Here is a 116,461-nt window from a genome sequence, read left to right on the forward strand (position 1 = left end):
TTTGGGGGGCAGAAAAAAAAACTCTTTCAAAACTTGTTTCTTACTGACAAGCTGGAGAGAGTGAAACAAGAGGAGTGACAGAGACAAAAAGGTGTTTACTCCATGGAAGGAGTCACATTGCTAAACTCTAACCACAATGTCTTTAGACAGAAACCACACATGTGCAGATCTGGAGAATGTCACAATCCAGTGTTGCTAAGAAGCCTGAGCTCTGCTTTTGCAAAACTTGAAACCTTAGTTGTTTCAGTGCAGATTCATAATTAGAGTTTCTTTAGAGAAGCAACTCTGAATTGGCTTTAATAGATACACCCATACAAAGCAGCAGCTATAAATGCAGATGAGAACTTGAAGCGTTTTCAGGTGTTGCAGCAAAAGGAAGTGGCTCTTTGGAGGCAGGTCTGTAGAAGAAAGTCACTTTTGTCTGTGGACTTTGTGCCTTTGAGCAACCTGAAATTTGTCTGCAATTTAAGCACCACGTATTAGCACATAACTTCCTTTACCCTTTATACCAATTCTTTATTGTTCTCCTCCCAAACCAAATGCCACATCCAACCTGTGAGAGTATGAAAGAAAGGTGGAAAGCCATCTTAAGAGATGTGGAAGGAGTGAAAGCAAGTGATGTTTCCCCTGAGGGCTGGGAGGGGCGTGTGTGTCAGAGAACAAGTCAGTGAAATGTGTCCTGGCTAACCTGTCTCAGAAGCAGCCAGGAGCAGATGTTAGGAGGAGAGCAGTCCTTCTCTTACAGAATGGTGTTACTCTTAGCAGAGCTACCCAGCTTATGGCATGGCTGTAGAAAAGGTAAGGCTTAACTGGCTCACTTTCACATGTCAAGGAGCAATTCCATCATGCCCTCTTCATCAGCAAAACTGGTTTAAGGTGTTGTCTACTCTCCCACTAGATATTTAGTTTTAGTGCTATGACATAGCTTACCACTGCTCCAGCAGTGATGGTGAAGATTTTTAAAAAGTCATATTGTACACTTGATCACTGAAGAACAGCTAAAAAAAGAAGGTCAAGAAAAAAAGATCAGTTCACTGATCTAGTTTATAGGCCCTCAGAGAGATGCATCAGCACAACTGAGGCTCCGTGATGGGAGTTTTTTTAAATTAACTTTGCTGATGGAGAAAATTTAAGAAGGAAATATATGTGCACCCCAAGATAGGGGAGGAAGGGAGGAGCTGTACCTGGCATACTCTAGCATTTAAAACACTTATTCTATTTTTCACCTCTCCCCAACCCACCACCCACACAGTTCCATGTGAACAACCTGCTGAACTCCTGCTCTCTCATTGTAGTTCTTGCTTCAACTTTAGTAAAAAAGGAACATGTTTTTACTTTCTCAATACATTAATGACAATATCTGCAGCTGAAAAACAAACCATTTACATACATGTGGTCATTTGGGATACCATTCAGAGGCACACTTCTCTAACACTACTGCAATAAGTGTATTTATCACATGCCAAAGTCCCTTCTTTCAATAAAATGCAAATGACACCATCCTGTTGGGGATGCAGATAATCAAACAGCTGTGCTATGAAGTCATGAAATATCCTCAGAAACACACCTAGATGAAAACTTCTGTCTGAGGCAAAGGAAAAGTCTTCTTGGAGCTTGTGAGTTCCTCCAGTCCCTGAGATGAGATTACAGTTCCATTTGGCATGGTTACAGACACCACATTCCTGATCTGGCATAGTAAGAATAATGGCCCAGAGCTCTTTACATCCAAGAGGTACCTCTGCCATTTAAATGGAACCACAATGCTAAGCAACAGACATTTTTTTAGTTCATTATATCCTCTTCCAAACTGTGTTTCCTCTAGCCCTGTTCTCTTGCTGCTCACTACGTTCTAGTCAGCTTTAAATTCAGAAAAGCTGCCATCCAACACTAGTATAAAAAAGGACCAACATGAATACAAGCTATCCAGCAAAAGAATCTTTGTCCCAAAACTCAGTTTTGGAACTCAGGAATCTGAGTTTCCTGCCTTGGGCCTACCCAGACTTGTCCTAAATGCCAGCAGAAAACATCCTGTTACCTGCCTCAAAAAAAGCACAGCAACTGCTGGATTTTTTTTTTTTTTTGTTGGTTGGTTTTGTTTGGTGGGGTATTTTTCTGAAGAAAACAATAATTTTCACAGTATCTGTTACACCTTAGGTCCTTCAGTGATAATTCAGCAAGTACAAAATTTTAGGCTTGTCTGCCCTCGCCTCACAGTTCCCCAGTTCAACAATTGCAAAGGAGCCTTTATTAGCATCTCAAATACCTCCTTTTCCTTCTCTCTTTCTCAGAGGCGTAAGAAATGCTTCAGATTCCTGAGTTCAGAAGGGCTTGGGGGCATTCCTCTTAGCAGAGGATAAGTTGAAAGGAGAACAGCATCCTGCCCTTCTGTCACACTGCACCTGTCATGCTTATGACAAGCCAGGCTTGGGTGAGGTATTGATAAGGAAAATACACTTTAAAGAGTCTGACAAATCCATCTAAACACTGTTTAATTCACTCTGATAAGGTAGGGCTGTGGAGAGCTTTCTGTCACCTTTGCTTCTATTTTCCTTCTGTAGGTCTTAGGCTGGGCCATGTTTTCACAGAACCAAGAATTCAGTAGCAGAGTGATTGTGTTATAAAACAGGACTTGGTTCAGAGAACACATAAGAGTGACAGCATTTAACTACTTCACAAAATTTATTCATTGTTTTAATTGCTTTTCAGCATCAGCCACCTTTAATGGACCTCTAAACAAAAGGCATCTAGCTGAATGTTCACTTCCCTCTTCCAGGGTGAATTTAGTCACCCTTTTTTTTAACACCCTCCTTACAAAAAACCAAGAAAGCACCACTACTTTCAGCTTGCTGCCTTTCCTGAGGTTACTGTATGAGATTCTTCTCCACTAATGGTGCCTCTCAGTTTATCCCATGTCCACTGTTTGTTTTTGGGCTCAGCCTGCTACAGTAATCAAGGCCAAATATTTGCTCAAATGAAGTGGCCCTGTGGTTCTCATTCCAGGAAGCTGGCTGAGGACAAAGTGAAACTAGCTTGAAATTCTCTAGTATGCCCAAGAGATGTTAAGAGCAAGGGATTTTTCCAGTGCTGTAGAAAGTCATCCAAATTCCCACTGTAGCTCTGTTGTGGGAACTGCAGGGGAACTAACTCGTTTATAGCCTGCCCCAATTAAAGACACCACTTTTATCTGCCAGAAACCAAAGTTGGTCCAGTCAAAACCAAACTTTGGGATCATTCTGTCAGGCTACAACCAGAAAGAAGACCCAATGTGAAGTTACCCGAACATTCATTCCCCCTCTTCTGCAAGGCTGAAGTCCACATTTTTCTGATAAGAGGAGGCTACATCCTTTGTGCTTGCAAGTCAGTGGCAGGTCTTATAAACACACCCACAGATTCTCAGCATAACATATTGCAAGCTCTGTGCATCTGGAGCCAGTGCATGCTTTGCTCAACAACCCCCCTTTCATTTCTGCCAAGATTCCCTCCCACATTTAGGACTTTTTTCCTGCTCCCTTGAGAGCCTCTTCAATTCTCCCAGCTCCTCCAGCTTCCTTCTGTAAGCACAGATTCTTCTGTATGGCTTTGCTGGTCTGCTCTGCCTTTGGGAGCATATGGACCAGTGCAGGGAGCTGGGCACAAAGATCTGTGCACTATCCTTATTCTGAGCTCCGGGTTTGGGTCAGGGGGATGCACCAGAGGAGTTCACTGTCAGTGAACTGACAGTGCTGACAGAAAATTCACCAGGACTTCCTGGGGCATTAGCTTTGTAGGATGTGCGAAATTGCCAACACAGATACATGAGGTGCCATCACTGTGGGAAGCCTCCTTTCAGATGAGGTGAAGATGATCTCCATTTAACAGTCACCCTTCTCTCCCATTTATCAGATCATCATTTCCCGGGATTGCTCTGGAACAAAGAAAGCAACTCACTGGGCATCCTGTGTGCTTTTATAACACACGGATTCTGGTAAAAAATCAATAACTCACTGAGGAATAGCAGGCTTCTGAGCTGCCCAGGCTAGCACCTGCTCTGCAATTTCTCAGCTACCAAGAGACAGGAAAGGGTTAGAGGAATCAAACCCACAGGACAAGGGTGCCCAGGGACTTCTTCCTTCAGGTGAGGTAGCAACTTGTGTTAGGCCAAGATGTAAGGAGTCTTGCAAACACTGCTGCCTTCTTGCACTGCACTGGTCCAAGGGAAGAAAAAACAAAACAACAACCAAAACAACAATCAAAGAAAAGGAGGTTAAAACGTTTTCTGTGGAAGAGAATATTATGAATATTATTTGGACTTTGAGTTATAAACCCACGCATGACACAGACCTAAAACACAAAATAAGGTAGCACTGCTCTCTTCTACCTAATGGGGCAAGTCATTGAACCTGTGGTAAATCCTGTCCTCTTCCTCCTTGACTTTTCTGTTTGTACATAAAGTTAAAGCATCCTTAAAACTCTTACCACTAAGATCTACCACTCTCCTGATTACAGCTGCATCTAACACTGAGCTTGAAACACACTTATACCTAAGTTTGCAGCTAATTGTGAGACACTGCAGAGGCCTGTAATTCTTTGCCTCTTTATAGAGGCATGCACATGTATAAAAGCCTTTTGAATTTTCATAAGCTGCCCCTTAGATGTGGGATAGCAAAATAAAAAAAGATGAAAACAAGATGCTCACCCAATGATTCAGCTTTCTTGCAAAGTTTCTTCAACCAGCCATCATAACCCTGAAAATAATCATCCCAGCCCATTTTTCCTGTGGGCTAAAAACACATCAGCAATGAGGATCATAATTTAAGGGGTTTTTGTTGCTACTAGGAACTAATGAGAAAGAGCTTTGCATTACATGGAGAAAAAGAATCACATGCAGAAAAAGAAAGCGAGTATGTGTATGTTTGGTATTGTTGTTGAGTTTTGGTTTTTGAGGATTTTATTTAATTTTTTTATTTTAGTTTAAGGAATGCTAAATCAGGTTTAGCTTTGCTAGGGGACATACCAGCTGTCTCCAAGCTCTTTTTATGATGATCTCTCTTGTACTTTAATTGAAAAAGCAGGGTGTGGAAGTTTCAACAAAGGCTCCCCTTTGTAGTGTGTTAATTAGGCACAGGAGTTAACAAAACCCCTCAGTTATAAACAGTTACCTTTCCCCAGGCTTACTTTACCTGCTATTGCATTTTTACTAATTTTCTATTAGGTTTCCAGAGTGGACAAGACTAATTTCTAAAATTAGTTTTCTAATTAGCAAGGAAAAAAAATCCAAACCAAACCCAAGCAGGAAAATAAGTAAAGGAGGAGGAAAAATACCACTGTAATTAGAAGCACTTAAAGATGCATATTTTTTTGTGCTTCTTCAGGATACAAGAGACCAAGGTCTTTTAAGTTCAGTATGAAGTCCCCTCTAAAACCGAAAATGGAAGTGACTCCGGGTGTAAATGCCTGGGCATGAGAAAGAATGTGATCGGAATTTGTGTGCCCTAAAATGATTGCTACTCTCACCCCTCCAGGAGGAGGAAAGAGAGGAAAGTGAGAATGCCTGCAATTTCTCCAGACATCTTGCATGCCGGAGTCCCGGCTGGCTGCTCAGCATGTGCTCAAAGCCGGGACACACAACAGCTGGGAAGGGAGCGGCCCCTGCCCTCCTCCCTGTTGGCAGTGACCTCACCCATTGGCACCGCTGTGCCCAGGGCAGCGCCAGCCACCCAGGCACTGGAGCCCTCCTCCTCCTCCTCCTCCCTCTGCCTCCTGCCGAGGGAAGGAGCAAGCCCCAGGGGCTCGGGGCTGTGCTGCCTCGAAGAGAGGCAGTCCCGATGATGGAAAACTGTACTATAAGGATGACGGCCATCTTAACACCAAACGTTTTTCACCCTGTGTTAGCATGAAACCTTTCACGCTGCTGATCTCTAATCTTGTTTTCTGTTTAATTTCTGGAGAAAGGTCGAGCAAGGCATGTGAATCCATGGTATTGGAAGAAGCACATTATGATTCAGTCTCCGGTCAGTGCCATGCTTCTCTTGTTGCCTCTGATAGTGCTGTTTGCCCAACACCTTTACAACATTGAAGGCACCACATATTCAAAGTTGCCTTTGTGTCAAGGAGCTGCCCAGAAAGCAGGGGAGTAACATTTCTGTGGGACTGGGGAAATAGTAGCTCTGCCTACATTCCCAATGGAGGCTGTGTAACCCATCCTGCCAGCAGACCTGGAAAAGACTGTCTAGGGGGAAACTCATAATTCTTGGTGGCAGCTTCCCAAGCACAGCAGTTCTTATTGGGAACTTGCCTCTCCTCCCTGGAAGAGACTGCAGATAGCCTAGGGAAGATAGGCATTCCAACCTTTATTGCTGCACATCAAATCACTCTTTCCTTCTCCCTGTATTGCAGAAGCACAGACTGATTCTGAAGCCAAGATCAGCTCTTGCTGCTTTCCCCAAAGAGCTTTCAAGCTCAGACAGACCAGGAAAGCTCAGTGTGAGAGCATGATCAGAAGTGGAGAAAGGCTGAGCGTGGCCTCAATGCCTGCAGCAGGTTTCAGGCAGGAAGTATGTACAGGTCCTACCCTGAGTGACCAGGCAGGAGGGAGCTGAGGACCCCATGGCAGCACAGAGCTACTGCACGTACGGTGGAAAATGTTTACACTGCTCTACTTGGGGCCCACAGGAAACTTTTGGGAAGCGTGTGCTGGGTCTAAGACAGGAACCAAGAGAGTCAGTGTTTAAAATATGCACTGACAATGAATTGCTTCATTACTTAGAGAAAAATTGAGAAGGGGGGGATAAAACTCAACCACATTAGGAAACAGGCAAATAATTGTCTGACACCAGGTCTCCTGATTGCTGGTCTAAGACTTTGCTGCTGCTCAGCCCACGGTGTCTTACTCATCACGATCTCCTTCCAGGAGATATCAAGGTCTTCTCTGCATTTAGGTATGGATCTCACACGCTGGAAAAGAAACAAACAGAAACATAGGGCAGCTTGCCATTTTTGCTAAGTGTCTTATTTTGCCCTGATCTACTGTTTTGTGTTCTCCAACACCGTATCCTGTTCATACGCCCAAAACTGAAGAAGGAAAGTGACACCCTTCAAACCAAGGAAACTTTTGGCCCATGAGCTGCTGGAGAAAGACAGATGGGTGGACCACAGTGCTTCGCCTGCAGCACTTTGTAAAACAATTGAACAGTCCCAGGCCCAGGCAGGAGACTTTCTACAAAGGCCAAGGCAAGGAGCCACGCAGGGCAGAGCACCTGGAGAAACTGGATCTCATGACCTGGACTTGCACATGCATGTGAGAGACATGGGAAACACCGCCTTTCTGGAGCTGGAGTGGGGAGGGGAGCTCTGGAAGCTGCAGGCAGGAAGAGCCTGACTTGGGAAGAGCGAAGCAGGTAACAATCACACAACTATTTATGGCTGTTTTTCCTTGTGACAATCGCAGCCTTATAAGGCAAGAGCGCTCCAGTCGGGGCAGAGCTGCGGAGGTGGAGCCTCCAGGGGCACTCCTGATGTTTGCTCCCAGGCTATCTGCCTGCCCAAGCCGCTGACCTCGTTCCCGGGAAAAACCCTGGGAACCCTTGCTGAATCCAGCTGTTCAAATTTCAAACTACAAAACGCCTCGGCTGCCCTCCCCTTCTCCCCATACCTCCTACTAGCTGGAGCTGTGGTGAAGCAGAGATGTCTGCTTTTGTAATATTGTGGATATCAGGGAGGTTGGAGAGTGCCCCCACAGCCGACGTGGGAAACATATTCTCATCTGGTTGTGACAGTACTGAGAACCGGAAGAAAAAAGAAAGAAAAAAAAGAAAAAACAAACAACCCTCCCCATGCCCCCCCCCCAGCGTTGCTTGTTGGACACAAGGGAGTGTGTGAAAGGCTGCAGCTGGAAAATGTGGTGCACAAACTCATTTGCAGATCCTTTTGCCCATGGATGTGCTTCAAGAGCCCCCCAGTAACTTTGGCTGAGCTTCCAGTATGTGTATTGGGTTCTTACACATTTCAGCCCTGTCCAATCCACCCAGCTGAACTATGCTGGAAACAGTTTGCGAATAAAACGGAACATAAACATGCTGAAAATGTCACTGTCATCAGATAAGGTTGCTATGCACATGAAATTCCTGACACGAGTTCATTAAACCAAGGACATGAAAAGTTAAGCCACATGCCTATGTTGCCTGGGATGGGAGGAGGGTATGGTGAGTGCGGATTCAGGCTGTAACTTTATTTTTTTTAGCCTTCTATCAGCCCATGGCCATCACTCTGGTGTGACTCAATTTCTCCCAACAGCAGGGGAAAAAGAAAATAAAATAGAATGTAACAGCACCCACCTCCCTCTGTGAATAGAGGTGTGATTTGGGAAGGAGCAGGAGGCAAGGGTTGCCACTTGGGAGCTGTGGAAGGCTGGTTTTCCAGAGGGCAAAGCACACACTGACAAAGCCAGGCCTCAGCAGCCTTCACCAAAACCAGTCATATTTAGCACTGCAGGAGGTAGTTAATCTCTGTATTATGAAACAGGCACTAAGAGCTTCCTCTATGATACACTTCTCATAACTGGGGCTGTATTTGACTTGCAGAAATGCCTGGGCTAGATGCTCCTAAATGGACTTACCAGTTCTCAGACACCCCAATTTGCAGAAGTGCCAGATGTAATGACCTTCCCTACTACCTATTGAGCTGTTATAAATCTCACACCACATATTTTAAGAGAGGGGCAGGAGCTGTGGGAGTGGTCTACAGATGGGAGTGATTTCAGGAGATGCCCTCTCCTATGCCTACCACACAGCCACTCTTTATCTGCTTTCTCTTCTCAAGAAAGATGAGCTGTGCACACTTTGCCCTGGGATGAGCAACATGGGTTACGTTAACCTGCAAAGGTGAAACATCATGTTCTCCTCAGCCTCTCAAGGGTCAGGGTTGGGGTTTGATGACTGTGTAAAGCCAACCCAAGTCTGAGCAGTCTCTGAAGGATGGTTATTCCCCTCCCTCCTCTGATCTTCACACTCCCACTGCTGTCGGATGACAGCCAGCTGATTCAGCTGGAAATAACCCTGAATCAAAAGAAAGACAGATGTTTCCAGTTTGATAATTTTCTTGGTACATTTGACTACGTGCCTGCTACAGAGGTGCTGAAAATGCACAGTCATGAGCAGCCAGACCCACAAGCTGCTCAGAAACTATGAGGGAATTGAAGCTCAGTAGAGGCCAGAAAGCCTCTTTTTCAGGGATATTGTGAATTAATTGAATTCAGTTGTGTGGCTGGTCAGAGGTGTTCTTATGGCATCCCACAGGCAAGTGGTAGCAATCAGTATCTGAATTAAAGAATGCCTACTATCAAATATGTCCCATTACCAAAATCACAGCATCATTTAACATAAGAGGTAATTTTGGAGATCTCCAGGTCAACCATCTGCTTGGAGCAGGACCAACCTTAAAGTTAGATCAAGGTGCTTAGGGCCATATCCAACTGGGATTTGAAAAACTCAGAGGATTGCAAATCCACCATCTTTTCCCTCTTGTCCTTCCACTGAGCACATTTGGCAATGTGGCTTTACCTTCCACATAACCCCCACTTGGGTAGTAGAAGTCAGTGGTTAGACAGTCCCCCTTGTGAGCTTTCTTGTCCCTTTGCCAACCAACCCAGCTCCCTCAGACCCTGCCCGTGTGTCAGATGGTCCAGCTCCCTTGGGCAGCTTCATACTTCTGCCCTCGAGCTGCTCCATTTTGTCAGTGTCCCTCTTGCAAATGTGAAGGACCATCCTGAAGCAGCCTGAGGAGGGAGGGCAGGTGTCTCTGCCTGCTTGTAGAAGCTCGAGTCTTTGAGTGTGAGTGTTGGGGTGTGCCTGCACAGCACCAGCATTCGTCCGTGTGTGTACACAGCATCACAGGGCAGCTGTGCATCCGCCTCTTGGTAAATATTGACTTGGGAGTTTAGGTCATAAAAATGGGTGCAAATTCACTCAAGGCCCTGGAGCTGTGGTGGTTTTTGTAAGCAGAGCTTTCCTGCAGGTGTGCTGTGTGAATGCCATCCACACTGAGTCCCAGGGATATCTGTGCACGGTCCTCCTGCAGCAGCTCTGCACCTTAGCAGGCACAGATCCTCCTTCCCATTATTGTTGGAGAAAATGTTTACAATCAGGTTTAAATCTGGTCAGGTAGCTTCTTGATTACTCATTTCTCAGCTATTACTCTGCTTCAGTAACCCTGAAGCTCAGGGAGACAGGGTGTACCAGTCAGTAGCCATGTCTGGAAGACAACAGAAATAATTTTCTGCTCTGCTGATGTTGCCAGAGAGCAACACACCACTGCTGTGATGTCATGAGCATGAGGCACAGCCTTCAAAGCATTAAAAAAAACACCCATTACTGAGGGGGCCAACAGGTGTTTTTGAAGGAGGCAAGTGAAAAAGGGACACTTCAAAACTTTTATCTGCTTGCTGTCTTGGGGATATGGTAGGCAAAATGTTGTGTAACTGTGAATCAGCAGTGCCTTTTGAAATACTGGGATTGTGGCTAAATGAGCAATCCCTCTGGTGTCTTCATAAGTCTTGGTACTGTGGTGTTGGTGGATGGGGCAGGGTAGAGCCAAGGCTGGGCCAGTGACTGCCCCAAGCTACAGAGGCAGCAGCAGCAGAAGAAAGCCCTGAGGTGCTGGTTTTTAGCTGGCCACATCCACTCCTCATTTTACTGCAAGAACTACATCAAGCCTCTGTCATAAGGAGCTTTGGTGCTGCAGCTGTGGGTGCTTGGATGCCTGACACAGAAGGAAAAGGGGTGTTGGGTAAAGAACTCCTTGGTGTTAATGTCCAGGCTGGAGCTGTAATCTTACACAGAAGAGGAGAGGAAGCAATGTAGTTTGCTATGTGGAATGGATATGTAAATCTGGGTTAACAGAGGGTGAGGTTCTCAAAGGTCTGACCCAGATCAGAGCCAGGCAAAGTTTGTTCCCCAGCTATAGAAAATTATTACAGAAATGCAATAAAACAAGTTTTTACTATAAGTCAAGGGTAATAATCACCAGCTGTTTATGTCACCCAGCTCCTTTTATTCTGAAATAATTTAAGGACTGCTTAGGTGGCATGAGGAAAAGATATTCAGGTCAGATTTGAAAGGCAAAATTTATTTCAGGGATCAACATCTCCTTTTGAGACCCTTTTGTAAATACCAAAAATCAAGGCAGAGAGGTGAAATACAAGCTCAGCTGATCTTCCCTGTCAGCTCCACATCTGGATCTACAGAATCCAGCTGGGATGCCCTGGGATGTGTTGGGACAAGAAGCTGTGTCTGCACCACATCACCACATGTTAGAAGGCCCAAAATACGTGCACAGCCACCATGAGCCATGGGACCTTGTGCTCTGCCCAGGCCAGGGTTGACAGTCCTGCCCAGCTTGGCAGCCTAGAGAACCTCACCAAGGCTTATCTGGTTCTGTGCCCTCCTCCCTCCCCAGACGTACCCCCAAGGCCATGTTTTCCTGCTTCACCCCAAAGGCTTATTTTTCTTATTTTAAAACAAACAGAGTTGTGTCTGTTTTGATTTCTAGAAGGAGGTTAGAGGGAGGTCAGAGCTGACATCTGGGTTGGAGATAACATTCCCATCTAATTAGCAAGCCCTGGATAATGAGGGCCTTCCTGTCCCATCCCCCTGCCCTGATGTGAGAAAGGACAGTCAGCACAGGCTGGTGCAGAAATGGGGCAAGAGAACACCCTGTAGGGCAGCATTTCATCTTCTGGTGTCCCCAGCCCAAGCTCCTGGGCTGCTGATAGATGCCCGTGGGCGATGGCTGGAGGCCGCTCCTCCTCCCTCTTTATGAGGACACCATCATTTATGAGGTACTCAGCCTCTGCAGACTCTTTCCAAGGCAAAGGCCATGGCTTTCCAAAGTGCCAATGGTGCTGCCATTCACCTCTCTGCAAAGCAGGGTTTATGGATGTAGACACCCTGGGTACTACCTGTGCTGCTGTGTGTGGCAGGAGAAGACGCTGGGAGACACAGTATTGGTGGGAGACAGATGAGATGAGGACAGTGAGGTTCCCGAAGCATGGCTGGGCTATCTGCTGCTCTCCCCTCAGCGTAGGGAGCTGTACATTGGCAGCTCCATCCCTGCTCTCAGGAACTGGGTCATTTATCAGGGCAGTGCAGCCCGCCGGGCTGACACGATGCAGCTGTTTGTGCACAGCAGTCCCGCAAAGAGGAAGCGGCCACAGCCAGAGCTAGCTTTGGCCGGGATGCTGGGCTGGGGGGGGAAAGGGGCAGGAGTGCTGGGGAGACCCAGCTTGTGAGGCTCCTGCAATCTGCAGACATAACCCCCTGCAGCAGGACAGGGAGATGCTGAAATAAGGCCTGACTCAGCTGGGACAGAGGCTCCTCGGCTGAATCACCCAAATGCAGTGCCTTCCCTGCAGCTCCCCCACTGCGGGCTGCAGCACTCTTGCAAAACCCTGGGACATTACAGGCACAGGCAAACGTGGCAGGGCTGAACTGCAGCCAGGCACTCTCCAGGTGAGATTACACAGTGGGTGCATCTGGTCCCTGGAAAACCCCGGCTGACACCCCTTAGCAGAGCCAGTGACACACCAGCCTCCTTGCCTCATCAGCTCCATGGCAGAGGGATTTGCTGCCAGCAGCCTCAGATTCCGCCCTCAACGGAAATGCCACAGCCTGTTGATTCCTTGGAGGGGACGTGACCATCATTCCTGGCCTCAGTATAAAACCCCAGGGAGGGAAGGAAAAAGGAGGCAGGGAAACAGGGATGTAACAGTGGCAGAACTTAGCCATCATGACCCCAGCTGCAAGCTGGAGAAACGAAGCTGGGAACAGTGCCCTTGGGTCAGTCATGTGCTGCTGGCCACCACAGGCTGGACACAATGTCACAGGGAGGCACAGCATTGTGGGGGAGCAGCAGAACAGGGAGATGACAGCAGCCTAAGGAGTTTGCTTGCAGACATGGCCACATGGTGCCAGTTTCTGTGCTGGAGGCTCCAATGAGACCAGCAGTGTTGGGTCCCTCGCGGTCCTGCATCCTTTCATCTCAAGGATGCTGCCAGCTTCTGCCTTTGTGTGTGATGCCAGACAGATTAGGAAAACCCCAAACGTGCTTCCTCCTGAGAGTTGCCAAAAAACTGAGAACAGAACTTGATCCCAAGGTCAGGGAAAGGGGAACAAGAACTAAACAGGGTTCAGACAGGTACAAGGGGGTTGGAGTGCTGGGCAACTGCACAGTTTAGCGTGAGAAATGCAGTAGTAGGTGTGATAGCAACAACTTTTAGTCTTTCCTGAGCTCTGTGAAAAGTTTCCATGCTCTTGCCAGGATTTTAGGATGAAGCCCATGGGACCTGCCTGGCTGGGAAGGGGAAGCTGGATCTCCTCAGGTAGCGAGCTGAAATAGCTTAGGCTGAAGGATCAGCCCCTTGAGAATAGACCTGGCAAGCAAGAAGGAAGAATGTGGGGTTTTTTGCTTGTAGCTTCCTGCCAAAAACTGGCATAGCCGTAAACACAAGTGCTGAACAATAAGGTCTCCTGTCCCAGCAGCTGCTAAAGCTGTCACCTGGGAAGCTTCCTGCAATCAGCCAGTGGTAGGACAAAAAGGAGCTCCCACATGCTTTCCTGCAATTTGTCATGTCTGATCTCTGTTCTGCTCAGTGCCTGTCATCCTCCCTTCCCGCAGAGCCATCTCACGCTCCAACAGGAGGATGTGATTATGAAGACCAACCTCTGGTGCAGAGCAGGCTCATTGTTCAGCCTTGCTTCTCCAAACAGCGAGAAGTGCTTCTCTTTATGGCTTCTGAGTCACCCTATAGCCTCTCCTCAGAAAGTATTTCCCTTGGGCTGGTTCTGCAGGCACTGGGTGGATTTCCCTGGTGCCTCAGAGATCCACAGCCCTCTGCAGATCCTCTCTGCCTGCCACGTGTTGAAGCTCCAGGGCTTACGGTGACCAGAGTTGGCAGGAGACTGCCACTGGCTTCCTTTTCAGACCACTGCACCTTTCCAAGGCGTTAATCTCTGGGTCTGAACAGTGCCATGCTGGATCTCTCCTCACGGGTAAGTATTTTTAGAAAGTTTGAGCTCAGACTATGCAGTCACTTCTGAGCTATGCCAGGACAAAAAGAAAACAACCACTTCTGCCTGAACAATACCAGCACAGAACAAAAAGCCACTGTAAATGAGGTTTTTCGGCATCACTCAAAACTAGCCAAGCTTTGAAAGATGAAACTTGCAGTCAAAAAAAAAAAGAAAGAAAAAGGTTCCTAATGAACAAGTGAACAGAAAGGGCTTTGACAGTTTACTTAAAGAGCTGGATTAAAGCAAAACGATGTTATATAAATACCAGCAGGCATGCTGGAGCTTGCATCACTCCTTCTCCATCCTGTCCGCTGTGACAGCCAGAGCCAGGGCTGGGTTTGTTACCTGCTGCTGCCTGTGCCATGGTCCCGCGGGTAAAGCCACCTGCAGGGAAAGGAGCCCTTGCAGTCCCTGCGCCCGCGGCTACTGGCGCTGCCTGTGGAGAAGCGTTATTGCCTCACGATGGAGCAAGACAGAAACCCCGGGGCATGCAGCTCCTCTCCTTCCCAAGGCCATGAAGCTCCCTGTGCAGAGCCTGCCGGGACAACCTCCCTCTCACTGACAGCTGTGTGGGGCTGCCATGGAGGAGCTGCAGCCATGCGGGTGACCAGAGGTCACCATCTCTGGAAAACACCGAAATCTCTGATGCATGTTGTACCCCCTGGATGACTTGAAGTCAGTGTTTCTGAGGACTCTCACTGCAAAAATTTCCTGTTTTTCAGGAAATTGCTCAACCACTTGTCCACTCGTAAGAGAGATGGAGCCAGGGTGCTTTAGCAGCAGAGTGAAGAGAAGTGTGGAGAGGCTCAGAAAGGTACAGGGAGCTCAGCCTTGCCTTGGGTGGGAGCAGGCTGGCCCGTGTCCTTTTCTGTCAACAGCTGCAGCTGCTGGGGACATTTGTGAGCCACAGAAACTCCTGGCACTCGTCACAACAGAGAACCAGAGTATGGGAGTAGAAAACATGTATATATATACATATACACCTGTAGGGACCTTATTTCCTGCAGGCCATGGAGAGAACCCATCCATTTTAGTGCATTTTTATTGTAACTTTTGGATCATGAGAACCTAGGAAGTCAATGTGAGGTGGGAAGTTGGATGCTGCCCTGTTGCCTGCAGCTTCCAGCTGTCCTCCACCGTCAGGACACAAGCAGTTCCAATGTCCCCCTCTGGCCTCTCCTTGTAGGCTGTTTCCCTGTCTCACTTCCCACCCTTGGGCAAGGGACCCTTTGCCACCAGGAAGGCAGCCACAGGGTTTCTCCTCTCTCCATTCCCACTGGGATGTGGGCAGACCCATTTTCAGTCTATCCCTGTAGGCCTCTTGTTTTCACCCATTTGACTCCTCTGGTCTAAGAAATTCAGGGTTTCCCCTGCTGCTCCTGCCTCCATCCTTCCCTGGCTGGTAGAATGCACAGAGAGAGAAAGCAACCAGGCACGCTCAGCACAGCCTCTGCTTCCAGACTGCATCTAGCCTGGGGCTACCACTTTCCTGAGAGTTGCAGTCTTTGGTTTTTGCCTACAAAAGGTTTTAAGGGGAAAAGTGTTGCTGAAGTTACAGAGATGCTGAGGCAGAGAAACCACAAAGCTCACACAGGTACCCTACATCCTTGAAAAGAGGACGTGGCAGAACACCACCCCTACATGGTGATGGACAGTGTCCTGATTTAGACTGGGACAGAGTGAATTTTCTTTCTAGCAGCCAGTGCAGTGCTGTGTGTTGGATTTAGTATGAGAATAATACTGATAACATACCAATACTCTACTTCTTTCTAAGCAGAGCTTACTTTAAAGCAAGGACTTTTCAGTTCCCTGTGCTCTGCCAGCGAGGAGCTACACAAGAAGCTAAGAATAAGCATGGCCAATAGAGCTGATCCAAACTGGCCAAAGGGATATTCCATGTCATAGGACATCATCCCCAGTATATAAACTGGTGGAGTTATCTGGAAGGAGCCAGTCACTGCTTAGGCTGTGATGCCCAGCCAGTCACTGAACAGGCTGGGCATCAATCAGCCAAATGGTGAGAAATTACATTGTGCATCACTCATTTCTCTCGTGTTTTCTTTCTTTTTGTAGTTTCCCTTTTCATTACAAGTATTTTTATGTTATTCATACATTTTGCTTTATTCAAATTATTAAACTGTTCCTGTCTCAACTTTTGGTTTTGCCTTTTTTCCCCCTGATTCTCCTCCCCATCCCACCAGGAGAGGTGTGAGTAAGCAGCTGCCTGGTACTTAGTTGTCAGCTGGGGTTAAACCACAGCTTGAGCCTGGGTGTGTTGCAGGGGCAGGTAAGGAGGACAAGAGACTGTGTAACAGGTGATCTAGTCTTCTAGTCTGGTTTTGGCTTGGAAATCAAGCCTATGGTAGCTTTATCTTATCTTTTTATTGACTAGGCTATTGCAGCTGCTGTTATTCTTTAACTTGCAGGAAAGTCACAGCAAACACCTGCCACCATTTAAGCAGTAGTTTTGAACAACACAAGAGCTTAACATTGCTGCAAACAGCCTTGCAGGGCTGGAGAATTTAACTGCTGATTCTGTCTGAATCCTGTAATTACTTGGATGAGAAAAATGAGGCGTGTGAGGGGAAGCTCAGAGTGATTAACAAACTGTTCGGGCCAACAGCCTGGCTGGGCTGGTGAAAGGCCCTGCCTAAGGCAGTGTCAGTGGGGGCCATTTCCCTGTTGACATGGAGCTGGTCTTTGCTTTCTTCTTTGCACAGGAGGAATCTTATTTGTTGATAAGGCAAGGGATTTACTGGCCAGGCTGCCAAGGTCAGACCTCACTGGAAACAAACTGGCCCAAACTATCCCCTTCAGAGGACCACATATACACAGCCCACTGTGTGCTGCAAGCCAAGCAACCTGAGTTTTCCATCTTCTACCAGCCCTTGAAGCTGGTCTTGGCATAGCACCTCTAGTAGAGAAGACAGCAAAGCTCTCCCTCCCTCCTTGCAGATATTCACTATGAGCCAGAGCAGCTGGAGATGAACTCGGAGTTCAGCAGGCAGGCACAAACATCTTGGGGAAAGGAGCAGCTGTGTTAGGGCTTGATACAAAGTGTAAAGCCAAGAGAAATGAATGGAAAACCTCTACTTGCCTGGAATCAGGCGCCTTGGACAAGGCTGTGAGGACAGAGGCACTGTGCCTGACCCTTGGCGTTGGGTTCAAAACATGCATGGGGAAGAGACGTGGGCTTAGCTGAGTGTTGCTCCCCTTGGGAAGGCACTGATTGCCATGTACTCTTAAAATAGAAACGAGGAACATTAAGAGCTGAGAAAGCTGCTGTTAAATAGACAGGCTTGGGTAGGAGAGAACAAATGCTTGACAGATCAGAGGAGGATTCAAAGTGCTTAACTCCAAAAGGGAAAACAAACTTCATCCTCACTGGAGAACATTCTCCCAGCTGACATGGAAAAATCAACTACTGCTGAGGAATTACTCATTGCTTCAGCTCCCTTCAATCGGGAAAGGCCAACATCACATTCAGGTGCCATGAGAATTGCTGTGCAGCCCCTCTTTAACCACTACATAAATACACTGCTGGCACTGCTTCCTGCTTGCACCTCCTGTTATTAACACCGCTGTGGGAATCCCTGAAGCCTTCTCCAGCAGTTGGCAAACAGGGAGCTGAATTAAAAACCTGGCAAAGAAAATATCCTTCTGCTCTGAGTCCTGTCCTGTGGTAGAAACCTTGCAGGCTACTTGAGGAATCTCAAGCTGTCCCCAAACCCTTCCTCCTACTGTCCACCTGTTACACTGTTCTGAAGGATTCCCACAAGGCATCAAGTACGTGGGTCTTCAGCATTTATCTCAAAGAAACAGTTTTGTCTTCCCCATAATGCACCCTAAAATGTGCTGGCACTTTAACAGCTGAGTGACACTTTAGCTCTGCTTTTCCTTAGAAGGAAGCAATAAAATAACTGTTTTATACTGCCCCTTAATTACACAATGCAAAGTCACTGTGTTTTTTCCTGTTCTGTAGCATGGTAAGGCAAGAAAGTTGATTATTGTTGGGTATGTGACGCTGTTCCCCTACTTTTCCTGCTTGTGCAGGAAAATGGAGAGTCTTTACTAGAAGTGTTTACTGAGCAGGAACACTGAAACTGCAGGGGAAATTGCCCAGCCTGAAACCAGAGGAGGTCAGGAGCAGCACAGCCTCTGTGATCTCTGGAATAAAATGAAATGCCAGTTTTTATTGATTGTAACTGACCAACAGTTCTTTACCAGATTACATTCAAGTGACATCACCTCTAGTAGCGTGCCAGCGGTGAGGTCAGCCCAGCCCCAGTGGGAGGCACCCACCTCAAGAGACCAGTACCACCTTGTGCTGTGGCCCTGGCTCCAGGGGAACAGAAGCAGGTGGGAGCAGTAATGCCAGCCAGCTGCACTGCAGTTGCAGCAGGACTTGGATCACCACTCCCCTGGTTCCTTCAAAAGTCATAAATTGTTACTGCAGAGGTGCAGAAAAAAAATTACCTGGCTGCTCATATACCACGGAGGTAAAATGGAGCAATGCCAAAGCAGATTTAAGACTGACTGAAGGAAACAGAAGCTGTGGCCAAAAAAAAAAAAAAAGAAAAAAAATAAAGGCAGCTTGTACATAGTTATTAAGCATTTACAATGTTCTCATGCAGCTTAGATAAGCAAGCTGAGCTGGAATTAAACAGTACAGTAATCATCAGTGCTGGTGCTGTGCTCTGCCTGCAAGCTCAGGAGGTGGCTGGGAGCACTCAGAAGCCAGGTTGACAGGAAACAGGTGTATGTGAGGAGGAGGAAGAGGTTAGAAGGGCTGAAGGCTGCTCAGATAGAAGCCCACAACTGGTACCCTTAGTCCAAAGGTCAGGGCAATTGAAGTCAAAAGGCTGCCTTCTGGCAGGGCTCACCCATGTGGCCACATTTAATTATTCACAACAGGGAGAGGGAGGCTCTCAGGCTCCACAGACAGGGGAGGGGTGAGAAAAGCACAGGGGGAAGGAGCACAGCTCAGGTTCCCTGTGTGCAATGAGCAGCTGTTCATCTGTGTGTGAGAGGTGAGTCCTCCCTATGGCCCCCTGGATCCAGCAGCACACAAAGGGGGTCCTGCAGGCAGCACTGAAAGCCCCATGGAAGGAATACCCTATTTTGTTTTCAGCACATTACCTTTTAGTAGGGATCAAGTCATAACCTGCACTTTCCCAACTCATCATTAGAAACTGTGCTGCTGATACTCCCAACTCACCTCTCTGGACAGACAGATTTGTGAGAATTAAGTTTTATTCTCCTGGCTAGACAGCAGTGACTGATAAAAGTTCTCTACTGCTGCAGACATACAAAAGGAGATCTATAAAATACTTCTCCCTATTTTCTCTTATTAAATTATGATGGGAGCCCATGGATTTGGGGAGGAGTTGTACCTCTCCCATCAACACAAGGACAGACGAAGAAAGAGACAGGTTTCACAGACAAGGCAGAGGCATTCTCAGCTTTAAACGAACCCACCCAGGGCAGGTATGTACCATCATCTTGCAGGGAGCAGCTGCCCTCTGCTCTGGGCTATCAGATGTGAGGCAAAGACAAAAACATTCCTCCTCTTAACTCAGCAGCAGCTCTGCACGTCAGCTCTTGGCTGATAAACACAGGCTCCTAATTCCAGCCACATTCCCCGTTTTGAGAATAAGCAGCCCTGCTCCTCAGCGCCCTTTGCAACTACTGCTGCTCATGAGAAGGGGGAGAAGGAGGGAAGGGTTACAACATTTTCCATCTCCTAAAAACACCAAAACAGAAGAAACCCCCAGGTTGTACAGGGCAGCCAGTTGACCTGCCCACAGCTCTCCCAGGCAAGGAATGCACAACATGGACGTGTCCAGAGGCAGAGGTACAGCCAACCCTTTTACTTCAGGCTCCAATGAGTTTCTTGAGGAATGCCTCCAGCTGATCCTCGTCCTTTATGCCCACAAATTTATCCACAACGTCTCCGTTCTTCATGGCCAGCACAGTTGGCACTGCTGACACCTGGGGCAAGAGAAACAGGGAGACAGGTGAGCAAAGCCTGCAGAAAGCCACCTGCACCTGGTCTCCCAATGAAGTCTAAGGAAGTGGCTACAAGGGAGCTGAGCATGCACTGCTCTAGGGTAAGATGTCCACTTGCAAAACAGGCCAGCTGAGCTCCGTGTTCCCCCTCTCTGCACTGACTTACACCACTCTACTGGAGATAAGGCTGAGCTGCTTTTTGAGTTTAAATAAGACCCAAATGTTTAAAGACAAAACCACAACTAATACAAAACCCGTCTTCAGTACAAAAGCTTCTTCTCCTCCTTTCCTTTTGTCCTCTCATAAATGAACACACCTAGGACACATCTCAGACATAATGACCTTTGGACATTTTATGGCCAGGGTAGCATCAGACTGGACCCGTGTTCTTCTCCAGACAGGACTGGAGCTCTAACCCTAACCCGCCCCACCATTGCACAGGCAGATTTCCTGCTCATATTATGGCAATGACAATCCCCTCCAAGCCTTCTTCCTTTCCCCAGTTCTGTTTTCAGTTATTTAACTGGTCACAAACCAGTGGTCATTCAGTGCAGATCCCTGATGATTAGGTAAGAAGTGAAAAAGTCCCTCTGACCAGAGCTAGCAGGCAGCTGTGCTGCTCTGGGCGCTGCTTTTTTAGCTCAGAACAAAGTTTGCTGGGAATTATCCAAGAGAACAGTGTTGGAAATGACAACATTCCCCAAGGACTTGCTGGTTGACTGGTGACAGCAGAAACCCCAGGGACATGACTGAAAGAAGGAACAACCAGAGCTTGGAGAGCTACAGCAATGGAAGATCTGATCACATTTCTGACCCCACAGCTTATCTCTGCAAAGTTTTCCCCCCAAAACAGATCCTGTCCTTATCTTGCTCGCTGACTCTTCTTCAGCCTGCAGGGCCTTCCCATGTGCACTGCCAGCCCTGCTGCCAACAAAGATCTGTAAATCCCTCTGGAAACCCATCAGAGGGCTGGCTTTTCTCCCAGTGGGAGCCTGAGATGAAAAGGACATTTTGTCTTCCCTTCCCACCCGGTCCCAGCCGGGCAGTCCAGCGTGGCTCCCCACAGTGTCCCTCAGGGCTTGTGCAGTCTCATCTGAAGGGATGGGAGCGTCGGGGCTGCTCAATGCACAATCTTCAGCTCCTCCTAGTGACTGCAGGGAGCAGATCCAGAGGGCTTGGGCCCCAGCACTGCCGATGGTGCCAATACGTTCCCTTGTGATTTTGAGAGAGAGAAAAGATGTACTGCACTCAGCTGCTCCATCCCTGAGAAGGCAAACCTCCAATGAGCCTCCCTCTGGTTTGCACAGTGGGTTAATATCGAGCAGAGTTGCTCCAGTCCTATCCAAAAAAACAAGAGCTGGCCCCTGTTAGGGCTGGGGTGAGGAACAGGCAACTCTTGGAAGCTCTCCTGAGAAGCAGCCAACACCACGTTGCCAGGCCCTGCAGGCTGACCAGCGCACCCACGAGTTTCACATGGCCTTGATTCCTCTGTCTCTTTCCCTCTGTGCAGGTGAGCAAATCCAAAGAAAGAGTGGAAGGTCTGGGGCTGGTGCTGCAGAGCCAGATGAGAACTGGGGGCACAGAGCAACTTTCCTCTGCTCAGAAAACATGATGTTTTTGTCAGCTTCCTTCCTGCCAGCTGCAGTAAGGGCAGCCTATTAATGGAGCATGTACTTTGTTTTGCTGGTTGAGAAGCAAATATCATGAGAATTTCTAGAATGCAAAGTTGAGGGCACTTTTTCTTTTTTTGGGTCCCATCTGCACTGAACCTAAACAAACTTTACTCCTCCCTGAAGAGCATTTCTATAGAAAAAATCAGTCTGCTTTTGATTAGTGTTGACCACAGATAAACAAACAAACATGCCCATCCAGGTTATTCCTGGCAACACCCATACCAAGGGAATTCTCCCCCATCTGAAACTTTTATACAAGCTCAGATGCCAAACAACAGAGCATGGGGAAGTATTTCACCCAGGCCTCTGAGTGAGGAGGTAACAGGATGGAGCTCCACTGATGAATGACCACCTCTGTACCCAGTGGCTCTCCTGAGCTGCCCACCCACAGTGGCCACAGAAGGGGCTGCCCTTTCCTGGTCACCACACACAGAGGCAACTGGCTAAGGCAAGAGATGAATCTAAAGAATTTTAAGAGACTGCAGATAAACAAAAGTATTTCTTCTCCCTTTCTGCTCTTGGGGCGAGAGGTCAGGATCTGGCTGGAGCAGTGGAGAAAGGCCACAACCAGAGATGAAAGGTATTTGATAAAACAGGGAGTCCCCAGAGAAAACACTTTTGTGCTGGGCATAACCGGACAGGGAAGGGCACAGGGGACATTCCTAGTTGCAGGAAATGCATCCGTGCTTTGTGCTAAGCTGGGATGGCTAAGAGCCAAGGGCTTGTATAAAGGAATGTGCCAGCATTCCTCAGCTCTTCCAGGGGGCCTCCCCCTCCCACTGCCTCCCTCTGCACCAAGGAGGCTGCTGAAGAGGACATTGTGCAAGCAGGCAGCAAGCTAGGGCTGCGTGTGTGTGTGGGCAAGGGAATAAACACGGATGGAGTGAGACTTCCTGGCAGCTAGTGAAGGAGTTGTGGGGGTGGCATGGACACTAAAAACCCCCAAACAAAGACTTCCTCAGCATGCAGACATCTGATTCCCTAAAGAATGACTTTAAAACAAATGTTTTCTGATTCCCTCTAAACACCACCTGTGGTTTTCCTGATCTCTCACAAACACTCTGGTCCCTCTTTGATCTCAACTTGGCGCCTTCTCATCAGCCCTTACATTTCTCCTTACATGGTAACTTCCCAGAAAATGAAGCAAAACCAAGCACATGCTCAGCACCATGAACAAAACTTCTGCCTCAGAAAGGATGCTCCAAACTTTGAAGATCTGAGCACAAAATTCTCCCAACCCCCTACCTGTTTGCAGCTATGGTATGTGCAGACAGTCTAAGGACAGTGTTTTAGCCATGGGGATAATGGCCAAGACAAGACACACATGCATCACTCCAAAAGTGGAGGAGGGCTTCTTGCAAAACAAAAACTTCACCATGTTTGTAAATAAGATTCCTGAATGAACTGCTAGAAACTGACCCTTTCCTGCAGCCTCAGTCCTACCTGCACACAAACACACACAGCAGGCAGTGCTCCCTCAGCACCCGTGGGGAGAGGACACCCAGCACATTATCAAAGCTACACAACTTGGGACTTTCAGCCTCTTTTCACAGACCTTTCTCTGCATGCACACACCCTGCTTGTCGTTTTCCACTCATTTGAGATTATCCTCTTGTAATCTCAGCTCATTCTATCTACTGGAAGGTTTGGAACAACACATGAGTTGAGCTAATAATCTCTATTCTCTTCTCCTTAGCATGGTTGCTACCAGAGCTTTCCCTGCGTCTATTAGGATTTACACACTTCCAGATCATCACTAAAAACACCTCATCCTCTTCAACTTCTCACCAGCACCCTCTGAGCTATGCAGTGTTTTGGGCTTGCAGCAGCCAGCCCTGCTCAGGAGCCAGCAGCCATCTTCCTTGGCCTGGGGTGTATCTGCCAGCACGCCTCCACCCTGGAGAGCACCGGAGGCTCTCATGCTGAGCTTGTGGGAACTGCAAATCATGACTGTGGCCACCAGCTGTGTGGGCACCCCACCACAGCACGGGCAGAAAGGTCTCCCTGGGGAAAGAGTGGGAGCGAACAAGCTGCTCCCACTTCCGTCTCCTTCTGGCTCAGCAGGGTGTAGGAATGGCATCTTCTCCAGGCTCAATAAACTGACAGCTTGCTCAGGAGATAGTTCACACTTTTCAGGGCAGCTTAGGAGCTTGCTGTGCTAGTTGTCACCCTGGGAGCAGGACTTCATCTGCAGAGGGGGAGCAGATCCATCTGCATGATACCCAAGTGAAAATGAGGCATGTTTTTCCCCTGTAAAACATAACAGCAGGATGCCCAAACTCCATGGGCAGAGTGGTTGTTTGCAAGGAGAGACAACAGAGGCAAGCACGGCCCTCAGAGGGGCTTTTGTGTTTCTTAAACTACCTAACTACTGTCAGAGGGGACAAATAAATGAATCATGTAAACTAAAGCCATGGCCTTCTCCAGTCATTCTGTTTCTTCCTGGGAGAAAGGCAGCACAGGAAACACACCCAGCAGTAACGTCACACACTAGTGTAAGCATCAAGGTCCTCCCCTTTCAAGAGCGGGACATGTGCTCCTGTTATTTTTTCTGACCTGGCTTCTACCTGTCCAAACAAAACTCACTGTGTCTCCTTGTGCTGCAGCTAAAGGATGGGGACGTTATGACCCAGCTCGAGATCCTGAACAAGGAAGGGAAAGAGAGGACAGGCTGGCTGCATAAAGAACCATGTTCAGTAGCACGGCACAGTGGGGTTTGTAACTTCACAATCTTGCCCTGCACCTGAGCACTCCAGCTGGCAGCAAAATGCCATGTGTACTCCAGGCTCCTCGAGGCCAGGGAAGTGTTTACACTCACAGACACATGCAAGGCCTAGAGAGCCCTCCCTGCAGAATCAGAGGTGGGGATGCTGGGCACAACAAGCAGAGCTGGAGCAGAGCCAAGCAGCAAAATCCACCTACTGACAAGTGACCCAATGGATCAGGAACCCCTAGGCTCTGGGCTTCCCCTCCCCTCCAGTGCTGCTGCTGTGCAGGCACAGTTCTCCATAGGGAGGCACCTCTGCACTGCCAGCCAAACAAAGTCCGTGTTCTTCCACCTCCTACCTCGTACTCGATGGCGAGGTCTGTGTGATCATCAATGTCCACCTTGGCCATCAGCACCTTCCCCTCCTGCTTGGCCACCAGCTTCTCTAACCTGGGGCCGAGGATCTTGCAGGGACCACACCACCTGATGGAGCAGGAAAAGAGAGGGCACATTAGGAGAGGCAGGTGCAGCCATGGAAGGCATGCTGGAACACCAGTGCCTTTACCACCACTGCTGTTCCACTCAAGAGCCAGCCTGGAAATACAATTCCTGAACCAAGGCTTAGAAAAACACTTCTCTCACAAAGGAGCTGTCAAAGGTTAAGGAAGCTCTGCATCCAGCTTCAGGCTTCAATTAATTGTCCTCTCCTCCCTGGATGATCCCAGCTGGTGCTCACTGTGGTTTGTCTGTTGGTTTATTTAGAGCAGAAGTTTTTTGGCTGTTTTGTGTTCTCTTTGCACCAAATCAGCCGTAACAGGCTCACGTAACAGTAACTGGAGGACTAAGAAAATACGTGAAAAACTCAAAGATAATCAGTTAATATTGTTAATTATCTTAATCAGTTAAGATAATTGTTAATAGAGCAGATAGCATCTAGGAATATTTTTACTGGCAGGTGGATCACAGCATTTTTATTGATGACAAATACTGTCATTGGTGTCACATGGCTGTTACTAACACATAAAAACATTTGCTATAAAGAGCCTCAAAACCATGCAGCTTTAAGAAACATGGAATGATACACCTTAACAATGGTGAGGCATAGCAAGTGCAGAGCTCTCTGAGGACGTTGCATCCCTGAAGCCAAATAGGGCAGATATCAGAGCTTTTTCCTGAGGCATCTTTTGTAGGATGATGCAACACTGAGGCTGGGGTGACACCTGAGCACCTGGAAGGTGCAGCTGTACCACCCTGGGGAAAGCCTTCCTGGCACTCCTGTTTGACACTGCTGCAGGCTGTAGCTGTGAGGGGAATCTTCATGGATTGAGCCTGATGAGCAGAAGCATCTTTCAACACTGGACTCCACAGCTTGGGAAGCCCTCAGGCATGCTCTTCCATGGTGAGCCTGGAGTGCCACCACATCAGGAAAGTCACAGGAACACACCTGCACGGGTGGTGGAAGAGAGGGGTGCAAGAGCCACGAGTGAAACTTACTGTGCATGGAAATCCACCACAACGGGCTTGGGGCTGTTCACCACCCGGTCCTGGAAGTCGCTGCCATCCTGCACGTTGAAAGTGCTCCTGCGGCCGGCTGAGGTGCCAAAGGCCCTGCCGTGGGATGCCAGGGGCCCCCGCGTGGGGAGCGCCAGCAGCCGCTGGAGCGCCAGCCTCTGGGCCATCTGTGGGGAGAGTGGTTGCTGGGACGGGTGCACCCCACGGCTGATCCCACTGCAGCAGCGCCCTGATCCCAGCCCCCGCGGCAGGACAGCCCCACGCCAGGAGAGAAGCTTATGGGGTATGACGGGATTGCTTTCGGCCTCCTGCCCAGCCCTGCCCCGCTCTGCGGCTCCAGCCCAACGGGCACGGGGCTGCCAGCTGGAGCCCACCTCCTCCCCGTTCACAGGGAGACAGCTCAGGCACAGCCTCCCCGTTTCGCTCAGCCCTGCGGAGCATTGCTGCCCCCACGGCAGCCCCCCCCCCCCCACAGGGCAGAGCCAGGCCTGCTCCGACACCGCGGGGCTCCATCAGCCCATGTCCAACAGGTGGCACAGGGCCCCAACCCTGTGGGGGAGAACAGCCCCAGAGGCCGGTGCCCCCTTGCTCTCCGAGCCCGAGGGCGGGAGGGCAGGGCCGGGAGGGCCCCGCTGCACCCGCCGGGCCCGCGGCCCGCCCGCACCTTCGCGGCGCGGAGGTGACCGGACACAGCGAGCCGACCCGCACACACCGAACTCCCGCCCGCCTGCGCCGATTGGCCGCCGCCGCCGGAAGACTCTACGGACAGGCCGGCCGTCCTCACAGCCCATTGGCAGTCGCCCGGAGAGCCGGGAACTCTTATTGGCTGCCGTGCCTGTCCTTTAGGCCGCTTCGCCCCGCCCCTGGAGGGACGGTGGGATGTGTCACGTAGGGCGGACCCTCGGTGCTGATTGGCGGCGGAGCCCTCCAATGGGCGCGGCTAGTGCAGCACGAGCCGTGGTGCGATCCCGGTCCCGGTGCCACGGCCGGTCCCTCCGTCGGGCGGCTCTCTTCAGCTTGAGGCTAGGCAAGGGGCTGCGAGCTTCACCTGCTTTTAGCTTTCCTGGCAGTGCACAGCTCTACAGTCCCCCCCGACAGCAATTAACTCCGTTCCACAACGCGCCGCACGGGAAGGGCACCGGGACCAACCTGGATCCCTACACTCAGGGGTGACCACAGACCAGCGGGCCCATGCCACCCTCTCCAGCTGCATGTGAACAGGCACTGTCTTCCAGCAGCAGCATTGCTTGCAGAGCCCAGCAGTCTCAAAGAGAGCAAGAACTCCCCTGTTGCTTCCTTGACCTCTTCTGCTTCCCTGCCTCTCCAAGGAACTGAGGTTTTAGGGAAACAGCAGCTGAATTCATAGGATTGGGAGAGCTTTAGGTACATGTAAGGTACAGCCCCCCTCAGTTTGGAAGCAATAGTGTGCATTTTTCAAGAAGCTAAAAAGTTGGAAAACGTGTGGAGATAAAAGCCTGTTCCCTTCATCCCTCCTCTATTTCCTAGAAATCACAGGGACATCATGAGGTCAAGCTCAAAACTGCTCTTGCTTTGCAACTCCAGGCCCATGGAAGGAGTCCAAGGGGAGGTGATAGGCAAGCATATGTGGTTGATAAGGGGAGCAGTAAAGTGCAGACAACCTCCCTGTCAGTCCCTCTAAAATCTCAAGGTGACTGGAGGGGAATAAAACAGAGAAAGAGCATTTTAACAACATCAAACTTTCTTGATGGGACATAGTGCAAATAGGAGAAATATTGGTCATGCTTTATAAAAGACGGGCTAACCTTCTAGGCTGCTTGGTGTGGGAGAAAAAAAACATGAGGACAGCAGACCCAAACTCTGTAAGTCTCTGTGTCCCAGGCATTCCAAGCAAGCTACTCATCTGTTGTGGAGGAAAGAGTCCCTTGTAGTGTTCTCTAGAAATTATAAATTATCTGACCTATACAGCAACTAAAAGAAAATAATCTTTCCCCACTCAAGCTACACAACTGCCCTAACTCAAATGCAGGAAAAATACCAGGAAGTTTGCCTGGAGTACCACTTCAGGATTCAATGCAGAAAAAAATCTTCAAGTATACACAGCGTAGGGCATCCAGGGACCAGAGAGCCACAGGCTGTGAGCAGGCCATCTCTGAGGGGGACATGACATGTGAAGTTTCCCAGGCATTCCTGTGCTCAGTTCTGTGGCCTCTGTACATCACTGCAGATACTGGTCAATGAGATAAACACCAACACTGTCTTCAGGCAACTCTGAACTCTGCAAGGACAACATGGGAACCTCAGCATCGCTGGGTTTTGGTCCCTCAGTCCTCCAGAGGATGTTGGTCCTCTTTGTAACAGCAAGATCTGAGCAGGTCTTTGGCAACTCACGATCAGTGGGAGGCATGGGGATGGAAAAGGGATGCTGGAAAGGGCAGAATCCTGCTGTGGATCTCTGTTACAGTACTGTCACGAGAGCACCTATGGATTTCAGTGTGGAGCAAGAAAGGTTAAAGCTCATCCTTGGCATTAACAAGATGCTGCAGAGGACGAAGTGGTATCCCATGATCTCTCCTCAAGTGCTCCTGTGACCCATGGTGGCTGTTAGGGGGTCTGTCACCCGAGAAGTCTGTGTGAGTGTAATCCTGGAGCAGCCCAGCCTGTACCGCATGCTGCCGGAGCTCCTGGCTCCCCAGCAGCCCCTGCATTCGAACGTACCCCTGCTGGCAGGAGGGAGGCAGCTTCTGATGGGTGAAGGCAAACAGGAAACAGGACTCTGCAGGGGAAAGGATCAAAAGTTAAGAGTCAGCAGAGATACCCCGTAGGGAAATACTCCCATATACTATCAGGGACTTGTTCAAAACAAAAGGCAGAAAGGATGAGGGAAGATGGCTGGAGTTTCCCACCCACTCCCCTTCCCTGGGTGGCAGCACAGTAGTTGATGTAGTTCTGCAGAGCTCAGGAGATGCAGAGAGGGATCCCCAGTCTGCACACTGAGAGAAAAAGGAGCTGTATTTGAGCTTGCATCCATCTGGCATATTCTTTGTGCTACAAGATGGCTTCCCTCTGTGTGCCACATGGGCTTTCTGCAGGAGGGTCCCACACCAGTGTTAAGACCAGGAAGGGAGGCAGCAGAGGCTCTTCACCTCTCACATCACAGCACTCCCATTTCCCATGGGAAAGCAATCCAATCACCAGTACATGAGATCTAGTACACAATGGCACAAAGACATGTTCAGATAATGAAGAAGAAAGGAAAGCTGCAGCTAAAAAAATGGATTGAACCCGACCTTATATGCCTTTCTCTAAGTCCTGGCATGCCTGGGCCAGTCTTCTTCTAATGGTGACAAGAGCAAGGACTCTTTGGGAACATACACACAGAACAGCACTTTGTACCATCTGGTGAGTGCCTTGAGGAGGTGTGACTGATGGTGAGACACAAGCAGCTCACCACAGGGAGATCTCAGCTATTTGCATATGAGATCACTTCTGTCCCTTGTTCCTCACATTGCTCCTCCTCTTCCTGCCACTTCAGCCCTGTGCACAAATTACCTGCAAAGAAATTGCGCAGGTCGGTGCCGAGGCAGTTCTCCAAAAACCGCCTCAGTGGCAGGATGTGAGCATTTGGGGCTGTCCAGTCTGTCAGAAAGTCCTCCACAACGTGATGGATGGCATTTGGCCGGGGCAGAGGCCAGTCCGGGGGACGGAGTCTCATCTCACGCTCTGCCAAGAGAACACTAAGGGAGTCTCTTAGAAGCAAAATGGCATTAAAAAGAGCTTGGGGAATGGAAAGCAGCTGTGACAGCTGTTTCCGCTTTTGTCCTGACCTTTTAATCCATTACTTTCATTTGCAATCCCCTCTGCTAGCTCTGTCCTTAACAGCCCTGCCACCACACAGCTGCCCTCTGTCCCTGTCTGTAGCATTCCTGTCATTTCACTCCTGTTCCCCCTGGGCAGGGACTGCCAGATGGGCTACGTTGTGTTTAATGCTGCTACCCATCATGCTGATTTCCGAGAAGGCAAGCTGGACCCTAACCCTGGGTTTCTGGAGATGAAGATTTCAACACTCTCATTTCCCAAGGAAGTCTGCCCTAAGCCTGCTTGCTGCTGGATAGAACACTCCTCTTCAAATCCTTGCCTTTGGCTGCCTCTTTGTCTGTGTGACCTCTCAGACTTGGGCCTGCCAGAGAGCAGCTTTTTCTTCGCAGCAAGATGGCCAAACAACAACACCCTCATCTGTCAGGTTCTGCAAAATTCACATAGGGTGCCAGCCAAAGGGAAGAACTGTTCCTCTTTTTGGGCATGGGGAAATTTCCAGTATGCCTGTTTGTTCCTATTTTCAAATGTGAGGTCTCTGGTACAACCCTCCAGTCCAGTCCCTATATCAGTCTTATGGATGGAACTTTCTTGCCAACTCTCAGCTTCCTTTTCAGCTCATCCAGTGGTGGGAGGTGTCTCACAGGAAGGGTGAATAGTGCTTTCAGGTACCACCCCCACTCTGGCTCTGATTTATCTTTATCCCTCTTTGTTTTGGTTGTGTCACACAATTAGCAGGAAAGCTTACCTGTTGGGAGGTGTTTGTAATAGTAAATAACAGGATGTAAAAAGTTGGACTGCCAGGCGTGCTGCGCCTCTCCCACAGCACGGTTGTAGTAGAAGACATCCTTGTCAGCCCCAGAGAAATTCCTCCCATACTCCATAATGATGACAAAGAGCCCATTGCGAGCCTTTCTTCCTGTCTGCATTTCGAGCTCGGCCAGGACTCCAATAGGGTACTCTTCCAGGTATTCAAATTCTGTGGCATTCCTGTGAATTGAAACACCATAGGAATTTTCCACCAGAGAAAGCCAGCTGGGATCCAACCCACTCCCAGCTGGTCCAGGCTAAAGCCAAAACGTCATCAGATAGTAATTTTCTTTGGTCATTACAAATCTGAGCTGGACTTGATGCAGAGCTTATAAAGGCTGCAGATACTGTTACAAGATACCATTATTTTCCTAGATTATGGGAGTCTCTCTACAGTAGCACTGCTCAACAAAGTTTTTTCCTGGGGTCAGTAAAAGAGTACTACACCTCTGAGCCTAGAGGGAAGGTCTGGACGATTTCAGCCCTTTAAGAGGGAGAAACAGAGTGCACAATTGGGCACCAGTTGGAGCAGTAGTACAGGTTTAGGGTGGCTGCCTATGCAATGGTAACATCCTTAGGCAGGAACAGCACAGCTGGTGTGGGGGCAACATGGGAGGCAGTGGTAAAGAAACAGAAATGAAATTATGGAGCGCAGTGCCGGGAATAATTACTCACTCACTCACTCTCTCAGCAGTATGATGTCAGCCAGGACACTGAACATCTGGTAGAGGCCTGAGGCCTCATTTACCCTCTTGATGATGGAATTGGTCAGCTGTGTAATAGGGTAGACTGTGGATGGCCAGGGCACACCATGGTGACGGTTTTCCAATAGGCGATGGACTGCCCGAGCTAAGACATGAACAGAAACAAAGACAGCTTATTTAACAAGGCAAGCTCATGCTCTAAGAAATCCAATCTCTGTGCTGCAGCAGGAGGCAATAAAATAGATCCTGAGGAGTGCTCAGGATCTCCCACCCCAATCACTGGTAACTGCAGTGGAGATGCCCTCAGAAAGCTGATGTGATGCTAAGTGGTGGGGGAGGGGGCGGGGGGTCCTTGGGGATATTTCATTACTTCTCAGCAGTCCTTTAATGATAAGGATGGGCACACACACATAAAGAAGGAAATTCTCTCTACTGCCCACAGCTGCTGGGTTTTAACTCCACAGCACAGACCTCTCACCCACAGCCTGTCACAAGGCAGAGCCTCTGGCAGGAAGAAATCTATTGTGTTACATAAATAACAGACAGTGGGCAAGAGAGATACAAGACAAAACAAAGACAGACAACCAAAAACTTTGTATATGACCCCAAGTCACTTCTCCTCCACTTCAGATGATGCAGCTGCAGCTTGACTGTGTTTTGTCCTTTTTATTGCCAGAACAAGACTAAGGGCAATCGCTTTCCAGCAGTAAGCTATGGATTGTTCCTTTGAAGGGAGGGAGGATTTCCACCTCTGCCCTTTCTGTACACCCCAGTACTCACTTGTATACCGGAATCCATGGATGAAGCCCCCAGCAGATTTCCTGAAGTCAACTGAATGGCTAGCAGTGCCAAGAACAAAGAGCCCCCGAGTGCCTCTAGACTCGTAGCTGGGTTTGATTTGAGGATACTTCTTAATATTCCCTTTTCCTGGCATCATTCTCAGGGATCTGATATGCAAAAGAGAAGAGCAGACTATCAGGAAGGACGGGAGTAGAAAAATAAAAAGGGTTTCTGATACACATTATTTTGCAGCCACTGCAAGATTCTGCTTCATACCCCTGCTGCCTTCAGTGGAGTTTACTACTAAAATGAGGATCTTTGGAGGATAAGGGTTTTCATCTCAAGATAGCCCTGGACAAAGTCTAATTCTCAGCAGACCCACTAACAACGAATTTTGGAAGACAGTGAAGTTAGCAGTATCATTTTCAACTGCAGGATGTACCAAGGTGGAATGAAAGTTGCATCCTCAGAGAATTTTTTTTTCCTCAACAAAACCTTTTTGTAGCAATCTGCACCTTTATCATCCTCATTTCAGAAAAAAACCCCCAAACATTGCTAGCCTTGTCCATGTGATCTGGCAGGTCAAGATGTTAAGTTCTAAAGGTACAAGCTTTTCTGTGTCACTCAGGTCTCATTGCTCCCATCGGCACAGCCTTAAAGCCTGTTGGTCAGAGGGCAGTGACACACATTCCCACTGGGACACAGCCTTACCTGCAGGATAAACAAAGGACTGTGCAGCACCAAGCAGCTCAGAGCACACGGAGGTCCAAGCAATGCTGCCAGGAGAAGACCTGTTCTTCCCTTTCCTCCCTACTCAGGCCCTTCAGCCTAAATACCCTTTTTCATGGAGATCCTGGTTCTCCCTCACCTATTATAGATAGAGAAGTCAAACTTCCAGCCCAGGCAGCGGATGACACGGTCGTAAGGTGCGCGGGTGGCAAAATTGTCCAGTTCATCCTGAGGGAGGGTGATGGAGTCGATGCCTGCGCTGATGTTCCTGTTCTCCAAGTAGAACCGCAGTGTGATGTGCAGCTTTCCCTTTTTGTCCTTAACGATAGCCAGATCTTCCAGGTCACCCTCTAGAAGCCCATCCAGAGATTTCAGCTGGTAGGTGTCCAGCAGGCCATTGTTAATTGCTCTATGGAAAATACAAGAATGTAAAGAAAGGAGGTTCTGTCTTAGCTTCTGAAAATGGGATAATTCATCAGGCATCCCAACTCCTCTTCAGTGTAAGGGTTATCCCCAGAGCCTCAGGGCTCACAGGAACAGCACAGGTAACATAGCCTGGCTGTCCTTGCAGGATGTAGCCAACCTCCTAACTTTCCTCTGTAACTAGAAGCAAGGGAATAACTTGAGAGCCAGTACATTTTAAAGATTATAGTTTCCAAGCGGACACATTTCTATTTTAGGTCCTAAAAAGCTCTCACCAAGCCTCTGTGTTCAGCAACCGCAACCTGGATTGCTTTAAAGCAAGAACCTATGGAAAGCCCCATATTTCCCCTATGGCCCCCATGACCACAGCACCAGTCCAGCCTGTTGCCTGGGAACAGGAGCAGTTCCTTACCTCAGATCCCCAACGTAGTGGGTGGCCCAGGAGAGGCGCACGCGGGAGCGGCTCACCATGTGGATGAAATTCGTGACACCCAGGATGTTCTCTGCTGTCTCGAAGGCCGAGTTGCCTCGGCCCAAGATCAACACGGTTTGGCCAGTGAAGTCCTCCGGGTTGATGGACACAGTCTCGTAACCCTCAACATACTCTGAGCCAGGAAAGTTTACCACATTGGGAACCCACGTCCCAGCAGCAACCAACAAAGAGCTGCAAGAACAGGGATAGCACATGGAAATGCAGGAATTTCAGGAAAGGGGCTCCATCTCCTTATTCCTTCCTCCTCCCTCCTCCCACTGTGGAAGGTGGCTGCAATGTGACCCCCACAGTGACACTGGACCAGCTGCACAGGCCATGGTTTCAAGAGAAACCTCTACCTAGCTTCAACTAATGACCTGCTCCTCTCTTCCCTATCCTCAGGACAACTAGGAACACTCTTATATATATAGCAACAGTCAGTGTGGGTGCTGTGTATATATGCATCTCCCTCGCCTGTTCATGAATGCAACTTCTACTCGTATGAACTCACTGACAGTATCACAGGTTGATAACATGTTGCATAAAAATGATTTGGATTTAAAATTTGAGTTGACATTTGGCAGAGCAGAAGTCATTTTTAAGACAGACAGGAAATAGTTTTGATATTTTGAAATGTAACTGCCAGTCATAAAAACACATTAGCAACATCGCTAATTGTTAACACCAAAAATAACTACAGTGATCTTTTTATATCACTCCATAAGAGCTTTTACTTGATTCTTGAGGAAGTTTTTGTGACTTAGATGGAAGCACCAGGCGGCTGAGGCAAGCAGCACTGCCTGCTGTCCCAGCCTTGCTTACACAGCATCCCGAGAGCAGCTCACTCGCGGTACGTGGGTGTCCGGGATTGCCTTCTGTCCCCTCGGAGCCTGCCAGCAGCACACCGGCAAGTGACAGCCAGCACGACCTGCTGTCATAGAGCTGAGGCTCTCAGGAGAGGTGAGAAATATACTCCGTATGTTCACACGAGTAACTTCGAGGTTTTTAGGAATGGAGCTCAGTGGTGGTACGGGATATACACACGTAAATAGGACGAGTGGAAGGGGAATTCAGCGACCAGCAGCCCTGAGGGTATTCTCACAATCCTTGCCCCTCCCCAAAAAATTCCCCACTTTCCTCTGCTTCCCCCCTGCCTGTTCCAGCTTTCTGCTAACCAAGGGCTTCACTTGTCTGGGACACACCCCATAGCCCATGCGGGAAAACGGGAACAAGATGTCACTGCTCTGACTCAATCCAGTTTGTAATAAAGGCAGTGTTGGCTGTGAGTACAGCTAAGTTACTTTTTCCACAGACAGCAACTATCTAATGATAAAACAAAAGTGCCTTCAAACATACTTATCAAGGACAGACGCTGCAGTGATGACCATGGCAGCCAATTTGTGTCTCCCCTCGCAACCTCCTCAGCCGCCCAAAGCAAAACACTGCTCGAGAAAGGCAATGCCTTCCCAGGAGCAGTTATTCCACCCATCTGCCTGCCAATCGCTAAAAAATGTTTTCCGCCCCTGATGGTGATTAAGGTTCTAAGAGGCTGTGAAATCTCCATCCACAGAGATACTCATGCCTCAACAGGGCAAAGCTCTGAGCTTAATGTCAAGCCCCAGGTTTGCCCATTACCTGCACTTGTAGTTCTTCCTGTCCTGGTCAGTCAGGAGAAAATAATGGCCGTTCCAGGCCTGCTCATTCTTCTCCAATGTCACATGGATGATGGCTGTGTTGTACTGAACCCGCAGCTTCAGCAGTGAAGCAAAGTCCTCCAGGTAACGCACCATGGTGTCAGCGTTGGGGAAGAAGTCTCGAGAGTAGCGTCGGAACAGCAGCCGCCGGTCGTGGCTGAGGAGCGAATTCCAGTCGTGGCGGAGGTTGAACTCGCTGTTGGACTTGCCCGTGTACTGCTTGTTGATGCTGATGAGTTTGCGGTGCCGAGGGTAGAGCGCGAAGAAGCTGCCGGGAGCATGGCTCCGCTCAAAGACGATGTAGTCCCGGCCGGCTCGCTGGAGGAAATAGGCCGCCTGCAAGCCCGCGGGCCCGGCCCCGATGACGCAGTAGTCGTGGTACAAGAACGCGGCCCCACTCATCGCGCACAGGTTGCTGGCGTACAGGGCCAGCCCCAGGAGCGTCCCGCAGAACGCCGGGGCCATGGCGGGGCTGCCGCAGCCGGCCCTGAAAGGAAGAGGACCGGGAGGCGTCACCCCAGGGGCTGCAGCCTCCCCAGAGGAGATCCCCGACCGCACCAGTCTTGGCCCACCGCCGCCCAGAGCCGGCGGCCATGACGCCCCCCCACACAGCGTGGGGAGTTGGAGCGAGGCCCTTCTCCCTGCCAGCCAATAGCAGCAGGGGCCCCGGGCCTTCCAGCCAATGGGCGCACAGCGGCCCCCGCCACACCACACAGGTGGCAAGGTGGGGCAGCACCTGTGTACTGCTGGTCGCGAGCGCCTCTGCGCCTCACCAGCCAATGGGGACGGGCGGCGCAAGCCCCCCAACCAATGGGAGAGGGGGTGCCCTGCACTGCCCTCGCTCCCCCGCCAATACGGTCCCAGCCCTGATGCCCCCGCCCCCGCCAAACGGCGCACGAGGCGCAGCGCACGTGACGCGCGGGGCCGCCGCCGCCCGCCCGGGGCCGTACCTGCACCATGGAGCTCCCGCCGCTCCGCTCCTCCCGCTCCGCTCCCTGCTCCTTCCCGCGCCGCCCGGGCAGGGCGGGGCGGGCACGGCGCTGCCTCCCGCCCGCTGCGGGGGCGAGCGAGGGGGGCGGCGCGCTCCCCGCGTCACGTGACGCCGCCACCGCCGCTTCCCGCCGCCGGCACCATGGCGGCGCGCGCACCACGTGTCCGGGGGCGGGCGGCGCTTAAAGGGGCAGGCGCGGGACGGAGCCGTGACCGCGGGGGACACCCGAACCAGGCACACACACACACATACAGCGCCAGAAGTCGGCAAAATCAACTTTATTCCGCTTTCCCCCGTTTATGATCGATGTGCAGCACAGCCGGGGCAAAGGTACAGCCACAGCCCAGCCCCGGGACTGGGGCTCCCCGGGCACTGCAGCCCCTCCCTCAGTGCTGGTTGCAGGGTTCAGCTCTCTTCCTCTGAAAAAGAAGAGAAGCAGAAATTAGGTGAATGCAGCTGGAGGAAGAAAACCCCAAAATTAAACCCTCGCTGTCAAGGAAATGCCACAAGGAACACAAAAAACCAAGGCTGTCACTTTGGGAAATTCATCCCACCTCCAACTGTCTCCTTGCCTCTGTCCAGCTTCCCAACAAACCTGCCCATCAGCCAAGACCACACACTCGTCATAAACAATTTACATTCCTAAGCAAATTACGCAGCAACCCAACTAACATTTCCATAATAAAATCCAGAGCAGCCAGGCTAAGCTTACAGCCTAAAAATAATCTGGGGCATATTTTCCTATCACAGAAGCAAGAGCTCTAGGATAAATGGTTTCCCTCTGTCAGTGGAGCACATATAGATCTCACATCAGAGATGGTTTTAGGCAGCAAAGGGAAGGCAGCAGTTGTCCACTGGGCACCACTGATGCTCCAAAACTCGCATCCAGACCAGCCAGTGATTGCTCAGCTTCAGGAGTCACCTCAGAAAAGCCTTCACCACGTTCCCTCAATTGCGCTCTGTCACCACGCATTTGAAATGTGTCACCTTATAGTCACTGCCATTTCTAAAACTGCAGTCAAAAAATATCCCAGAACCAACAGAAATTAGCACCCACCCACTCCTGCAGACCTTGGGGCCGCTGAATGAAGGGCTTCTTGGCAGGCTTCATTCTGCCACACAGTGCTCTGGATGTGGGACCTCCCCACAAACCCTGCTAAAATCAGTCCTCATCAAGTATCTGTACAGAGGCACAACATCTGCATCTCCAACTAGGTGCTGTTTTTCTTTCAGCTGAGTACTCCCAATGTCACTCACACCTTTTCAACAGAGTCCCATCCTTGGGACCACACATTCTCCAGCCTTGTTCCTCTCCTGCCATTGCACTGGTCAGATCTGACCCTTTAACTCTGGACTTAATCATACATAACAGACTAGAACATCACTTTAAAGCATAAAGCCCCAAATAGGCTACAAACCTTCCTCTTCCTCTTCTTCCTCCTCATCCTCCTCATCTTCATCAGAGCTAAAGGTGCCATCAGGCAAACTGTAGATGCGGATCACCTGCTTGTTGGGGTCCTTGAGGATGAGATACTTCCCCTCATCCAGCTTCATGCAGATGTCAATGACACATCGCAGGATGCCCCAGGCGTTCTCTATGCTCAGATTAATCTGGCTGGCAAATTCATTTGGCTTGAACTGCTGTGTGCCCAGGATCACGTGGCGGGCAGAATCCTTCACGTGGTAACGGGATACGTACCTGGGGGGCAAGAAGAAACCACAGGGGTATCAGGAGATTATGCCCAGACAGCAGAACACCAGCAAGAAAAGCAGCGTGATCATCTTATTTTTGTTTTCTGGGCTGAAAAATCCTAATACTCCAACACTGAAAGCTAAGAGGATTTCTTGGCTACAAACTGTCAATCTGCGATGCACCTGGAAATCCCCAAATCGGATGGAGAGGTACAAAAGATAAAGAAGAATTAGCCCCACAGATAAAATTAAGAAATAGCACTATTAGCTGGGAGTTTGGAATGAAAAAGATGGAAAAGAATAAATTCTGTGTCTGTGGATGGAACTGAGGGTGGCAGAACCACTAGAATTCATTTAGGAAAAGCCTCTTGTTCATTACCTGCAGTACTCAACTGATTTTAAGCTGACAGTTTAAAAAAAAGGTGTGGCTGTATCTCCCCATACCACCTAATTTCTCAGTTACAGGGCACTGAAGATCTCAATCAGATACCTGAGAGGCACCACAGTCACTGTACTTATTTCCCTTGTTGGTGACCACAGCAAAGAGGCTGAGAGCCCACACAGGCCACCTGTCCCTCGTGTGTGGGGTCAGTCACAGCTGGATGCTGAGAGGAAGCAGCTTACACCAAGGCTGGTGCCCTCACCACAAGCTTTCCTTTTTTGGCCACTCAAACACTGGGTGATTTTAGCATTACTTGTTCTGTAAATGCTTCACTCAGCCATACACCAAGTTTAATACTAGAAAATGCACCTGGAAGACATTTGGTGTGAACCGCCCCCCTTACCCGAGTTTAAGGTACTCTGATCCAGCCAGCAGTGCACAGCATGTCCAGCGGGCCAGCTTGTAGCTGTTGTTCTTCAGCTCCGTGGCAATGACAGCCCCTCTCTGAGAGTCCAGCTTCTGGCGCCAGTCCACCCCATTGCAATACTGAGAGGAGAATCGGAACCAGGGTCAGCCTGACAAGCCAGCAGCAGCCATCTCTTCAGCCACCTTGTCATCACAGAGGGAAGCTGTCTAGCCTATGGTACCACGTGAGGGAGTGCGAACTGCAGCCTACAGAGAAAGCTCTTGCACTGGGAAGGGAGAAATCCAAACAGCTGGGATTGCTCAACATTTGTGGCACTGGTTAGAAGGGGCAGTTTGTGAGGAAAGAATTCTAGAGAACCATAAGAACAGACTGGCTACTATGCTGAACACCCAGGGAGACAAGAGGGTTCAAGCCAGCTACCTCACATTTAGGGGAGAATCTCATCAGCATTGCTTGTCTACCAGAGTTACACTCCTTAGTGGAATGTAACATCTGGGGAACACGGCCAGATGTTTGTCTTATCTTCCCTGCTGTACCTGGCATGTCAGGCAGCAGTGAAGCAGTTAGAGCTAGCTTGGGGATCCTGTTCTTCCTCACCCTTGAATCCCACTCGTTCAGTGTTTTGATGTTGATGAATGACACTTCTCCATTAGCTCCTGTCATCACTCCATCATGCTCACAGCGGACAATGAGATCTATATCATCTCCCAGCTTCCACCTTCGGTACCTGCCAATAAACAATCCAGCTGGTTATTTCTGACCTTCGGTCTCTTCCAGATCCATGTAAGCATTCAGCAAAATCCTTTCCTCCTTTATCTTTTCACTGTGAGGTCATCCATGAATCCCTCTCAAGGTAAAGCTTCTATCAATAACACTCCCAACCTGTTTTGCTTCTGTATCACACTGACATCCTGCCCCCTGCCAAATCTGGGCATCAGAAATATCAACTTACCTGTATGCAACAGAGGCTACTTCATTTTTATCCATGTCATCCTCCACAAAGGGGTTTGGGTTGGGAAACTTGTACTTCTCCTTTCCCTGAAGATGAAAACAGCAGAGCATGTTAGGAGACAGCTTTCCTCTATTGGAAAAATATTCTTTTACAGCAACAGTAGCTGATTTCCCTTATGTAGAGAAACACCAAAACATTAAGACAGCTGATGAAAGCCTCATGCCCACATTAGTCACAGCACTATAAGCAGTACTTGTACTGGCACTTAGGCTTCCTTAAGTGTACTGAGAAGCCTGTCTACATCATCAATGGGAGTAGGATGATACTCTGTGAAATCAAGGTGAAAATCTTTCTACAACAAAGTCACACTGCTCACCAGAAATAATCCCACCTCTTTCAAAACTGAAAGACCACTGGTATAACACAATTGTCAATTAAAATGCTTCTGTTCTGTATTAAAGCAGCCTTAATGAAGCCTCTTCTTGAGACTCTGGAGCACAGACCCACTACTCATCACAGTTCTACCTTACCATCCTCAGACACTGCTGGGAGAAGTTATGATTGATGTAGGTAGCTTCCATGGCCAGGTTGCGTGGAGAATTAAAAGAGTTGCCCTCTTCCTGTGGTGGTTCATTGGCTGTTTCACTCACTGTCAGGAGGTCTGGGAAGAAAACCAGATGCAAATGGTTATACTTGGGGGAGTAACTATGTCAGCTTTAGTGAATTGCTAGCCCCACATCAGAGCAGATCAATATTGAAGTTCCCCACACAGCTATCACACATACTGCAGTAATAAGCTTGTTCAGGGGGCTCAGTGTGGACACCTAAGTAAGCATGAAGAAAATATGACCCTACAGCTGCAGAAATTCCTTTCAGGACTTTTCCTCACCAAAATCTGAGTTGTCCCTCTTGTCAAAGAAAAGCTTGGATCCAACTCTCTGGACAATGATATCCCAGGAATAAACAGAACGAGTGCAGCTCATCAGTGTGGCCAGGATGGCATCTGTGGCAAACACATTCCCTTGTGTCTTGGCCAGCTGTGAATACAGAAGGAGGAGAAAACTGTTTCAGCAATAAGAATAGATATCCCTTCCCTAGGTAGGACAAGAAGTGCTAGCAAACCAGATCACTGACTTCTGCTGTTCTGACTGAGAAAGCTGTACTGGTGAGTACCCCATCGACTGCCAGCAAAGCGTAAGGTACTACACAGCAATCCTGGCCCACCCTCACCCACACAAGGGGAAAGTAAGAAACTGCTAAGAAATATTAATTCTGTTGGAAAATGCACAGCTTCTCACTGCAAATCAAGTCACAAAAAAGAAATGTCTGAGCCTTCCTCACCTTCAAAAGCAAGGCCCAAGGATCATGTTTCTGACCTAAGTTTTCTTCCCAACATACCTCAAGTACTGGTCTGCTTGCCCTTCCAGAATTTTAGCTTTTCCTTGGCCAGTGTTCCTACCTCTGCCTTAATCTAGCTCTGCCTTCCACCTCAGAAAAATACTAGTACCAATGCTTCTTGCTTTTGCCCTTTGGTCTGATGGTGACAGCTGGTCTCCAACAACAGCCCACACTGAGTTTCACAAACTGGTGGATACCTTTCGGATAACTGGGTCATCCGTAGTGGTGACGGTATGGAAGATGCGCTTAATGCTCCTCAGGAGCTTCTCGTTCCTTGTTGTAATGCGGTCGAAGGCTTTGTCATAGTACTCTAGGGCTCCACAGCACTCTCTGCAAAGATAAGAGGACCATCTGGATACCCCTCTTACAGATAACACCACCCATGAACCACGCAGGGCCTGCTGGGTGTTTCATTACCTCCCCTTGGTTTTGGTACTTCATAGAGAACATTGGGACCAGGCAGGAGACCTCTGAGCTCCCGCTTTCCAAAAATCCGGTCACTTCAAGGAGCAAGCAAAGGGCTGCCTTAGGAACTCACATGTCCTGTGGTTCTGACACCTCCAGATAGCGCATTTTCATCAGCCGAGGGAAATCCATCTCCTCCTTCACCTCCCAATCGCTGCGAACTTCAACAGAGGAGTCACGAGGTTTCTGCTGTGCGGCCAGAGGGGGGACACGTACAGAGAGAAATGGAGACACATCAGGATTTGTGCGAGAGGAGCTGCCCTGTGAGTGCAGCCACAGAAACCTAACCATCAGAGGGGGCACAATGCTCATCAGTTTGTCTACCTGTGATTTCTGGTCCCACTTCTGCCTCACTCCAAACTGCTTCTGAAACTTCTTCTGTAGGCGCAAACGATCTCTAAAATGACAAATGTGAGAAAAGCTGTGATTCCTATATGCCACAACCACTCCTCCACTTCCAAACCACTACCAGAGGAGCACTGCTTTCAGACACTGATCTCCTGAAACATTTGTTGAGCCATCTGTTGATCAAGACACCCAAGGCATTAAGAAGTCTGTTCTTAGCTCTGAGCAGCTCTTTATATAGTTCTACCTGAAGACTGAAATGCAGTTTTCAGAAAGGATATTCACTCTTTAGAATACCACCATTACTTTCTAAACACAACTAAAAATTTCTCCTAAATTATTAGGAAGCCATTTGAAATCCATGCTTTTAAGTACTATTGACACTAGAACAGCACTGGACTCAAAACACCCTGAAATTCTCTGCTGACTGTTTGCTCCAGCAGATTCTGTTACTGTAAGTTTTCAAATTCATCAACAGTATGTTCACACACTCCAACCCGAGCTCAGTATGCCCATCTCTGCAGCCTCACCTCTCCTTCTGCTTGGCACTCTTTGGCAGTGTCTGCATGCTGAACTGCAGCATGTTCCGACGGTCCTTGTCTCTCCGAAGGTTCCTCTGCAGAAATGACAGAGAGAAAAAGGAACAGATTAATTGGGAAGAATCCTGTGGGGCTGAAGCTCCCTCTCATCCTGTCTCAGGGACACCCTACCTGTGCAAACCTCATGCGGTTCCTCTGGTACGCTGTTTTCTGCGTCCGGGCCGTGTCCACCAACTGGAAGCTGGTCTCATCCTCCTCGTGGAAATAGGCATATTGGCTTCCGCCCCCAAACTGTGACGAGTACTTGTCTGGGAACAAAAAAAAGCAACTCAGCACCAAGGTCCTAAGGAAAAACCCTGATGCTTTGCCTCTTTCTCTCCCCATCTGCCTTCACCAAAGTCTGATATCTAAACTAGGACTCCTGCCTTACACCTGCATGTCTACTCCCCCTCCACACCTCCCTTACAAGCCCAGGCAGTACAAAAACCCAGAGTAAGCCGCAAGGACAGGGAGAGCCCCACAGAGCTCTCCCAAGGGTAAAGCACGCTTCCTAAAGTAAGCTGCCTGTCTTGCTGAGGTGTGCAGGTAATTACAGGGTGGGTATGAGACATGGAAGCAGGAACGACGCTTGGAAGGAAACTTTGCAGAAAACAAACCCCAGAAACAGCCAGCAGACCACACGTACTTGTGTATCTTTTATCCTGGTACGTGGCTCCTGTCCAATCGGCCACCTAAGAACGAGCACAAACAGTTAAAAGTAAGCATTAACACAACATATGCTCCATGTCTAATCCTTTTGACTCCCAGCTCTGCCTGCCAGCCCTGCTAGGTGTTCACAGTGTGTTAGGACGCACTGCCAAGGGTGCCGGAGGAGCAGCCAGGGTAACAAAAGCGAGCACGGGAGGCAGCATGCAGGGGGCCCCAGCACGGCACAGGTACCTTGCCCAGGCGGTCTCCTTTGCTGAAGGGCTGGTACGGCATGTCCTTGAACTGCTCGGGCACAGCACACGGGCCCCAGCCGGAGGGGTTGTCCTGGATCACAGGTGCCACAAACTTCGCCATTTTTAAATTTTCTAAAGGTGGAAAAATGAAAAAAAAACTCTCAAACCCTCAGCTGCCGCACGGTGTGGCACCGAGACCTGAGGCCTTGCTCCGGCACAAGCCACCGCCAAGGGAAGGCGCCTTCGCCAACCAGGCCCGGGGAGGAAGGAAGGGTCCCGGTGGGCGCTGCGTGTGCCGGGGAGAGGCGGGGACGCGGCCCCACCGGAACCGGCGGGAGCGGCGGGGCGGGGCTGGGGGGTCTCGGTAGGCGCGGGAGGTGCCAGCGCGGCAGGCGAGCGGCTCTGGTGCGACCCCAGCGCCTCCCTCACCTGCGCGGCCCCGGCGCAGCCCCGATGGCGGCGGATCCGGCGGCGGATCCGGGAGCGGCTCCGGCGGCGGCGGCGGCGGGCGGGGAAAGGGCCGCGCGCAGTCCCGGCGCGCCCTTCCCGTCAGCGCCGCGCGACGGCAGCGCCCTGTCGTAAACGCAGAAAACCGCCAGCCCCCGGAAAAGCGAGCAACCAGCGCGGCTGCCGTAAAGCGACAGCGTTGTCGCAAAATGTCAACTATTAAAAAAAATTTCTTAAGAGAAGTTGTTCTTTAATGTTTGATCTTTGAGTACTTTCAACTCTGATCAACAAGAAAAGAGGTTTAATCTGTGGAACAGGAGCTAACAAACAAGCTCCAAGTGATGTCCAGGTGTTAGAAAGACAAATTACTTGACAGTAGAACTGCCTTGTTAAGGTTTAGGGATCAACGTTCTTCAGTGACCTCAGGGGAGGTTAACAAAGCTTGGGAAGAGGGTTGTACCACAGATAGTGGACACGAAAAATGCAGAATTTACAAGCCACAAAGACATTTGGCAGAACCACCAAGGTAAGGAAGAAATTAATAAAGACAGCTCAGCAGCTGTGCTGAATCAGCTCCTACAGAGTAAAAGGTAATTCTGGCAGGGGGAGATCATGGCCACTGACCCAGGAAACCACCAGCTCAAAAGGAGAGAGACACGGAGCATGCAGACTAATTAGCATGAGCAGGGAGGGGCCCATTAACCAATAGAAGACAGAATACTAATTAAAAAGAGAATTAGGTAACTTATAGCCAAGGGTCATTACTGCCTTCGTTTGCCAAAATATATAAAGAATGAGAAGTTTTGGTAGTTGTTGTGCTGGCTTTGTGGATTTGCCAGCTAGCACCTCTTTCTATGCAGAACTGTAAATAAATATCTGGATTATGTGTGTGGATTGGCCTCTTGCAGGCTGGGTGAAAAAAACAATTTTGGGACAATACTGTCATTTACCAAAATTTCATTCCTGCTTAATTGCCACTTAATAGATAAAAAATATGCAGGAGTGAAGGAGAGTATTGTTAAGGATAGTGTAAATTTGCCCCAGTGATTAAAATGCTTGAGTTTGGTTTTTAAAACCAAAAAAGCTGTGTAAAAGCTGGGGGTAACGTGTGACAAAAGCCATTCACTTTGTACCCAGATGTCATAAAGAGGAGGAAAACTTGGCTTTCTGTGTGTGGTGAAGGCTCAGCAGAGCACAGCAGCCCAGACAATGGTGGGGTCAGAAACATCTCCAGTGCTAATGGTGGCTACACTTCTGGGACTGTGGAACTTCTCTTGGCAGAGGTATTCAGCCCTATGGCAAATGCCTGTTGGGAATCGTTTTGGTGTCAATGACTTGCCTTTTTGTTTTTTTTTTTTTCCTTTAGAAAACTTGAGTTCAACTTAATTTACAAATCATGTATCGGAAAAATATTGATCCTCAGCTTAGTCAAATACAGATTTCAACTATTAATGTGCAGTTCCCATCTGGTTAAGTTTTCTGTACATACATATGATGGAGTTACTTTGAGGTCCGGTTGGTAAATTCCTGTTTTCCCAGATAAAAATGGAGATAGAGGTTAAGAGATGACTTTAATAGGGAACAGATGTACAGGACTCTGGACAAGAAATATGTCAATAAAATCACATGCTAGGACAGGAAACATGACTTAATGATGTGCTTCTTCATTTTCTCACACATACAACTTCTTAAAATAAAAATTTATTCCAAACTCTGCAATGATGCTGTGGAAAATCAGGTACTTTTCAGGCTGTAGTTGTATGATCATTCAACCAACATTTTGTTTTTAGAGGGTGTTACAGAAACCACTTGACTTTGAGAGTTAAAGATGGGTGAAGATGGTGAATGGGAATTGCAGTTGTCCTTGCTATGTTCACAGTGTGATATTTGAGCTTTCCCATTGTCCCTGATGGCTTCCGTGGACCTGCTGGAGGCAGACCTAGGGCTGGAAGTTGGATTCAGCCCTACAGCCTCTCCAGGAGACCATGAGCCAGTGATTTAATACAGCAGTGCCTTGGGTCCCTGTCTCTGTAATTGGGTTAGTATTTCTTCTCAGGGAATGAGGACAATAAATCATTAAATCCCAAATGTTCTCATGCCAGAGTGATTGAAATTTTCTCTACCCCTAAAAGAGCAGGATCTGGTTTACAAATCTCTTCAGCTCACAGGCTAAAAAACTCTTTAGAGAATTTTACTGAGTATCTTTTACCTAGGAAGAGTCTAGATCAATATTTTCCAGGCAGAGAGGTTGTGCATTTTCTTCTTTATTTTCCACTTGTGATTGCTCCTCGAGAAAGAACCGAAGCTGCAGCGGTCTTTGCTTTGACAAGACACCCTGCCATTAATCACAAGTGGGATTATTAAAGTGCCTCTTCCCGCTAGCAAAATAAAAAAAAATCCACTTATAGAAATACAGTTTATAAAATACAATTTGTAACTGTCTCACCTAAACAGCCTTTTTGGAGACAAACATCATTAGAGCTGGAACTGCCTCCCTTGTCACTTGCAGAGGCTCAGTGGGATGCCAGCTCCACAGTGCCTGTCCCTTGTCCCCCCAAGCTGGCTTTGTGGGCTCAGAGAGACTCAGCTTAGGAGATGGTGAGGAAAAGAAGAAGAAGTTCCAAAGAGAGAAATAGACTTAGGAATGAAGGAATGAAGAGAACTAGACTGATAAAACAAAATCCTGTGCTTTCCTCCATTTCCTCTTCATTCCCAGGCCTGCATGAGGTGCATGCAGAAAATGTAGTGCTGCTGCTGTCTACCAGAGATGGCAGATCCTGTGCAGCTTGGTCTCAGCCCTTCAAATTTCCTTTTCTGGTGACACAGTTGGATATAGGTGTGGGTTGGAGGAGATGGCATGCATAGGGAGTGGCTGGTGCCACTGGAATAAATGCTCCCCTGGGCATGAATCCAACCTCCCATTTTCTTAGCAAGAAGAAGAAGAGTTCTATAAAAAAAAGAATCCAGTCTTAAGCAGGGGAGATTTTCTGCCACATTTAGAATCATAAAGTGTTAAGGGTTGGAAGGAACCTTAAAGATCCTCTAGTCCCAACCACCCTTGCCATGGGCAGGGACACCTCCCACTAGACCAGATTGCCCAAGGCCTTATCCAGCCTGGCCTTGAACACTGCCAGGGTTGAGGCATCCACAACTTCCCTGAGCAACCAGTGTCTTCTCACCCTCACAGTAAAAAATTTCTTTCTAATATCCAGCCTAAATTTCCCTCTTTCAATTTGTAGCCATTAGTCCTTGTTCTATCAGTACGGCTCCTGATGAAGAGCCCCTCTCTGGCTTCCTGGTAGTCCCTCTTCAGATACTGGAAGGTTGCTATGAGATCTCCATGAGACCTTCTTTTCACCAGGTTGAACAGAACCAACTTTCTCAGCCTATCTCAGGTCACATTTCCCAGGAGAGGGAGTAGGTCTGTCCCGCTTCCCACTTCACACCAGGCACTGTACCTCCCGTGTCCTGCTGGGGCCCTGCAGCTCCTTGTGCCTCTGCTCCTGTCCTGCTGACCCCACACTCTGCTGCTGCTGCTGCAAACAGTTCCCCTCCTGGCCTCTGGTTTTCATGAAAGGCACGTGAAATACATCGCTTCCTGGAAAAGTACTCCAAATACACTTACCTTGCAATCATTTGATCCTTGATCCATAATTTCAGTTCATCAGTTAATTAATCATTTAATCAGTTAATAAGGCTAATCACTCTTCCCTGGAAGATGCTCATGAGAACAGCCAGATAAATTGCTCCCATCTGTTTCTCTGTTCTTGTCTCCCACTTCTCTGGCTTTGGGCTCTGTGCTGGTGTTTGCAGGCCCATAAAACAGGGGCTCATTCCAGCACCGTAGATGTTCCAGTCCAAAACCTTCTCTGCCATCCATCTCTGCAGTTTGGGGCTTGCTGGAGAGCTGTCACCCCATGAGCTGGCTCTGCGTAGAGCAGTCTCCTCCTGCTGAGAGGATAATACACAGCTCAGGCTGTGTTACCAGGGGCTTGCCAGGTTTAAGTGAAGGAGAGCATGTCCAAGCACCCAACCCGTTAGGGGCCTTTCCTAGAAAATAGATCACCTCTGCCTTGAAAAAGCTTTGGAAAGCCTTAAGACGGGTTGCTTTCCAGCTTGTATGATGGTACTTCCAATTAAAGAGGATTGGAAGACTAATGTTCACATTAAAGCACCATTTTCCAGTAGTTCTTTTTCTCATTCTTATAAGAAATGCATCAAAAATAGACAGTTGGGTTCCTGTTCCTCACTAAAGACCAAATACACTGTATGCCTGTGCCATATGCTTAGTCTCCACTGCCCCGTGCTTCTTGACAAACCCAGAAACCAAGGGAAATAGTCTTCAGCCTTAACACCTTCCCACTGCAGGGAACCCTGATGTTCACACACACCTCCTCAGGTCAGATTCCTCTTCTGCAGTCATTGTCATCATCTTTAAAGCAGCAAAGCTTACTCCTGGCTCCAGGGCTTTTGTTGTAATCAATTTTGGCCATGTATGAACTGGCTCATGCCCTGGATTGATGTTCACAGGCTGCGAAGCCCTCCTTCCTTCCCTGGCCCTCCCCTTTGCATCCCATCTTTTCCATGGCACTTTTATCTGCCTCCTCAGCCTGCTGTTCTCTCAGGCCAGGTGATTTGCTGCAATGCTTGGCCTCCTTTCCAAGACCTTCATTCCTCTCACTGTTGTCCTGGTTGCTGAACTATAAACCTGTCCTCTCATCTGGTGGTTGCTCACCAGCTTTGTCAAGAAAATTCTGGTTGGATTTCCAGGAAAATTCTTGATTGGATTTTCAGGAATCCTGGAAAAATGGCCATGAAACAGCATTACTGTGTATGTGCAGTGAATCTGATTTTTAATTTGCTGCCTGTGCAATCTGGTGGGGCTGGGAGCAGGTGGCACCTGGCAGATTTGCTGTGTGTGTTCAGACCAGCCCTGGCTGTCTGGTAAGGTCCACACAAGGAATGTGCTGAGTTTATTGTTCTTGGTAGCAGATAGTGCTTTCACTGTGAGGCTTTCCCCCTCTTCCTCCTCCTGCTGTGCTGAGCTCTCCCTGGCTGCTGGGCTGGATTGTCTTGTCCTCACAGACAGACAGAAACTGAGCAAGGACAGACTTCCCCTTCTTAAACCCCACTGCTTCTGTAGGCTGGGCTCAGAGCTGTCTGCTCCCTCCATGCAACCAGGAAAAACCACAAAATTTGGTGTATCCAAAAATTGTCTTTCTGTGAATTAGTGCTGTCTCTTGCTTTTTTTTGACTATTTTTGCCACCAGTGTCAGACCTCTCCCAAGGTTTCTGTAGCTTTGACCTCGAGGGTCTGGACCACATGAATTGCCGAAGAGACAGTGTGTGTGTCATGCTGCATCCTCACCCTTGGCTGCTGAGCGCTGCCCTTTCCAGAGCTGCAGAAGGAGCCCAGGGCCCGCTGCCTTCCCTCAAACTGTCAGCAAGATTGTCTCCTTTGATCTGCATTCAGTGTTGGATTTTATCCTAGCAGCCAACAGGCTAATTCCACAAGTTTATTCTACAAAGCTCAATTAGAGCAGCTGGCGCCAGCAGCGTCCCTGCTGGCTCCAAGCCTGCATCAGGAGAGGAAGACTGGTGCAGTGGCTGGGGTATGAGCTTGAGAGTCCACAGGCTCAGCTGCAAATCCCTGCTCTGTGGCTGTTTTCTAGGCGACACCAGTGAGCTTCTGCAGTGGGAACTTGTCACCTCCATGCTGTGCAGGGAGGGACAAGATTCCCTGCCTGACTGAAGGAGATACAAGCTATGGTGATGGGGAACCCTGTCAACAGAGGCTGCTGCTGGGAAATGCTGCATAGATGCAGCCAGATCTACAGCAGGGAGGAGGATGTGGCCCTGGGAGGTGGAAGGCACACAATGCCTTCTCAACACTGAGTTAGCAGTTTGCTTTTCACCTGCTGGAGCCCTGCTCTGTGCCCTGCCATTATCCAGTGCCTGAGTCGTATGCTGCACTGCCCTCAGAAGGATCTCAATGTGAGCAGAGCTATGGGCAACATGGGTTTTCTTCACAAGGGCCCTTGCCCAGCACATAAGCACTCATGGTTATTTCCTTCAACATCATCAGTGTTAGAGTAACTTCCATGAAAAATCAGAATCTTCTGGGGCTAAACATGCTGTGCAAGTACTCTTGCCTGGCTGGTCTCTTCTCTGGAAGGCTTAATGTTTATGCCAGCCAGGAAAAGAGGTCTAAGCAGAATATTGGGAGGCAGAAAAAGAGTGCAAGCAATTTCTGCTAGGAAACACAGTTGAACCCTATTTGCACAAGACCTACTTTCAAGGCAGTAAGGAGCCAAAAGCTGATGCTACCTATGTGTAACAAACTATTCCCTTCCTAGGGACTGTCAGGAAGGTTCCGAAAAAGAGAAAGGCAACAAGGGATAAGCAGCAGCCCAGCAAGTCCATGGTAGCCATTCCCTTCTCTGCTCCTTGGTAAGTCAGAGACAGGGCTGGCCGACACGCTTGGCTGCGGACAAATGTGCCTCTCGGGGTACAGGGAGTGCGGAGGGTACAGGGAGTACGGAGCCTCGGGGCCATTCCTTCCTCTCCTCTTGAGCAGATTTCAGCGCCATCTGCTCTCTTCTGTCTTTGGAGGAGTCAGCCGGGTGCTTTTGTCCCTTCTGGCAAAGCTGTGCTGCGTATGTCCCCCATCGGGCGGCAGGTACCCCGAGGCAGCTGGGACGGATGCACACTCTCAGCCTTGCTCCAGAAAGCTCCCACTGCAGCAGTCCAAGGTCTTTCTTTCTCTCCTTTTTCCTGTCTGCAGCCTGTTCCTCTGGATCAGGCACTTCCCAAGGTCACAGCTGACTCCCAAGGTCAGGCCCAGGCTTTGCACTTGGCCCCTGCTGTAGGGGATGGGAAGGGGTTTGGGCTGGGAAGGAACCTTCCCTTCACCCCTTTTTCCCCAAAGGATCCACAAGCAGCACCAGATACTCGAGGGAGAGTAGCAAGGGCAGAAGGAGACATGGGGCAGCCATGGGGCTCCCTGGCCTTGGAAATGCTTTGTGGAATTATTCTTTTCTCTGCATGTATGAAATATTACCCTATTAAACATTCCTAGATGATCCCTGGCCAGGCACCAGTCAGAGCTGCAGATTTTAGAGTAGGAGAAGCAGGGGGACTTGCTGATGATAAGCAGCTTCCTGGGCCATGCTGCCTCCTACCTCATGGCCACACCAAGCTCACACTAAGAGCTTTGCTGTCTGCCCTCCCTTCCTAAAATAATACGTCCCCCTGTGCTGGCTGGAGCCCATTACGGGTGGGTCTAAGCTGAACCCCCGTGTAAATTATGTCCCTGTGTCCCCTTCTGAGATGCTGTCAGGAGAGGGAGAATGAGGGAAAGCAGGTAGTGAGGAGCCCTGGAAGAGTGGAAAAGTCTGCTGGCCACCCCTGTGCCCTAGGGGGACACCGGGCAAGGGTCCCAGCGCTGCATCTTCCCTGGAAGCTGTGGGGCTGCTCCAGCTCCCGCACAGTGCGGCTGTGAGGCTCCGCTGCTGTGTCGAGCTCGTCCCACGGGATGGCACTGCCTGCTCAGGAACAGGCAGCCCGGCCGGGGCCCCTGGCAGGCATAAATGCAGCAAATTAAACCGTGCTGGCAGATTCTGATTGACAGGTCCCTAGAGAGCAAAGTCCCTTGTTTTTTCCATCCCCGAGGGGATCAGGAGCAGCAGGAGGAGCAGCAGCAGAGAAAACCCTTTCCCAAGCCCGGTACTTTGCCCTTGTGGATCTGTTTCTGGGACTCAGCCCACAGCCGTGCATCTTGACCCCTTTGCTGAAGCCGCGGGTGTCGGCCAGCCGGCTCCTCCACTGCGGGCGCTCCGCAATGTCAGCAGCTGACCGCTGCAGAGGATGCCGAGCCTGCCGGGGCCCGGCCCTCGTGGTGTCCATCAGCCGTGGCACCCTCGTCGCTCCGAGCCCAGGGTACAAGGCCCGGAGGTTTCAATAAAGGGCAAGCTAAACGAGGTCAGCGGGGTTTGGCGTCATTCGCACGTTACTCCTCTCCACGGTGTAAAATTGGCACAAGTGACAACGCTCTGCCAGAATGGTTCACGTCTGTGTTGGCTCTGCCAGAGCCAGGTCAAAGCTGGGTTTTGCAGCCAGGAAGATGGAGGTAGTCACCCAATTTTTGCTGCTGCAGTTGTGGGAAACAGCATGGCCCACTGGGGTGTCCTGGATCCTCTGTCAGGGTCCTCAGTGTGGCTCCCATGTCTGGCAGGTTCTCAGCACCCCTCTATGGGCCAGTGGTGGATGGCTTGAGTAAGGCATAGTCACCATGGACACTGGGACATCACAGATGTCCTCCCTACCCTTGTGGGCACAGATCCCCAGCTAAAGGTCTTTTTATGGCCATGTCTGGGTGGCAGGACCCTGTTCCCTCTCTCGGGCTGGAGGGGAGTTTCTCATCTCCGTGGGGCATCTTGGTTGCACAGCTACTCTGGAGCTCTGTGGAGCTGGCAAACTGTGGTACAAGTATGCTTGGTTTGATCAGAAGTTCTGTAAATGCCCTGCCTGGGTGAGGAGCTGCACACTGCACAGCAGCCCATGTGTGGTCCAGCTCCATGCCTCAGCTTAGTGTGAGGGTGACTTGTTCCCCATTCTTGGAGGTAAAACTCAGGCTGGTGGCATTTAATTCACATCTGCTTAATCTGCATAGGTCCTACTCAAATTTTATCCTCCATCTGCCACTATTCCCTACCAAAACTGTTGCCTCTTCTTTCTGTCTCTCCAGAAGGTGTCCAGAAGAGCCTGGGGAGAGGAGGGGAGAAGGCCCCAGCAGCTGGAAGGCCCCTGGGAAGGAGATGCCAAGATGTCTGGACCCACCTCTACCTTTGGGAATACTTCCAGGCCATTCAGATAGCCTGTCCTTTGCCATCCTTGCTCACCTAGCAGCTTTAGTTATGTTGACTGTACCTCTTCACAGACCCTCCTCCTCCATCAGCTCTGCTTCTCAAACCTTTCTGTGTCCTTGGCCTCGGTGCTTGGCTTTTGAAAGGCGAGCTGTGTGGCTGTCTCCTTCCCCTGTGGCAGTCCTCACACACAAGCAAGACAGCAGGCTTGCGTGTCTGACGCTTGGCCTCTCTCTGTAGTCATCTGGCACTAAAAATTATCTGCAGAGAAAAATACTGGGCTCCATACCTGGGACTTAATATCCTCCCTCACCAAACCATAATTACTAATTACCACTCCTGGGTGTTTAAACCATTTGAATGATGCAGTTAAATGCCCGATGTTAATTTAATAGCCAAGTATCTGGGTTTCCCCACATGAGGAGCTCTCAGAGCGCCTCCCACTGAAGCAAAACGCAGCCAGCTCTGGCTGTGGTCCATATGAGAGAGGCAGCTGAGGAGCAGCAAGCACACGTTGACAGCAGACCCACACATGTGAGGGCTTGGGCATTACTCAGCAGCAAGTGCTCCCTTGCCCCACACCATCCCCCAAAGGGAGCCTCCTCTCCAGCTATGCTGTGCCTTCATGGGATAGAAGACCTGTCACTGCTGCCAGTGCAGGCCAGCATCCCTTGGGCATTGCAGGCCCTCTGGAGTTCAGATCCTTTGCCAGAGCCATCCTTGCAAATTGCTCTGTCTCAGTAGGGCAGCACTCTCTCTGGCAGATGCCCTGCCTGCCTTCTACCCATCCCTGGCCAGCATTTGAGAGTGTGTCCTCAGGTTTGGAGGGGCACTGTCCAAAATCATCCCCGTGCAGAGCCAGACAATGCATTCCTCTGGCACCTGAAAGCAGGGAAAGACCATTGGCCCCAAAGAGGTCACGAGGCCGGGGCATGACAGGGACCTGGCTGAAGGCATCGGACCAGACTCTGCCTGCTCCATCTCCACTCTGGCTGTGTTGCAAGGGGCCTGCTGTCTCTCCTTCCCCACTGCTGGGGCTTGGGACTGGGGCAGGAACTTTTCCAACCCAAATATTTTAACTGACCTCTCAGTCACGAGGCCTCAGTGGCTCAGTGCTGTGGAGGAGAGGACCCTGGTGCCCTGCTCACCCCTGGCATACTCAGGGCCTGTCAGAGCACACAGTCAGCAGTGGGAGAGGCAATCACGTGGAATGGGGAGCACTGAGAACTAGGAGGGGAGCAGGAAAACATATTAGGGTCTCTCACCTACCTAAGTGTTAACGTGCCTGGGGAGAGATGGGGAATGAGAGCTTCTGCCCACGCACAAGTCGTTTGCTTTCGATGCTGCCCCTCTAAGACATCACTTAATATGACATTAATTAGTTAATGTTTGCAAAGTGCTTTGAACATGAAAAGTGCTGTATAAGTGCTGAATATTAGTACTAATTACTATGGCATGGAGGCTGGCGCAGTCTGAAGAGAATTCCCCACACGTAATTTCAGGCCGGAGCTGCTTCGCTGCCTCATCCCAGAGAAGGGGAGAAGCCTCTGCACCCTATGAGGAAATGCACCCCTCATGGAGTTGTGTGGAGGGGGCGAGCTGTGCACCCCCTTCACTCCAGGCAGGATATTGTGTGGGAAGTGTAGCCACATCTCCCCAGTGCCTCACTGGCACTGAGGAGGATAAGGGAGCACACTCTTGCCTCAAGCTCTGAAGCAGACCAGGATTGGAAACATCATTGGGTGGATGGAGGATATGCAGGGAGGTTCCTTCAGCTTATCCCACCCATGCCCGAGCAGGAGCACTCAGCATGGGGGGAGGCTTCAGAACCAGGCAAGGAGATGAGGAGGAGGTGAGAAAGTTTTGGGGTCTGTGCACTAGATGGGGTGGGAAGACAGGTGCCTCCTAGATGTGCATGTGGCAGGGCCAGGAGCTCCCTGGTGTCCCCCAGACAGGCTACTGGCCTGCTTTGCTGCCTCTCCCCTCCCTGTGCCCTCCTTCTTGGTGAGGACGCTGCTGGGAAGGGTCCCTGGAGGAGGAGCAGAAATGGGTCGGCGGGTGCCCCCGATACCTTGGCAGTGGAGCGTCCTGCCAGCTGGAATGCTGGGGTGGGTGTTAGGTGCTACCAGGGGCCCAAAGGAGGGGGATGAGCTGGAGGAGCTTGTGCAGTGAGGGCCAGAGTGGGGACCCACTGGTGCTGCCCAGGGGGTAGAGATGCTGAGCACAGGTATCAGCATGTGTGAGGTGCATTGGGCTGCAGGGAGAACTGCAGTGCTGTGATCACAGTGCGACCCAGCAGCACCTGCTGGGACTCCTGGAGCCAGCTGTGCCTTCCTTGCTGCTGCCAAATTAACTGCCCTGCTCTGACCTGCTCATTCAGCTCACTTGTGTGCTGTGGGTCACACACAGAGAAGCTTTGTCACTCAGATGGCTGTCCTTCCATGTCATCCCTCCGAGCTAGCAGTCACAGAGTCTGATGGGGATTCTGGTCTGCTTCAGAAAGCCACGGAGGGTCTCATGGGAAGTGAGAGCCCAGTGCAGGGTGAAGGGAAGCTCATTGGTGACACCCTTGCTGCCAATGGTGAGTGGGAGGTGAGGGGATGTGCCTAGTCCCCTTTGTGGGGATCTCGCCTCCCTGCTCTGCTGCCACCTTACCTGTTTCTCGGTCTGCATCTCCAGCTGTAAGTTATTCCCCCTCTCCAAGCTCCTACCTGAGCTTTTCTACCAGGCACCCACTGCCAACCCAGCTACTGAGGAAATTGCCGTGAGTGGCTGAACAAAACCCCAAAACAATGCTGGAGTCACTTTCTTTTTCCTTTTTGAGCCCTCCAGTGTGTATGAATTCTGACCTTGCTGGCAATTCTCGGCTTGCCATGAAACCACTGTTTGCAGTAGGAATTGGAGCATCAGCCTTTGTGGTATCTCCACACCAGGAAGAATGGAACAGGAGGGGAGATGCTGGAAGCTAAAGAGAGGCTGGAGCAGGTGTTTTGGAGGGCAGCAGAGAAAGCCCATGTATGACTCAAGTTTACCCACACTTACTTAGAATAAAAAGTTTTGGCAAAACACTCTTCTCTTGCCTTATCCATTCCTGTATCTCGAAGACTATCTTGAAGCAAGCCCATCCTCTGAATTTCCAATGAGGATGAAATTGTCCACAGCAGTACATTCTCTTGCTGGGTTTTGAGGTACTCTTCAGGCACTACAAATCCCCCCCAGTAAATCCACATAAACGAGGACCAAGTTATAAAAAAAAAATCTTTATTTCATGTACCAGGATTTTTTTTTTTGTCATTTTCTCTTTTTAAAATTTTTTTCTTTTTAACAGTCTGAAAAAAACCCACGAAATAAAGGAAATGGAGGTTGGTTTCTTGTACTGGTTTGAGCTGGACATGAGCAACACCCTGGGGAAAATTCTTCCCTTCCAGCCCTTGCCTCCTGCCCACGCTCTCCCGGCGCCCTCCCGCACTCTTCCCTTCCCTCCTGGCCCCGGGGCGCGCTCAGCCCTGTGAATGCTCCCCAGCTCCGAGCAGTGTTGGGTGGGGATGGAAACCCCAACGCCATCTTCCCTCTACGCTGGAATCTGGGGAACTGGCTTTGACTTATTCCTCGGGAGGCATTCGAGGGGGTGAATATCCCCTGTGAATCGTTCTGAAAGGGCTGGGGGGCCACGGGAGGGGATGTCATTAGTGGGGTGGGGTCTGAACAGCCAGCCGAGGCGCTCGCATCCGCCTCTTGCCCCGTGATGCCGTTTCTGGGGGTGACCCCGTCCCTCTGCTGCTCCCCGCCCTACCCCGGAGCGGGGAAGGGGGGGTGGAGTAGCAGCGGGTCGGGGGTGCGGGGAGGATCTGGCTGCTTTACAGCAGAACCCCCGCTGGGACCTGGAGCGGGGACTGCGCAGCTCCTAAAACTGGAGCAGCAGGAATGGGGACGGACAAAAAGTCGAAAAGTGGGTCTGAGCTGCCGAAGGGCTCAGCGGCCCCATCCTGCAAACTCTCGGCTTTGTGCCTGCCCCGAGCGCTTCTGCTCTCGGGGGCAGCCCCAAAGGGCTCCCGTCCTCCTGTCCTCGCCCCGGGCTGGCCGCTGTCTGTGGGTGTCACAGGGGCACCCCATCACCCCTGTGCCACCTCCCCTCCCGCCTCCATCGGCAGCGGCTCCCGCGGAGGGAGCTGCATGGAAAGGAAAGCTGGCACCCCTGTGCCCCCTTCCCCTCCCCGAGGGGCGCCAGGGAGGGAGGGGGCGGCAGCCAGGCCAGGGGCCGGGGAGGCTGGGGGGCCCAGCTGGCCTTGCCCTGCTGCTGCGGAGGGCACCACGGCGGTCGGGGACCCCCAGGAGGAGGAGGAGGGCGCAGCGCGGCGGGCGTGGGGACACCCGCTGGCTTGGCACCTCTCCGGCACGGCTCGGGGCCTCTGCCGTAGGCACTGGCAGGGGCACGGATCGAGGCCGGGCAGCCTGTGGCCGGCTTTGGCTCGGGGTGTGCTCACTGTGCCCAGGCCAGGACGGGAGCGCTTTCAGGGGCGGCTGGGCGGCCTCACCGTGCCCCTGCATGGCTGCAGCCCCGCTGATGAGGCCCAAGGGGGATCTGGGCAGATTTGAGGGGTGCATGGCCACCCTGGGGAGCCTCTGGAGCATTCACAGGAGAGCGTGCGCCCACCAGGGCAAGAGTGTGTGAGCGTGGGCACACGTGTGCGCGAGTGCTGTCCCTCCCACAGCATCCCATGTGTGTCCCCCCCACAGCATCATCACCCTGAAAGGATGGGAGCCCCAGCTGCCCTCCGCCAGCCCTCCCCACCCTCTACCTGTGCCTCCCACACAGCTCCCTGCTGCCTCTTTTCTTTTTGTTCACAGTTTAAAGCTGAAGAAAACAAAAATTAAAAGAAAAAAATACTATCTGTTGTTCTTGCAAGTAAATCCACTTATTATATTTACATTTATTTATAGCTGTTGTTTTATTAAAAAATTGCCACTTTATTTTTTTAAGAAACCTCTTTTGTCCTTTTTTCTTTTTTTGTCTGTGTGTGTGTGTCTTTATTTACTGTGTCTGCTTGTTTTTTGCACTGTCACCGTTAACTCCAGGGTCCCCAGGGCTGGGGAAGTGGGGACCCCCCTGGGGACACTGTGGAGGGTGACTTAGCATCAGCTCCTGCACTCTCTGGGGTCACTTAAAACCCCTATGGATCTGTGGAGGATGAGCAGATCCCCACGGATCCCAGGGGAATGGAGTGGATCCCCGTGGGTCTCAGGGGAACAGAGTGGGTCATGGCTAACTCCGGCACCCAGGATCCTGCATAACTGGCCCAAGGACACCGAAGTCACTGGCAGCCGAACCCCCATTCCCTGTTCCCCAAGAAGCCAGTGCTGGGTTAAAGGTAAGTGGGGAACAAACCATAAAATAAAAGAATAAAACCTCCCAAAATTAAAAAAGCTGCCTCCTCCTCCTCTTCCTCCCACTTGATTTATTGTCATTTGTTATTTCTTGGTTCCCTTTTATTTTTTTAATCTGTTTTTATTAAATGTTAAAATAATGGTACATGGGAAATCATGCATTTTCTTTTAAATTTATTTCTATTTTTTAAATCTCTTTCTCTCAGTTTTAAGGATTTTCTTTTTTTTCTTTTTTCTTTTGCTTTTTTTTTAAAGAATTTTTTTCACTGTTGTCTCTTTCCTCATGTTTCCTTTTCGTTTGTTTGATTTTTTGTTCACTCACTTGTTTGTCTGCTTATCTGCTTGTTCCTTCGTTGTTGTTGTTTGTTTTTTTTTTTTTGTCAGTTTTTTGTTAGCTTTTGTTGGTTTTTTTTGTGGATTTTTTTTTTTTTTTTGCATTGGGAAGGTCCCCACTCCACCAAGGGGCGCTTCCACCTCCTCCTTCCCCACCCCCCTGCTGCCCCCTGCCCCCTTCCGCCCTCCCCACCCTGCAGCCCACCCCTGTCTCCTCCTGCCCGTTCCTGCCCCATTTTCAGCTCCTGGCGACGGCTTCATACCGGGGTGGTCCGGCGGTTGGCTGTGTTGGTGTGGATAGAGTCCTTGTTCTCTTTCTGGATACAGTTGTGAACCTGGAGGAAACTGTTATCCCTGTCGGAGTTGTAGGTGGCGGTGGGGGTGGTGCTTGCCTTCAGCGGGTCCCTGGTCAGGGTGTACATCGAGATCTCTGTTGATGGCAGGGTGTTGAACCCTTTGATCCCGACGGGAGAGGCATCCCTGGAGTGTGAAGGCTCGGTGGAGCGGGAGCTGGAGCGACTGCGTCTCTGATAGCGGTACCGGTAGCTGGGGATGCGGGTGATGGCGGAGGACTGGAGGTAGTCCGTGGCACGAGCGTTGGCACGCAGCTGTTTGTGCCGGTCTATGAACATGTGGACAGCCAGCACTCCCACCATCTCGGCTATAATGAAGGACAGGGCCCCGAAGTAGAAGGACCAGCCGTAGGAGTAGCTGTTCTTCTTGGAGTCACTCTTGGAGGGGTCTCCAGCGTTGGCTGATATGTATACGATGATGCCAATTATATTACTCAGACCTGCAAGCCATCCGGAGGGGGAGAGAGAAGGAGATGTCAAGAAGGTCACACATGGCAGTGGTGGGGCTGAGGGGTTGAATCCCCTCCTGGATGGGCAGTTTGCCTTGGCAAACCCTCCTCATGTGCCTGCCACATCCCTGGATCACACTCCTGGTCCCTGAGAGATGTCAGATGTTAGAGAAACTCTCCCTCCGTCAGCTCCCAAGCAGGAGGAAAAGCCTCTGCCTGCCTGCCTCTGCTGGGTGAGCAGGCAGGATGGAGAGGTGTCCTTGTGATGCTGCTTTCAGCCCAAATAAGACTTATCAGGGCTGGGAAATGCACACACTCCTGCCTAGGCAACTGTACCCCAATGTCCTGGCTGGGCAGCCCCCCAAGCCCTGGAGCCCACCCCTGGGGCATCAGGCCCTGTGCACCCCTTTACCTGCAGACACGAAGAAGATGCCGGCACTAAGGATGATGTTGTGTCGGGTTTTGTAGAACTCGCTGGCTGCAATGCAGAGTCCACCCATGAAAAGCAGAATCACACTCAGGATCGGGAAAATACTAGAGGCTCTAACAGCCCCTGCAGAGGAGAGAGGGAGGGCAGGGCAGAAAGAACAACACAGGTGTGAGAGAGAGGAAAAGAGGGCATGGAAATGACACCAGAGTGAGGGGGACACGCAAGCGCATTTAGTGGGTGGGGGTGAAGGGGAGAGACAGAGGGCAATGTGCAGTAGGGGAGTAATTTAAGGAGAGATAAAGGCATTGGGGAATGGAGGGAGGGAAGGAGAGAGAAACAAAGTGTGTCAGAAAAAGAGAGTGGTCCAAAGCAACTCTCCCATGCCCTGGCCACTGCTGCTGCCACAAAGCTGGTGGTTCTGCACAGCGAGGCAGAGGAGGCTGTGGGGCTGGTGACTGGGCTGGGAGCCTGCCTGCATTGTCTGTACCCCCTCACACTGTTTTCTCCTCTGTTTTTTGGGGGACTGTGGGCTGGAGGGGGAGCCCAGGCACCATTCAGCTTCTCCTTCTGCAGGGCTCTGCTGCTCAAGCCTGCACTTCAAAGAACAGCAACCCAAATGCTTCCTGCAGAGTTGCTCAATCTCGAATCCTCCCAAAAGGGCATGAGCATCTCAAGGAGATTTTTTTTTTTTTTTAGGGCTGAGAAGGAGCTCGTGGTGCCATGCACTGCTCTGCAGCTGCAGTGAGGACTGAAAAGAAACAGTCCCAGCCCTGTGTGCTGAAATGCGGGGCTTAACCTAGTGATTAAATGACTGGGCTGCTTCCAGAGGGCAGTGATGGTTTGGATGTGCCAGCACCCACACACGCACACTCTCCATCGGTCGATATGGGAAGAGCTCAGCCAGCAGAGGGCAATGGCATAGATGCACAGATGCACGTATATGCTCGTATGTGCATGCAAAACATACCCCAAAGCTTCTGGGGGGTCTGACTCGTGTTCCTGCAGTGAAAGGCCACGTCTGTGTGTACGCACACCCACACACACGGGCACACACGCACACACCGCTCGTGGGCGGCTTGGTGGGAGCCAGAGCTCTGCCTGAGTCTGTGTTGCGAATATTCCTATTTTTTTATAACTAGGAAGGCCTTCTCTCCTCCCTTCACAAGAGAAAATAAGCTGTTAAAGTGTGAAATGAAGCCTTGCTTGATAAAGAAAGGTATCAGACGGGCTGGTGCAATTCTGCTTGTGGAGCAAAGATCTGGGAGGGGGGATGAAAGCTAATCCTTCCTTGCCTGCAAGAATGAACCCAATGAAGCAAATGCAGGACTTTTCCCTAAGTGAGCAGAGACCCCATTTCAAAGACCCTGTTGGCCTCTGGATCCTGCTAGGCTCAAGCAATGAGCTCTTTGAGGGGGGCCTAGCGCACTGCTTGTGCATGGGGAATGCAGAAGGCAGGGAGAAACCTCTCTTGCTTGCTTTCCAGCTCTGCCTGGCTGTGTTTCAGGGAACAGGATAACAGTAATAACCATCTTAACAGCTTCTGGAAAACAAGGTGGCATTTCACGATGGGAAGCTTAAATGGCAGGAAGCAAACGTCAAGCAGACACCCACTGTTGAGAGCCTTTCTAGGGGGATGCTTGGTCAGTCCTGTAACCTGGTCCTGACTACATCAGTTTTATCTGTGTTTTAATTCTGAAATTCACATCTGTGGGGAGAACCCAAAGTTGCTGACTGACATGGGAAGCTGCAGGTGTCATGTGATGGAGAAGGACAGCAGTCTTCCTCATCCTTTCAGGAGGACCATGCCAGCAAGAGAGGAGGAGAATATCATCCAGCCTTCCTGGCTCGAGAGCCCGTGGCCTAAAGAAAAGGGGCTGGTGGCATATGTTCCCTAAACTCACCTGTGTCTGCTAGCAAGGAAACACAGGGATGTTTCTGCTTCCTCTCTGATAACAGGCATTTGATTTCAAAAATCCTAAGACACCTTATGTGGACGGCTAGCAGAAATAATGGCTAAAACCTTCTAGCCAGGCCATGGACCCTGCTCCATTACTGTCCTGGTCCCCTGGGGCATGAGGGAATTGCCTACTCTGTTACAGATAAACAACTTCCTAGCTGTTTCTGATGGTACTGCCAGGCATTGCCCATGCAGAGCACCCAGGGACTCTGGTTTGACAGAAATTCTGGGAAGAAGCTGTTCAGTGGGGTCCTTCTTCAGGCAGGTCTAAGCCAGCAGAAATCCCAGTTCCCTCAGGAATGACCCAAATCATCCTTTATTGACTTGCCAAATCCCTCTTTGAACCTGGTTCTTTCTTAAAAAGGGCTCTACCCTGGGGACACTGTCAGGTCCTGACATTGGGCCAATTTTTGTCTTCAGATCTTGTTCTCTCTGAGGGAACAAACTTGTCCTTCTTGTGATGTTTGGCCCCTTCCCCAAACTCTTTTTTCTGAAGTGCAATTGATGCTGCAAGCAGCTTCTTTGCTCCCAAGCAGCTCTGCAATGGCTGATTTGCCCTCGGAGGCAGCCCGCAAACCTTTGGCATCCCTGTGCCAAACCGGATCAAACCTCTGTGTTCAGCTCTGCTGTTCAGGCGCCATGCAGCAATTAAGAGACCAGTGCTGCAGAAAAGCAGCTGAAAGAAGCAATCTCCCTCAGTTATTTACAATTTACAGTGGATGAAGGACTGTTTGAGAAACCAAGAGGAAGCAGCATAAGATCTGCCTCTTTTCACATACAAATGAGCCTCACAGATCCGAAATTATCTCTCTCATCCCTGCCACAGGGCTGGGTTTCCACATCTGGCTTGGAGCACACCCGGATGACAAGGAGCTATTCTGAAAGACTCCCGGTCTTTGGAAGCCTCTGATGATTAACCTTGGAAGGTCAAAAGCACTTATCTCAAATTTCTGTTGGGAGAAGATCTCATGATGTCAAAAGACATTGGGCTTGTGGAGGGAGGGCAGGATAGCAAGGTGGAGACCTAAAAGGAGTGTTCCCTGTTCAGCTGTGCTGAAGGAAGAATAAGCACCTGCCTCTAGGGTGGGTGGAAATGCTGGCTGGGGAGGCAACCAGACAGGGCAATGCATGATGTGGATCTGTCCTGCTGGCCAGGGCGCTGCTGTGCAAAGCGGTGTGAGCTTCACTCACACATCTCAGCTGGGACGTGAAGCTCAGACTAGGTCTCATTACAGACATGCCTTGTGCCTAGGGTTCAGCACCTCTCCTAGGGCCTCTGGGTGAGCACCAAGTCTTTTCTTCCAAGGGCTCTGCTGTCCTTATTCCTGCTGCCTGCTCCCATCACTAAAACCAGCAAAGATCAGACCTGCAGTCTCTGTAGGGAAGCGGTGTTTGGGGAAAGGTGAAGACAGCAATAAGAGATCCTCAGACAAAATCCAGCTAATTTCTTAAGTCTGGTGCCACCAGAGTATCAGATAAGGAAATATAACTTTCTCTGCTTTAGGAGGACATGCACACTCACACACACACACTGCCCCAGCTAGGCCAGTCTGACCTTAGGCTCAATCAGCAGCTTTTCAGTGGGTTTGAATTAAGACTCTGATTTTATATCACAGTTAATTGCTGCTTATAAAAAAATGCCATTGGTTGTTTCTGTGAGTTCGAGTTTGCACTGTTTCATGGGCAGAGCCCCTGGGAAGTGAGTGGAGTAATTTTTAGGGGGTGATGAGGCTCTGGGGTTTCCACTGAGCCTCACAGGTCCCAGTGTCTCCACCACCCTGGGTTCAGAAACAAAAGGCACCCAAGCCATTGCAAAAAGAGCCCGTGGACTTACGGAGGAAATATTCTGCTGTATCGGCTTCATAATCTGCATCCTCAGGGAAGTGATCGATTTGCTTACACAGACCTTTAAAATTCCCTAGGGAACAAGAGAGAAAAAGAACAAATGAGAACACCAAAACCTGCCTTGCAGGAACAGCTGCCCTCTGCGTCACCTTTTGTGCCCGCCTGCCTTCCTCCAAGGCAGCATGCCCACTCGGGTGTGCACGCCTGGGAAATGCCCAGGGCCACTCCTTGCACACTTGCACGTGTATTTGCACAGGAATGTGGGGTGTGCTGTCAGGCTCCGGCCTGATGCCCACCTAGCCCAGCACGCCTCACTCTGAGAGGAGAGCCCCAGGAGCTCCGTGACTCCTGCTGCAGACAGGAGGGAGAGCACTGCCCGCCTGGAGCGAGGCGGGATGGGAATGGGAGCCAGGCTCTGGGCAAGCACAGGTGTCAGCGTCCCCTCCCTCAGCATCACAGGCACAACTGTGAGTTACAGCATCAGACCCCAGTGTTTCCCCTGGCGTGGCCTCCCTGGATCCCAGCAGTGAGGGCATCAGGGCAGGATGATTAGGTGTGGGTTGCAAAAGTATTTGTTTCTCTCAGCTGTGAATTCATTGCCCTCTAATTCTGTGGGCAGGATACATCCTTTTGTTGCGGTTCGGTGATAGAACAAAAGTCCTTAATCTACTTTCTCCATATGACTGCTTGTTTCTGCATACCTGTGTCAGGCCTGCTCATGTGTCCTCTCACGGACCGAGGCTACAAGAAGCTCGGTGCAAGTGTGTGTATGCAGCTCAACAGCAAAACACCCTGGTGCTGGGAGAGGAAAATCTTCCACCATAAGTGAGGGAAGCTGGGCTGGACACAGTTCCATCAGGCTGGTGTATATAGAAACAGCCAGTTTCAGTTATGGGACACCGTTTTTCACACTCTCCATGACCAACAAGACCATCCCAACAAGGGGCCAGTGACATCTTCCAAGTCTTTTGTTAGCTGGGATGTCTACCAGGCTCTTATTTTCATCACTCATATCTCCTCTTGACAACAGGAGTACCACTCCAGAGAGGTACTCCTCAAGCCACATCATAATTTTCACCATGACCACTGATTAATTAGTATCTCAAATGATCAGGTTGTCCATTCTTGTTCAGGGTTGCCCATGTGAAAGACAATTTCATTATGTCTCCTGGGGTTCCCACAATTTTTTTCTCCTATCCTCCATTCCATTTCCCTCTGGACACTTGCCCTGACTGGCCATTAACACAGAACTGATGGACACAGTCTGTCCAGAAAGGAGAAATGCATTGTCTGCATGATGCGCGTGGGTAGGCATGGTGGTCCTGTGGGCCTCCTCACCAGATGTCAACCCACAAAGGTGCTCAGGCTCACTGGTCCCTCAGCAGAAGCATTTGGAGCCCAAGTCTGAAAAGTGTCAAATGCTGTGGCAGCCTGGGTAAGCTCCTGCCACCCTGACCCTGAACCCAGCTTCTGGAGCAGCTGGGTATGAAGGGCAAGGGGAAAATGGAGCCACCACACTTGAGGCTGCTGCCTCTGGGAAGAGCAAGAGAGCTCTTCCAGACCAAACCTTCCCAGGCTGAGACCTGCAGTCACCATGTCAGGTCCCCAAGTCATGTCTTGGAAGGTCTATTCCAGATGGATTTGAATGAACTTTCAGATATTTGTGAACACATGGAAGAAGGACCAAGCTCAAAGGATTGTCCCTGAGTTGCTTCTTGAGGCCAGCCCTTGATGGATTAACATTTGGGATGCTTTGGGAGGCAATCCTGAGTAAATATCTGAGTAAATGAAAGGCAGGTAGGTGGGTTCCTTTAGGTCTACCTCCAAGTTTGGCTTCTTCTGCATCCATCTGGCTTGTGTCTAATGCCTCCAAGGTGCCTATTGCATTTAGCTACTCATTTGAAGAGCTTGCATGAAGAGACTGGAGACAGCAGAGAGGAGTGCGTGCATGCATTAAGAGGTAAGTAATATGAGAAGAAAGTAGGAACAAAGCTTCTCTGTGTAGCTCTGACATACTATTCCCACACTAAAACTGTGGGTTATGAAAGGTTATTAATCACCCATCCCAAATCCAGTTACCTTGTTCAAAAAGTGTCTGCTTCTCAGCCATGGCTCTTCTGGAAGGAAAGCTTCATAGCCAAGTAAATTGCCTTGGCACATTTCCACCCTGCTACTTGCCCACTAAAATCCCTATGAGGCAGGCAGATACAGCATGAAGGGGGTCCTTTCCCTGCCTTGCTCCTGACTGCCTGGGGCCATCTGCCTGTGACAGATGAGCAGCTCCTCCTGGTCCTTTGGCTGCTGTCACTGCTGTACAGTGCATGTGAACACTGGCACACTCTGGGGCACTGGGGAGGTCTCCAGCTTCAGATTTCAGTTCCTCACCCAGCAGATGCTGAACACTGAGTTCCTCCTGCCCGTACATGCTGGGGGAGCAGGCAGAACCTGCATACACCTCCCAGGTGATGTTCCTGGCACACAGCCGGAGCCTCCCAGTTGGAATCAGCCAGGGAGGGAAGACGCAGTGCATCTGGAAACCCCCTCACTGTGTGACATCCTTTCCCTGCTTCCTTTTTTCTCCCTCTCCCCCGCTCTGTTTCTTGCTGAATTTGAGGCTGATTAATTCCTATGTAAAGAATTGAGCTGCCTGGGGAAGATGCTGCATCTGGTGCAGGCTGTCTTTTCTATGGACTTGCGTGGGATAGCTGGTTAGAGGTTCAGCCGCTGAGGCAGGCTGAGGGGATATGCAGGCTCTTCGAAAATCTGCTCCTGGTGCTCAGTGTCCCACAGGCTTTGCTGACCTGGCTCCTCAGGGTACTTGGCCATCGGAGTGTCCAGCCTTGGCTGGCTTAAAATGCTGTGACATTGTGGAGCTGCCCTTCTCCACAGGCTTGTATGCCGTGCCAGGTTGATTCCCCTCCCTGGATCAACCCTACTGGGGTTCATGAGGGCAGCTTTGGTGCCACTTTAGCCCCTGCTTTGTCTGTGCTCACCCAGTACTGTGGGTTTGGATGCTGACTGTTTGCCTGTGCTACCGCACCCGCTCCTCCAATGCCTCCTAGTTCCTCTGGGCGATGGATGGGGAAAGGATGCAGAATTTAGGTCATTAATGCGCTAACTGGGAACATAAGAGAACAAGATTCAGTTTTTGCTCTGCCACAGGCGTGCTGTTAAAACCACTTCTCTCTGCCTCAGAGTCCCACCCTTTAAAATGGGGGTGACAGTGCTCCTCTGCCTGGTGCTGTACGGGGATGTGTTAAACAGGGCATGGTGTGGGTGTGCTGTGCCAGCGGCTCCCAAAGCGCACAGAGTGAGTGAGTGATGGATGGCAGCGGTTCAGGAACCCGCTCGGTGTGGGGAAGGCCTTGATGTCACTTCTCGTGCCAAGGTCACTCGGCAATTCTCTGACGGACATCTGTGGCCTGCTGAGATGGTACAGCAGCTTCCCTGGCACCTGTGCTGGTGGAAGCACAGAGGGGGGATGGAGCAGCTCAGCAGTGCTGCTGAGGTCTGACACAACAGCCTTTTCTTGTGCTGCACGTGTGGTCTGCGGAGCCAGGGATGGTGAGAGCCGTGTGCCACCCTACAGTTAATACTCCTGAATGCCTGAGCAAGATCAAATCATTATGTGGGAGGGCATGTATGGCTCTGAGAAACCCCAAGGAAGCAAGAACCACATCTCCTCTCTGCTTGAGTCCCTTTGCCCTTCACATTCTTCCCAACTCAAGATATTTCATGCTGTGAACTTTGAAACGTGGCACGTATCTCCGTCTTCTCCCATACACCTCTCTGAGACACTTAAGCCACATGCTTCCACCTCCTCCCTGTAGCTCTCCCAGTGCAGTCTGGGCTCTCTCCTCATCCTTGCTCATGTTGACCCATCAGATCTTTCTCCTGTTTCTCAGTCCCTCTCATTCATGCAGCCACCTCCCTCTCTGTGCTGTATCAGTGTGGCCATCCTTCGAACAGCCTGCTTTGGGGTGTGCAGGCTGCAAAGAAGGTGGGGATGAACATCAGCCTGTCTCAGGAAAGGAAGGATGCAGATGCCCAGGTCCATAGAAAAGCATGGAGCAGTCTCCACATCCCTTGTGTGTTACTGGGAGTTGTTAAGCAAGACCACCATTGTTTGCTTGTTGCCTGTCCCAGCTTTGGAAAATGCAGTTTAGAAGAGCCAGGACTGGTGCAGTAGGCACCCCTCCAGTGCCTGGCCAAGGACAGAAGTTGCCCGGTTGGGTCATTAAGAGCAATCTCTCATACTGCCAAGAAGGACTAAATGTCTAAATGTCTAAGATGAAATTCAGCATCAACTGTATGTTCATCTGTGAGAGAGACCTCCTCCAGTGTGGCAGGATCATTGTTTGGGTATAAGCTGTCTATCCAGGACAGCTGGCAGCCACCAGCCCTGCTGCAGCAATACTCAGACTGAGCTACCCCCGATGAGAACCTGGCTCTGTATTGTTGGTGATAGTTTATTTTTGTGCCTCTTTGTGCAGCCTTCTCTCTTTCAGAAGTCTTGCTTGCCTGCAGAGTGCAATCCATTGCAAAATAGTAAGTTCCAAAGAATGAAAAGCTACTCCCTTCCTGCGAGGTAGGAACACTTTTAAATGGTCAGGACCATACATCTGAAAACTGTGAGCCAGAGGCAGAGGAAAAGACATCCAAAAGGAGAGAAGCAGACAAAGAGGGATGAGAACAGAAAGACCTGTTTTCCCAGAATGATTTGTGATATTTCCATTTATGGAGAAAAGCAATCCGCTGAAAGCTTTCCTTCAGTCTCACTCTCTAATTTAGCAGAGGTTTTGGCATGATGGCTTCTAGAGAAATAAATAAAGGGGGCTGGATATAGCTGTTGTCTCTAAAAGCTGAGAAAGATGGTTTGGTGTTGGCCAAGGATTCAGTATTGCTTTTTGTCACATGCTCCCCATATCATTTTAGGCAAGCCACTTACCCTCCCCTGATCTCTTCTTTCACTCAAAATGGGAATAATGTGTTTCCCTGCCTCAGGAGAGTAGGCTGTGGTTATTTGTATTAAAAATATGAAAGTGATCAGACACTGGATCATTTGGGCCAGATAATTCTTCCCACCATCTAGTTCAAATGTGACATGCTCATTTTTGATGTGACCTTCTGTGCATGAAGGCTGTGCAAACATGACAGTTCTCGGAAGTTCCCACTTGTGCTGCCTGCCCTAGGAGTAAACTTTGGTGCAGATTAAACTGTTTGCTATCTGCCCATGAAAGAGATACGAGAAATGGCACATGATGGGCAGGTAGTGAGACACAGACACAAATGATTCTGCTCCAGGATTCTGTTTCTGAGCAGTGTCCCTTTGGTACCAGGTGGTGAAGTGGGGCTCAGAGCCAGCCTCTGGGCTACGGAGACAAATTCCACAGCTACATGGCAAACTGCTGGCATGCCTTTCTTACTCACAAAAGGCTTCCAAACCAGGAGAAGAGCCTGGTTGAAGAACCCTAAGACCATCCCTGTCAAAAATTGACACCAGTGACACTGAGTTGTTAATGCCCAAACTGACATGACTGCAAGAGGAAGGAGTGAGGTTTCATGAAGTGACAAAGAGCACAGGAAAATCCTTTTGAAGGCATTTTGATTGCTCTCCTCCCTTCCAAGAATGAAGCACTTGAGAGCACACATAATTTTGGGGGATTTGGAGCTGATGAAAAGTGCGGTGGCAGGGAACACAGACAGTGCTTGTGGGAATCTGCTTTTACCCACATGTCCTGATACTCCCAGAAGAAAGACTGGCCCTTCAAAAGGGCTTATTATCCCTCTCTGGGGATCTCTCCATAGATAGCACCTTACAGAAATTAGGCCATCTTTTCACCTGCCTCAGTATGTAGGTTACAGGGTGTAGGGCTAAACCAGCACACAAAGCATAAGGGATGGTCATTCTGGGGCTGGAGCAGGTGCTGCTCTTGCAGCTCTGACCCTGCACAGTGACAGGGGATGCTGTGCTAGGCTAATACCTTTTGACCCAGCTGGGTAATTTTAAGAGTGAAGAATGCTCAGCTGTCATTAGGAACAAAGGGATTTTCCACCACAAGGTGAAGGTCAGTGGGGCAGTAAATGTGGTGTGAGGAGTTGACCCTGGGACAATAGCAGAGATCCCATGGGAACTACAGGCCATCAAAAATCTTGCCACCTTTCTGTCCTAATGCAGTGCACCTGCTTTGATGTGGTCTTCTTCAATGCAAACACGCAGCAAAGCATATGTTAAAAATCCCAAACAAAACCCTAGCAACATACTAGTACGTGGCATACATAATTCTCTCCCTGGGGAGAGGATAAAAGAACAAACCACATGTGACTGATATCAAGCTCCATCACTTCATGTGCCAATGGAATTCATTCAGATATTGTGCTGAAGAAGCCTGTAAAAGAACTGGTGCAAAATAGAAATTGATCTTATAGTTATGAAAGCATATCTGCCCCTGCCTATGAGGTAGAACCACTATGCCAGCTCTCTTCCCCTTATTATTAATAATCATGTTTATTACGGCTGTTGCCAAGGATCAGATGATAAAGGGAGTTGCAGTAAAAATGTTACAAACACTGTCTTACAGACCACTGCTGCCTTGATGAGCATGGAGGAAGAGGTGTATCACAGCACATTAGCAATGACCAAAGCTACAGCAGTAAAACAGCCTAAAACATACTGGCTCTGAGGAGATTAATTTATTTCGGAGATGGCTGATAAATAGAGAAAGAAATGCAGACAGAGATGGGAGAAATAAGTAGGAGAAGCCAGTATGGCGTAGCATTGAGGAGGAGATGATGAGATGGAAGGAGAGGGGTATAGAGAACTGCCAGTATTGAGCACCAGGGAGATTAGTCTCATTCAAAACAATACCAGGCTCCTGCTCTGCCTTTTTCTGCTCTTCTCCTCATTTACTCTCTGCAGCCATCCCTGACAATCACCTGGCAAAGGAGAGGGGGCTGATGACAGAAGGGTCATAGAATCATTTAAGTTGGAAAAGATGTCCTAGATCATCGAGTCCATCCTTTGACTGATCACTATCATGCCAACTTAACCAAAGCACTAAGTGCCATGTCCAGTTGTTAAATAAACTCTTCCAAGGATGGTGACTCCATCACTTCCCTGGGCAGTCCTTTCCAATGCTTAACCACCCTTTCAGTGTGATGTCCACATGTGCAGCTGGAGGTGACTCAAGTCCCTCCTGTAGAGCCTCAGCAGTGTGGGAGTGCAGGAGAGCCCATCCCACCCTGGCATTGCCCACATGGTTCCTTGCACAGCTCTGCTGCAGCAGCCAAGGGGGCCCACGCTGTACTAGGGCTGGACTCTGCAGTGCTGTCAGCCTGGAACCGTTTTGCATTTTTCCTTGGAGGTGGCAGCCTCCCTTCCCACCCTGCTCAGTGCTACTGCTGCACGCTGCTGAGTAGCCCATAGACTGTGCCTCAGAGCTGGCTACAGCTATTCCATGTACGTGGGTGGAGATGCAGTGGTAGCAAAACCTATTATTAAGATTATATGAAGATTTCCATTTATAAACACCCTCTTTTTACAGGGTTGTAACTTTCAAAAATATCCTTGCTGTGGCTTGAAATTTCCTGTGCTTTGTCACAGGCAGAGAACTGAGATTGGCTGGGAAAATTGGGCAAAGGCTCTTGAATTCGTTTTGGTGCAAACGCAAATCCAGCATGTTTGAGCTTTACAAACTGAAACACTGCAGGTGGCTGCATTTCAGAGTCTGCTACAAATCTGTCCAAGTCACAAAGGAAAGATCTCAACACAGCAATAATAAAAATAATTCCAAAAATCCTTTTTTTGCAGACACCCAGTACAAATGTCTCCCATGGTAAACAAATGCCTCTGTTCCTAGACTTTGCCAGAATCAAACTTGGACTGAATTTCTTCTGAAAATAGTACTTAACACAAAAATGTATTAGGCTCATCTGAATCATTGAAAGCTGTGGATAACTGTGCTACTCCTAATGTTCTATTTCTCACATTTGCCTTTGGCACTGACATTGAAAATAATTTTACATATACATATGTAACAAATGTGTGATTTCATTTATATGTCAATGAAATAATTTAGTTCTTATAATCATATTTGCCTGTGTGATTCAATGAATGAGTAAAGCATGAACAATATCTCTGGTTCCTCAACAAAGAGATCAGAAACTATTTCTACTGCTGTTAGAGTGACTAGTGTCACTCTAGGAAGGAAAAAATATATGAACCTTCTGGCTTACAAGCCCCATAACAGTTTTCAAGGTATATTAGCTGAGTTAGTAGAAGTACTGCCTTTGCCTTACAAGAAGAGACAGAACTAGATTTGAAATGAGCTGGGAATCAGAAATAGAATTCAGAAAAAAGTTTGTAAGTAGTTGTGCTCAGATGTTGTAGGATGATGTTGGGTTTCAAATTTGAAGAACATAAGTGCTGGACTTGCTGTGGTGGAGGATAAACAAATAAAAGCAGAAGTTGATCAGGACATGGAGAAAAGTCCAAGCAAAACAGGAAGGGCAAGTAAAAGAAATAAAGAAATTATAGATGATTAAAAAAAATCTATCAATTTGTAGCAAAACCATTTATATGTGTGTGTGTGTGTTTAACGAGTCAAATGTGACACTACAACTGTGAGTCGAGTGACAGGAAGGGTGATGCAATTATCTGCAGTGAGAGAGAAGTGATGTGCATAAGGTGTGGGAGGAGAGGAGATGCTCCATAGCTACCACAGGCAATCCCAATCCACGGCTGCATATCCAGATGTGACAGGAAGGAAGACAGTAATGTAAGCCTGCATGGAAAGGGGTGGATGGGATGGAGGAAGTATTTAAGAGCTGGTTCTTCTGTTTTCTTTTTTTTTCCTTTTCCCTATCACGGCAACAATATTGTAACTAGGACAGTTTTTGCATATAGAGTTACAACATCAAACTCTCAGAAATCAGAGCATGTAAACAACATCCTAGCTGGATGAGGGCATAAGGACTGAACCATCTCGAATTTGAACTCAAAGATCCAGAGCTCAAATGGATTAATCTTTCCCCAGAAGTATGTAGAGGAAAACCATGGACTAGAAAATTTCTGATTTAGTTCATCCTATTGTGTTGCATTTTTCTGCTCAGATGTAACTGTGTTGCTGATCTATGAGTGCGCATAAGAGGACAAAGCCAGGCTCACCTTGTACAGTAGGTCATGTTTTAGATCAGTGATGAGACTGTAACTCTAGTGGTCACTGGAAGTAACTGTGCACAGACATGAATTCATAGGCAAGAAAAGAGGGCAAACCAGCCCTGCTTACAAGGTGAAAAGTGTCCTGCACAGCCTGGGACGAGCCACAAGCTGCGCATGCCTTGGTACAGTTATGAGCTGAGCCCCTAACTCAGCAGGAGCCAGGGCTTAGCTGTTCCCAAACTCCAAATCTTGAATCTTGCAATTGTAATGCTGTATTCACAAGGCTTTTTGAATGCAATTTCCTTAGTCATTTTTAAATTATGAAGGAGGAGAAAAGGCACTTCAAATCTTTCATCTCCAGCTCCACATTGCATTTGTCTCTGACATATCCAGCTGGATCTATAGGGAGACACTGTCCTCAGTTAAACTGGTGTAAATCTAGTGTGACTCTGAGCTGCTCCTTCAGCATTTAGGGCCACAACCAAGAGAGGAATTAGGCTCTCAGCTGTTAATTAGCTTATGAAGTATGTGGTGTGCTTTAGGGTCCTTCAGAATGCAAAGCGCTATATAGAAATTATTATTAGTTATTAATAACAAAAATACCCAAGAACCCCAGGGAAATAAGCCAAAGAATGGAACAAGTCAATGACAGAGGCAGCTTTTAATCCATCCTCCCTCTTCTGTGGCACTTAAGCTCTCCTCCCCCGTCCCCTCCGAGGCTCAGACACATGGAGGAAGGGACAGCCCACCATCACACATGTTTAGCAATTTGGCAGTCTCAGCAAGTCTCCTGTGTTCTCCCACACAACATCATCAGCCTGCAGTAGGAATTGTGAAATCTGTAGCAGAATTGACACCCAGCAGTAAAAATTTTGGGGAATAACAGTGTGTGGGAATTCCTCAGCTTGCCTCTCATGGAAAATTGCAATCCTGCTCAGTGGTCTTCAGGGTTTTTCATTTCATTGCCCTCCCTTCCTCTGGGGAAACGATTGAGAAGGTAGGCACCACTTTCTTTAAAGGTGAGAGATGAGACCCCCCTAGATGAGAACTAGGGCTCCATTTGCTGTTGCCTGAGTTGGAGCGAGTGGCTCCACTGGAAATTCCCAACCTGTTCTAGCCATTCCAGCCCAGGAGATGATTGTGAAGTCTATTTCAGGTGAGGAAACAGAACAAGGGAAGGGCTGGACTTTCTCCAGTTGTTTTTTGCCCCAGGGAACCCAAGGCCCTTCATGCAGCGCTGACAGAGGTCCCGCGGTGCGGAGGCTCTGCGGATGAGTGTGGCAGCCATTACGCGCTCACTGAGCGCGCACACACTTGCCCTTGGAGAGCGGAGGCGGCTTTGCCCAGGCAGGGAATATTGGTTATCCCTTAGTCTGTTCAGGAAGTGTGCTGGGATTTTTGCTGTCCCTCCAGGCAGCCCACCAGAGATGGCCAGGAGGGAGCTGGGCATAGGATTTCCTTGGCAGGAAGCCCTGCTGACTGCAGTGCTTCAGGTTGAGTTGCAACGTGCAGGGCCAGGCACTCACGGAGCTTTTCTACCCTGTGTCCTTTCTGCCCTGGAACGCACCACCTACAAATTAGAAAATGAAAGCCCTGGGGAAGAGGTCAGGACTCTCCAATTTTGCAATTTCCTCTGGCAGTCACTACATCTCACCCTCCAGCACTGGTGTTTTGGGAGAAGCCTGACCCAGAACAGATACCCTGCTGTGCTCTGGGGAACGTGCTGGGATGAAGGGAATGTGAGTGTGCTGAAGGTCTCCAGGATGTTCACTCCTGATGAATCCAGTCCTGACCTGGACCTCACTCACAAAATTATCCAAAGCCTCCCAAATCAATAAGGAAAAAGAAATGTGAGGGAAAACAGGGCAGGAAGAGCAGAGGACTGATTTGATGCATAGCAAACCTCTTCCTACCAACAGCTGAGGAGGAAGCCACTGGTCCTGAGCTAGCTACTTGCAGAAAGGGTTAGCCGTGTCTTCAGGGGACAGCCTCCATTTCAGTCCCCTCCCCCTACCCCCAATCAGCCTGAATGCTGAATCCAACCACGGCTTAATATTGTTTCTTGCATTTCACAGCTGTGCTAGGATTCAGGATTTGAAGAGTTGTATGGATTTGCACGTATGGGTTCCAAAACATTTTAGGCTGATAGATCCCTGTGCTTATTTAGGTGCAATTGCTGGCAAGGCAAATATCCAGAGTAACAACAACACTGGTCTGTGAAAGTTGTAGGAAAGCATTGCCCTCTGTGCTGAAAGAGCCAGGACACAGAGTTTGCTTTGTTACACACATTATGCTTATTTTTCACTTGGGTCACTGGAGTTCAGAAAATGTTGGTAAACACAGATTATATCCCACAGGGCCATGCAGGGTAGCTGTGAGTCTGATCAAATTGCCTTAGCACAGCTATGCCGAGGCTCCCAATGTCTCCAAACAAGCTACTGCTGTTCTAACTTGCTACTTTACTCATAATCCACATCAAACACTGGGTGTTAAAGTAGATATTGCACAGATTTGATTTTAGGTCCCTTTCTATGCAGCTGAGCAAAAAACAAATGCCAAGCCTTACAAATGTTGCTAGCTTTTAGAGGCTGCTATTAGAACATTAATAATTTTATTATTGTTATTTCCTCAGGGTTGCGGGTACCCTGGTGATTTACAAGAAAACAAAGTGATTTGGCCCTCTCCTTAAGCTCTTACAACAAAAGTTAGACTTAAGCACAGCACTGGGCTTATTTAACAAGCAAACAGTGCCAGCAGGGTGTTTGGAAAAGGGAGGTTTATAGCAGCACAGGATCATGAGACATTTACGATTGTGTGCACGTGTATATCATGTTAGTTTATGCTGGCTTTTAAAAAGAAAACCATAGAGGGGGAAGGTGTGCTGGAGTTAGGGATAATGCCTGCAAGAAAAACAAGTGGAAATCAGTGAGGGAAGGATGATTTGGAAAAGGGAGGCTGAAGGGAAGGCTGCAAAGGAGGAGTGTGACTCTTCTTGTGGCACAGCCAGGGAAGGCATATGGGGGAGCAGGTACTGCTGCTCAGTCATAATAACTCTTTTGAAGCTTGACTGCAAGTCGTGCTGCTCCACCAATATTTTTTCATCCACTGAGCATACTAATTTATTGCAGAAGAGTCTGTAGGTGTGAGCTATGTGCTAAGGCTAATCTCTGAAGCGTTTTCAGCTACTCTACACGTAACATTACTCTTGCGTCCCAGGGAGGAGGCTATTCATAATGGAATAAAATTTACTCACAATACTAGACTGGGGAATATTATTTTTAATGTGATCTGGTCCAGTTACACTCAGTTAGAAACCTGAAAGGCCGTTTCAGGGTTTTGAATCATGTCCAAGCAGGTACCAAGCCACCTTCTATGTCCTGGATTGTACTGCCTGGAGACATCCATCAGAGCTTCTTGTACCAAATTGTACCTCTGTGCTCCCCACCTACACCACACATGGAATAATGTAGGTCTCAGAACTGAAACTTCCCTGCTTTAAAGTCTTTAACACGAGAACTTGTCTCCTAAGACTGCCAAAACCCAAATCCATTTCATATCTGCCCACTTTTCTTTGGAAAACATTATCAGTTCTCCACTGGAATCACTGGTCTGAAGTACCAGCCCCTTTCTAAGTTTCTAATTTACTGCTATAGCTGCAGCAGTCTGTGAAGTAACAACAAAAGTTGTGCTGCATCTTAGATCTTAACCTCATTCTCTTACCTTTGAACTCAGTTGCCAGACAAGAAAAGTGCTTAGATCAAAGAACAGCAGCATCTCAGCTTCACTGTGTTTGTCTCTCCATGAGTAAATCCCTTTTTTTTTTTGCCACAGCCACTGCTGAAAGTCTTTCTGTCTTGAAGTTGGTCAGCATTTTTCATTGAACATTTCTCAGACAGGTGCAGGGACTTTGACCTGGTCACCTGAATCCCAGGGGAATAAAGTGAATACCTGAACTGTTGGCTTACTGACAATTTCGGTCCATCTAACTCATGGTTTTGGTTTAAACAAAAAAAGGCATAAAAACCTATCTTTTTCCCACCTCAATGTAGAACAGCAAGTTTTGTAAATCCAGAGCTCTGTGGGATGGGAAAGTAGTTGTCCATGTTTTTCCAGCCTGGTCTCTGCATCTGCTTCACTTCTTGTCAGCTACCACACACCTTACTCAGCACATGTTTGCAGCTTCTCTTTGGGTCCTGCTGGGACAGCTGTGGCTGCTGAAAACTCAGCTGGCCAGCTGTTCCTTGGACACCACTTGGCCACTTTATTTACAGTTGCCACACCTCAGTCTACCAGTCTGCTCCTTCAAAACTGACCTCTGGAATCCATTGTGCACCAAGACCTCTTGATCAGCATGGCTTTGGAAGGTGGTGGCCTCGGTTTTGCTGAGCCAACACCAGAGTCAACCTCAAACATGGAATTCAGTCTGTGCATTAGTCTCTGGTCCAAACTGTCTCTTGTGGAGCCCCTTTTTTTAATTGAGTGTCTAAATGAGTTTTGGCCAAGCTGGAACCAAAACCATGCAGGTTTTCTTCTTGTTTCCTGTGTAACCTGACATAACAAATGGATTGTACAAATGCCTCTTGAGAGCTGCCCTCCACTCCTCCTGAAGGGCTCCTCTTTTTCTGTAGTGCACTTCACAGTGCACTGCAGAGCAGAGGCCATCGATACAGCAAAGAGAGAATGAACAACTTTGCCTAACCCTGGGATCCTGTAACAACCCCAGCACGGGAGATTCCCCTGCAGGGGGTGGGAGGGGTGTGGGTGTGGAGAGAAGAGAGAGCATATCCTGACAAGTTGGAAGCCTTGTGTATAGAATACCTGTGGAGACTGGCAGGGAAAGCAAGCAGGCTGGGACTGGATGCCTTCCAAGCATCAGAGCAAAACTGAGTCTCTCAGTGGAGGATGCTAAATTCTGACAACGGGAAAGAAACAGATAGACAAGGGGTGAGTGGGAGGGGAAAGCCTTTTCCTGATAATGCTGTCTGCTTGTAGCTTTAAACATTATTATGTATTTCAACATGCCATCATGTATACACAGCATTTTACTGGCAGCTAAAGAGGCAGAATTTTGTCCCCAGGATTTTGCAATGCAAAGACCCCAGCATGTGGGGCACTTGCGAGTGAGGATACCCAGCTCTTCACAAGAGACTCTCAGCAGCCATTAGGCAGCAGCTACAAGGCCTGGATCCTGCTCCTGATGAGGTCAGTGGGAAACAGAGGGGACAAGATTGGGCCTATGACTTGCAGGATGAAATGAGGGAAGTGCCTGAGAAAGGTCACAGGCTGAGTTATGGCATGTTCATATCTTGTTTGCTCCTGGCTTTGGCTGTGTGTATCTGAATCATTCCTCATTCCAAAGATGTAATATAGTAAACAAAGTTAATAGTCAGAAGGGGCAAAGCTTGCCAAGGGCATAGGAGAAGTGGAAGTCATTAACGCAGGGAGACTAACTGCAGTAAATGAGTCCTGAGGGCAGGCACGAGGGAGGTGAATAAGGCTGTGCAGTGGAAGGAGGGGAGAGGACAGCAGGAGAGGAGGAGCAGAGTCATTGCTGCAGGGCAATGGAGGGGGCTGAGGAGGGGCAGATGTGCTGAGTGAGCACACAGTAGCATGGGAGGGGAGGCAGGGAGCAAGCTCCAAGAGAGCCACGTGAGGCCTTGAAGATGAAATGAGAACTGAACTTTGATGTAGAAGGAGTCTGGAAGTCAGCACAGGGATTCAAGAAGAGGGAATGACACAAGTAGAACAGCAGGTAGGGAAAAGATAATGTAACTGCTGCATGCTGGGTGTTTTAGTGTGAGTATTAAGCCTCCCCTACAGTCCTGCTGGGCCTCTCTGGCTCTGAGAATTGAGCGGGTTTGTGCTTTCATGATCTGGTCTAAACAGCTGGGTAAAACATTTTCCCTGTATTGCTTTTGCCTAATCAATCATCCACACATCAGGAATGTTCATTCCTAAGGGAGGCAGTGGAGAGGGCTGTCTGCGAGTGGTGGGATGGATACCACCAGAGCAGCAGAGCAGTGTCACTGAGGGGCTGAGGATCTCCCAGCACAGCCCACTGTAGGATGCAGAGCATTTCTGCAGAGAGAAAAGTTGTGGGATTTCCTTCAATCTCATGATGTCCTCAAAAGTTGATCAAGGGGATAATCCCAGCAGTAGAACATTTCCCACACTCTGCAGGTTCCAAAGAAGATCAATATCATTGTCTCTGTTGTTTATTGTATCTTCTCTAGGTCATGTCTTGTCAAGGGTGTTTCCTGCAGGACAGAACTCCCAGAATAAGCAAGAAACATTCCTGTTCCTGTGGCTTCTTTTGGGACAAGCTTCATCTCCCATCTCTGAAACCTTGAGTAGATTTTATGTGGTTTTTTTTAACAGCTCATCTCTCCATTCCCCTTTGAAACAATTTTCTACATGTGAATTTCTTCTATTTTCTTACCTTCCCTGATCTTTTCGACTTCTTAGTTTTTAGCTTATTGTTCCAACTCTGGTGACTTTCTTCCTGCTGCCCCTTCCTCTTTCTTCTCCTTCCTTCTTAACTATTGGCATGCAGTTTCTCAAATGCAGCTTCCTGATCTCTGGGACTCAGTCCTAATAAGAACTTTTCCCACCCTACCCAGTGCTGCCTTGTTTAATTTGCACCAATCCCTGTTGTCTCTTAATTTCAGAATTACACTAAAACTTTGATTCCCTTCAAGCATTTTCCTCATATGCCTATTAGTGCTCATCTGCAGTTTGCAGTTTGACTGGCTCCCTCCTTTCATCTCTCTGTCCATTATGGCAATACCTGCAGTGCTGAGTTAATCTTCATTTCTGTCCAACACCATCTGCATTAAAAACCAAACCCAAACCTGAACAAAATCCATTACTTCAGGATCTTCTTCAGGATGCTTTAGCAAGTCTCTGATTTTCAATTGTTTGGGTTATACTTTCAGGAACAACAGTGTGAATCCATCCTTCATATCTATCAGGAGACTTAGGGCAGCTTATAAAGGACAGTCTTGCTATTCCTTCTCTGCCCTTCCTCCCTGTTCCTCTGACACCACTATTATTCCCAGCACACACGTTGTCTTCACCTCCTAGCTCTTTTCCAGACAATATACTTTTCTCATCTTTCAATCACAGATTTCCCTGATTTATATTGTTCAGACTTAACAGTCCCCTTTCCTGAGCCTTTCTCATGCCTTTCCTCCTACTCTCTTTGCAGCCCTGGAAGCATCTGGCATAATTCAGTCGCTCAAGAAAACAACTACTTCTCTTGACCCTGGTACCTCTCATCATTTAGGCCTATCTCTTTACTCTGTCTTTTTACTTTACTCCAGTGTGTGTTTCCAGTAATTCCATAGCTTCTGGTACTCTGCTCAGCTCTTTGAAAAGAAGCCATTATCTGCTGTGTCCTCAGGCTCCTCCATCGACACCGCCGTTCCACTTAACAAGCACCCAGAGCCTCCTTATTCTTCATAGAGCACTTAAGAGAGTCACTCCCTGCAATCTCTCCTACATGACTCTCCTCATCCATTTTCACTCTAGGTTCATGCAGACCGCAGTGCAGGAATCTAATGATCTCCTCTTTGCTAATGATGCCTGGTCCCATTTCTTTTTTTACCTCGTGGCAGCCTTGTGAAATGGTTGCCCACTCCATCCGTCTCGAGGTATTCATTGCGATGAAGGCACTGTCGTTTCTTAGCAACTGCTCAACTTTCAAGTGGCTCTTTGGATGGGGATGCCTCTTCCGTGCTGGGATCCCTTCCCCAGGGATAAATGATGCTTTTAATATTTCTTTTTCTTATATTATAATCATACCTAACATTCATACTGCTTTTCACTCATAGAGCTCAAAGAATTTTGTAAAATCAGTAAGCATTGTTTTCTCCATTGTAGGGACAGAAAAGCTGAGTCACGGAGACACTAGGGCCAATATTTTCATGTGTTCATTCATTTTATGCATCTTCATTTCTGGGAACTCAGTCTGAAATAACTTAACCTAATTGCTTTGCTGTAGGACATGAAAGGGAGCAGTAGGTCTTGAGCACCTTTGAAAAATACAGAATAGAACAGTAGGTGCAAAATATCTCAGATGAGGCACAGAGAACTGAGTACCTATGAAAATGTAGTTGTATACCATCTGATCAAGACCACAAAGAGCTCCCTTACTTCTGACATCAGAGCCAGAGACCTCCATTCATGAGCCTACTGCTGCTTCAGGGTCTTCTTTCTGCCTTAAGTGGTGGAGAGATGTGATGGTGCAAAGCATCAGGGTATTTTAGAAGTTTCAGAGTAACTCTTCATGCTGTGACATATTCATACCTCCTCAGCTGTTTTTTATTTTTTTCTTCTGTGAGGAAGGTAGAAAACAACCCTGTCCTAGAAGAACTGGTGGACTAGTAGCTAGATTTAATGTTGAAATGGTGGAAACTGGTTCAACATTCTTATCACCCAGCAAAGACTTCACCCTGGCCTTCCCATATTCTAGATGAGTTCATTAAATATTTGGTTCTTCTGACTGCTTCTTCTCTCCTTCCGGCCAGCGAGTCCATTTCAGATCTAAGCAACATCTTCCACTGAGATTAGAATGCATGTTCCTGCAGAGTGTCAGTTTAACAAACTGTCGTTCACAGACAAAAAATGTATGAGTAAAAAATTTCTGTGAGCTCTATTGGCCACGTTAATGTCAATAGTACTCAAATACACACAGTTTTATAACTTCATTGGCTTGTCTCTGCTACCTGCAGCCTCTCTTGCCTAAGGAAGTTTCTGCATTTGTATCAGCTTTTCTCTGTTTACTTCTTCACGGGTAGAATAGTTCCTCTTAATCTAAAATCCTTCAAATAATCTATATAACTTTTCTGTCCCTGTTTGAAACCCATTCTGCTTATGTTGTGTGATGGCTGATGAACAACTCAACATGAGCCAACAGTGTGCTCTCTCAGCACAGAAAGCCGAAGGAATCCTGAGCTCCATCAGCAGGAATGTGGCCAGCAGGGCAAGGGAGGGGATACTCCCCCTCTACTCTGCTCTTGTGACCCCACAAGAGTCACAAGACTGGAGTCTGTGACTGACACACCTGGAGTGCTGTGTACAGTTCTTGTGTCCCCAGCATAGGAAGAACATGGAACTTTTGGAGCAAGTCCAGAAGGGGGCCATGAAGTTGATAAAAGGACTGGAGCACTTCTCCTACAAAGACAGGCTGTGGAAGTTGAGGCTGTTTAGCCCGGAGAAGAGAAGTTTGTGTGAAGACTTCATTCATTTTTTCAAATCTCTCTCCTTTATTTTCCAATCTGGTTTGTTCCAGTCTGTGCCATTACTCAAATTTCTCTGCTAGCAGGGGCTTCCTTAGTGTCCCACACCTCCAGTTGTTGACATGTCTTTTTCCAATACTGCTTCCCTTGCCTGGACTAATATTTCTCTCTCTGCTTTTTAAACTCTCTCTCTCTCTCTCTCTCACCTATCTCTCCCCTGTCTTGACTTCAATTGATAACAGATTTGTTTTGCAATTGTTTTTTTAAACTTTAGTCCTGGGTTTTTCCACTGTGAACCCAAGCCAGCTTGCGCTTTTCTAACACTCAGTACAAATGTTACAAAATATAGGATTGGTAAGTAATGTAAAACTGCAATTCCATGCATGATCAACAGAAAGTCGAATTTCTTTTGAAGAGCCTGGGAGATACCCACTTCCTCAAAACCATTAGCAGTCTCTCCCATGTGTTTTAAAATAATTCTTGAAGGAACATAATAGTTTCCCTTAATTTGTTTGTTGATTGACTTTTTTTTTGACAGCACAAGGGCAATTCAACCTCTGATTTGTTTGCTAATCCGTTTCTGCCAGCATGGCTTTAAGTATATGAGATGTGAACTCCAGTTATTTTCTAACTGGAGACATGTACTCAATGACTTTTATCCTATGCCATCAATTGAAAATGGAAAATATTTAGGTTTCCAGTTCCCCCCCCTAAAGAAATAATGTAACAAAAATATGCCCAAAAAACCCAGATGCTTTTGCAGCTTTTCCCTCATACAAAAAATTTCCAGTAACAATTTGGTAGTTGCTTTAACTTGTTAGTAGTAGTGTCTCATCAGAGTGAACACTTTTTGGTTATAGAATCAACATTTGCTTTTTACAAACATGTTCATGTAAATGTTGCCATTTAAAGGAAAATCCATGCCAGTAAATATGTTTCTGGAACAGTCACAGAAGGCAGACAAATGGAGTGGGAGCACAATTGAAGCTAATTTGTTTAAAGTAAACTGAATGATCATACATAAATATTTTGTGTGATATTTACTAAAACCTATGTTCTTGCCCATCAGATGACAGCTATGTAATTTTTGCAAAGTAAAACAGGCGTGTAAGAGCCTAACCTGTCCCTTCAAATGGTAGGAATTAACCAACACTGGGAGATGTATCATGCTGAGTTTTTGTTTAAAGGGTAGTCTTAAAATTCAAGTCTCACACACTTTTCACTCCAAATGCATGTATACACTCAGCCAAAGTTTGACTGCATCCATAGAATCCTTCTTTGATGAAGAAAATGTGACTACAGAATCAATACTTTAAGGTTAATGACAGGTAGAGGGTATGAAAAGCTCCCTTCTTTTGGTGGAAATATATCATCTTTCTTAATTATTTGTCTGTCCAGCTATGTTTCTTTCCTTGGCTGCTACAGGAATGCTGCTGTTGTAACACAGATAATCTTACAGGTGCTATTAAGGAGCACCACATCTCTATCTTGTTTATTGGACAGCAAGGGGCAAGTGTGGAGGAATCAGTCCAGCAGAAGTTAAGGTGGTTTAAGCTGTGTGAGTTACATGCTGGCAGAACAGGGAGAAAGCCACATTACAGCAGCTCACACTGCTTTGGATTCACTCATTCAAGCTGTGAACGCAACCAAATAGTTACATTTTGCTGGCATTTTTATTAGTTATAGACTTCCATCTTTCCCATCCAAGCCAGTGAAACAGCTCATGTAGCTTGCTGGGTGAAAAGCCTTTGCTCCTGAGTGGGGAAGTCCCAGAATCATACCCCAGATATTTTATGCAGTGAAACGGCTGCAGCACAAAGTAATGGCTGTGAGTAAATAAAGTTGGCATTAGAAATTTATGTTGCAAACATCTGATGAACTGTTCAAAAGAGAGATTACAGAGATGACAGTGTTGCCACATCTAGCTCTGGATCAATCATGCCACTGTACACTATTACATGCCTAACATATAGATTATAAACCAGCTATGAAACTGATGAGCAGCCCTGGGAATCACACATATTCTAAAAGGAGCAAACCACCAAGGGCTCATCATGGTGCATACTGGTGACTGTGAGCAAACAAATCTGGGCCTGTTTGCAGAGCCATATGACTGGGTTCCTCTGCTACACAGCCTCAGGTTTGGAATACTGCATCTGTCTCCAACATAGCCCCATTTCCCAGCTGGCCTGAGAAGCCAGCTCCAGGCAAGTGGGATTAACGACAAGCTGACATGCACACGTGCAAGGAATTAAGGGAGGCGACAGTAAAGAGGAGATGCCTGTGACCAATGCAGCCACTTCTACGTCAAAGGGGGAAGCTTCTGATCATACAAGAGGCCCAAGCTCTTACCAGGGGTCTGCACAAAGCTGTTTGCAGCTTTGTGTCTGCAGCATCATTGTGCAGTACCCAGAGGTGCAGCCTCTCCGGGAGCTCAGAGTTTGGAATGGCTCCTCTGGCTGCGGGTTTGAGTGCCCTGACCAGGCTGATCCAGTGGGCAGCCTGAAGCCTGTTTTATATGTTTGTCTAACATGTATCACAGCAGGAGGTACTGCTTTATGAAATACACTTTCTAATTGCAACCCAGGGTTGTCCAGCCCAGTGGCATTGGCTGACAGACGTTCACGTGGTCCCAGATTGCCTTTTACTGTGTTTCTCATCCTCCCATTTATCCAATAGACCATTGAACTATTGAACAGCTCTGGCTGACACATTTTTGCAGCTCTGAGACCTACAGCACATGAGCCTCAGTATATGGAGACTATGATCTCTTGTCACATAAAGGGAAAAAAAAAGGATCATTTTTGTCTGAAAACAACTGAATTGGTTGGTGTTGCTCTTAAAACTTGTCACTGCATGATGAGAGTTGTATGATCCTTGAGCTGTTGTGCAATTTCCCAAGTAAGGAGCCAAATAAATGGGATTTCAGAGGAATATTTTTTCTTTGTTCTTCCTGGCAGGACATTATACCTCAGTGGAGGAGTTCAAATCTGGTAGCATCCATGCTGACCAGAGACAACTTCACTGGTCCTGCTCCAGGACTCTGAGGATGAGCTATGATATGGTGATTTATCCAGCCTAACCCTTTGCCAACAGTAAGCAGTAAGTTCCTGTTTCATGCTCAGAAGCCTATAAGAGTTAGCTCACAAAGAGAAGTCCACCCATCCCCAGGACAGAGGGGAGCCCCCTGTGCATTTGACTTCAGGGACTAGAAACAGGGTGCGTGGGATTTCACCAACTGGTGCAGAGAGGCATCAGACATGTTCCCACGGGTTCAGAGCCTTCAATTCCCACACAGTGAGCTCCCAAGGAGCTTGATTCTGCAGAGCACATTTTCCTACATTTCTTACTCTCTGGCTACTCTCTTGTTACCGTGATAAGGTAGATGAAACACTGCTATCTCTTTCCTTGTGCGCACAACCTAGGAAAAGCCATACAAGGTGCTTCCTTTGGCTTTCTTACAAGCATGTGGCCCAAGCAGGGCTTACAATTTTTATTGATTTGAGATCCAGGATGGGCTATTTTCAATTCTTGATGAGTACCCACTGAGAACTGCCAGAGTGAGGTGGGCTAAGTCTCAAAGGTGTGATGCACAAACCACTAAGATGGAAGTATAAGTTTTTAAAAACCCATATGTCTCTGGAACTTTGGGCATAGCTGTTCTTCAGTGATACACCACATTCACTTGGAGTTCTGCTGGGATGTGATATGCATGAAACCTAGCTGCAGCTGAGTAAAGCCCTGAGCAAACAGGCCTGGGCTCAAAGCTGACCTGCCTTTGAGCAGTAGCTTGGACTAGAGAATTTGTGAGGTTCCTTCCCACCTGAATGTTCCAGTTATCCTATGATTCAAACTCAAATACCACACACAAATGTCTGATCAACCTTTTCTTTATCCATAACCCTTGTGCTGTGTCTAGAGGGTGTATATGAACAAGCACAACTGGAGGTGAAAGTCAGCGCTATGCCATTGCAAAGCCTGTAAATAGAGTGATTCAATGCATACACAACGTGGTAATGACCAGACTATAAACACCTATGGAGCAACTCTAAAATTTCATTCTACCACAGGATCCAGCTGCTGAAATTTGTGTTATAACTAGAACTTACAAGGAGAAAAGGAATTGGATTGAAAAAACATACAGGGAAAAACAGACTTTCTCAAATCGGCAACATGTTGACAGATTTCTGTCAGTGCAACATATATTAAAGTAAAAGAAGCTTCCATGCTAGTCCAAACATAGGAAATGGGTGAGTGCTCCAGCAGATCCACCCCATTGGCTGATTATGATGTTCTTCAAAACTCATTAAATCTCTGAGAATATTTTGGGATGGAAGCCCAGGATTCCAGGCTAATCTAAGATTTATGATGCATTATTATTATTATTATTATGATGATTATTATTATTACTATTATTTCCAACTTACCAGGGAAACTGAATCATTAAAAAACAACTGGAACTTAATTCTAACTCAGGCCAGGGATGATTTATTCAGCTTGGGTTGGCCATGGATCTCACCATTTGAGAAGATCAGGAAAACTGGAATCCCAGAATCCCAGTGAAGCAATCTCAACAGCCAAAAAACAATGCACTTCACTGCATGTTACTGCATTCTGATGGGAAGTAAAAGAAACAGCTTGTAGTTTACATGAAAGTGCAGCAAAATCCAAAATCTATGGACTTCTAAAACCACCAGTAAGCCCCAGTTCTTCACCTATCCAGCCTGGGGCATAAACTTCCCTCAGAGGCACATTCCTGTGCATGCACTTACTGAAGTGCATGCACAGGAATTGTAGAAGCAGAATTGGGATTATCAGCTTTGTCCCTTCTCCAGTGGGGCTTGTACAAGTTCATTCCATTACTGCACTGATGAGACTGGTGCAAGCAATGAGGTCATGACTGCAGTTACCTTGGACCTTCGAGGGTCTCTGGGGAATCATAGCCCTTTTCTCTAGGAATGCAGCTGCACGCTTTCAACCTGCATTTATCTTACAAAGCAGTGTGTCTCCATTTGAAGCTCTGCACAACAGGATCCTTCATAATGGACTTGACAAATCTGGGGCAGTGCACAGAAAATCTCCCTTCAAGGGAACAGGTTCAGGTGCACCGACACTGATTTTCACTCTTCAGCAGATGGAAGGCTATTTAGAGGTGGAACACTGAAGATGGCATTATTTGCCAAGAGTTGCATTCCAGAGTTTAAAGGAAAGGACCTGTCAAAGAGAGAGGTTTTGCTGATAAGAAACTCCCAGACAACCCCAGCTCCATTGCATCAGGAGGACTAAATGATCAGTGATCTTGAGCAGATGCTCCTCCAATGGGAGCAGAGGCCATCGGGAAAACTTTTTGTAGCTGTGGGATGTGTCCAAGGAGAGATACGAGGTGTGTATAAGGAAATAATCTAAGACAAAACAAGAAAGTGTACATCCATCCAAGCACCTGGAAAGAAGTAGCACTGGCTGACCTGACAGACTTGTTTGTATGTGCATGGTGAAGCCTGAAGATGAGCTGCCAGGGATGGCTGAGCACATTCTCTCCCTGAGGATTTCTGGATGGGATTCTCAGACTGGGATCTATCTCCCTGTGAACTCACTGAAGCATACACCAGTTCCAGACTCTGTTGCCATGCTCAGTAGCTTGTGGGAGAGGAATAGTGTAGTCAGTTCTTGCCACGCTGGACTGAAGAGGTTACTCTGAGAAGTGGGAGCATGTCAGGATCTTCATTCCTCTGCTGCAATGAGGGAAATGTCCCAGGCAGGAATAGAGTTCTGTGGATAGGGGTGTATGACATACAGAATAAAGCTAAGGTGCAAAGATGACCATATTTCAGCTTCTGATGAATGGTAAAAGGAGAAGGATGAACAGGCTCCTCCTTTTTTTGTCCTATCATGCTGTCCTATCCTCTAAGGCTGCTGAGGTATTGCTAACTCACTGTGTTAGAATCTGCTTGTTAACTCTCCATGGAGTTAACAAGAGGAGTGAGAGCACATTTGGGAAAAGGTAGAAAGAGAGAGAGTATGGAAAAGATCTTGGAAGGAAAGCCAAGGACAAGCAGATACAGTCATGATGCTTTGGCTGGGACATATATTGAATAATACTTCTGAGTTGCCCATAAAGTCAAGCTCCTGGCAGAGGGTGGATCTGGATGCTAACTCAGCATTTGTATGCCATGAAGAGAATAGCATGGGGACTCATTCCATTTTCCTCATTGAAATGATCAACTCAAGTGAATTAACTTGGTTTCCAACTCATCCAACCCTAATCATCCTCCTTTGAAGTTCTCCTTCCTCATTCATGCTGTAATTGTGCCCTATATAAAAAACCCAATGTGTCTCAAAGGCAGCTGGAGTACAAACCACAGAAGGGATGTGGAGGCCTTTTATCCAAGACAAACCTACACTGAAAATTAATCCTGGTTTTGGACACAGTAATAGCTCTCAGATTAGAGAGACAGAAGAAGGTAGCATGGCTGGACTGTTAACTATGCCTCTGCTTGCTGCCCTTGAAAGGGACTGATTCAGGGGACTTTGTTCACCCAGACTAAAATACTTGCTGAGTTGGAGGAAGGTAGAAAACCTTGTTCTGGTGTTACATAAGAACATCATGTAAATTAAACTGAGGGATCAGTTCAACTCTGTAACTCTGAGCAAGCATAACTGTAGTGAAATAAAATTGTTACAAGAAGGAGTGAGAAGGGCTTTAGAGACTGACTTTTCTGTCATATCTCTTGGGAAGAAAATCTCAATGAAAGCCACCAGTATTAATGAAAGCCAATTGGAACTTGATAGGAATTATTTTGCTATTTTGTCAGCGTTGGTTGGAACACAGGGATTTAGGAAGATTTCCTTTGTAGAAGCACATCTAGGAACACTGTGCTGTCTCCTCTGAGCTGTGAGATACACAAGCCTTTGGGAATTTGTATTTCTCTCAGGATCTGGTTTGTATGCAGCTTTTCAGATTTTCATGGAAGACCAACAAACCCACATTACTGGCATCTGTTAACTGAATGAGAACACACAAGCCCAGACCCAAATCCTACCTACATGCCGTGAAGGAACTAGAAGGATAGAAGGGAAATTCAGGTTGCCTGGAATCACTGTGCCTCTTCTAAAAAATATCCCCATAAACAAATACCTTATCACAGCGGGGTAAACTGCCAAGTCCCAAAGGCCCCAGACAATGGGCTTCGAGAAAGTCTTTCTCAGGTTATTAAACAGGTCCTATCAAAGAAATGGCAAATGAAAAAGTGGCCTTTGTTTTCCACAGTCATGATGGGTCTAGGGACTGGAGTGGTAAGGTGGCACGGGGACCAGCACAACATATAGGGGTCCCAGAGAATGGAGCATTCTACAGTTGAGTCATTTCCTAACTGCATTTGCTGGTGTCGCACTTGGCTCTGACCAGAGCATTTCATTGCTTTTTATTGGAAGCACACAAACATTCTGTCCCGTTTGAAAGGAAGGAGAGGGAAGAGCTCAGCTGCAGCAAAGAATAGAGAAATCAGAGAGTGAGGGAGGGAGCTGCAAAGAAAAGAGCAGGTATAGTGCATGTCCGATGAGGTCCATCTGTTCCTCATTAACCAGATGTCTCCCACCCACCTCCCGAAGTGCCATTGACTGCGTATTGTCAGGACAAGAAGGGGATAACAATGCCACCATGGTGCAGACATTCATACACCAACAGGAGTCCTGCCATGGAGCCATCCCTCCCTCTACTACCCTTCCAGATTGGATGCCAAGTCCCTCTTTTTCATAATCAGCTTTTAAACAGTTACATGCTCATAAAGCTTTTGCATTATAATTGCCATTTGTTTCATCCCGCTCTGAAAATGGCAAGTTATTTCAGCCCACTTTACCAGAATCAGACCTTACTTCCTGTAAGTGTGTCACAACTTCCTGCAGCATTTAAAAGAGAGAGAAGTGAATACTCGCTTTAAAAAGTGGTTTCTACTTGCCAAACTTCATCATTTTAAGAGTCAGAGAGTCCTTGGATTCACACCTGTATCCAAAGTACAGCAGTAGATTTATGGACAATTCAACGTACTAAAGATTATTTAGAAATGCAGGAAGAAGCATAAATTACTTTCTCTATGTTGTTAGCCAAGGATCATTTATAATAAGAGCCCATTGAATCATCCTTACTCCAAGGGTGATCTGTGCAGTGGTCCATGTGTGGGCATGTCAGCCCACACAGGAAAACTCTGTCTTATTCTCTAGGCTGTATTCACAGCCTGTTCATGGCAAGTCTTCCTTTACCTCCATATCCCTGAAGAAAGCAAAGCACTCTGTCCTCAACCCTCTAAATCATTCCACAGCACAGCTCATAAATTGTAGTGTGCAAATGGAGCATCTGCTGAGCTGCAGCCACAGATAATGTGATGCTTCCACCTATTTTCCTTTGTAAAAGCATGCAGGCTATGCTGTGCACTGGGCCCCTGATTCATGTAACAGTTAGAAAATAGCCTGTGTCTTAATCTTGTCATTTTGGTCCGAGCTGCTGCACACTGAACTTGAATGGCTGGAGGAGATCTGGGTGGGCATGTGTCCTCCAAAAGCAGCAGCTCTGAGCGCTTGCCAGATGAGCAGCTGAAGGCCTCAAGAGCTTGTTGAGATAAATATCTGTACCTCTTTCAGAGTCATTGTACCTAGTGAGCCTGTAACGCTGCTAGAATAGCACTAGGTTTAAATGCCTGTTGAACAGCTGGTGCTGAGCCTCATGTTGATGTGAGACCTCTGCATGAGCTGTGCACTCTCCTTGATGTCACGGTGTTATTACATTGCTGTCACTACGAGAATAACTCCGGTGTGGATTCCTGCTCACTGTGAGGCAGAAGAGTCCTTCATACATCAACAGCAGTTGGTCCTTGAACCCTGGTGGGTGATGACTGAGACTGCACGCAGGGGCAGTAGGATTGCTGAGCCCTGTGCAGGCTGCAAAAGGCTGAACAAAGCCAGGTAAAGAAAGACTTGGTTGAGCAACAAAACAGGAAACTTCATCAAGAGACAAGAGAGAATGGTTTTTTAAAGAGAAAAGGCTCATTTGGTGAAGGGAATAGCCAGGAGTAGAAAAGACAAATTATGAGCTGGCATTGAAGGCAGGAGATTTCCCATTGAGTAAAAAAGAGAGGGAGCTGTTGGGGGGGACATTGTTTTTATTGCTTTTTCATTATCTGTTTTTTCTGAGAGGTGATGGGTTCAGACATTATATGCAAATTTCATCTTTACCACAGATGTGTTACATCTAGCAGTGACTGTAAGTGAAAGAGTAAGGTCATGCCTCATGATAGGTTTCTGTGAAAGGCTGTACTTAAGTTACCTGGGGAAGTTGTGTGAGCCTGCAGGGAGAGGCAATTGCAGTAGGAGGTCAAGTTCTCTAGAAGGAATGGTCGATAGAGCTTTGTGCCCCTCAAACATCCCTGGAGATGCCCAGTCAGGTGTAGTGCTTTTGTCTCTCTTTACACCAGAGGCTGAAAGGATGCTGGAAACTCAGCAGCTGGATTCTGCAGCAGCAATCTGATTAGTGTCCAACAAATGGCTCCTAGCCAGGTTTGTGACAACCTGATCAATCAAATTCAGAAAATCCCTTTTTAACTTCACAGCTGACATTGGGAAAGATCTGGGAACATGTTTGAGAATTGAAGGCACCTGCTGAACATGAATGAGAAAGAAAAAAAAACAGACAGGCGGATGGAGAAAGAAATGAATGGAGGCTTGTGTGATGGTGTTTGGAAGAAAGCAAGCCATCTTAGGTGCCAAATTATGTCCTTGCCTGCATCACATGGCAAACATGAGACTGCACTGTGATGGCAACTTAATGTGGATGCATTTTCATGTCTTGCTTTTGCACTAGGAAAACACACCTGAAAGTTTCTCCAGGTGAGTTACAACTGACATGTAAAGCCTGAGGAGAAAGCTGGGATCCAGCAAGACATGGGAGAACATACCCAGAGTGCCTGTTGTTGCTATTAAACACCATCTGTCACAGACCTACGCAGGAATTCAGTATGGGATTCTTCTTCCATCACAAAGGCTACATGAAATAATCTGTGTCTTAGCCTCACATGCATCATTGCTGAACGTAAGAATTAGTAGTTCATGCTCACTTTTAGTAGCCATGGATTGGACCCAATATGTCAACTTCATGACTTATTTTCCTGACACTGCCCAAGACTTAAACAGCATGGATTTTCTTTTTCTTTTTCTCCCTTGCTGTTTTCTTCTCACTCAAAGCATTGTAGAAATGGTTTGTTTTTTTAATAAAACCTTTTTTAGGTGCCAAGTAAGCCTGCAACTGCAGCAGGAACAGTACCCCAATGTTCTCTCTTTCCCCTTTGGTTCTAACAACCTCTGAGTATCAATCGAGAGTTGCTTCGCAGAGGAAAAAAAAGATAATAATGAATGACTTAAAATACCTCTGCTCAGGAAAATATGAACTTGATTTCAGTTTCAGAGGGAATGACATTTTTCCTGGCTCACTCACTGACTCTAATTGAAGACCAGCAAGATCTGGTGTGGCTCCAGCAGAGACCTCCTATGTTCAAAGTATCTGGGAGCTTGAAAGAAGTACCGTAGAGTTTGAATTGGCTCTAATATGCTACTGATTGCTATCCATGACGTTTCCCTGGAGCTTTAGAGAATATCTGTGTACTTCACACTTGCAAAACAGTCAATATCCTTCCATGGTGTGATAGGCAGTGGGGCCAGGTAAACAGCACTTTGGAAGGAAGGCAGAGTGATCTAATAGGGACTTATGGCTTGGTGAAAAGTGAGTTCAGCTCTGCTGCAGTCTTTGTGTATACTTGGCTTACCACTTAAACTTCCCATGTCTGAAATTTTCCACAGGTAGAATGGGCATGGGAGTATTTTCTTGTGCTCCAGAGACACTGGGTGATGGAAAGCATCAAGGGGTGAAAAACCACACACTACCAGAATGGCTTCCATTTCTTTGAGCAGAGGACAGCAATTGCATGCATGGAAAGCACAAGCTGAAACCTCACCCAGCAGCACTGGTTTTGCTGCTGCAAATTGGGACCTTGGGTTCAGTACTTTATCTGTTCGCCTTTGTTTACCTGACCAGTGATGACACTAGTGGGTTTGGAATGTCATCTTGAGTGGCGCCAGTAAAACTTTCAGACCATGATCTGCCACTCTCTGTTCTAGAGGGGCCATGTGTGTCATGGAAAATAAATTTATTTTGAGGAGTTTAAAAATGTTATCGAGACTATTCTTACATTGCTTTTCTGCAAAAGCAAGCATTAGTTACTTCTCAAATAACCACACAGACCTCAAAGGAGGCCATAATGATCCTTTAAAAATGCTAAAATAGTCTCTCTATGCATAAAAATGCCAACATTTTCAACTCATGCCATTCAAAGTGACTTCTGGAGGGAAGCTGTGGATTTCCAGCTTTCTCAGTGGTGTCTGAAGCAGGATGGTTTGTGTGGGGGCTAAAGGTGGCATTATGCTGCATTTCTGTTTTTCTGATCACCAGACCAGAAGAGATTGGCTTAGTCTCTGATACAAGCTGGAGTACCTCAAGGCTGTTGCAACATATACCTGACCAAATCCTAACTGCAAACAAGGCACCACTGTAGCAAGGGACTCCTGGAACGTGATGTCTTGTACTGTTCGTCCTTTGGCCACATCCCCTCAGTGAGGGAAAGCTTATGCATTTCTTGGCTATGTGGGAGTTCCTGATAACAGGAATGTAAACCACCAATGTGCAGCAATGTTAGCAAAGGGCAGGATCTGACTCCATGGAGTCAGGCAGCAACAGAATTAACTGAAATAGCATGATGCTTTCTGTCTGAAAAAAAGGAAACCACTGCCTCAAGACTAGATCTTATTTGTTTTGGGCCTTGGGCAGGTGTTGTTTTGGAATGCAAAATCACAAATGTCACAGTGTCTGCTTAAACTAATAAATGAGAAAAATGCACATTTTCCAGAGAAGAGATACTTCAGCCATGAGAAGCAGCTTTAACTTAGTGCAGTAGAAGGCTACATGGCAAACCCTTCTCATCATTTCCCTGATGCACTCCAACAGGGCTCCCAATGACTATCTGAAGATCCCAGCATGACCTCGAAAAAACCTGTGTGACACAGCAGTACCTGATGGAACCAGTGCAAAATCCCACGATAAACTAGCATGACCCACAGGACTGACCCTGTGACAACATTTGATTTATGGCAAATGACATGGATTTAATCACTCACTGGAGAATGCTGAATGACGCAGCAGCGTTGCTCACTGTGGCTCTACCGAACTGGCACGCTCCAATTGGCTTTGGGAACACACCCATTGGGTGATTCATACAATTAAAGAGCTGCCAATCCTCCCAACACTAATGAAATGCATCTCTGCTTTACTGGTAGCACTTTCTAGCAACCCATTTAGGCTTTTCTGCTGCTCTCATCACCCTAAGGTATGAGCACATCACAATTGATGGACAGCTGGTTTGCTGTTGAGGTTAAAAGGAAAACCTGGCTCCAAATAGGATGGAATTGAGTAATTCATGAGTTTATAAGCAGAGTACAAATATTCAGTCAGATAATTAATTACTACACTGACTTAGAATGGATTGGATGAGGTACCCCCACCTTGGGAGGGGGATACATTAACATTAATCTAGGAATGCTAAGAACTGTGTGTTCTAAGTAAACGAGCATTACAAAATTGTTGTAGTGTATAAACTATATCTCAAATGTGGTTTGAGGTTTCCTGCAGACTGTGAGAAAGACACTCTGGTTCTTCTCCACTGGAGGGAAAAGTAAAGATAGCTTCAAGGTGCACAGCAAGCTGCCTACTAAGATCACTGATGTATGAGCATATATCAGCCAGAGCAGGTGAATAGGAGTCAGTTTTCAAATTCATTCCAGTTGATTCAGCCCATTTAATAGCACAAAACAACAAATAATTTTGCTTACATTCCATCTGAAGACATTCCATATATAGGGGAAATCCTGGATGACATTGATAAAGGGACATGTGGTCTCTGCTTAAGTCTCTTTTCTCTTCCTCTGTCATTCTGGACCAAGTATGACCCAGACATGCTGGAAGATGTAGTCTATCTAGGACAGGCAGTTGGGTCTGTCATGAACTAAACTAGTTCAATAGTATTCTCTCAAACCTTACAACAGACTTAAATTTCCTATTAGAGCCTCAGTTTCCTTTACTTCCTTTGGTTTAACACCCATGAGGATCCAGCTCACTTCCTTCCCTGCATGAAAATGAAATCTTCCCTTGCTGTAGGGTCTATGCTGACTCCCCACTCATGTTTTGCTGCTGTACAATTAAAAACCAGATTGTCCCTCATTCACTCTCCCCATCCTCCTAATCTAATGCCCTGGTGTTATCCTGATTACAGCATGTAGAGATGTGAACTGATCTGCCTCCCATCTTGTCATCTTCTCTCGCATATCCGACCCAGTTCCCAGGGTCTGATTTTGTACAACTATGAACATTTAGTCTTGAAAATTGATCACTGGCCCAGAGGCTAGATGTTTGTTACCCGAAAAAAAAAAGATGACGTTACAGTTATTTTAGGTCCTGAAAAGGGCAGGAAGTCCTACTACATTAGCAGTGAAAGGATCAAGAGTGGCTCAAGAGGGTCTTGGCAGGTTCAAAAAGTCACAACATTTGAAAGCATAGTCCACATTTGATCACCTATCAACAATTTATCAATAGCTCGGTGATTAAAAACAAAGCTCTTTCACTTCATTAAACACATTCAGTGCCGTTTGCTCTACATTCCAAATGGCTGAACTGATGTTCCAGTGCAGCCTATTTTTAGTCTTTCTGATTAGTTCATTATTTAGGAAAAGCTACTGACTGTGTATCTGTTGCAGAGATCTAATTCTTAATGTAGATCCCAAGGAAGAGAAGAGCTTCACATAGGTCTTAAGAATTTATTTGAATGTGGAGTTTGACCACTGTCCCTGCTGTGGTGCAGCTCAGTGAAGTGATGAGCCTAGAGCTTTCCTCTCCTTGAGTCTTTTCCTTCATTTTTGTTATGGGAAGAAGCCGCCCTGTAATATATTATAGTTTTTTTCCCTGAGAAAACTAAGATACAGATTGACAAAACTAGCAGTCTCAGTGAGAATTAAACAAGATACTCAAAATAAGTGATCTCTTGGGTGTCTGTGTAAATCACCACCTCCAGATCAGATTTTATTTATTTTAAGAACAAACTATTTCTTTGCTGGTAAATCCTGCAGTTTTGTCATGAATCCAATGAATTTTTCTCTGGTAAGCTGGTAAGTGACAACCCTGGAGACAGAAGTGGCCATGTATCCCCAGGGCAGATACCACATGGGCAAAAGCATTCCAGCATTGCCTCTTCAGCAAGCTTCAGCCCTCATGTAAAAGGACAGGATCTGCAGGTCACATGGAGATTAGTCTCTGTGTCCTTCAGCCCTGCCTGCTAAAACTGCAAAGGAGAAATCCAGCTGTGATGGCATCTACTGGCTCCCGATTTCTCAAGCACTTGCACACACGTCTGGGCCAAGCTCCATTTTAGAACCCAAAATAACACAATGCACCTTCCATAGGGACAGAATGAGATAGGATCATTCATTTATTTCAGACCACCTGTGGTTACCAAGCATGGGGGAAAACCCCTCCAGCCACTTAGGTATGCCTCTTTGGGGATATGGGAATTAGATCTGGACTGAGAACTAAGAGAGGTTCTTACTACAAGTGCCCATGGCACAATGGAATGTGACCTTGCATGGGTTTTGGAATCTGCACACCTGAGTAAACACTGCATCCTGACAACTCTCAGATGCACAGCTAATTTGCCTGTGCAGGGCACCATGCTTGAGTGGCCATTAGAACTTGAAATACCTAAGCTAGCTTGCTTAGAGTTATTTGGGAATCTCCTCCTGGCACTGCCTGGTGTTGGGCAGGCAGGGTCTGTTCTGCATTCTGCCTGGAGAAGGAGATGAAGTCAGTTCTAGGTGTAATACCCTCTTAGTAATGTCAAAAGCAACAACACAGAAACAAGTTGTACACTATTGCTGTCTTCTGCTTTGCTGCCTTTCAAAAGTCATTTGTCATCTTAGAGTGTCACTTCTTTGATGTAGGGACAACAGTTTTGTGTGTGCACAGTGTCTAGCATAAAGGTGTTTCCACCCTATGTGAAGCATTTTTTGTGCAGCTGCAATGGCATAATGGCAAGAAAAGGTAAAATTCTCAGAAAATCTCCACCAAAGAACAGCAGCCAGAGAAGAGCATTAAGTGTTAGTTCCTGTGCTTTATCAAAGGTAATCTAGCCAAGACATGGGTTCTTTGCCATGAAAAATGTACCCAAAGACTCGAGGAGGACAAACTCATGTGCTTCCAGTATGAGACCAGCACAGAGCCTCAATATATGAGGTGGCCGTGCCTGCCTTTCTTGGCATCACCAAGTCAAGTCTAAAATGTCATGCTCCAACTAGTTTGTTTCTTCTTTTCTTTTTCAAACTTCACTGTATAGAGTCAAAACCACTGGTCACACTTTCCAAATTGCTGGAGGTCCAAGACTGGTTGGTCTATACGATTGATCCTGCCCAGTCTTTCTATGTCTGAACCCTTCTTTCTCCCACAGACTGGGGTAGGAAGGAGTGAGAGGGAGCGCTGTTAGTGGTGGTAGATGTTGGCATCAGCAGGTGAAAATCCATCCCATTCCACAATTCAGAGAAGATGGATGAGGAGGTCTGTCTCTCCATCCATCCAGCTCTCTCTGATACTCCTGCTTCTCTCAGCAATTCAAACCTCTCCTACCTCTGAGTCCCAGGATTTCTTCTGACTCATCTTCCTCTTTCAGACCATGTATCTCAATTATCTCCTTCCAGCACACTGCAATCCTATTACCACCTTCCCTTGTCGTGCTGTGGCCAAGTCCTGGGTCCTCTCTTGCCTAATGTTTCCTTCTGGCGAGCTGTGCTTTCCAGCTGTCACAGACCTTTCCAGCCCCAAATGTCCCTCCATTTCCAGAGTACAGAAACGCTTTCCTCCACATCTGAGTTGGTTTATTCCCAGAAACAACCCATCCCTTCAGTTTCTGCAGAAGAATAAAAGTCCTCCCTGGTCCTGGTGCCTTTATATTGTCACAATGCTCTTTCTCACAGTCTTGCTTTTCTCTGAATGCTTTCCCCCTCACTGTTCCTGTAAATGTGGGCCAAGCTGTAATGATGCAGCACACAGAAAAACACCTTTCTCCTGTGATCTTAGACAGCCCCTGGAATTAATTCCTGGAAAGTCATTCTTGTCCTTTCTGAGTTATGCTTTCCTGTGAACAGATGGACAAAGTGATGGATGAGGAGGGGAAGAATGGAACAATGATTGAGAAAGAGTTGTGCAATGATTAGGTGCTCACCCAAAATTTAGAAAAATTGTCAGTCCCATGCATTTTTCTGTGATGTGCTGCTGTTTGCATTGCAGTTCACTCAGCAGGGTAGACATATTATTTTCTCTTTTGCTCCCTTTCCCAAAAGCAAAGCAGCTGCACTGCTCTGCTCTGCTCTTGGCAGTTGTTCCCTTTGAGGCTATTGAGTACAGTTCCAATGGAATCCTCAGCTAAAGGACACTGTGCAATGTTGAGCTCCAATTATCTCCAGCAGCAAGCCTGTTCACAGCTGCTCTGTTGCCCCAAACCCTTGCATTTCATGAGAGATGCATTTCATGAGAGACCCTATCATCCTCCCAGGCTTCCTCCCAAATTCTCCTATTGAATTTTTTCTGTGTATTTTCTCTTCCTTGAAAGAAATACATGGCTCCTACTTTTGGAGACACATGAGCAGCAGGAAAGATTAAAATGACTCCATGTTTGGAAGACTTAGAGGTCTAGCCCATTGTGCAATCCCCCCAAGCCTGGAAGATATGAAGGAACAAAAGCCTGGTTATTTTTTAGGGAGCAGCTACATGTCTCCACTTCTGTTATTTCACAGGTCAACTTACAATTTCTGTCTGTGCTGCATACACTGAGATCATAGGGCTCCAGGCAGGCATTTTGAGGAATATCTGGGACAGAAGCTTCTACACCAAACTGTAGCATCCCCCATACCAAAAGCATGCACTGCAGTACTGCTTGGAAGTAATTGGAGGAGAAAGGAGCCTGGAGATAGCTATTCCTGGACCTTTCCTCACTCCTGCCCAACTGCATTTCCACAGTGCAGTGGGGATCTCAGTCTCTCACTCAAGTGTTTCCACTGGACACTGGCCCCTCTTGCTGTCCCCAAAATAAACTAAAACAGCTCTTCACCCTGCTAAAAATGTTCCTACTGTCTGTGGCCAATTAGGAATTCCCAAATACAGGGAAACCATCCATCCTGTGGTTGTGAAATTCAGTAAAACTTCATAGTGGCTCCAACCCATTCCCTGTACTTTTTGTCTCTGAATATTTAATTTCCACCCCCCTCCCCCCTGCCTTCAGGCAGGATGACATTCTTTTCTGCTCAAGTCCTTTCAGTCCTTTCAGATCTTGAAGCTCCCAATTACAACCACTTTTCTTGTGATGGTGACACCTTAAGAGACAACAGCAGCTGCCTATAAAGGGCCTCTGCCATCTGTTTCCTCTGCCACTTCTTTGAGACAGCTCTAGTTATATACAGAAAAATATTTATCACAGTTCATTCACTCCTCACTCAAAAATGAGCAAGAGAAAAATGCCTTCTTTCATGGTTCTGCCGCTGCCCTTCAAAAACCCATGACCCTCAGCCTTAGGAAAAGGACAATGCTTGAATCTAAAACAAAGCAGCAGAAATTCCTGATGGTTGGTCCCTTGAGACCCTGTACCCTGAAGGCAATTCTGGGGGGTATCTACATTTGGGAATGGCTCCTCATGGCTGCCTGAAAGGCAAAAGTCAAAATCAAACCACTTCATCTTTCATACCAATCATATCTGAAAAGGCGATGCACGTGTGCACATGTGCACACATGCACATTTGAACAGACTTAGTTGTCAGTCCTTTTTCACCACCTCTCCACAGAGGCTGGATGGGATGGGATCAAGTCCTCCTCCTACCCAGGAGGACTATGGGCTAGAAATGTAAAGGGAAGAGGGGAAACATCATCAAGGGTTAGGACTGTGGGAGAAAAATCCACACATGAGAGATGATGTGGAAAAAAGAGAAGAGATGAAGAAACAGCGAATTCTGAAGAAGAATGATCAAGAGAATGAAGAAAAATGAAAACCAAAGGTGAAGAAAAAATTGAACTAAGAAAGAAAAATATTATGCAACATCCTCAGGAAGAGATGAAGCTCCAGGAACAAGTTCTCGGAAATTTACTGTTTACAATGGACAGGTCACAGTAAAGTTGCAGAAGTCAGCAAATAGGGTTGGATGAAAAGTCGCTTGATTCACAGTGATCTGTGATACTGAATGAACACAACCATAAACTTGGGAAATATTCAGTGTTCAAGCATTATCCATCTCACTGCAGCTACACTGGTGATATAAACAAGACCTGAAGAAAGAGAGAAGTTCCCTTAGTGACAGCAAATTTAAGAATGAAATGTTGTTATGAAGGAGTGGGAGGAGAAAAATAAAACCAGCACTAAAAAAAAAAATCATGTTCAGAAGGAGAATGAAAACTGAGAAATAGGAAGAGAAAAGTCAGAAAGGGATAGAAAATCCAAGAAACGGAGGTGGATAGTGTTATTCTTTATTTGACAGAATGTATTCTTTATACAACAAGCTAAATCAGAAATTTATAGGTGTTTGCTTCTAGCAAAAACACACATCAGAAAAATCCCTACCCATGAATAGGATGACATTGCATTCTCAAGTTTTTGTATACCATCCTCATTTTCTGTTTTTCACAGCTAGAAGATAGGAGTATATGCTCTGGGGGAATAGGAAATGCAGCATAAAGTCCATATGCTTCTCTGGGGAGTTAGAGATTTGACAGGAAGCTAGTATAAATACTTTAGTCACCTGTGCCACAGAAACAGAAGTGGATTTTACCTGTACTGAAGGGCTTGATATGAAAACTCTGATTGAGTAGCTTTTATGGGAGGAATTTGATGGGAGAGCTTTTCTGTAACACAAGGAGAATAAACAGGTCTGGGAGACAGAAAGCTGTCAATAAAAAAGAGAGATTCAGATAAAGATAGAAATGCAGAAAGAAGAGAAAGAGAAACGTGAATGCCAGCAAGTTCATGATCACCTCTGCCATTTTACACACTCACCCATCCAAGGTGAGGAATCTGTATAAGAATTTTTACCCCACAGGAAAAGCAGCCAAATCAAATTTTCCTGATGAGGGTGAAAGATGATGAAAATGGGAATAGTTAAAGAAGGAACTGCTGGACTTGGTGAACAGCTGGCATAAATAAATGCAGAATCTCATTACCTTTGGGGCTGTCGCACCCACTCACACTAGAAGTGAATTTAGCCCCTGGTTGGTTGGGTATGTCACTGTCAGAGCGGGGACACACGGTGACCTTGGGGGCATGGATGCTGGAAGCACGCACAGCCCTTCCTCAGCCTCGCTCTCCCCTTGCCTACACAGGCAGCGTAAGCAGCGTGGCTCCATCCAAGTCACCGAGGTCACATCAGAGCAACAAGGGGAGAACTGGGCCTCCATCTCTTGTGCATAGAAACACTACAGTGTTGTACGTCATTGCATGCCAGTGCAGTCATCATTTCCGCAGATACAAGAGGAAAGAGACACCCTTGTTTCTAATTTAGTTGTGATAGCATCAAAGAGACCCAAAGCCTATTGCTTTCTGTGAAGCAGGGACTTCAACAATAATAATTCTTTGCACATATATAGCACCTTCATTGCCAGCTACTTACTTTATACCCTGGGGTGTGAAGAAAAAGGACTCCATTTGATTCCATATGCTCTTAATTGCTCTCTATCCCAGATCTTTCCTAGCAAAATATGATAGAAATACCTAAACTCACTGTTAATTTGTCAAATTAGGGCAGTCATTGACACCAGCAGAAATGCAGGCCTAGTTTGCATCTTACATTGCAACTGCACAGCATAGCATCTAGAAACAAAAGAAATGCCAGACTAAGTAAATCTGAGCTCTGTTTAATCCCCGACAAATGTTTCAGGGAAGAGGCAAGAACCACATGGCAGTCAGATAGGGGATAGACTGCCCTTGTGAAATGTTATCCTAGTTTTTTATGGCGACTGGCTTAATTGCTGAATTACAAAACACCCAAAATGCTGTTCACATCCATTAGGAGGACGCTTAATTTTCGTGAACTCTGTCGTAAATGCCCACTTGCTTGCTAAATGTTGTTAAAATCTTGGCCATGAGAGCTCCAGTGGCAGTGAGCTCCACAGCCCTGATATGCATCAAATGAGAAAGCTTTAACTGGGTCTCCTGTGACTCATGTCAGGTCCTCTTGTCTGTGTGTTACAAAATGGGGAAATCAAGAGCTACTGATCCACCTTCTCTAGTCCATTCATTATTCAACACAATCCAATCACTTTCCCTCTCAGTTACCTCTTTTTTTCCAGGCAAACATGCCTAGCCTTCATACACAACCTTCCTACTCTTCCTTGTCCCTGTCCCCCTTTTATGAACCCTATTTTGACTTTGCAACATCCCACCCTTGGATAACACTTGCTTCTGCACTCTTGCTGTCCCCTTTGCTTCACTCCTTATGCTTGGGGACTTGCTGGTGGTGGGTTTTCTGTCTGCAGCCATGTGCTCCATTAGACCATTAACAGCAGTGTCCCCTTCTCTGGCACCCAGTGAGTCACCATGGTTCATGTAGAGCCCTGTGTGGTACACAGTCCCCCTTTTCTCACCAGCCAGTGATATCCTCTGCCCCTCCTCACAGAAGTTCATTCAGACAACCATGGGGCTTGAAGCCCCCAGCCTCATTCACCTTCCCACCTTAGGTATTCCTGAGAATCTCAGAGGAAATCATTCCCCTGAAAACAGTTCAAAAAGGATGACTGCTCGCTGAGACTCTTCTCCCTGACAACCAGAGATCCTTCACTGCAGTGCACAACAACTGCCCCAGGGTTATGGCTTGAGAGACCCTTATTTTCCATTTGGATCCTGGCCTGATCCATGTCTGAGGGTTGCCAGGGAGGGCATTTAGGGCTGCCATGAGCTCCTTCCGGCCCAGTTGCTGGCTGCACGCAGATGAGCCAGCTCATCAGCTGAGCTGCCAGTGAGCCCTCCGGCCATGGGAGGTTGGAGGCAGCAAAGTGGAGGGAGCTTGGACTGACCACAGGCAGTGAGCAATGAGGGGAGCAGAGGGAGGGGCTCGGGTTTCAGCCCCCTCAGAGGTAGCTGGGCTGCGAGTAAGAGGAGACAGTGACAGCAACTGGTGTCATACACTGCTTGGAGGAGGGGGCACTGGCTGGAGAAAGGAGGAGGGGGACAGCCAGAAAGAGGATGGAAAAGTGTTTATTTAGAGCACACAGGCAGCACAGCTCCAAAAGAATGGGGTCCTTTAGCTGGAGGGAATGACTATATGAAAGATGGGGTAAAGACAGGGGGAAATGATGGCAGGGAGAAGAGGAAAGAGGATAGAGAAATGCGTCAGCATCAGCAAAGGGGACGGAGAGGAGCAAGGACAAGATAATATAACAGAGGATAGGATAATATAAGATAGGATAATATAACAGAGCAAGGGGGATGGGCCTCAGAGAACTTGGAGACAAACAGGGAGAAATAATGAAGGAGAAGATGCTTTTGAGAGAAAGCACAGAAGAGACATAAAGATGAAAGAGAAAAATAAAGAGGAAAAACAGGGGAGGGAAATGAGAACAAATTAAAATGGAGATGGATAGAATGAGTCAAAGATGGAGGGTGAGGAAAAAGCTGGGGTTATATAGGCAAGGGAAAAATAACTTTTAAGTGTATTGTATTTACACTGCGATCTGCATATGCCTAAGCAGAGGCTGCCTAACTGGCTGGCTGCTGCCTTGGACTGGGGGCTGAGCAGGGAGGGCATGAAGCAGGACCCCTGCTGTAAGCCATTCCTCCGGCAGCAGCCCCCTTCTCTCCTTGAGAGCCCCCTGCAAGGGGGAAGGTTTCATGCCCGTGAAAGGAAGGCAGCAGCACATCCCCTGTCAACGAGTGCGATATGGAAGGGAGAAGCAGCGCAGAATGGAGCAGCGAGGGCTCCCCCTGGGATAAACCGGGTATGCTTGATTGGGAATCTGCTCTTAAAACAGGGGCAGGGGGCAGAGCCATCTGAGAGCCTGAAATGTTCCCTGCTCCCCCCGGCAACCGCCTCGCTACTGCTTTTAAATTAAATAAATATGGAGATTCTGCTGTCAAACCTCAGTGGTTCTCCTCCCCCAAAACTCTTGCTTAGATCATACCAAACCGCAACCAAGTGAGACGGGGGCTCAGAGGGCTGCATGGGGAAAGGGATGGGTTAAAAGTGAAACATTAGATAGGAATAGCTCCTGGTCTCCCTGGCAAAGAGACATTTGTTCTATCTCTGTGTAATTTCTTTATACATTACTGCTGCCACACTGAACCTCCATGTCCCTCCCACTGCATTTCACTCTCACTCTTTTCAGCAAGGCAATTTCTGGTGCATTTCAGGACAGTATTAACCCATTCCTCTTTCTCTGTCAGCAGGAAGATTCATAATTTAAAAGCAATTTAGAAGTCTGTTCTAGCAACTCACTAGTGAGGAACAGCATTTCTTTGTCAGATCTTACAAAGGAGCTGAGCCTGCAGGTCTCAACCCCTCACATGCCTGTCTTCTCTGTGACTTCAGGCAGGTGTGAATTTAAGCTGAGAGGAGAACCAAACCCACCCAAGTCTGGGATCCTGAGTAATTCTTCCTCACCATCTGCCACCCCACTTTTTAAAATCCTTTATCTTTTTCTTCTTCTTCACCCAAGGCCTGTCCAGTTTTGAATCCTTTTTTCCCCGTTAGATGCAATGCCAACAACAATCAGCTCTGTGCCTGGTCATTTCCTCCTGCTGCATCTCACGGCTGGGCTAGGATGCTCCTGGTCCTGAACTGTGAAGACATGGAGACCATGATTTAATCTACTGCTACATGCATTGAATTTTCAGATAAGGCCCTGGATTAGGTCAGCAAGGATGAAAGGAAAAGACTCTTTGTAGATTTGTGGATCTTTGGAAGTAGGACGGCAGGCAATTCTGAGAGCAAAACTAGGGACACTGACAGGAAACAACAGCTGAAAGAAATAAAATCATGAAAGGTAAGAGGGAAAACAGGGAAAAAACCTACATATAAAATGGATGTGAAAGGAAAGAGGTGCACCAGGAACAAACAGCAGTGGGAGAAGGCAGTGAGAAGAAGCGACGCAGCGCCAGAATTGTCTGGCAGAAGCTTGTCCACTGCCTGTGCCCTGCCTCACTTTGCTGTCAGCTCTTCATTTTTGCAAGCACTGGATCTGCACTTAGCTCTCATGCACTGTTCAGATATAACAAGCTGGAAAGGGAACAGATCAGCTCATTAATTCTCCTTGGGAAGGGTCTCTAGGCAGGAATTATTTTCTCCACCAACATCCATTCAATTACTTGCCTTCACACCAGTCAGATCTACAGGGATGTCTAACCCCATGTGCATCACTCATGCCTGCCTGCCCTGGACTCTTCTCTCCAGCCTTCTCAGTACAAAAGCCTCCCAGACCTATCCGTTTCTTAATAATAATGACAACATGACAAAACCAATAACCTACAGATACGAAATACATTTCATTTGCTTGCTTCATAAGACCCTGATAAGGCATCGTCCCTCACTTTTTGAGATCCTGTAGGAGATCTACAGGAGCTAATGAAAGAATTAGACAGGGCATCACTCATAATAAAAAGCGGTTTTAAAACATTCAGTGCCAAGAAGGAATTAGGCTGGAATATCCGCAGCCATTTCAAAGTTGTAAGAGGTTCAGCATCCATGTGGGGCATGAGCTTGCAGATCTCAATTGTTCAGTGTTCGTGTGTGTTTTGTGCCTATACAGCTAAAGGGTGGAGAAATTTTTCTTGAAGGGCAGTGACTTTTGAATCGCCCAGAGATACATTTGGGCAACCCCAAAGTCTAAGAGAGAATCATCTGGAGGAAGATTAGGGAAAAAAATCAGAAGCATGATCTGCAGTAATGTGAACTGACACCACCTGTCTGCTTGAGTCCCACCGTGGAACAGGGGCTATCTGTAGGACACAAGAAAGGGGGTAAAGAAATCCCAATAGAGGAGGAACTTCCCAAATTACACTCTTCTTTGAAGTAATACAAAGATCTGAAAGTGCTGGCTGAAAGTCCATTGTAGGGAATAGAATGATTGAAGAGAGGGAAACCCAAAAATTGAAAGCCTGGGAATGAAATTCTCCAAGAGGAGCTTGCAATTCTAACAACAATGTGTCTCTGCATAGAGACCAAGATAAGTACTCACATCCATTTTTGCTACTGGATCTCTTGGCCAAGAAGAGAAAAGACAATTTAGTATGATAACTTGAACATGAGGTGTCCACCATCTCTGACAGCCTACAGTGTTGACTAATGCCAGCGTTCCTCCACGTTTCCAGAAATGAAGGCAACATTATCAGAGGCTTCCTACCAGTAGCAGATGGCAGTTTGAACTCCTCCTTTGATTATTTTCTTGTTACAAAGCCTCCTGCCCTCCTCTTCACTACCTCCCTCACCCTACAGACCTGCTCTGACATCTGCCCCAGGGAGAAGAGTGCCTGCCCCACATCCTCTATCAGGTCCCTCTGCCACACCATGGGGAGGCTGTGCACAGACCAAGGTTTTTGTCCTTTTTACAGCCTCCTGAGATGAAGCTCTTTCCTCCATAAATCTACCCACTCTATGTGTCATGGGGGAAAGGAGTCTTTGCTGCATCCTTCTCTCTCCTGTTCACCAGCAGGAAGCTTTCACCAGGGAGAGGGAATCAACCAGGGACGCAGTTCTGATTCCTTATGACAAGAAAGAAGATACCCCCCAACTAAGTTGATCAGGCATGACAGTAAGAGCCCTGCCATCCAAGGGCTGGTGGGGATATTTGGCTGTGCTGTCCTGGGACCAAGGGAGTGCCAGCCAGCAACCCATGCAGGCTGTGGGGCTGCAGGAAGCCAAGAAGAGGCATCCCAGCAGTGCCAGTGCCAAACCTATGCTGTGCCACCTCACGAGGCAAATCCATGCTCAGGCCCTGCTCAGCGCATGCCCATGGGGATGGTTTTGCCTTCTGCTGAGATGCTCCTGAAACAAAGTCTTTATCCAAGTTTTAGTGCAACCGGTGCCCTCAGGCATGGCACTCAGAGCTGGGCTCAGCTCCCCTGTGGTGCATTGCACCCTCCTACCCCACTTGCTGCTGCTGGCCAGCATTGAGGGGCTGAGGGATTGGGCCAGCCCGACCCTCACACATGTGGGGTGAGTGAGAGCACCCTGCCAGGGCCATGCAGGTTGTGCTCAGGCTGAATTTCGTGCCGTTCATGCAGGGCTATGAGGGTTTTAGCCCACTGGAGAGCATCAGCAGGGAGGGCAGGGAACCTGGGCTGGCAGCATAACATTGTGGAGGCTGGGGGCACTTCAAAGCTTTTAATTGGAAGCATCCTGGCACATTCTTTTGCCATGCAAGCCACTTCTCAACAGTGCCTGTGGGGTCCTGTCAGATGTAAAGGAGAAGGAGCCCCGAGCTCCTCCAATCTGACAAACCTCACCCGCCCCTTCCTCCTCCCCCTCAGACCGCGTCCCTCTGGGTACGGCTCTGTGGGCAGATAGACATGATCTGAATTCACTGCCTCTCCTGGCTGGGGTCCTCATACCTTCTATCTCAACCCCAGCCTCCCTCCGCTTCCAGCTTGGGGACATGGCTCAGGAAGGGAGCTCATCCCTGCAGCCTCTCTTTCCTGCATGGCTTTGCATTTGGGCTTTTTTTTTTCCCCTCTCTCTCATTAATTTTTAATTAAGGAGATGTCTCCTTCCCTGATTGTAATGAATATCTGTGTGAAAGGCTTTTCATTTTTTATTAATATATACCTCTATGTATTTATCTATTTGCAGGAAATCTGTGCGTGTGTGTGAGCAAGTGTGTTTAAAACATCCCCCATTAATTTACTGCTATTGATTTTCTGGCGTGGATACAGCATATAGTATTCAGCATAGAGCTCCTCTGCAGGATATGTTAAAAGGCAGCAGTTTGGGTTGACAAAGGGCACTAAATGCAGTATGCGTCAAATAGACCATCGCTCAATGAAGTCACTTAGCTATTCAAAACATGTCCAGCCATCACTCAACCATTTGCACCAAGAACGGGGGGGAAATTCATGCTTCTTCCTGGACACAACCATTTCCAAATAGCAGCTTTAGCTTTCTTTGGTGAGAGACATCAAAACATACATAGTTTATTTCCCCCTTCCCCCTGCCTTCCATCTCCCAGTGCTGGGTTAAGAAAATAATTTCTGCGGTACCCACTTGCCGTTCTCTCCCGACAGGGAGCTCCAGGCACACCCAGCTCCAGTGGACACCAGCAGGCACCGATCCTATCCCTGCATGCCCATGAACCCCAGCAGCCCACTGTCCAGCTGGGAGCTGATTTACAAATAGGGCTTTCACAACGGGCTCTAATGGGCGCTCCTGTTCTCTCACTCTCTCCTCACTACGTGTGTAACACAAACCGTGCATTTACATCGCTTGCCCCTCTCCCTCCAGCGCAGGCTGGAGACCACCTCCCCAGCCCACATGTACGCCAATAGCAGTACTCAGCAACACATATTTAAAAGCGAATCACTGGCCCCTCTTTTCTTTCCCTCTCCCTTTAGAATGTCTGATTCCAGAAGTTGGCTGCAGTGGTGTCTCTTCTGTCATCAGACATGTCACTGAGTTGCTGTTCAGATTCACCACATCAGACTTCAGCTGATTTCTCCATTCAGAGACCTGTTTATTTTAAGCCTTTACCATAAACCTTAGAAAAAAACAACCAAAAACCCCAAAACCAACCCCAAACAAAACCCACCTCTCAACAACAAACAAACTGGGGAAAAACCCCAGCCCCAAACCAAACCAATCAGCAGAAAACTAGACCCCTCTGCATTCAGCCCAGTGAGATGTGGTTGCCTACAGATATTACAAAATGCTCTGAACTCTGTTTGAGATGACTGGTATCATTCTGAATGAGACATTTTGGATATAGCACGGTTGCTTCCCTTTCTCTCTTTTTCCTTCCTAAAGTGAACTAAATTGCATCCAAAGTGCTTTGCAATCACGTCCTCCCCACATTGCCCCTCACTCACAGTCTTGTCTTTGCAAATAAGCCTTGTGCAAAGAGAGCAATTATTTCACTCTCTGGTTGCAGTCGGAGCACGGCAATAACACAGCATTTTGGCATTGCTTACCCAGGCAATACAAACAAGCTGAAGACAGGCAGACTGCACAGTTGCTTTTTGAAAGGATCCCTTGGTGGTTTTGTAACACACACATTATTCTAGTTGGAGGGAGGAAGTGAATTTTTGGAGAAGGTGGGAGTGGGGAGGGTGGGAAAGAAGAAGGAGAAGGGAACAGAACAGTGAATGTTTTGCCTGTCTTCTTGCCTCTGTGCTCTGAGTAACTGAGCCCACCACTCTCAATGCACCGTGAAAGGAATGAAGTGAGAAAATGGTGGAATGTGGAGGGATTTATTGGGGGGGGGAGGGAGAAACGTGGGGTGGTGGGAGAGGAAGGGGTGGGGGGGGGGGGGTGTGGAGGTCCAGAATCAAATACCTTCTAGGCAGCAGGTTCTCCATAATCCAGAATGGGTCATGACTTCCTCGTTCTTTTTGCTGGTTTCGTTCTCACTGACAGTTTTAGTCTTGCAAACCCCTCTGGAGTAAAGCCAGTAGTCGGTCCCCACAGCTATGGTCATCAGGCTGAAGGCAGCGAAAGCACCAACGGTGGTTAAAAGCATCTGAACACCTCTGTCAAAGAGCCCCATAATTCTTCATTATACAAATACCCAACCGCCTTCTGATTCTTGGGGTGTGTGTGTTTAATAAAATAAAAGAATAATAATTCCGACTAATAAGATAATGGGTATAGAGAGAGAGAGATAGATATCAAAAAAGGGAGGTAAGAAAGCCCACGGAAAAGAGTGTAAATTAGAAAGACCACACGGGAAGAGGCTTGCCTTTTAAATCGCAAACGTTCTGGTTGAAATATAAAAAAAGGAAAAAGGAAAAAGAAAAAAAGAAGAGAGAAAAGAACCAAGAAAAACCAAACAAATAAAGAGAGAACCCCCCCCAAAATGAGACGCCTTAATCCCTTTTTCTAAAATTCTGGTCTCCAGTTTCCATATGTAATGGCTAATTTGGAGATGGCTTCCACAGTGAACAGGGGAGCAGCAGCAGCATCCTCAACACAATCTCTCATTATCTGGACCTAGACAGTTAGAGACTGTAAGAGCAGAGATGCAACCTTCAGTCTTCTTGCTTAGCTCTGCAGCCTGCGCCATGAAAATCCTTTTCCTTCCCAGTTATCTTCCTTGGGTTTTTATTTTTTTTTTTTTCCCGGCAGCGGCAGTCGCTCCAATCCTCTCTCACTTTTTCTTGCTTGCTTCTCCTTCCTTTTGCTCGCTCCTACCACCAAGCCAGAGTGCCCAGTATACTGTAAGCCCTTGATTTCAGCTGAACAGGTGCCGAGGTCTTGCCTCCCATGGCTTTTCCGCACAGCCGCGGCGCTCGCTCCCGGCGGAGGTGGGCGAGGAGAGAGGGGGGCTCCTGGAAGGGGGGATTGGGGAGGGGGAGGAGGGGGACAGGCGCGGCGACCCCTCCCGGGCGGGGGTCGCGGAGAGGAGCCCGGCTGCGGCACCCCCTGCCCCGCGGCGGCCCCCGGCGACTCCCGGGCCCCGCTACTGCATCAAGCCGGCGGCGGCGGCGGCGTTGGCGGCGCGGCGCTGGACGGCTCCCCCGCGGCAGCGACAGCGGCGGCGGCGGCGGCGGCGGCGGCGGTGTCGGTGTCGGCGCTGGCCGGCGGTGCTGCAGGACAGCTCCCCGGGCGGCGGGGCGGGCGGAGCGCTCCCGGGCCGCCGGTGCTGCAGGACAGCTCCCCGGGCGGCGGTGCGGGCGGAGCGCTCCGCGGCCCGCGGTGCTGAAGGACAGCTCCCTGCCCGCGCCGCCCGCCCTGCCCGCGCCGCCCGCGCCCCAGCATCCGCGGGCGGCAGCCTCCCTCCTCCTCCGCCCCGCTCCGCTCTGCGCGGGCAGGCACAGGCAGCAGGCAGGCAGCGAGGGGCGGGGGGGCAGCCTGCCCCCGCCCTGCGCCTCGCCCGCCGCTGCCGGCTCCGGCAAGGGTCGCTTCCCCGCGGCCGCCGCGGAGCCCAGGGGAAGACGACGCTGGGTCTCTCCCTCGCTTATCGTCTTTCCCCCCCACCGCCGCCCCCCAGCTCAGCCTTCTTCGCATCCCCGCCGTAGGCACCCGGAGCTGCGAGTGCGACCCGCACACCGCAGTTAGACCCGCACAAAACTTCAGTCAGCCGTTTCTCTCCCCAGGAGGCGGGTGAAATGTAAGGTGGAAGGGTAATTTAAAAATAAGCATGTATTTCTGCTCTTATTGCTGTTGTTATGATTTTTAAGTGCTTGCTCTTCACTCTTCTCGGGTTTGCTGCAAGTTGCATATGTCTTGGTGTTGCTCGTTTTCCGTCCCTCTGCCTCCCCCTGACCAGCGTTGTGTCGATCCCTGTGTTCTTACTTTGTCTTTGGGGATTTCACTGAAATCCCAATGCCTGCTCCAAGAAGCAGACATTTTGGGAAGATTCTTCATGAGAAAGGACGATTTATGATAATTAGTATCATTTTGTTAAGGAAAGACACCACCAAAATTGAATACCTCCGCCCCCTCAACCCTGGGAAAGCAATCCACCTTTCACATCCTCATTTTACACAGAAAGACGCATGAGCTGAATGGATGCAGACTGAAATCTATCACTGTTTAAGTTTTCTGTGTCAGACACAACCCGATAGTACAGGGAACACACACAAAATTGTGCAATACTGACATCTGAGTATGTCATAATCCTCTCTCTCTTCCTCAGCAGTATCATTACACCAGGTTAATTACATTAGTCACCTCCTGGTTCTATACATGTAGCTGCTCATTAATGCAACAATCATGAAGAAAAGAAATAATCTAATTCTTGATGCAACCAATTTTGTTTCTCTCTGATCAGATTCATTGTTCAGTCAAAAATTAGACCAGGAGATCTGCTTGAGGTTCACTGCTGCTCTATGCGGGGGAGCAGCGCTGGGGGAAGGGGGTGCTGGGAAGTTGAACCAGTTGGAGAGCTTCAGCCATGCTGCAATTTCATAACTCCAGTTACCTCTTCTCCCTACTCCCTCTCTGGGTGCAGACTGGGACTGCCCTTCCAGGACAATCTGTCCCAGGACCCATGGACATTAAGGGCTCTATAGCAAGCAGTCAGGGGGCCACTGGCTGCCCTACAGACCCGGGGTCATTTCCCCCATTTGGAGGGCACAATCCAGGCTGCCCTCACACCGGAGACTAAGGTAGAGGTGTTTACCAGTAAGCACTCATGGTGTCCAGCATCAGCCATATACAAATCACCACCAGCAGGCAGAAGAGGCCCCAGGGAAGTCAGAAAAAGGGAGAGGTCATAGAACACAGTGCAGGTCGAGATCACTGAAATCTTCTTTGTGGTCAAGCATAGTACCTAGTTCATCTGGGGGAATCCTAGCCTTGCCCTCTGCCATTGGAGCTGGGGGGGCTCTTTCTGTACCCTGGAGCTGCTGAACAGCTAGGGATGAACCAGGGGGCAGGTGCATACTGTACTCTGCATTTTTAGTACTCTGAGTACAGCCTGCTGCAAGAATGTGGAGGATGGTAGCTTGTGGACAAGCTCTCTGAACTGTTGTCCTTGGTGCAAAGGAATTTGGGAGGCAGAGGGATGTGGAGAGCACCCCTAAGCTGGTGGGAGATTATGGCTCTATAAGGGATGGCCTGTGCTGAGGAAGCTCCATAAGGCTCTTAGCTTGAAAGCTAGGGAAGATCACCCAAGGACCTCTCCTCCCCTTATATATCTCCTGAAAGAGGGAAGGGGCCTTGAAGAGGAAGGCATAAGGGAAGAATAAATAATTCTTGGGGCTCTGAGCATTTTGTTTTTGTGTTGGTGGTTGTTCCTTTCCAACCCCATCCCAATATTCAAATCTTCTCATTCTTCAAAGAAAGATAGAAAGCCTGGGCCAGGAGTCTGAAAGATTCTGAAGAAAAAAAAATCTTAATTTGGCTATTCTTGCACTTAAATCCATCAGGCACAAATATCTCATGTGTGGACAAGAAAACCACTCTGGAAATCTGGACCTCATACTTCCAAGGAAGGCTGGCTCTCAGTTACTCTGTACTCTCAAATACTGTATTACAGCAACAAGACAAGGCTATGTACTCTCCAAAGAAATTGCCAGTGTAAGAAGGCCATGTTAGGGTAGCAATTTCTATAATCTCTGGCTAACAGAAGTCAGACCTATGAGAGCTCAGTGCATCTCAGGATCAGAACTAAACATGGCTTCCTGCCTCACACTTCCCAATTTCCAGAAATAATTCTCTTCCTACTACCCTACTTATATACTCTTAGACCATTCACAATAATCCCTCTACAGTTCTAAATGCCACAGGAGAAGAATGGAACAAAGGCAATGCAAATGCCAGACTGTCCTGTGTGACTGCTTGTGCTGTAGTTAGATGCTGTGCTGAGATTTCGTCTTTCCTACAAAGAATCATTAAAAATTATAATACAAAACAAGAATACAGAATAAAATCACTGTGGCAGATTTTTACAACAGTCGCATCTTCTGAATAGCGCAACACAGAATGACATCTATAGAAGAGTAAGGAGAGAGAAATTAATAGTCTGGAGGAAATAGAGAGATTTTAAATTACATTTTAAATTACTTGAAATGAGAAGCTGATGAGACAGGGAGCCACAGGAAGTCTGCTTCCAATGGCAAACCAAGAGTGCTGCTATTTGTGGAGAGAAGGGGCAGTGCTGTAGGAAAAAAAGGGGCACGAGAAAGATGCAGGAAGCGAGATGAAGGGCACAAAGTCGGAAGCAACTCCATGGGATGGTAATGAGACTGAATAGTGTTTGTGGATTGAGTGCTGCAGTGGAGCTCTTTGGCACATAGGATAAAGTCAAACAGCAATAGCGTATAAAAATTGGATCTAGGAATCTTCATCCTGGGGAGGCCAGCTGAGAAGGAGCTGTTGTAATGAGCTGTAAAAGAGATAGAGTTGGTGCAGCTGCATTTGCAGGCAGAGCAGAGGTGTTAATAGGGAAACACACCAGCAGAGGAGATGTTAGAAAAAACAAACTGGGGTTAGGGTGATGATCATAGAACTGGAAGCCAATGGGGCCGAGAAGAGAGAAATGAGATATGGCATATAAAGAGAATGAAAATGTAAGATATTCTACTGGAGAAGAAAAAAGTCACATATCTGTATTAGAAAAGGAGATGGGGTGATCAGACCAGTCATCACTGACATCCAAAGCAGAGGGTCTCAAAGCACTTAAGAAACATTAATCACATCATATCTGCATACTGATGCTTTTCTTAGCCCAGTTCAACAAACTAGAAAGCTATCGAAAGATTTGTGGGTTTTGCCAGAGACCTGCAGGTGAAGGAGCTAGAGATGGAGATGATAGACATAGGGAGATAAATGCAGATGGAAAAAGCCTCCCTGGGCCTCTCTTCTTATCTTCAGGTTCATGTAACTTGAAGATCAACAACACAGTTTAAACATCAGACAATCAATACTACAGCAAAGTAATCTCTAGTGTAACCCTGTGACCAAAATTTAAAGACGAAGGGAGATACAGGATATGGAGGTCTATCAATTAAAATGAGCAGATTTCCATGCAAAATGGGTGTGGGTTCTGCCCTGGGAGTGCCTTAAAAAACTCTTGTGATAGGCCGGAGTGGACTCTGGTAGGCACCAAGTATGAGATTCTAATGCTGCCATACAGAAGTCCCTCAGTTTCTCACTTATGTCCTCTTCCAAGATAAATCTTGTACAAATGGTTCATTTAGCCTCACAACACTCCTACAAAGTAACACGTTCATTAGTTTGCAGAGGCATTGGAAAATCCAGAGCATGTTCATAAAGCACACCAAAGTGAAGGTGTTTGTGCTGATTTTAGTGGGATCTGGGTGCTGCTATGAATGAATTGGGTACCCACGGGTCCCCAAGATAAGTGTTTCAGATTGAGTCTTGAAGCTACAACTCCTATGCTTTCCATGTGAGACTCCTTTTCCCCTTTTTCTTACACACCTTTTCTTCCATTAAGTGATATATTTGAAGATGGTTGTGAAACAAAAAGTGTCCTCTCATGAGCCCTGAGGGTTGATTTCTGCATAAAAGGAATGTCTTCCTTCTCTACTCAGAAGAGATAGTTGGAGAAGACTGAGATACAGGATGAATTTTCCACCATGATGAGTTGCTGCAATGTGAACTGTTTTGCCTCCCTTTCTCTTTCCATGCTATGCTAAGGTTTGTATGTACAGCAGCCTCCTAATCAATAGAAATAGAAAAAAATCAATACCTGCAACCCATTAGCTCTAACAGAGGGCAGGCTGCTAACAAGTCATTCTAGCTGGAATTCTAGTATTTGGTAAAGCACTCTCAGTGAGCATATATGCATATGGATATATATATATATATATAGACACACACACAAACCGAATATGACTAGCAGAGAATATAAGTTATGAGAACATTCCCACTCCCACCAGCCCGTCTATCCCTATGTATTTACATAAGTATGCTAAACTAAAGACACTCTTCTCCACTCAGATGCTGTGCCTCATACTTATCCTCCCGAGAACACACATTTTTCTACACTTAATCTATAATCCCAGCTACCTTCATGTTGGACTATCTTGAATATAAATAAATACATGCCTCTACACTCCCTTACCCCTGCCTTAACCATATGCCATAGAAATCCAGCTTGAGATCCACTCATTCACTTATGACATATACAGTCATTGTTTTGCCTTTGCTGTATCCCTAGATCCTTAATGGAAATTCTCTTTTTAGTTCACATTCATATCCAAAGCCAGGCACAGACAGTTCCCACTGACATCTACATACATCCAACCCTCAAGGCATATTCCAGGTAACAAAAAGTTGGTGAAAATTTTTGGCACAGGTTTTGTAATCAGAATCTGCTCCAGGGCCTAAGTCACAGGGAAGAGTCTCCAGAATGGATGGAGAGGCAATGGGTCTCACTCCCCTTTGTGTCTGAAATATGGGCACCAATAACTATGTTACCCACAGTAAAGCCTTTGTCCATTTATCTACTGACTGTTACTAGATTAGACCATCACTCCTGATTTGTCTCTCATAGAATGGGTGGTTTCTCCTGGTCAGAGGACTGGATTTCAGAAAGTACAAAATCCAAATTAAAAGCAGTCATCATTTCTTGACAAACAGTTTTATGAAACTCCCCTGAGGAAATGTACATGGGCTGTGATTTGGTTCTTAAATTTAAAAAAAAGCGTGTAATCAGTTAATAAATCAAAAAAGAGAAAGGCCTTACTTTTTTCTAAAGGCTTTCAGAATCTTCTTGGAAGCATCAGTGCAATGATAAATGC

General features: G+C 47.9%; 4 protein-coding genes across 6 annotated transcripts; all 4 read right to left on the reverse strand.

Annotated features, from left to right (window-relative positions):
- Positions 1–18,215: 18,215 nt before the first annotated feature.
- TXN2 (thioredoxin 2) lies at positions 18,216–26,679 on the reverse strand. Its single transcript, XM_066550026.1, has 4 exons — positions 26,608–26,679; positions 25,926–26,110; positions 24,791–24,914; positions 18,216–20,033 (listed from the first exon to the last, which is right to left on the reverse strand). The coding sequence occupies exons 2-4, from the start codon at positions 26,108–26,110 to the stop codon at positions 19,917–19,919; spliced, it is 426 nt and encodes a 141-aa protein (XP_066406123.1). The 5' UTR covers positions 26,608–26,679; the 3' UTR covers positions 18,216–19,916.
- A 792-nt stretch (positions 26,680–27,471) lies between these two features.
- On the reverse strand, positions 27,472–36,358 carry FOXRED2 (FAD dependent oxidoreductase domain containing 2). Its single transcript, XM_066549769.1, has 9 exons — positions 36,301–36,358; positions 35,292–35,837; positions 33,597–33,848; positions 32,901–33,170; positions 32,033–32,199; positions 31,232–31,397; positions 30,487–30,728; positions 29,475–29,645; positions 27,472–28,698 (listed from the first exon to the last, which is right to left on the reverse strand). Exons 2-9 carry the CDS (start codon positions 35,813–35,815, stop codon positions 28,433–28,435), a joined length of 2,058 nt encoding a protein of 685 aa, XP_066405866.1. The 5' UTR covers positions 35,816–35,837; positions 36,301–36,358; the 3' UTR covers positions 27,472–28,432.
- A 246-nt stretch (positions 36,359–36,604) lies between these two features.
- Positions 36,605–44,023, reverse strand: EIF3D (eukaryotic translation initiation factor 3 subunit D). Of its 2 annotated transcripts, none has more exons than XM_066549654.1 (15): positions 43,912–44,023; positions 43,481–43,614; positions 43,227–43,272; positions 42,713–42,849; positions 42,533–42,618; positions 41,982–42,054; positions 41,731–41,843; positions 41,390–41,522; positions 40,684–40,831; positions 40,325–40,455; positions 39,795–39,880; positions 39,440–39,569; positions 38,819–38,961; positions 37,760–38,040; positions 36,605–36,760 (listed from the first exon to the last, which is right to left on the reverse strand). In XM_066549654.1, exons 2-15 carry the CDS (start codon positions 43,601–43,603, stop codon positions 36,747–36,749), a joined length of 1,644 nt encoding a protein of 547 aa, XP_066405751.1. In that variant the 5' UTR covers positions 43,604–43,614; positions 43,912–44,023; the 3' UTR covers positions 36,605–36,746. The 2 variants fall into 2 exon arrangements, with proteins under 2 accessions (XP_066405751.1, XP_066405750.1); XM_066549653.1 differs by having other exon boundaries at positions 41,731–41,846.
- A 14,686-nt stretch (positions 44,024–58,709) lies between these two features.
- Positions 58,710–110,580, reverse strand: CACNG2 (calcium voltage-gated channel auxiliary subunit gamma 2). 2 transcript variants are annotated; one of them, XM_066550340.1, is made up of 5 exons: positions 110,277–110,579; positions 109,587–109,732; positions 63,535–63,618; positions 59,726–59,866; positions 58,710–59,304 (listed from the first exon to the last, which is right to left on the reverse strand). In XM_066550340.1, the coding sequence occupies exons 2-5, from the start codon at positions 109,726–109,728 to the stop codon at positions 58,769–58,771; spliced, it is 903 nt and encodes a 300-aa protein (XP_066406437.1). In that variant the 5' UTR covers positions 109,729–109,732; positions 110,277–110,579; the 3' UTR covers positions 58,710–58,768. The 2 variants fall into 2 exon arrangements, with proteins under 2 accessions (XP_066406437.1, XP_066406436.1); XM_066550339.1 differs by having other exon boundaries at positions 109,587–110,580.
- Between the last annotated feature and the right edge of the window lie 5,881 nt (positions 110,581–116,461).

The sequence above is a fragment of the Molothrus aeneus genome, chromosome 5 (assembly GCF_037042795.1).
Source record: "Molothrus aeneus isolate 106 chromosome 5, BPBGC_Maene_1.0, whole genome shotgun sequence".
Lineage (NCBI taxonomy): Eukaryota > Metazoa > Chordata > Aves > Passeriformes > Icteridae > Molothrus > Molothrus aeneus.

Excerpts from the sequence above, each read along its gene's own strand:
- CACNG2 (XM_066550339.1), bottom strand. The coding sequence starts at position 109,797 with ATGGGGCTCTTTGACAGAGGTGTTCAGATGCTTTTAACCACCGTTGGT. Across the intron at positions 63,619-109,586 it reads GAGAACCTGCTGCCTAGAAG|GGAATTTTAAAGGTCTGTGT; the intron begins GTATTTGATTCT and ends CTTGTTCCCTAG. Across the intron at positions 59,305-59,725 it reads CATCTTCTTCGTGTCTGCAG|GTCTGAGTAATATAATTGGC; the intron begins GTAAAGGGGTGC and ends GATGGCTTGCAG.
- FOXRED2 (XM_066549769.1), bottom strand. The coding sequence starts at position 35,815 with ATGGCCCCGGCGTTCTGCGGGACGCTCCTGGGGCTGGCCCTGTACGCC. Across the intron at positions 29,646-30,486 it reads TTACAAACACCTCCCAACAG|AGCGTGAGATGAGACTCCGT; the intron begins GTAAGCTTTCCT and ends TTCTCTTGGCAG. Across the intron at positions 28,699-29,474 it reads CCTGCGCAATTTCTTTGCAG|AGTCCTGTTTCCTGTTTGCC; the intron begins GTAATTTGTGCA and ends TTTCCCCTGCAG.
- EIF3D (XM_066549653.1), bottom strand. The coding sequence starts at position 43,603 with ATGGCGAAGTTTGTGGCACCTGTGATCCAGGACAACCCCTCCGGCTGG. Across the intron at positions 41,523-41,730 it reads GTGTCAGAACCACAGGACAT|AGAGTGCTGTGGAGCCCTAG; the intron begins GTGAGTTCCTAA and ends TTATCTTTGCAG. Across the intron at positions 38,041-38,818 it reads TCAGAGTACCTTAAACTCGG|GTACGTATCCCGTTACCACG; the intron begins GTAAGGGGGGCG and ends CTTGCCCCCCAG.
- TXN2 (XM_066550026.1), bottom strand. The coding sequence starts at position 26,110 with ATGGCCCAGAGGCTGGCGCTCCAGCGGCTGCTGGCGCTCCCCACGCGG. Across the intron at positions 24,915-25,925 it reads GTGGTGGATTTCCATGCACA|GTGGTGTGGTCCCTGCAAGA; the intron begins GTAAGTTTCACT and ends CTGCTCCATCAG. Across the intron at positions 20,034-24,790 it reads ACCTCGCCATCGAGTACGAG|GTGTCAGCAGTGCCAACTGT; the intron begins GTAGGAGGTGGA and ends CTCTTGCCCCAG.